The 133074-nt window shown below is 35.4% G+C and overlaps 15 protein-coding genes and 1 pseudogene across 21 annotated transcripts; 7 read left to right on the top strand and 9 right to left on the bottom strand.

Annotated features, from left to right (window-relative positions):
* Window positions 1–8982: 8982 nt before the first annotated feature.
* On the top strand, window positions 8983–10979 carry LOC141659491 (uncharacterized). Its single transcript, XM_074466383.1, has one exon. It carries the CDS (start codon window positions 9583–9585, stop codon window positions 10648–10650), a length of 1068 nt encoding a protein of 355 aa, XP_074322484.1. The 5' UTR covers window positions 8983–9582; the 3' UTR covers window positions 10651–10979.
* A 2551-nt stretch (window positions 10980–13530) lies between these two features.
* LOC141659490 (uncharacterized) lies at window positions 13531–16608 on the top strand. Its single transcript, XM_074466382.1, has 2 exons — window positions 13531–13702; window positions 15462–16608. The coding sequence occupies exon 2, from the start codon at window positions 15625–15627 to the stop codon at window positions 16420–16422; it is 798 nt and encodes a 265-aa protein (XP_074322483.1). The 5' UTR covers window positions 13531–13702; window positions 15462–15624; the 3' UTR covers window positions 16423–16608.
* A 773-nt stretch (window positions 16609–17381) lies between these two features.
* Window positions 17382–20014, bottom strand: LOC141659489 (heparanase-like protein 1). Its single transcript, XM_074466381.1, has 7 exons — window positions 19814–20014; window positions 19688–19724; window positions 18898–19081; window positions 18660–18814; window positions 18342–18575; window positions 17928–18243; window positions 17382–17833 (listed from the first exon to the last, which is right to left on the bottom strand). The coding sequence occupies exons 1-7, from the start codon at window positions 20012–20014 to the stop codon at window positions 17404–17406; spliced, it is 1557 nt and encodes a 518-aa protein (XP_074322482.1). The 3' UTR covers window positions 17382–17403.
* A 3423-nt stretch (window positions 20015–23437) lies between these two features.
* Window positions 23438–25166, bottom strand: LOC141723311 (uncharacterized). The gene has a single exon (XM_074525108.1). The coding sequence runs from the start codon at window positions 24992–24994 to the stop codon at window positions 23687–23689; it is 1308 nt and encodes a 435-aa protein (XP_074381209.1). The 5' UTR covers window positions 24995–25166; the 3' UTR covers window positions 23438–23686.
* An 11782-nt stretch (window positions 25167–36948) lies between these two features.
* Window positions 36949–41030, top strand: LOC141659484 (putative mitochondrial-processing peptidase subunit beta, mitochondrial). The gene is made up of 10 exons (XM_074466377.1): window positions 36949–37224; window positions 37793–38243; window positions 38841–39005; window positions 39100–39237; window positions 39347–39498; window positions 39861–39969; window positions 40086–40184; window positions 40324–40389; window positions 40534–40641; window positions 40749–41030. Exons 1-10 carry the CDS (start codon window positions 37007–37009, stop codon window positions 40839–40841), a joined length of 1599 nt encoding a protein of 532 aa, XP_074322478.1. The 5' UTR covers window positions 36949–37006; the 3' UTR covers window positions 40842–41030.
* Window positions 41031–41156: 126 nt separating this feature from the next.
* Window positions 41157–44339, bottom strand: LOC141659486 (beta-glucosidase 40-like). The gene is made up of 12 exons (XM_074466379.1): window positions 43645–44339; window positions 43488–43546; window positions 43312–43390; window positions 43119–43190; window positions 42943–43030; window positions 42580–42835; window positions 42316–42431; window positions 42020–42234; window positions 41863–41894; window positions 41655–41757; window positions 41445–41553; window positions 41157–41331 (listed from the first exon to the last, which is right to left on the bottom strand). Exons 3-12 carry the CDS (start codon window positions 43370–43372, stop codon window positions 41157–41159), a joined length of 1227 nt encoding a protein of 408 aa, XP_074322480.1. The 5' UTR covers window positions 43373–43390; window positions 43488–43546; window positions 43645–44339.
* Window positions 44340–46642: 2303 nt separating this feature from the next.
* On the bottom strand, window positions 46643–50466 carry LOC141659485 (beta-glucosidase 6-like). Its single transcript, XM_074466378.1, has 13 exons — window positions 49668–50466; window positions 49475–49541; window positions 49322–49380; window positions 49144–49219; window positions 48945–49016; window positions 48772–48859; window positions 48415–48670; window positions 48162–48277; window positions 47737–47945; window positions 47543–47574; window positions 47340–47442; window positions 47130–47238; window positions 46643–47032 (listed from the first exon to the last, which is right to left on the bottom strand). The coding sequence occupies exons 1-13, from the start codon at window positions 49833–49835 to the stop codon at window positions 46858–46860; spliced, it is 1530 nt and encodes a 509-aa protein (XP_074322479.1). The 5' UTR covers window positions 49836–50466; the 3' UTR covers window positions 46643–46857.
* Window positions 50467–50986: 520 nt separating this feature from the next.
* LOC141659487 (alpha/beta hydrolase domain-containing protein VTE7-like) lies at window positions 50987–56905 on the bottom strand. The gene is made up of 10 exons (XM_074466380.1): window positions 56614–56905; window positions 54604–54698; window positions 54399–54496; window positions 54248–54297; window positions 53925–54020; window positions 53760–53849; window positions 53580–53672; window positions 53360–53455; window positions 51734–51799; window positions 50987–51319 (listed from the first exon to the last, which is right to left on the bottom strand). Exons 1-10 carry the CDS (start codon window positions 56812–56814, stop codon window positions 51179–51181), a joined length of 1026 nt encoding a protein of 341 aa, XP_074322481.1. The 5' UTR covers window positions 56815–56905; the 3' UTR covers window positions 50987–51178.
* A 3372-nt stretch (window positions 56906–60277) lies between these two features.
* On the top strand, window positions 60278–64283 carry LOC141659481 (uncharacterized). The gene is made up of 9 exons (XM_074466374.1): window positions 60278–60472; window positions 61994–62105; window positions 62235–62302; window positions 62437–62496; window positions 62614–62772; window positions 63115–63261; window positions 63611–63825; window positions 63917–64025; window positions 64096–64283. The coding sequence occupies exons 1-9, from the start codon at window positions 60365–60367 to the stop codon at window positions 64156–64158; spliced, it is 1041 nt and encodes a 346-aa protein (XP_074322475.1). The 5' UTR covers window positions 60278–60364; the 3' UTR covers window positions 64159–64283.
* Window positions 64284–64808: 525 nt separating this feature from the next.
* Window positions 64809–99885, top strand: LOC141659479 (ureide permease 1-like). 6 transcript variants are annotated; one of them, XM_074466370.1, is made up of 8 exons: window positions 64903–65310; window positions 65944–66246; window positions 66863–67001; window positions 67101–67275; window positions 67497–67638; window positions 68477–68597; window positions 68726–68851; window positions 69000–69397. In XM_074466370.1, the coding sequence occupies exons 1-8, from the start codon at window positions 65308–65310 to the stop codon at window positions 69083–69085; spliced, it is 1095 nt and encodes a 364-aa protein (XP_074322471.1). In that variant the 5' UTR covers window positions 64903–65307; the 3' UTR covers window positions 69086–69397. The 6 variants fall into 6 exon arrangements, with proteins under 6 accessions (XP_074322472.1, XP_074322471.1, XP_074322474.1 ...); XM_074466369.1 differs by having other exon boundaries at window positions 64904–65310; window positions 68739–68851; XM_074466371.1 differs by lacking the exons at window positions 68477–68597; window positions 68726–68851; window positions 69000–69397 and adding exons at window positions 99217–99591; window positions 99740–99885 and having other exon boundaries at window positions 64809–65310.
* On the top strand, window positions 69949–72148 carry LOC141723310 (uncharacterized). The gene is made up of 3 exons (XM_074525107.1): window positions 69949–70856; window positions 71516–71572; window positions 71858–72148. Exons 1-3 carry the CDS (start codon window positions 70025–70027, stop codon window positions 71890–71892), a joined length of 924 nt encoding a protein of 307 aa, XP_074381208.1. The 5' UTR covers window positions 69949–70024; the 3' UTR covers window positions 71893–72148.
* LOC141723309 (KIN17-like protein) lies at window positions 95763–98133 on the top strand (annotated as a pseudogene).
* Window positions 99886–106165: 6280 nt separating the features above from the next.
* On the bottom strand, window positions 106166–108193 carry LOC141659482 (phosphatidylinositol/phosphatidylcholine transfer protein SFH10-like). Its single transcript, XM_074466375.1, has 6 exons — window positions 107885–108193; window positions 107693–107794; window positions 107562–107611; window positions 107140–107383; window positions 106590–106966; window positions 106166–106465 (listed from the first exon to the last, which is right to left on the bottom strand). Exons 5-6 carry the CDS (start codon window positions 106893–106895, stop codon window positions 106385–106387), a joined length of 387 nt encoding a protein of 128 aa, XP_074322476.1. The 5' UTR covers window positions 106896–106966; window positions 107140–107383; window positions 107562–107611; window positions 107693–107794; window positions 107885–108193; the 3' UTR covers window positions 106166–106384.
* On the bottom strand, window positions 107057–108515 carry LOC141661305 (phosphatidylinositol/phosphatidylcholine transfer protein SFH10-like). The gene is made up of 6 exons (XM_074468289.1): window positions 108279–108515; window positions 107885–107962; window positions 107693–107794; window positions 107562–107611; window positions 107295–107394; window positions 107057–107065 (listed from the first exon to the last, which is right to left on the bottom strand). Exons 1-6 carry the CDS (start codon window positions 108513–108515, stop codon window positions 107057–107059), a joined length of 576 nt encoding a protein of 191 aa, XP_074324390.1.
* Window positions 108508–114207, bottom strand: LOC141659478 (beta-glucosidase 40-like). Of its 2 annotated transcripts, none has more exons than XM_074466366.1 (14): window positions 114039–114207; window positions 111530–111584; window positions 111348–111414; window positions 111195–111253; window positions 111017–111092; window positions 110819–110890; window positions 110645–110732; window positions 110288–110543; window positions 110043–110158; window positions 109627–109835; window positions 109418–109449; window positions 109215–109317; window positions 109000–109108; window positions 108508–108902 (listed from the first exon to the last, which is right to left on the bottom strand). In XM_074466366.1, exons 1-14 carry the CDS (start codon window positions 114071–114073, stop codon window positions 108728–108730), a joined length of 1452 nt encoding a protein of 483 aa, XP_074322467.1. In that variant the 5' UTR covers window positions 114074–114207; the 3' UTR covers window positions 108508–108727. The 2 variants fall into 2 exon arrangements, with proteins under 2 accessions (XP_074322467.1, XP_074322468.1); XM_074466367.1 differs by having other exon boundaries at window positions 111530–111581.
* LOC141661304 (KIN17-like protein) lies at window positions 114115–115184 on the bottom strand. Its single transcript, XM_074468288.1, has 2 exons — window positions 114188–115184; window positions 114115–114119 (listed from the first exon to the last, which is right to left on the bottom strand). The coding sequence occupies exons 1-2, from the start codon at window positions 115182–115184 to the stop codon at window positions 114115–114117; spliced, it is 1002 nt and encodes a 333-aa protein (XP_074324389.1).
* Between the last annotated feature and the right edge of the window lie 17890 nt (window positions 115185–133074).

The following is a 133074-nucleotide window of genomic DNA, read 5'->3' as shown; positions in this document are numbered from 1 at the left end:
CAAATCTCATAGCCAAGAGGGAAGAAACCAAAAGGTTAAAGAAAGAAGCTGAAAAACTCAAGGCTGACAAAAGAGCACAAGCAAAGCTTGAACAAAAGCTAAAGTCAAGTCTAGTTGAAAATGAGAAAAGAATTGAAGTCAGGGGTGAAGACAAGATTGCAAACTTAGATGAGGTCATATCTTGAGGTTATGGAGGGATGTAAGGTGAGGTGAAAGTATGGAGGAAAAAGAGGAATAGCAGAAGGGAAACAGAAGAAAGGCCAAGGCACATAGAAGGAGTGAAGGCAACACTGAAGAAACTAAATCTCTACCTTCCATACCTGAACCCTTTGTTGCTGATCCCACTATAAACATCCATGGTGAACCAATCATCTCAAAAGAGGAACCTATTGATTGGGACACCATCAATTTGCCTACCTTTTTAACCACTCTTCCACTACCAAAGAAACAGAAAAGAAAATCCAAATCTACACTTCCCCTAAACTCTAAGAAATTCACTCAAAAACATAAACCTAACCCTAAGCCACCCATTTCTAAAGATGATTATGTTCACATCTGTGACATAAAAGAAATTTCAGACATTGAACTCTATCTGGATGAGCTGGAGGATGTAAGGGGAATTGCTGCTTACAGACAGCTACCAGAGAGATTGGTGTTCAGATACAAAGGAGCTGGGGAAAGAACATGGCCTCTCTACAGGATTCTGAATGAAGGATACTCTACCTTGATCAGAGTCTTTTCAGCCATACAAAAGGATTCTGGCTTTACCAGGACTGCCAAGACTGAAATTCTCAACAAGATTGCCAACATAAGGAAAACTTGGAGGGAGCCCAATGCCTTGCCCAGAACCTTACTCATTCAAGAAAGGGGAACTACAATTCACAAATCACCTCATTGGTTGATGGAATTCAGAGATGATAAAGGAGTCAGAAGATTTTTCAGACTTGAAGACCAACTCAAGATTGCCAGCAATGAAACTCTCAAAGAAATGCAATCTAAGTTGGATATCAGTGATGAAGATGAAGCTGAATTCTTCAGACAACTCCAACTCCAAATTGAGGAAAATGACAAAGGGCTAGGAAAGAAAACCAGGGATCAAAGAAGAAAAAGATGATTTGCTCAGGCTAGAGGAGCATCCTTGGAAATACTGTAAATCTTCAATTACCTTCTAGTACATACACTTTTGCAGCACTTTTGAATTTCTACTTAGTTTCAGTTCATATAATTGTTAAGTGTTTTGTTATCATTAAGTTAACCTTGAATTTATGTCTACAATTCTTATAGACATAAATAGGGGGAGATTGTTAGGAATATATGTGCATTAGTTTGATGATATGTTTAACAAAACACTTAAGTAGAAATCTAGTGTTTGTAGCCTCAACGGATAAGACCATTTTGGCTATCCGTTGATGGTGTAGCTTTACTTAGAAATAAGTCTAGTGTTGTAGCACATTTCAGTCTCTGAATTTGAGATATAAATTCTTAAATGTTGAGGGAAATTATAAGTCATGTTGACTACTAGAGGATATGCAGATAGGAAGGCCAATTGTAAGTATTTCATGCCTTGTAATTTTGTATAAATGAAATGGTGTCAACGGATAACTTAAAGACCTTCAACGGATGAGAAACAAAGCTTCAACGGATGTCTCTAAAGCTTCAATGGATAACATCCTTCAACGGATGAGTGCATCAACGGATAGAGCTTCAACTGCTAACACATCAACGGATAAAGCCATCAACGGATGAAGGCTTCAACGGATGTTTTGTTAAATAGCAGTTGACAAGTGGTAGTTGTACCTACAAACAGAGGCACATGGGTTGACAGAGACAACTGAGATGTGGTAGCCTATTTCAGGAACATCAGAAAAAGCAGCCGTTCTACTCTAGTATAAAGAGGCAATAGTCAACAATGCACTGGAGTAAAATGGAGAAGAAACAAGTGGAGAACTTATTTTATTATTGTACTTTTTATCTTTGTCTTCACTTGTAAACTTGGTGTTATATAAACCAAGTAGCAGCTAGTAATTAGAAGAGAATTTTTCCAGAGTTGTTTAGAAAAATCTTGAGAGAAAAATTATCTAGTTTGTACTAGGACGCAGCTGTGATCAACTTCTTGAATCACAGATTTTCTGAAATACCATCTCTGGTGGAACAACAATCCACCAGAAAAGTTTTTAAGGTCTGTTGTGTTCTTTACATTAGTGTTTGAATATATATCTGTCAGTATTAGCTTAAAGCAATTCATACACTTGTTTATCTTAAACACATAGCCTTTGAAACTGCTCAAAACTTGAAAAGGTTTTGAGATTTACATTCAACCCCCCTTCTGTAAATCTCATTGTTAGTTCATTAGGAATAACAAAAATCAACCAGCACGAAAGTGAGAGCAAGAAAGCAAATTGAACCACCGCCCTTTGATCTTCCAGTTAAACAAGGAAAATATCAATCCGTAAGATCATTAATCTACTGTCTTATTTAAATATTGAAATATTTTTTACTTTACTATACAAACAATCTTAATTCTAGAATGTATTGCACAGAAGAAGAAGGCAAAGTGAAGATAACTGGGAGAAGGACTTTTGTATTAATGCAATTGTGAAATATTATTTGTACCAAAATTGTAAGAACGTTGTAATATTTTTGCTTGATCGTACTGTGTTCACTTATTTCATTACCATGCTCAGAAACCCTCATTTCGTTTCTGCTTTGTCAGTAGCTAACTATGTATAAATAACTCGAAATTATGAACTTTAATTTGTACCAAGATATAATAAGCCAGATCACCGCAATAACCATTATCCCCAAAAAAAAAATTAGAACACATGACAAGATACACGAAAATTCAATCTACGAGTGACACATTTAATTTTCTCAGCAACCTAAAAAACTATTAAACCCCTGTTTACTGTCTAATCAATATTTTATTATTTTTTTAATCTCTTTTATGGTTCTAATATGTCCCCTTACCATAAATTCATACGCTTACATATCCACCTAACATACACTTCCATTACACCCAAACTCTAATGTCATCATCCTCCTCCAAAAATATAAGCATGTCCAAGAGCAAGTTTTTGGACCTAAGCTCCCTCAGGAAGGATAGATTTGACGGCTAAATCAAAGTAAGGGTATTGCGTTTTTGGAGAGTTGTCAAAAGAAGTGGAGAAATATTCAAAGGTTTCAACCTGCTGCTGCTAGATCAAAAGGTACGTAATACCATATGAATTTCTCTTACATTAGGCTCCAAATAATATTCTTGCCAAATCTTAATAGAGTAACAGGATTCACGCCTTTGTGCCGGCAGTAGCTACGGATACTTTGGAATCTAAATTCACTGTGGGAACTGTGTTAGTAATCAGAAATTTCACAGTTCAAAGTTATAAACCAGATGACAAGTTTAGATGCGTTAGAAAAGAAGTGCAACTAATATTTTCAAACGAAACACATATTGACCAAGTGGAAGATGACGGGAGAACTATTGCAGCAAATGCGTTCGATTTCGTGGACCACAGCGAGTTAATGGAAATGACAAAATAGACTATTTACTTGGCAGGTTCATACAAATTCTCCTGTCCTGCATATGTTGTTATATGCCTTTCATATTTTACTTACATCAGGTGCATCTTATATAGATGTAGTTGGGATTATAAAATTCAGGGAAACCATATCTGATTTGGTAAACAGACTTGGTAATGCTCAAAAACAGTCAAAGTTTACCATCACAGATGGCTACCTTTCAAATATTTATCCAGCTCATGTCCTTAAACTACACAACGCTATTTCTAATATTTAAAATGCTGTTGAAGGTCCAACATCAAGGTTACTTTTTGGGACAATTTTGCTCTGAAGTTTGAGAAACTCTTCCTCCAGGCTGCGGAGGAACCTGTCATAATCATTTTAGGAAGTTATCGTGTTGGATTGTGGAACGGTAATCCAACATAATTATGTAGATTGATATGATATTACATTATCTGTTGAAGTGCATGTTAATATATAATGAGTTTGTCTTATTTTTTTACCACAAATGAGGTTGATTTGACTAACGTTGTTGCCACAAAGTGTTTTGTCAACTATAACCACTTCAGTGTAACACATCTAAGGAAAATGTATACTGTTATTCAATATATTTACCACGCTTTTGTTTCCAAATTACAAAACTTATGTGAATTGTAATCTTGATGTCTAGGTTAACATCTCCTGAATTTGTTGCACAAATTTATGTTACCAGTAAACGTACAAAATCTAAACTGCTCAAGGTGTCTGATATAACAGCTCTCGGGAAAGACTATATTGAGGTTAACACCTGATTCATTAGATTTTTCTTCTTCTTTTTCCCCCCTTCATGACATTTTTATATGTTTAGAGGGAAGTTCTTGGTCATGTGAGAATACAGTATGTGGAGGAAAAAGAAAAGTGGTTCTCCTTGGATTGTACAAGCTGTGACAAAGAAGTACAACCGGATGATGAAGAATGATTTTGCAATAAATATATCTGCAACAAGCCGTACCCCGAAAAAAAGTAAATTTTTCAATCACTTTCCTGTTTAGTTTTTTAATCCCATCAAATTAAAACATATGGTGTTCTTCACAGGTTTGAAATATCAGTGATCGCCACAGACGAAACTGATGGAATTCAAGTTGTTTTAGGAGATCAACAAGTACGTGCAATAATGCAGAAAAGGGTAGCAGACGTCATCAAAGAGGTAAACCCAAAGCACACAGTTCAATAGAATGATATACACATTCTACTCATATGCTCTTAATTCCTAAATTTAATCTGCTTAGATTGCATGATTTCAGGCCGATGGTGATGAACGTTTTTCTTAGGACTTGAAATAATTGGAAAAGAAGAAGTACACCTTGAAATTAACTATCAAAGAAGTGAATGTCTTGAATAAGATACAAATCTACTGAGCCACTAACATATGCAATGGATTTTATGTTCCAGATGATGCAGAGCCATCCATTGTAGATGAAGGAGCTGCTCAGGTAAGAGGGTACAACATAGTTGTATTGTTTGTATAATATTCCAGAAAAACACACAACTTAACTTATTAATATGCCTCTCGCAGGGTTCAACAACATCATATCACTTGGATGGTCTGTCAGAGCTCAACTTCAAATCCCCTAACACATCCACATCGGGACAACTTTAAAAAATCAGGGACTGGATACCAATATATGTACCAACTTTTGATGATAGACTATGTGTTAGACCTAATTATCTTTTTCTTTTATATTGTATTGTGAGGTGTAACTTGACTTATCTTTTACTATGTTGTACTGTGATGTAACTCATATTTTCGGTTGTATATATCTATGTTACATTTTCACTTCATGAGCCTCAGCGTGGAGGCCAGTAATAGTCACAATTCTGATGAAAAAATGAAATATTAGAATATTGTTCTTCACAACAATGACAGAAAAAAATCTTTTACCTTTACTCACGAAACACCTTCTTCTCACGTAATGCCGCGCGGAGCGGGCACCAATACTAGTTTTACATATAATATTTACAGAAAATAGATTCAAAATTAAGTTTCATAAGACTTGATCGCACTTGAGTCTTTATGACTTATTGACTTAATACTCGACTAGTAAAGATTTAAAATTTAAATATATTTTTTATTTATCTTTATTTTTATTATTAATTTTAAATTACACGAAACAAGACACGAAACGTACACGAAATAAAGGTACAAGAAACAAAACGAAACGAATTTTTAACGGTTCGGGTTAGGCATTCATGACACGAAACACGAAAGTACATGACACAAAAGTACACAAAATGAACGAATTGTCAGCTCTAAATGTAACTGTACATGTCACGATGAATTTATTTACGTTAAGCCATACTATTTAGTCAGTTGTAAACAAATTTTTAATAAAATATAACAATCAGTTACCTGGATGAAAATATCTAAGAGTATAATAATGTGACTGATTTTATTTGAATTCAATAACCCAATTACAAGTCTAAGGGTCAGTTAAGTGACCAAAACGTCATGTAACCCTTTTTATTATTGCATTAAATGATAAGAAAAATTTATCTTAAAAGTTTCATGAAAAATATAAGTTTAATACGTATTTTCAAAATAATTTTATTTACCTTACATATTTAATGAATGAGTATCATGTTAAAAAATAAAAAAAATTGGACAAAAAAATAATTAAAAAACATAAACAGTACCTATGTAGAGTATAGTAATATCACTCGACATATGATGGCTGACAAGGCACTCGATATATCAGCTCACGTTAGCTTACGTTGCCCGTAAAGATTAAACATGTATTAGTTGTAAAAGTATTGTTTAACGAGCCTAGAGTCAATGTAACATCTTTACACACCTTATTTCAAAAAAATGACAAAAATAGCCCAGTTTTGAAAAAATTTAACAAAAATAGTCATTTTGAAAAAAGTGGACAATTTTAGCCAATTGAATACTCAACTGTCAGTTGGGTATCCCAATTTGTATAAGATACTCCACTGGTAGTTGGGTATTTCATATATGGGATATTCCACTGCCAGTTGAGTATCTCGTATAAAGTGAATACTCCACTAACTATTGGGTATCCCATCGACTAAAGTTTTGCAAACTTTTCAAAAATTACTCATTTTTGTTAATTTTGTGTAAAAATAAGTTATATTTATCCTTCGCCCCCTTATTTCTACGTGGAACGATGCCAAAGAAAGAACGTGTGCGAACAAGACAACTTTATCTTTTATTTTGATGTTTTGAACCAGTGAATAAAAGAATTGAGTTGGACCCAAGTTTGAGTGTTGCGCATATAATATAACTTCATCATGTACATATTGATTTCTTTCTAATTGATGAATAAAGAACAAAAAATGGTCTTGAAACATGTATAAAAGGTATGCACGATAAATTTTCATTGTATGTCTTTCGATTTATCAAAAAATATCGAAAACTTTATCAATTCATTTCAAATTTGCAAGTTCGTTTCACTTTTCATTTATTTCCACGGTGTCGACAAGATTGTCCTTTTTTTTGTCAGGATCAACAAGATTGTCTTAATAAAAAACAGATGAAGTAGCTAGAACTACTTGATTCACACTCGGGGGAACGCGGGTCGGGTTGGACGAGTTGAGAGTAATAATTCGAACCAACCCAATTAATTCGGTTTTTAAATAAATGAATTCGTTAACCAAAAAAAATATTTTCAACCCAACACTACCCTTTATAAACTGGGTCGGGTTGGTTCGAGTTAAAACTCGAATAAAAATACTTAAATATTTTTATGAGCCAAAATTACAAATAAATTTAATCAAAAGTTGAAGTGTACCTCATAATTTAACGGGAGATAAATATTATTGGATACTATACGTACCCGCATACTCTTCTAGTTTAAAATCAATAATTTATGGTGTCTTATCCGTAAAATAATAATTTTATTTCGAATATATTATTTTTTACAATAAATACGTAAATGAAAATTTCAGACAATAATAATAATTATAAAATCGGGTTAGGTTGGGTTAGTAAGGGTTTAAATTTTTTGAAACTTGACCCAACCCATTACTATATTCGGGTTGAAAAAAAATTAAACCAATTAAATTTCGGGTTTTGGATAGTTCAGCTCCATCGGCCGAAATAAGGGGCGGGTTGGATCGGTTTTGCGGTTTGGTTTGTTTTTTATTCACCCCTAATTCACACCCTCCATATCATTCATGATTGAAATTGAAAAGGACAAAGTGAAAATTGAATTATATAGAGCATTGTTGTTGCTTGTGTGTCAGTTGTCGACACGTATGTTTTGGCCTTATGTGCCAATAACTCAAAATCGGCGGCTTTTTCGCCCGACTAAATATATAAATTGTGAAAATTCGGGTCAAATATCGAGCCTATTTAAAAAACCGGGTCAAACCCCAATTTCGAGATAAACCGAAGCTTATTATCCCAAATGCAGTCAACTTGGGTAAACAACAAGTCCATTTCAGACCCCCAAAAGATCATGATTTGTTGGTGCACTTAGTAGTAGCCTCATAAACTAAACTGAAGTCTCATATCTACTCGATGTGGGACTAATGTGTTACAAACTCCCCCACTTAAACTCCTGATGTTCCCATCAAACCTGAACATATAGGCCATAGGACCAAGTCGTACCTCTGTAGCCATCGCGGGATAATATCGGCTGGCTTTGTGTCCTTAATTCTGGATATTTGTCCATTGTGATATTATACCACTAATTTTCGTGTCCCCAACTCTGAAAACTTGACGCATCAAGCTTTCGAGAGACGGCTCTAATAACATATGTGATAATTTGGGTCAAATCCAAACTTTTTTCGAAAACCGGATCAAATCCCGATTCCGAGAACTTCGGACACATGATGGTAATTTCTGCACGTTAATGTCCAACTGATGACGAATAATCTGATATTTCGAGAGACGGCTCTAATAACATATGTGATAATTTGGGTCAAATCCAAACTTTTTTCGAAAACCGGATCAAATCCCGATTCCGAGAACTTCGGACACATGATGGTAATTTATGCACGTTAATGTCCAACTGATGACGAATAATCTGATATCTCTATGTATGTTAGACAACAAGGGCTTCAATTTTAAAGACGAAGGTGGAGTTATTCATGTTTGCAAGGGTTCTAATGTGATTCTGAAAGGTCTTAAACATGGTACCTTGTATCTTCTTCAAGGTTCTACGTTAACAGATTCTGTTGTTGTTGCGTCCTCTGAGATTGAAAAGGAAAATATGACCAGGTTGTGATATACGAGGCTCGGTTACATGAGTGAAAGAGGGCTGCAAATTCTGTCGAAAACTGATGTTCTTTGTCGTTATATCGTATTCTGTCAAAAGTTGACCTAGCATGCAGTATCGTATTTTTGTAAATATTTTTAGAATAAAATAATATATTTCCCATTTTTTTAGGAACTGGTTAAAATCACAAATATTTTAAAAAAGTTTTATATATTTGTTAAGTTGGCGAAGAAAAATCCTAGTATTCGGAGAGCAAAGTAGGATAGTAGTAGATTATGCGTTAGAAATAAACAGCTGTAGATCCAAAATTGGGGAAAAGTGAAGCTCAGTACAGAATACCAAGCAACAATCACGACGTCTCTCTTAACTTACGAATCAATCAATCGTTTTCTCCCTCGCTAATCTCTCTCTCTCTCCCCCCCCCCTCTCTCTCGCTGATCATCTCCCTTTCTCGCTCTCGCTAATCATTATCTCTCTCAGTCTCTCTCGCTCCCTCCCTCCCTCCCTCCCTCGCTCTCCCTCTCTCTCTCTCTCTCTCTCTCTCTCTCTCTCTCTCCCTCGCTGATCATCCCTCTCTCCCTCGCTCTCTCTCTCCCTCGCTGATCATCCCCCTTCTCTCTCTCGCTAATCATTATCTCTCTGTCTCTCTCTCTCACAAGTCTCGCCTGCTCACGTGATCTCTCTCCCTCTCCCACTCTCTTCACGTTTCGGATCCACTTAGGTAATCTTCAATTCACATTATCTTATCCACATAAGTAATCTTCAATTTATATTTCATAAGATCTCATTTTCTTACATTTCTCTACTTAAATTTTATTTATTAATTGATTCATAGTTCATAATTGTAATGGAACTCTCTAGTGGACCTAGTCCTAGACTCAATTCGATAGCTATACACAACGACACTTACGATTCTTCAGTTGTTCAATTAGACAAAGATGATTTCGATCATCACCACACTTTCGCCTCGAAAAGTGCTCTCGAAATTCTCCGAGAAACTGTCAGAATTCTTCGATACAATTTATCCGGTTTTATGGCGATTACTGCTGTTTTAATTTGCCCTGTTTCCGCATTACTATTGTCGAATTTTTTAGTCGATCATCGTCTCGTTAAGCGCATTACTATTAGGCTTTTGTTAGTTGTGAAGGCTAGTGGACTTCCGTTAAAGCCTTTTGTTAGACAGTCCTGTCAGAAGTTCTCGGAAATGGCTATATCGTCTACTGTGTGTTTCCCGTTGTTTATTACTTTGTTGTTGATGTCGAAAGCTGCTGTTGTTTATTCGGTTGATTGTACATATGCGAGAAAAATGTTTGATGCGTCGAAGTGTTATGTTATTATGACGAAGATTTGGAAACGGATTGTTTTAACGTATTTGTGGGCTTGTAGTGTTATGGTCGGATGCCTCACTTTGTTTCTCGTGTTTCTTGTTACTGTCAGCAGCTTTCTTTCTCTGATCGGGTTTCCGCCTGATTTTAATGTGTATTTCGCAATTATGATCGGGCTTTTCTTTTCCATCTTTTTGGCTAATGCGATTATAATTTGTAATATTGCTACTGTGATATCGGTGTTGGAGGATGTAGCAGGGCCTCAGGCATTGATGAGGTCTAGTATACTTATTAGGGGTCAGACGCAAGTTGGACTGTTGATATTTCTGGGTTCCACCATTGGGTTGTCTTTTGTGGAGGGTTTGTTTGAGCATAGAGTGAAGACGCTAAGCTATGGAGACGGGTCTTCCAGGATATGGGAAGGACCACTTTTGGTTCTAATGTATTCGTTTGTAGTGCTCATCGATATAATGATGAGTACAGTTTTTTACTTCAGTTGCAAGTCCTACAGTTTGGAATCTTCACATGAAGAATGTCAGCCAGTTTTAGAAGCCCGGAATATTTCCCCAGCAGCACCTGAAGTACAATAATATCATTATTGATTTTGCTAAGATTATTTATACTACAAATAGAAAGTCGGGAGTTGCTTTGAATAGTCGAGCATTCACTTGCTTGTAGCTCACTTTTGAGAACTGAGAAGATAGAAGTGTGTTTTATTGAATATACCTTTTCATTGGTAGGGTATGATTAGTGAAGTCAAAGCTTATACAGAAGTGAACTTGTCATTTAGATTGAGATTCCGTGATTGCGCAACAAGTTAAAGATATGATGAAAACTTTGCTTAGTAACTGCAACCCTGATGGAAGATTATCTATTTTTCGGAACTGGTTAAGATATTATGGTTCAATACCTTGTATCATACTTACTGTTGATAGTAATGCAACAAATTAAAGTTTTTGTCCTTGTATTGTCTATCTTTATATGCTAGTATTACTTATAATAAAAGTTGGCCCTCGGTACTGACCATATATGATATATGATTCGGTAATCATCTGGAATATAGTTAATGATCCACAACGGATGTTTTAAGGATATATAAACTGTATGAATTGGTTAAATGCAGAAGGGATATAATTTTTAAAATGATTTTCATTTGGTTTGTTTGATTGTTTGAATTGAACTGCCTTTGTAACTAGCAGATGAATGTATAGTGTATATAGTATATGATACATTCCTTAAGTGGAAGCCAAGTATTTGTTGTTTCAAGGCCATGGTAGCTGATCTCCAGATCTGACTAGTTACTTGTAGAAAACTGAAATAACCTCTCTGAACCCTCCCTACTAGTTTGTTTATCGGTCAGTTATCAACTCCTATAGAAATCGAGAAAAAGAGCAGTATTTGATTCTTGATTAGAATTAGCGATCACGTTAACCAGCAAGTGTATACATAGTTGCATTATGTGTTTGTGTGTCAGCTAGGCTTTTTGCATGAGGCGATCTGCAGGAATTGTTTGCACCACATTTCAACTTCCAAGCCATGATCTCTTATAGGACTAGAGGGCGATTGCACGTTACGTGCAAGCCATGATCTTTCTTCCTGTGATCCATATACGACTGGCGGGCGATCATCCTTGCCGCCGGTGATAATGGAGGTGAGGGATATCTGTCCCGAATTAGAGTTCAAAGGGAGTTAGATGAAGGAGATCTTTGTACTTTGGTGTTCAAAAAATTATGAGCAGCAGGAAACCAAATATAGAGCTGGCTTGATAGCGTTTCAGCTTTCCTATCTACAGTTCCAAAAAAAAAAAAACTCTTACTACTTTAGTTGCATGAACTGAGATTTTTTTTTTTCATTTTTTGACAATAGTTTTATGCACGCAATTAAGTTGAAAATACGATATGTCTGAATGGGGTTTTCTGGAAAAGGTTATGGGGTTTAAAGCTGCCTGGGAAAGTTATAAACTTGATGTGGCGGGCCTGTAGAAATTGTTTGCCTACAGCCAGCGCATTAGCAGGAAAGAATGTAAACGTGCACACGACATGTTCTTGGTGTCAAACGGCCGTAGAGACCGATACTCATGTCTTGTTTCAGTGTGTTTTCGCTAAAGAAATATGGGAGAGTACTGGACTCATTAGCTTGGTTACGGTGGAACAAAATGACACGGTCCTGGAAGTAATGAAAAGAGTATTCCAGAGGGGGCGAGGAGATCAGTCGCTAATGGTGGTTTTGCTTTGCTGGAATATTTGGCAACGACGAAATGATTGGGTATGGAATCGTGTTAATATGTCTTCCTTTGGGGTCAAATCTAAAGCTTATAATATGCTGATGGATTGGCAACGTGCTAAGCAGGAGCAAGTTACAGGGAGAGTGAAGCAAAACTCTAGCGGTCGATGGTGTAAACCACCTGCAGGATGGATAAAGATTAACACAGATGCGGCCTGCCATGTGGGTTCAGATAGGATTGGAATAGGCTGTGTTATCCGAGATGAGAGGGGGAGATTTCTTCGAGCTATGAGTAATGTCGTGCATGGGAATGTACAGCCAAGGGAAGCGGAAGCCATTGGATTAAAAGAAGCATTAACCTGGACGAAGCACTGGAGACAGAAGAAATGCATATTTGAATGTGACGCAAAGCTACTTGTAGATGCAGTTAATGGGGAAGGAGGAAACACCTATTTCCATTCGATTGTCGACGATTGTATTGATCTTATTAAACACTTTGATGAGGTGTTAGTTGTGTTTGCACATAGATCTGCGAATAGTGTGCCCCATGAATTAGCAAGGGCGGCTTATTCTAAGTCAGGTCTTACGGAGTGGTTTTCTACTGCTCCGGATTTTATCATATGTAACCTTGAATCTGAAGTTTAATGCAAGTACGTTCCTTTCAAAAAAAAAAAAAAAAAAAAAAAAAAAAAAAAGTAAATATAAATTAGATTCAAAATTATATATTTTTTTGCACAAACTAAAAAGTATCTTCTCAAGCGCGATAAAAAAATAATAAAGTTTTTATATCTAGTCATTCCATGTTCGAATTTAGCTCAATCCTGAAATTTGTTGGAACTATTATTTTATGCGCAAAATTAAATTGAAATACGCTTGCAAAGATTAAAAAAGTAATTTTTCAGAATCCAGGCCGGGTTCGAACTACCGAACTCCACAACACTGAACCAACATTGCGTTGACTAAATTCTATAGTAATACATTCTAATATTATGTATACCTTAATTTTTTTAATGAAAATTTAGTTTTATTATAATTTCTCTTCTATGTATACAAAATCTAACTTTTTTTTTCTGATTGTATTAATTTATAATCATGATTTAGTGAAAATTAGATCAAAATTTTGGAAGATTGTATTTCGCATATTTTATTATTAATTTATTGAGTGGTCAAATCTATTTTTCGATGAACATCTTTTTTACTTTAACTTCTAACGTTTATTTTCTGAAATATGTAAATTATTATTTTATTATCGTCACGAGAAAAGATCTGGTATATCTGTTCTGAATCACGGAAAGAGAGAGATTGTCTGTTGAGATTGAGAGAGATTGTCGAGAGAGAGAGAGAGAGCGCGAGAGAGACTCTTCCTCCTCCTCTTGATCTATTCTGCTCCAATGCTTCCAGATTCTTCCACTCATTTCTGTAAGTCTCTTTCACCTTTATACTCTATTTTTCTCTTCATTTTTAAATTATTCTCATTTATCTAATTTTAAACTGTTCTTCGATTTCTCCGCATCCGCTTCATTTCTGTTACTTCTTCAATTTTATAAGCTATATCTAATTGGATTATTCAATATTCTATTCATGTTTCGAATAACTTGGTTATTGTGTTAGTCAGAATGAAATTCGATCAATTTTATAATCTAAAAATTTGTGTGATGAATCTAGATTATACATAGCAACTAGGAGGCTCCCTGGTTTGAGTTCTCCTTCCGAAACAGGCTTATTAGATATGTAATTATGTATGCATAAATATGTTATGTAGTCGATAAATATACTTGTGCAGTAAACTGATTCAGTGATTATTGAAACTTCTAGTATAATATCCGATTTTTCAAAATTGTAAGGTGTTCTGGTGTTCTTAAAGTGTTTAACTATCGGATGAGCTTATAGGATACGACTTTTAAGAAGAGGCTTAAGCTGAATGATCTAGGCAGCTAAAACGCCTAAGATGCAAATTGGACAATCGGTAGATGATATTACGGTGCTTGGAGATTTAACCGCTGATTATTATTATTTCTTTTGACTTATATGGCTTATAGCCTTACAATTGAGTATATGTTCTATGAAATTCTCGGGCCAGAGTTGAACCTAGGACCTAGAACGGCAGAGGATAAACTCTTAACGCTGATTATTAAAACAATGAGTACTTAATTTTTTTTATTGCGGGGCTGGCTCTGGGCCAGCGCAACCAGGGCACCCCATTCATGGCCTATGACTTGAGAGGGGTGGGATTATGCAAAAATCCATGTATTGAAGATAAATCATAGTATTACAAGTATCAAATCCTTTCCGGAAATGACCGCAAGCTGTTTTACTGACCAGATACACTAAAAATATATTTTTATACTTTTAAATGATGTACTGTAAATAATTTCTGCTGGCATGGTACCGTTACTATAAATTAATATTTAGGGGCTCATTTATTTTTCTTTTCCTGAGACGTCTGTAATGTCCAGACTAATGTTACACAAGCTAGATAGTAAAATATTATATCTATCGACAATGGGATATATAAAAATTGAGAACTATGGGTCTTTGTTTCCTAATTTTTCTTACATACTCATGGCCTGTTAAAAAATATTTATATATTTTATCAGTAATTTAAATTTAAATTACATAGTTAGGTTCTTAGATGATAAATAAAAAACATAAATTTTATCTAGAACTTACATTTTACATATCTTGCATGATCTCTTAAAATGTTGTTATAAAATAACTTGAAAGTTTCATAATATAAATATTTTTAAAAACAATGTACAACACATTTTTGTAATATTATTTATTGTAGTTTCTATTCTAATAACCCTAATTTATTTTAACTTTTTAAAATCATAAATCATATGTTTGTAAATGTGTTGGTAAACTAAATGATTAATTAATGTGCACACTAGTTAGTCCGGATACACTATTGAGTATTGACTGTACATTGTTGAGGTAGAAATATATGGATTTGTAGTTGAAACTGGGAGAACTATTGTTTAAACCTTATAAAATAATATGCGTGAGTGTCTAGTACTATTTAAATACACTATATTTTGTTTTGGCACTTCTAGTTTAGATGATCCATTCTAAACAGAAGCATATCTGTATTTTTTATGCTGTGTTCTTTTTTGGTTTGTGTCTTCTTTTGTAAGTGAGACATTTGAATTCACGTGCTAACCCAGCAACACTGCTTCAGTTTCAGTTTGAGAAAATTACCCAAGGGCCCATGGAAATCAGGACTTTAGCAGTAGAGATTGCGAGGACCAATTGTGTGTATAATATATTAATAAAAACGAGTCAGAAATATCCAAAGTACTTCAGTTGACCAGTTTCTATTGATCAACGTTTTTCCTGTCACCATGTGGGGTTTCATCTCAAAGGCAATTGGAAGCATTGGAGGGATGAACAAAATTTCTTTGGACCAAAGTCAAGCTTCTTTAGATGTCTCAGACGATGAAACCTGCTCAAATGAGAGTTCTGATGACGGACTAGAATGTCCAATATGCTGTGAATCTTTTAATATCGTCGAGAACGTGCCCTATGTCTTATGGTGTGGCCATACACTCTGCAAAAATTGCGTCCTAGGGCTTCAGTTAGCTGTTTATAAGTTCTCGAACCAAAAAATCCAGATTCCATTCTTTATCTCATGTCCTTGGTGCCACTTGTTAACTTTTCGACTGGTTTACAGGGGTAACCTCAAATTTCCTTGCAAGAATTACTTTCTCCTTTGGATGGTAGAGAGCTTGAATGGTGACAGACTGAAGTCCCATTCCTTAATTGCCGGGGACTGTCAACCACTTTGGTCTCCAAAAAGCACTTCATGTGCTGTAAATCATTCCACCAGTGTAAATTCAAGGAGGTCTCAACGTTCAGGACACTCAGGGTCCAATAGTGATAATACTAATGGTGTCAGTGGCTCTGTTAGTCTGGAGAGAACCTATTCGTTTCATAAATCTTTGGATTTCTTCATCAACTTGACAGCCAAGATCCCATTGGTACTCTTACTTCTTCTGATTGTTCTTTTCGTGATCCCTGCCAGCGTTGCCATTTTAGCCTTGTATTTACTTGTTACTGTTCTATTTGCGCTCCCATCTTTCTCGGTATTGTATTTTGCATATCCTGCATTGGAGTGGCTGGCAAGAGAACTTGCCACATGATTGTTTTTTTTTCTTTTTTCTAGTTTTTGGAAGATGTAGTCACAACACACGACTTCCTGTAACTATGTATTTAAATGCTTAATCGTCTTGTAATAAGTTGTGCGTTGTAGACTGTGGTTCTCTTTGTATAATAAATAATTTTGATTTGAAAAGATTTATTACATAATTTTTTAACTATTATCATTAGTTTTTGAGGGTGGAAATTGTAATCCTTATGAATTTCTTTAAGGTTTGATATTTTTGTTTGTTTTTTCAAGACTCTGATCGTCTCGAATCTTCAACTCTTACGAGTTGTAATTCCAGGGACTTGTCATTACTTAATTGTATAATGTACCTTGATCCTTAGAAATTCTGATGTAAACCAATTTTTTTCGTAGAAGATTGAAATCTTTAGTGCAGGATTACTTTTGGTTCTGTCCTCTTCCAGTGAGTTGGCTCTTATATATATCTAGACCATCGATAAAGGGTAGAGTTAAGTCTAATATAGCTAATTTGCTTATATTCTATACCGGTGATAAGAGGATACAATTGTCTGTTGTGTAATTCGTTATGTAACCTCTACTTATTGATACCGGACCCTTTTCAAGACGGGGTTGATAAGGGGCAACCGATTGTTGCAGTTTATCGTATTTTAGGGTTTTTGGTGTGCATATACGGGTCTAAATCTTGCCCCTAAGTTAGAGATGGTTAGGGGCCCTAACCATCTCTCTTTTAAGACCATGCCAATTGCCAGCAACTACAGGCGCAGGTGCGAAATGTGCTAAACAGAATTTTTGACAAAATACAATGGTAATCAGTAAACAGGCAAACAATCAAATAGCTTTTTAAGAAAAATGCAGTCTCTATTTGAATTCAAATGATTATAACCTATTACATATTTACCCTAATTAACTACTCCAAGTCTCACTATACTCCTTGATTAAATATATAAAGTAATGTATTTAAGTTCATTTCTGAATATCAACAGTTCCGTTCTACTACTTACGAAGAACAAGCAGGAGCACCAAAACCTCTCAAGACTGCAAAGACGAAAGAATCGGGTGCGACTTTGATAGGATCAAGCGGAGAGGCAAATGCAGGATTCAAATTCGGGATATCCAGCGACTTTGTCAGCTTCAATGGTGTATCGTTCAATAAAACTACTTCACTTTGAATGTCGCCGCCTTGTGGTGTAAGATGGTACTCTTCTCTTGGTGGGAGGCCGTCGAGTATACTTGGATATAGATTTAGATCGTTCTTGATATTCACTATAAAAGTGGTAGAGTTTGACATGTTTATCAGAAGCACCGTTATGTCGCCTCTTTTCTGCACGGATTGTTTGGTGCAATGTGCGTATGTACGTAAATAAGGAGATGCATCTTGACTGACTTGAAGAACTCTAGTCCCCATAAGGCGATGCCATAACAACGCGCTGTTAGAAGAAAAATAAGAGCTAATTAAGCAGGAAGATTATCGCGAGGATGATAGTAAAACGAGTATGTAGATGTCAAGTGCTGAGTGCTAACCCATAGTAATCGGGATTAGGGGCAAATGTGGTTGTATTAAGAAGACCATAGTTTCCTCCGATCAAAGCTTGTCTGCAGTAAACTTTATGATCAAAAGTGGATGCCATGCCCAGCTGATCCAAATACCAGAAACCATCAGCAAAGGTATGAGAGACGTGTTTGCCACCGCTGTTATAAGCACCCCCGGATTCCCCTACCCAGGCACCGGTCCATGGTCCATATAGCTTAACCGATTCTGAAACATCTTTGAATGTCTGTGCTACACGGTCTAGGAAGAACGGGTCTTGAACTTTATCTATGAGGTCCGTGTCAACACCTGCACACGTTACACGGTTAGAATGCACAAAATACACTACTCTTCTTAGTTCTATAGATGTAAAAGCATGTTTAGGATCTGTAGTGCAGATTTTGTACCTGCTCCAAGATTGTAGATATGGTGAGTTAAACCATGAACTGTTCCTGGTCCTGAAACCTGGAGGAACTCATTGAACCAGTCCTCGTCGTAGAAGCCACCAGGACCCAGAATCTTTGGCTGATCGGAAGAGTTTGCATACAGCTTTTTCACGAGATTGCTTAGAACAATCATGTCCTTTCCATATTGCGCTGCCCCAACCTTTGCAGATACCCCAGACCCTGTTAGCTCATTTCCTATTCACAATTTACATCAGTTAACATACTTGCTGTATTGAAAACTGATCAATATAGTTAAGATCGATTTCTGTTTTTACTGACCAAGTTCGTAGGAATCAATCCTGTAACCTTTCGAGATTGTGTACTCCATGAACTGCTGAGCATTTAGCTTGTTCCAGTTACCAATCCAGAGAGTGCTGTTCTTCTTCTCTAACTTCCTTCCCCGAAGAGCATTCAAACTGAATGTTACTTTCGCCCTGCAACGATTGTTAAGCCAATCACTCGTATAGACTAGATTCATCGTTATCGTATAAGAACACACACAAGTAAAAAAATCTACCCAGTTTCGTTGAATAATTGGTTGAGCTGATCCCATCTTTCCATGGTGATGCAGCCATTGGAGAATCCGAAACGTCGAACATTCATTCTGTTCTTGAAGTGTGGACATTTGGTGACTAATCCAACTTTGTAAACAGTCTGATCTTCTAATGATCCTCCAATTCTTAGCCTCATGGGGTTAAATGCTTCATATGATTCAGTTTTCAAGAGTTCAGAGAAGCCAACAAAAATATATAGTTCAAAACATTCTTCATAAACTCAAGCTTAAAACTTGATTACCCTGTATTACATAAATACTTGGTACCCTTCATTTTTATTTCAAGTTACATGTGCACGATATAAATGAACAAGAAATATATTATATATTATATACACAATAACATCTATACGAAAAAAACGGAAAAAAATAAGAATGATGCCATAAGATCTCGTTAAATATAGTATACTGAGAGTTAAACAAGAAGTATATTATATACTGTAGAGTTACATGTATACGACGAGAAATAAGAATTGCGCCACAAGATCTATTAGATATATTATACACAGAGTTAAACAAGAAATATAATATATACTGCAGAGTTACATGTATACGAGATAAACAAACAAGAGACAAGAATTACGACATAAGATCTTGTTAAATTTAGTATATAGAGAGTTAAACAAGATATATATATATATATACACCGCAGAGTTACACATTATATGAGATAAACGAACAACAAATAAAAGTTACGGCACATGATCTTATCATCTCGAAAAATATATTATAATTAGTAGAGAGATGGGCATACCTTTCATGGCATTAGCAAGAACCTTATTCTTCAAATCCTGAAAATAACACAAACTCTGTCATTACAAATCACCTATCCCCAACACAAAATTAGGAACATAAGAGAAACAAGAACACTCATAAGTACCAAATTAAGAAGACCAACATGAGGCCAAGGACACTGCTTATAGTCACACTTAGTTGAAGGCCACAAATCAATAGTTGCACAAATGAAATCTTCATCAGTCTTTGCTATTGATGTTACACTTCTTATTTCAACCTCCACTCTCTCACTCACACATAATGTTAGAAAAGCAAGTAATACTAATGCCTTCATGCATGAACTCATTTTCACTCTGTTTTTTGGTTGTAACTTACATCACTTGATATGTCTTATATACTACAATTATTGGATGTATTGTAGATAACTCAAAACTCATGTGACTATTGTTTGCTATTGTAAACACTTCCTCACAAAATTTATCTTGATGATGATTCTATTTTGTTTTATTTTAATATATACTTAATTATTAACATTGAGTTCCAAATCTAGGATAAAAAAGAAAAGAAAATAGAAAATAGTTTATTTTCGTTTCTCTCTTATTTTTTTCAAAAGTGGGAAAAAAAATTCGGAGACAAAAATAAAAAATTCTTCCCAAATATGCAGCTTTTTTTTTTCTTTCTTTCATAAAAAATGTTCGGGAATAAACAGAAGAAATCAATTCTTCACGTCTCCAATAAAAATCAGCAAAATTACAATAAAAAATCATGATTATTCCTAATATTTCTAAATATTTAGTGTGGGACCTAATCAAAATTATTATTTTTTCTGTCGAAAAGATTATGATACATTGTCCTATATGAAGTGTATTGCATGTTAGAAGAATTTAATTAGGACTAAAAGTGTAGCCAAGATTAATATCACATGTAATTATCAATTTTTTTTTCTACTTTTTGGGCAAGCAATTGTTTACCTAATCTAATTACACAATCTTCATTCATCAATTTATTTCTATCAAGAATTGCTGGATAAATTAACGGCGAAGATTAATTATTTTCCTTAAAAATCCATTTCAAATAAAACTATTTATTTTGATTTTACTTAAATGGCAGGGGAGGGCAGGCTCGTATATTTAAGGGGGGATTAAGAGAAAATAAATATAAAAGGCTTCTCATTATTTTTGTAATAAAATTAAGTTTTACCCGTATCACAATTTCTTAGAATAGATATTCATTTTCGTAAGATATATAAGTATGAATATTCAAAAAAAGATCATAGAGTAACATAAACATAAATACGCAACAAAAATTTATGTTCAATATTTTTTTGTTGAATTAAGGAGTGTAAGGCATGGTTTCTAAGATTTTCAAATTATATTTTTGCTAAATATAAGCTTTTCAAATATATTGGAGTAGAGTGTCTTGCTTATGTTTAATACTTTTATTTTGTACCGTAAGTGTGGCAATGAACTCTCGGCGGGTAATTGACCTTAATATCATAATTTTAAAATAAAAAACTCAAAATCTCGTAATCACTCTAAAATATGGCCTTTTGTATCATTAAAAAATGCATTTTTTTTTTTGCGTTTTCTATCCAAAATAAATAACGCAATTATTTCATGCGTTTAATGCTAAGAATTAAGTTTTTTGATTTATGAATTAATGTAGAAAACACATTTAAATTTCGCGTTAATTGTTAAACGCAAACGCAAAGAGAACGGAATATTAGATTGCGTTGCTATTGGATCAAAAAAAGCGCAAGCTCCAAAATCGACCGCCCGAGCTAGTACTATCATTCTCTACTAACTATAAACGCAAATATTAAGAGCATTTTTTCGTGATAAAAAAGGTCATATCGTAGAACTTATGAGATTTTGGGTCTTCTCCCCAAATTGTGAGAATAAGGACGATAATTCACTACCGGTTGACTCGAAAATTTAAGCATAATCTTTGTTTATAAATTAGTAGACTTTTTTTAAGAACAGAAAATCAAGATTAGCATTCAAAAATTAGCGATAATTCAATTTTGCCCTTTTGAAATCTCCGCCAATAATTATTCGTCTTTAAATAGTTGAATCAGGCCATAGTATGTGGCAATCAGCTCCGTTTTGCTGGTGTCTGCAGTGGCACTTTCGATTTTTGTGTGATTAATTTCCAGCAAGAGTATGCTTTTCTTGATGCTGATTTGAGAAAATAATCGTTCTAAAATCTCAACGTGTTAGAGGAAGACCTTTGCCAGAATCTTATATTGTAACACAAACGAAGGCAACTATGCAAGAGGAGTGACAACTTGCTCTAAAATCAACGTGTTAGAGGAAGAACCTTACCAGGATCTTATATTCCAAGACAAAAGAAGGCGACTGTGCAAGAGGAGTGGCAACTTGCTCTAAAATTTCAACGTATTAGAGGAAGACCCTTGACAGGATCTCATATTGTAACACAAACGAAGGCGACTATGCAAGAGGAGTGACAACTTGCTCTAAAATCTCAACGTGTTAGAGGAAGACCCTTACCAGGATCTTATATTCCAAGAAAAAAGAAGGCGACTGTGCAAGAGGAGTGGCAACTTGCTCTAAAATCTCAACATGTTAGAGGAAGACCCTTACAAGGATCTTATATTCTAACACAAACGAAGGCGACTATGCAAGAGGAGTAGCAACTTGCTCTAAAATCTCAACGTGTTCCCTTACAAGGATCTCATATTCTAACACAAACGAAGGCGACTATGCAAGAGGAGTGGCAACTTGCTCTAAAATCTCAACGTGTTAGAGGAAGACCCTTATCGTGATCTTATATTCTAAGACAAACGAAAGCGACTATGCAAGAGGAGTGACAACTTGCTCTAAAATCTCAACGTGTTAGAGGAAGACCCTTACAAGGATCTCATATTCTAACACAAACGAAGGCGACTATGCAAGAGGAGTGGCAACTTGTTCTAAAATCTCAACGTGTTAGAGGAAGACCCTTATCATGATCTTATATTCCAAGACAAACGAAGGCGACTATGCAAGAGGAGTGACAACTTGCTCTAAAATCTCAACGTGTTAGAAGAAGTCCCTTACAAGGATCTCATATTCTACACAAACGAAGGCGACTATGCAAGGGAGTGACAACTTTCTCTAAAATCTCAACGTGTTAGAGGAAGACCCTTATCAGGATCTTATCTTCTAACACAAACGAAGACGACTATGCAAGAGGAGGGGCAGCTTACCATGTAGGTGCTTAGTTTGCATTAAGTCAATACCAGACTTGTGCTGAAGTGACTGTATTGAACTACTGATCATACTACTTTAGTAATGCACACATAATTGATACTGAAAACTGTAATTACATGGAAGAATGAAGATGTGTACTGAAAATGTGAACAGAGGGCAACCTTATTTTAGCATACAGATCTTTGTAAAAATGGTCTGAAAACTGAGTGATTTCTAATCATTCTGAGGACTTTCACACTCATGCTGTCATTTGAACAGCCTCCAGATGTCTCGTAAATCCTGAGTAATAGGATTGAATCTGATGAGGAGATGTTACATTTAGCATCTTTTTGCAGATTGTAAGCTTGACATTCTAACGATTTCAAAGGGCGTTCTGAGAATCCTGTTTGCGGATGTTTATACTAATACCAATGCAATCATAGTGCAGGCCTCAAATGGTTGAATGATGAGAATCATCGAAAATGGTAGTACAAAGCAAATTGTATAATCTAGCAACCACATTTCTGAGTGTCTTACCAAAGATTTCAGTTCAAAAATGATAAAGAACTTGCAAAAAAGTGAACATATTGAAGGAAACAAATGATGAAGAACTTGCAAAGATGTAAACATATTCAAGGAACATTTGGAAACCAACTGAAAAGAGAGGCAAATAGTTCATATAAGCAACAGTTGCTTATTACCTTGCAATCTCCTTGTGTTGCAGCAGACCTAATGAGGTTATATCGAGAAAAATTATTAACTGCATGTTCTCAAAGAGCCACCAACTATGCTGACAAGCATCTCATGCAGCATGAGTCATGCCTGGTTCAGTCCTGGTAAATGAACTGGTTGTTGTCCTCGAACTCATCATCCTCTTCAGGTGCTGGAAGATTAAGATCAATTAGATTACGTGTATTTGGAGGTGAACTGCCAGAGTCTTCAGGATCATATACTAGATGAGTTCTCTTGTGACTCCCTAAAGCCTGGCCAGACTTAAACATTTTGGAACAAAATGGACATTGATGCGCCTTAGATTTCTTAGCCCTGTCTTTCTTTTTAGCATCAACAGAAATATCTCTAGAAACTGGTTTCCTGTTATAAAGACGCTGACCAAGCTTCCGGATGGGAGTGGAGATGGGAGTTATGTCATCCTCCAGGCTGTTGTCACTTGTGTCATACTCGTACTGAAAGGTAGGATCAGCCTTTTTGTGGCACGGTCTGTGTCCTCCAAGTGCTTGGAATGAATCGAAGCTCCTGTGACAGTTTACACAGTCGTATTTTTTCCTGCTGTGAACATTCTGATTCTGTTCAGTACTATCATCACAATCTCTAGACCTTTTCCTTGAATCAAACTTCTGTAACTTTGTACTCGTGCCAGCATAACCAAACTCGTGTTCCTTCAAACCTTTACTTTCATAAGCTGAATAACTTTGTACCCTGTCGTAGATCATTGCCAGTTCAGCATCTTTATATTGATTATTGAAAAGCTCATCAGTTGAAATTTCAGATTCCCCCTTCTTCAGATAACCAGAAGCATAATTTTTAGTATGAACACTCTTTGTAATCAAAGCACTAGACTCTGGCTTCCTGTAGATAGCATCATTTCTCGGGGTTTTCATTTCAACTGAAGACGATTTAGTCTCTAAATCTGTCGATTGATTATCAGAAGACTTGACAATGGAGCTGACTCCACTCCATTTCCGAGAATCCCTAGACAACATCATCAAACACACAGCAACATCTTCCGTTTCTTCCTCCTCAGAATCACAAACAGATGAAGAACCATTCGTATTCCCAAACTCAAAACTCTTCACAGCAGTTTTCTTGTACTGCTTTGCTCTGAATCTTGCTTTCCTCGACAGATTCTCATCTGTATCAAAATGACCGTCCACTAGCTCAGAATTTTCACTCTTCTTATACTCCTTCAAAACCCTCCCTTTCTCAGAATGACAAGCCATATGACCACACAATGCCTTAAGTGACTGAAACCCTTTACCACATTGCTTGCAAAATCTCTCTTCTGATAAACCAAAACTCGAATTCACATCTCTCGATATCTTCTTTGAATTTTTACTATCCAAAGATCGAAAATCTTTCATAATTCCTACTAGAACAAGATCAAACACCTTGTGCATGCAACAAGCAAACAAAATCAAGAAAGTGCACCCCTAATGAAGATCTATATTGCATCAAGAAACACCTAGAAACAAAAACAAAAAACAAAATCAGCACTTGAAAAAACAGTCTAAGCTCAAATCAAATCACACTACACATATCAGAACACAAACTTAAAAACCTATATAACAGTACCCATTCTCTACTAATTTTTTCGATAACAGATAAGTCCTTACCACTACGATCACACAGTTTAGGCAAGTACAAAAACATCACATTTGAATTACACAATTACAAATCAATGCAAATCTCAGTAGCAAGGCAAATATGTAAAAAACTTGAAGACTGGTGCACTTACCAAAACAAAAAAAGATTGATGACAGAGAAAGATCAGAGAGTTATGATAAAAAAACAACAGAGTCAAAATAATAAACAGAAAAATAGGAGTGAGTTTATATTGTTTAAATTGAAGATAAACAATAAAAACAGACGCTAGGACTGTTTCCTTTATCTGTATCTGTTTAGTAGGGAAGATTATTGGATTCCATGCATGGATATGAAACGATACATGGGCACGTAGTAATAAAGAGCTTAAATTTAAATTAATTTAAATTTTTTAAAAGTTGGAGTTAATTGTGTTAATAACATCATAACATGGGGTAAAACTGATTGACTACTGAAGTTGTTGAATGACTTTAATAGCATTGTACAGTTAATCCTCGATTAAGTAATAATCGATAAAATAATAATTTCGTTAAAATAATATTTTTCTCCTGCCCCAACATAATGAACACAGTGTATTTTTACTCCCGATAAAGTAATAAACTCATTAAAGTAATATTTTTGGTCATATATTAGTAATCAAATAATTGATGATTATGAAAATAGGAGCAAGAACAATAATGTCAAAATAAATACTACAATATTTTTTCTGAATATCAAATCGATATAATTCAAGTTGTTTTTTTGAATTTTTTAAATGATAGAACAATTCATTAATCATAAGTTATATAATATTTAAAGTAATAATTAAAAAAATTCGTATTATTACAAAGAATAAAGAAAGTCTATACAAGTGTACGAGTTAATCGAGTAATAACTGCACCGAAATATCTCGTTGAATAGCAAATTAAGATTTAACGAATATATTATAAAAATTAAATTAAGATTTACTTCACTATTATCAACGAGTAGATATTTAATGAGAGATACTGTAGTTCGCAAAATCGTTCCAAAACTGTTCTCAAATGACCAGGTGTCAACATTTCATTTGTTACTAGTATGTCATAGGTGATATAAACTCTCGTGCATACATATAAATTCCGCAAATAAAAATAAGTGAACATTTTTGATAGGGATAAATAAATCCTGATAATGGGCTGCTGGACCCGATAAGAAGATATATGATATTCAGACCAGAAAGGTTAAGCCTGATGGACCGAATCAGGTCTGGTGGAATAAAAAGGCCCAAAAGCCCTGATTATTAATTAATTTCGTAATTAATTAATAAGGGAAAAATCAGCTGTTGAGAAGAGTCCTGATAAGGATATAAATCCTTATAGATAAGCCTCAAGGGGACCTAAAAGGATAAGGAATCAGTTTCCTACTATCTAGGACTCCAAAGTCCATTCTAGTTATGAGACTTGCCCACCAAGTCTCCTATACCAAGTCCAATTCAAGGACTCCCAACATCTATATAAGGGGCCTCACCCCACAAATCAGAACTACGTTTTTTGGCTTGATTCTCTAATTCACAGAGATACGTAGGCATCTCGTAAAGGCAGATCGAGCCACGAAACACGAGAGCAGCCATTAAAGGCCTTGAGCTCCCGAATCTTAGTAGTAAATACAGCAATTATATATATTAGTTTTTTATCCATAACATTTGGCGCCGTCTGTGGGAAAGCACAACAACAACCATGGCAAGAACACGGAGAACAATTAGAGCTCTGGAGGAAGGAACACCATCCGGGACAACTCAGGTGATCTCGTCCACCGTGGAGATTCCTCCCCACTCAACTTATGCATCTGCTCAAAGGGAAGCCCAGACAGGGACAACTCCCCCGACCATTCAAGGTTGGAGGAAGCGGATATGCTAGGCGAAGCGAAGCACGAGGGCAGTCGCCCCCCTATATACGAGGATTGAGTCCTATCCCTGAGGATCGAGAATTTTCTGGTCCTTACACTGAGAGAGACTCCGAATCTTCGGATGATGAAGTGGCCCCGAGAAGGAGGCGTCCTGGCAAAGAGCCGATGGCTGATGGAAGGCAACGCCCTCAAAGCACCCCAGGGGTGAATCCCCAAGAAGTGCAGGAAAGGATTAGGGCTCATGAGGCCGAGATCCAAAGGCTAAGGCGTGATTTGGAGGCTCACCAGGCCGCCAGACCCCAGATACCTCCTAGGGGGAGAAATCCTCCTGTCATAGACCTGGATGGTCCAGTGCGAAGAAGGGCTGTTGTCCCAAGAACTAATCCAAGCAACCTACTTCCCCTTGGAGATCCTGATGATCCAACTCCGCCCTTCACCGAAGAGATAATGAATGCCCATATCTCAAGAAAATTCAAGATGCCCACTATCAAAGCCTATGATGGCACGGGCGACCCCGCAAATCATGTTAGGACATTCTCTAATGCACTGCTGCTGCAACCCGTGAATGATGCTATAAAGTGTCGGGCCTTCCCTCAAACCCTGTCGGGTATGGCTCAAAGATGGTACAGTCGCTTGCCCCCAAACTCTATTGGATCGTTCAGGGAGTTAAGTCAGGCTTTTATTAAGCAGTTCATCAGTGGGAGAGTCCATGAGAAAAGTTCAGCATCTCTCATGAGTATTGTGCAAGGAGCAAAGGAAACTTTGAGAGACTACCTAAATCGTTTTACAAAGGAGGCTTTAAAAGTCCCAGACCTTGATGATAAGGTAGCCATGATAGCACTGCAACAAGGAACTAGGGATGAGTTTTTTAAGATGTCCTTGGCCAAACGTCCCCCTGAAAATATGTTGCAGCTCCAGAAGAGGGCAGGGAAGTATATCAAAGTTGAAGAAAGCATGAAGAAGACCGCAGTAAGTAATGAGCCCACTGGAGGCAAGAAGCGAAAAACTGATCTGGAGTATATCGCTAAGGACAAGTATCCTAGAACCGAACAAAATCCTGATTCAACCCCCAAGAAGGGAGGACCTGGGCAAAAGTTCACTGAATACGCTAAGCTGAATGCTCCTAGAAGTCAGATTTTGATGGAGATTGAGAAAGACAGAGATATTCGCTGGCCTAAGCCCTTGAAGGCTGATCCTGCCAAGCTAGATAAGAGCAAGTATTGCAGATTCCACAAAGATGTTGGCCATGACACCGATGAGTGTAGGCAATTGAAAGACGAAATTGAGTTTCTGATTCGAAAAGGAAGATTGAATAAGTATACTGGAGAAGGAGGGGACAGGAATAATAATGGAAGGAGGAACTTTGAAGATCGTAGGAGGGACCAAGACGATCAGGGGCGAAATCCCCAGCCTAGAGGACCTGTTATAAATACCATTTATGGAGGACCGAGACCTCGAGGGCATGTGATAAACACGATCTTTGGAGGTCCAACTGTTGCTGGATTGTCCAAGAATTCCAGAAAGGCATATACTAGAGAGGTTATGCATATTGTAGGAGAAGCCCCGAAAAGGGCCAGGACAGAGGTAACATTGGCTTTTGATGATTCTGACCTAGAGGGAGTCAAGTTTCCTCATGACGACCCGCTAGTCATAACACCGATAATAGGAAACAGCCCGGTTAAGAGGGTCCTTGTTGATAATGGTGCTTCTGTGGATATCTTGCTCCATGACGCCTTTCTAAGGATGGGGTATAACGATTCCCAGTTAACACCAACCGACATGCCGATATATGGATTTGCTGGAGTAGAGTGTCCTGTAGAAGGGATAATCAAGCTGCCAACCACCATAGGTACGGAACCAAGGCAAGCAACTCAGATGCTGGATTTCGTGGTGGTAAAGGCTAGTTCAACCTATAATGCTATCATGGGGAGAACAGGGATACATGCCTTCAAGGCAGTCCCCTCTTCCTACCATTCAGTTATGAAGTTTCCCACCCGAAATGGGATTGGAGAAGAGAGAGGAGATCAAAAAATGGCTAGAAGCTGTTATGTGGCCTCTTTGAGGGCGGATGGAGTCGGGGGGCAGGTTCTTCCTATTGAAGATATGGATGTTCGAGAAAACGACGAGAAGAGAGGAAAGCCAGCTGAAGACCTGGTTTCGGTCCCTTTACACCCCAAGGATCCTGAGAGGAAGACTTTCATTGGAGCCACATTAGAGGAGCCCCTTAGAGGGAAGTTGATGAAATTTTTGCAAGAAAATAGTGATGTGTTTGCATGGTCAGCAGCCGATATGCCAGGCATAGACCCGGAATTAATTACTCACAAGCTAAACGTAGATCCAAGCCGGAAGACAGTGAAACAAAAGAAAAGAATTTTTGCCCCGGAAAGGCAAGAGGCTATAAAACAGGAAGTAGAGAAGCTCTTAGAGGCTGGTTTCATTAAGGAGATTCAATTTCCGGAGTGGTTAGCAAACCCTGTAATGGTGAAGAAGGCTAATGGAAAGTGGAGGATGTGTATAGACTTCACTGATCTGAATGATGCATGCCCCAAAGACTGTTTTCCACTACCAAGAATTGATACTTTGATTGATGCCACTGCTGGACATGAGATGCTGAGCTTCATGGATGGATTTAGCGGATACAACCAGATCAAAATGCATAAGGATGACATTCCAAATGTATCATTTATCACTGACTTTGGTGTTTATTGTTATCTTGTTATGGCGTTTGGTCTCAAGAATGCGGGAGCCACCTATCAAAGGTTGGTAAACAAAATTTTTAAGGATCTTATTGGTAAGACTATGGAAGTCTATGTTGATGACATGTTAGTCAAAAGTCTAGTAAAGACCGATCACATAGCCCATTTGAGGGAAGCTTTTGAGGTCCTGAGGTACCACAAGATGATGTTGAATCCTACGAAGTGTGCTTTCGGAGTAGGATCTGGAAAATTCTTGGGATTGATGGTCTCAAAGAGGGGAATTGAGGCTAACCCCGATAAGATAAAGGCAATCCTGGACATGGAACCCCCAAAAACTATTAAGGATGTTCAGAAGCTCACAGGAAGGGTTGCTGCGCTAGGACGATTCATCTCCAAGTCAGGAGACAAGTGCTTGTCATTCTTCAAGTCACTAAAGAACATCAAAGACTTTGTATGGAGTGAGGAAAATCAGAAGGCATTTGAAGAGTTAAAGAAGTATATGAGCCAGGCCCCGTTGTTGGCCAAGCCAGTTCTGAATGAAGTTTTATTTCTGTACTTGGCTGTTTCAGAGAGCGCCTTGAGCGCGGTGTTGGTTAAGGAGGAGCTGAAAGTCCAGAAACCCGTATACTATGTCAGCAAAATCTTGCATGGTGCTGAGTTGAATTATTCAACTATTGAGAAATTCGCTCTAGCCTTGGTAATGGCTTCGAGAAAGCTGCGTCCTTATTTTCAGGCTCACCAGATTGAGGTGCTAACGAATCAGCCCCTGAGAAACATCATTCATAGTCCCAAGGCAAGTGGGAGATTGATTAAGTGGGCAATAGAGCTGGGAGAGTTCGATCTCAAGTATAAGCCACGTACGGCGATAAAAGCCCAGACACTAGCTGACTTCGTGGTGGAATGTACCATACCCAACCAAGAAGTCGGGGGGCAGGAAGATACCATAACTCAAGACAAGGGAGTTGATAATGAAAGCAAGGAGAAGGATGATAAAGAGTATTGGGTTCTCTATTTTGATGGAGCATCAAAAACAAACTCCAGTGGAGCAGGGTTGGTTTTGCAAAGCCCTGATGGGTTCTTAATTGAGTATGCCATGAAGCTAGACTTCCCAACCACGAATAACGAGGCAGAATATGAAGCCCTGATAGCTGGCCTTGGTCTAGCTGGGACACTTAGAGTCAAAAATTTAAAGGTCCGTGGAGACTCAAAGCTGATCATATCCCAGGTAAAGGGAGAATTTGAGGCAAGGGATGATACGATGGCTAAGTATGTCCGCCTAGTAAGGGCTGTGATGACACAATTTGATGAATGTCATGTTGAACACATTCCAAGGGAAGAAAATGTTAAGGCAGATGCGCTATCAAAGTTTGCTTCATCTGAGATAGAAGAAAGTTCAGGAAGTGTATACTTCCGTGTTTTAAAGACGCGAAGCATAGATGTTAAGCTTGTGGCTCCCATAGGCCTGGGAACGTCATGGATCGATCCCATTAAGGCTCACATTCAAACTGGATGGTTGCCAAGCGATGCAGCTGAGGCACGAAAGTTAACTGTTCGAGCACTAAGGTACTCTTTGATAGATGGGATTCTATATAAAAGATCTTTCGTGGTTCCTTACTTAAGGCGTCTCAGGCCCGATGAGGCACGCTTGGCTCTTGAGGAAGTGCATGAAGGTATTTGTGGACAACACTTGGGGGGCAGAGCCTTAGCTCATAAGATAACCCGTTTAGGCTTTTATTGGCCAGAAATGATGGCTGATGCCAAAGAATATGTGAAGAAGTGTGATCGCTGTCAGAAGCATGCACCAGTTGTTAGACAACCCCCCGAGATGCTGACCTCTATCAACTCGCCTATTCCCTTTGCAATGTGGGGGATGGATATTCTAGGGCCTTTTCCTATGGCCACGGCACAAAGGAAGTTTCTGATTGTAGCCATTGATTATTTCACCAAGTGGATCGAAGCCAAACCTTTGGCCAAGATCACAACTAAGCAAGTTGCACAATTCCTGTGGGAAAACATTATGTGCCGATATGGAATTCCCCGTATCCTCGTCACTGACAATGGAACACAATTCAACAACGAGGAATTCAAGAAGTATTGCGAAGAAAATGAAATTGAGTTACGGTTCACCTCTGTGGCTCACCCGCAAGCCAATGGGCAAGCGGAGGTAGCAAATCGGATAATCCTGGATGGACTAAAGAAGAGGATCGAAAAGTCGAGAAATAATTGGGTGGATGAGATACTTCCCATATTATGGGCCTATAGGACTACTTGTAGAGTTACGACAGATGCAACTCCTTTCATGTTGGCATATGGGGCGGAAGCAGTAGTTCCCGTGGAGATATCACATTCCTCTCCAAGGATTCAGGCTTTCGATGAGAAAGAAAATGAGGAAGGGCAGAGATTAGCCCTGGATTTAATTGATGAAGTGCGAGATAAAGCACATGCAAAGATAGTAGAATATCAGAAAAAAGCTTCATTCTACTATAACTTAAGGGTTAAAGAAAGGTTTTTTAAACAAGGCGATCTAGTCTTGAGGAAGATAGAAGCATCTGGTGTAGGACAAAAAGGGAAGCTTGCCCCAAATTGGGAAGGGCCGTACAGAGTCAAGAGTGTTCAAGGTAGAGGAACCTACAAGCTCGAGACTATAGATGGTTTTGAAGTCCCGAGGACCTGGCACGCACAAAACCTGAAGGTTTACTACGTGTAAGATAGGCGAAGTACGATTCTCACTTGTCATTGTGACAAGTAGGTTTAAAAGCACCTGGAAGCTTTGCTTGCATAGGATTTTATATTCCAGTAAAATTTACATTGTCTAGTTATTATTGATTAGGGTCGAACCCATGCTATGTAAGGTTTTGAAAAACCAGACTTCAAACTGAAGAAATCGAAATTATTTCAACCTATGGATGTTTGAGTTGTGATAGCACTTGCGTGGCTAATTAGTTCAAGTTTGAATGCACATTAAAGTATCGGAAAGATAAAAAAGATGCGAATAAGGAGAATAGCATATAAATAGCCCCGAAGGGTAATAAATTCTGGTACAAACAAAAGTTCAGGCATAAATTAGGGATGAAATTACAAAGTGAAAAACTACTCCTCCATGCGGGAGCCTTCATTCTCTTTCTCCTTGTCAGCACCTTCGGCATCCTTCGCAGGAGAAGCAGGAGGAGAAGTAGTGTTAGGATCCAAGATGCGATCATCTGGCTGGGAGGAGTTGAAGAGGGCATCAAGGCTGTCCTCCGACTCAGCCTGCTCAGGACTTATAAAGTCCTTAGGGTTGACTAAGCCCGGGTACTTCTCAGAAACCGCCTTCACGGCCGCATCCCATCCCTGAGTGAACTGAAGGGAATAAAGACCCTCATCATGAATCTCCATGAGGTTCTTAAACTTGTCAGAACCCATGTAGTCATCAATGAGCGTTTCCTTATCACTCCTAAGTTTCACCAGCTCGGAATGAGCCTTATCCAGCTCCTCCTTCTTCGTGTCCAACTTCCTCTCCAGGACCTTGGCTCTTTCCTCCCACTTCTTCATCTCCTTCTCAAAATCATCAGAATTACCCTTCCAGGATCTAGCCTGATGGAGGGCCGCCTGGAAATAGGTGTTACTCTGCAAAGAGGTATGTACGAGTTAGCACAGATTCATTGGGGTACAAGAAAAGCTGAAATTCACAAAAGGAAGAGAAGGAAAAAGAAAATTACCGCAGCTTGGGCTTGAGAACCCAGAAGCTCAATAGTCTCGATATCACTCCCCGTAACAATGTCAGTGAAATCGTGGGGAGTGATGGAGTGGTACGACCAATCCTTGGCATGTTTGGTGGATCCAACCACCGTATCGCTCCTCCTAAAGCCCCAGTTAGGCCTGAAGGAGTGTGCCTTAAGCGGAGGATCCACATCGTCCCCCAGCTCGACCACCGGGACGTGGGGCTTAAGGAAAGAAGGACCATCAGATTTGCTCCTGGGGTCCCTGCTTAACTTGGCCCTCTTCTGGCGGCCAGATTCCCCCTCCTTGGGCCTATTAACGTTGTTAATAGCCTCACAAGCTGAAAGAAAAAGTAGAAAGGATATTAAATTGCAGAATATAAAAGGTTACAAGTAAAGAAAAATAGATTATCCAGTTATAAATTTACCCTTATCACTGGCCTGAGAGAGACCGGCTTTCTTCAAGGAAAACTCCTCTAAAAGGGTCCAGGTGTCTGTTTTCCCATCATCTGAAATTAAGGCCTGATAGGCCAGCTCCTCCTCATCAGATAATCTGATGGTACCTGGGCTCCCATCTGACACTTTACAAAAGGGCCTACGAAAGAGTGTGGCCCAATCACCCCCAGCCCAGGTCAGCCTCACAAACTCATCCCTCCATTTAGGGTTGTTCTCGACTATAGAATTACTATCAAAGATATGGGGAATTTTGGGCCGTTGGCGAATTAAAACCCATCCCGGCTGACTCATAGAACTATTATAGAATTGAAAAACTTTCCTAAAGACAGCTACGGAAAGAGGGAAGCTATTCCTAAGACAAAGGACCATAAAATAGATAATGTTCCTCCAGGCGTTGGGAGGGAGTTGACAAGGGTTGACTTGTACATCGGCTAATAAACGAGGAATAAATTCGTGGAATGGGAACCTAAGACCTGCGGTCAGGGCTCCTCGATAAATGAACAGGGTATCCCCCTCCCAATTACAAGTCCTATCCCCAGGGGCGGCTGGAGTAATCCTAAGGTGGGGTGAAAGTCTGTACAGGGTGTTCATGAACTCTATTCTACCATCTAACTCATGAAAAGTGTTACCATGATTATATGAATCTAACTCAGATAGAGAAGGATATTCATCACCTCTCGAGTTGATCATATCAATGAGGGAAGTATATGGAGATTGAATTTGAATGTTTGTACCTCTTTTAGAGACATTCATCTTCTGCAAACGAGCCAATTCGCGATCCGCCATTGATGTGCTTCGTTTAAAAGCTTGAAACCCAGAAATGCTTGAAAAACGGTGGAGCTACGGTGGCTGTGAGCTCGCCGGAAATCGCCTACTCAAAGGGAGAACTCTAGAGAAGTTTATGGGAGAAAATGAGAAATGAGAAATGAGAAGTGAAGTGAGGATTCTCACTTCACACTACACTTATATAGGCGAAAAGCTCGGAATACGAGGCGTTTCTAGGCCCATTTAGCCAGGCCCAACCTAAAAGCCCATCTACTAGAAATATCAGGAATAATCTAGAAGCTCCTATGGAAAGTGAATGGTCAAAAATCGACCAGAATTTTAAACTGGACCAATCAGAGTCCTGATCGACGCAAAAACAGGAATCCTGATCGATATCTCATTCGAACAGGAGGGTAGAAATCCCCTAAGATCGATCAGAGTCCTGATCGACGCAAAAAGGATCCTGATCGATAACTCATTCGAACAGAAGGGAAGAAATCCCATAAGTTCGATCAGAGTCCTGATCGATCCGGAAAAGATCCTGACCGATTCCTCATTCGAGCAAGAAGGAAGAAAAACGCTAAGATCGATCAGAGTCCTGATCGACATAGAAGAAAGTTCTGATCGATATGCTATTCGATCAGACTGGTCAAAAGTCACTTAATTCGATCAGAGTCCTGATCGAAATCGATCAGGAATTTCGTCGACCAGAGTATAAGATCCTGAGCTAATTCGATCAGGAATCCTGATCGAAATCGATCAGGAATTTCGTCGACCAGAGTGTAAGATCCTGAGCTAAATCGATCAGGAATCCTGATCGATTTGGTTGCATCCTGATCGATTTGGATGCATCCTGATCGATTTTGGCTGCATCCTGGTCGATTTTGCATGCATTCTGATCCATTTTAAGCCAGAAATTTAGGGATAAATCCCAGAAATTAGGGAAAAAATCCAGAAAAATAAGGAAATTCCTTAAATAATTTCTGAAAAATGTTAATATTATCAGAAATAAGGAATAAATCCAGAAAATTAAAGGATAGATCCCAGAAAGTAGGGAAAAAATCCAGAAAAATACGGAAATTCCTTAAATATTTTCTGAAAAGTGTCATATTTTCAGAAATAGGGGAAAAATCCAGAAATTAAGGGAAAAATCCCGGAAATAAGGGAAAAATTCCTGGAAATCAAAATAATTCCTAAATAAAAGGAAAATTCGTTGTAAACGTGTAGGTCGCTCCACACTTTACGCAAGAACGAAACCCTGTAAGGGAATGAATAGACTTAACTTCTGCGAAACCTAATCAATGTTTCCCAAAAGTTGGGGGGCAAATGATAGGGATAAATAAATCCTGATAATGGGCTGCTGGACCCGATAAGAAGATATATGATATTCAGACCAGAAAGGTTAAGCCTGATGGACCGAATCAGGTCTGGTGGAATAAAAAGGCCCAAAAGCCCTGATTATTAATTAATTTCGTAATTAATTAATAAGGGAAAAATCAGCTGTTGAGAAGAGTCCTGATAAGGATATAAATCCTTATAGATAAGCCTCAAGGGGACCTAAAAGGATAAGGAATCAGTTCCCTACTATCTAGGACTCCAAAGTCGTTATGATACTTGCCCACCAAGTCTCCTATACCAAGTCCAATTCAAGGACTCCCAACATCTATATAAGGGGCCTCACCCCACAAATCAGAACTACGTTTTTTGGCTTGATTCTCTAATTCACAGAGATACGTAGGCATCTCGTAAAGGCAGATCGAGCCACGAAACACGAGAGCAGCCATTAAAGGCCTTGAGCTCCCGAATCTTAGTAGTAAATACAGCAATTATATATATTAGTTTTTTATCCATAACAATTTTATATTTTTTTTCCAGGCATTTTATTAAAGCACATTACTTACCCGCACAGGTGCAATTACGGTCAAACCTCGATAACTGACTACGCTGGTGATCGGAAAATTTTATTCATTTAACGAGATTATTTATTTATCAAAATTAATAATACATCGTCTCTATGTTGACACTAGAAAAAATTATTTATTCAGCGAGTCTATTCATTTTTCGAATTCAGAGGTTATATTATAGATGTCATTTTGCACGAGAATTTTTATATTAATCTTTTGCATTATGTCGCATAGAAAAACATTTTAAAGTTGCATGCAGTAACACCAACACGTGTGGAAATGACAACCATTATCAACTAACCACCTCTCCGAGAAACCATCAACTTCCTGATTTCATTCTTGCTCTGTTCTTGTGTTCTTGTTCTTGTTCTTGTTCTCGTTCTCATTCTCACCACACTCCACTCTCTCCATCCCCCTGCATTACAATGGCATTACGCCATCTCCTCACTCTCTCGCACCGCTCTCTGTCGCACCGCTCTGTCAAATGCACTCGTCCCTTCTCCCACCACCTCTCCTTTTCCACCCTCCTCCCTCTTGACAACAAACCTCTCCCCTCCCCACCTCCCCCAGACTACATGGTCTACGACCGTCTCGCGGAACAAGTCAAGTCGAAACTCGCTCGTCTCGATAAACCCGACTCCAGGTTTGTTTAATCGTTAAAAGATAGGGCATGATTCATGTGATAACATTTTTTACGTGAGAACAGTGAGAACAACTGCTTAAAAGTGCAAAACTATTGTTCCGCATGTTTTTCACTTTCTGAATGGTGCATTGTTATGCTGCAGAACAATACTGTTCTCACTGTTCTCTCGCCTGAGTGTGACTCTTCAAAAGATTTTATTTTTGCTAATTGCTTCGAAAGATATTGATTTTATTTTTGCTAATTGCTTCAAAAGATATTTATATATTATATATTCATATATTTATATATCGGTTTTTTTATTGTGTGTTCACGAGTAGAGAATAAGTGCGGAAACAGATGAAGTTGATGTGAATGCAGAGTCCACCACTATTATAAAAAATGAACCAATAAAGATGCACTAAAATTTTAAGTTACCTCGCTTATCATGTGCCTGTAAAAACCGTTTATATATTGTATATTCTGGGATGTTGCGTTACTTGGTATATCTGAGCTTCAAGTCAATTTTGATGTATTTAAATATTGATTTGATGAATGAATAAATTATAATCTCGAGAGCAAATTTATCAAGGTTCCTGCAGCACAACTCTCCTATCCCTTCCCGAGCTGATCACACTTCTGCATTGTCTTTTCCTGACACCAAGATCACTACTCTGCCTAATGGTATTCGAGTGGCTACGGAGAGTAATCTTGCAATGGCTACTGCCACGGTTGGTGTTTGGATCGATGCAGGGAGTCGGTACGAGACGGATGAGTCTAATGGCGTGGCACATTTCTTGGAACACATGATTTTCAAAGGGACTATGAATAGGAGTGTTAGGAAATTAGAAGAAGAGATTGAGAACATGGGAGGACACTTGAATGCGTATACTACTCGAGAACAAACTACTTATTTTACTAGAGTTATGGGGAAGGATGTTGCTAGAGCTGTTCAGATTCTTGCTGATGTTCTGCAGAACTCTGTGTTTGATGAAGGCCACATTGATCATGAACGTAAAGTTATTCTACGCGAATTGGATGAGGTTTGTACTAGTGATCTTGTATCTGCTGCTCTATTTGTTAAGTAACCAGTCACTCTAAAACCTTAAGGTGTCCCTGACACGAGCTTATACTCTTCAACAATATATTTATAATTGAGTTTTTGTTCTTAAGGTGTCCCGAACAGGATCTTATACTTTTCAACAATATATTGCAATTGAGATTTTGTCCTTCGGTGTCCTGAACATGATCTTATACTCTTCAACAATATATTTGCAATTGTAATTTTTTTGTTGTTACTATGATATTTACTAGTGTTTATACCAAGAGTAACAAGAACAACATTTTGTTAATTGATTGAAAATTTTATCAAGTAGGCCTAGAGATGTTTGAATTCATATCACTGATCATATAATGTACATTGTTGCTTGGAATTTCATATATAATGTACTCATGTAGGAGGAGAAGAGCCCGGATCACTCTAAAACCTTAAGGTGTCCCCAACACGATCTTATACTCTTCAACAATATATTTACGGTTGAAAATTTTATCATGTAGGACTAGAGATGTTTGTATTCATTTCACTGATCATATAATGTACATTGTTGCTTGGAATTTCATACATAATGTACTTACTGCAGGTGGAGAAGAGCCCGGAAGAAGTGATTTTCGACCAATTGCATGCTACTGCTTTCCAGTATAGTCCATTAGGTAGACCTGTTCTTGGCCCTGTTGACAACATTAAGAAAATTACAAAGGCAGATCTTCAGAAGTACATTTCAGACCACTATGCTCCTCACAGAATGGTACTGACTACATTCGTTAGAAATCCCGAGAAGAATTATCCATTCTGCAAATAAAACTCATTTAGTTCTGTTGTATTTTTTGCTACATTGTCAGGTTATATCTGCATCAGGAGCTGTTAAGCATGAAGAAGTTGTTGAGCAAGTAAAACAACTGTTCACTAAGCTCTCAACTAATGCTGATACCACTTGTCAGTTGGTTGCTAAGGAGCCTTCAGGATTTACTGGTTCCGAGGTTTTAGCACTGTCTAAGTTTTCAGTTCTTGTTTCTGCACATCAGACAAGTAGCATATTGTCTAATTATTAATACTAATCTAATGAGAATTGTTTTGATACAATATCAGATTCGGATTCACAATCTTGATGATCCTCTCATTCGATTTGCGGTTGCTGTTGAGGGGGCATCATGGACAGATCCGGATTCTATTGCTCTTATGGTAATGCAGAGCATGCTGGGGTCATATAACAAAAATGCAGGAGGAGGAAAGCACGTCGGGTCTGTGTTTTTTCTCGCTTAAACGTTCTTCAGTTCTTCACATTATAACCGATAAATCCATGAATGTAGATATTTCAGATCATCAGGGGTGGCCCTGACTATAGGCGAACAAGACTTGTGCCTAGGGCCCCCTATACTTAAGGGCCCCTAAATTTCCAATTCCATTAAGTAAATATTTATGAAATTGCATGCTATACGTATGTTAGGGCCCCAGTAAACTGATTTGACTAAGGCCCCGTGAATCTCAGGGCCAGCCCTGCAGATCATCATAGTCTCTTGCTAGTATCAGGTTGATTTTAGACCATTAAATGTGCAAGTATATCTGATTGGTACTATACTGCAATTTCGGTGACTCTGAACAGTTCACACCTTGTAGAAAGGATAGCTATTGATGAAATAGCTGAAAGCATGATGGCTTTCAATAACAACTATAAAGATACTGGATTATTTGGCGTCTATGCTGCTGCAGAGGTGAGATGATTCGAGAAGCACGTAATGTTGTTCAATATCACTGATTTGCTGATTTTAGTAAAAGAATGTTACAGATTTTGAATGCATTTGCTCACATGTTACTCTCTTTTTTCCAGCCATCAAACTGTGAGGACTTGGCTTATTCAATCATGCACGCGATGGCAAAATTATGTTACAAAGTCTCAGATGATGATGTTGTTCGCGCAGCTAATCAGGTAAACTGCTTCAATGGCTTTCTTTTACAAAAGTACAAGCAAAATTTCATGAACAGTTGTCACTTGTCATTAGTAACTGAAAATTTGCGTATTTTGGTTGAGGAGTATGTGCATTGTTACTAATATCGCTGCTTTACAGCTGAAATCATCGTTGCTTCTCCACGTTGATGGTACCAGTGGAACTGCTGAAGACATTGGCCGTCAGGTTTGTTCTTGTTTCAGATTTTCAAGCATAGATAACGATGGACTAATCTGTTGGCTCGCGGTAAAAAAGAGTGCCAGATGAAGAATCAGACCTCGTTTTATCTTTGGAAGGCAGTTTCTTCATAAAGTGGCTTGTTATGTGCAGCTAATTACATATGGGAGAAGAATTCCATTTGCAGAATTATTTGCCAGGATCGATGCAGTGGATTCAAGCACTGTCAAACGCGTTGCAAAGCGTTTTATAGAGGACAAAGTAATCCCAAAACTATCATGGACTTTTAATAGATAATACTGCAAGATGTGCATTTGATCATAAGGTCCTTGACTCAGCTGATAAACTTCTGATTTCCGCTGTTGCAGGATATCGTACTAGCAGCCACAGGGGATCCCCAGAACATTTTCTTACCTGATTACAATTGGTTCCAACGCAGGACTTACTGGTTACGCCATTAGTCCTATTTTTGCCTTGCACGTTGTAGCTTTGGGTCATTCTATTCGATTAGAGGACCTGTTCATCTTTTAAGTACCTGTTAACTTTTAGCAGAGTGCACAGTTTTAAGAATCAGAGTACTCTCTCCGCAGAAAAATAAATCTTGTTTAAAGAGCAGGATTCATCTTATTTAAAGGGAATGTTTTAAAGCAGATGACATTTCATATCAGTTTTTAACGACGTAAAGCCAAAGATGCACTATAATATTGCAGAGTTCCTGAAAAGATGTTTTTAGAATCTGTAATGTTTGATTTACGATTGTTTTGAGCTTTGTTAAACTAATTTGGAGCCAAGAATCTCTTGAACCAATAAACTGAGTCCTTCGCGTATCTTCTGAGCTTGTCATGGTAATCAACGTAATACAGACCAAACCTTGAACTGAATCCAGCTGCCCATTCCCAGTTATCCAAGAGAGACCAAGCAAAGTATCCTTTCACGTTGCATCCGTCTTCACTGTAAATTTCAGGTCATAGTGAAATTCTTTAAGTATCTTCATTCACCAACAACATTAGCAGATTCAACATGTCTAGTAAGCAGTAACATGTGTAGGCATTGAAATGGCTTACTTGATGGCTGCAAGCACGTTTGTCAAGTAATCGTTATGGTATTTGATCCTTTTCTCATCCTTCAACGCGTCCTTAATGGAAGTAAATGGGCTATTTGCATCATCCATACCTAACAGGAACATGTAGAAAAAAGGAAGAATTTTGAAGATGAGATTGGTTTCTTCAGATCTAATCTTGTTCTGCAGAGTTCTATTGAGCATTCACTTTTACCATTTTCAGTTATCATGACCAAGGGATTTCCATATCTCGTCTTTACATAGTTTAAAACACTTCTCATTCCCTGAGGTACTATGTACAACCATATTGAATTGGCCTGCATTGCAAGATAATGAACACAAAAGCTAATTTCTCAATTCACAAATGTGGACTGTACCATAGTCTTTATGAGTTATTGCTGTTATGATGATAGATTAGTTACCCGATCACCAATAGGTCTTCCGTCTTTGAATGCTGGGAAACAATATAGCACAACATTGAGTTAAAGAAGAGATATACATGATAATGATGAAAATATGATAGAAGTGTTTGTGATTGAAAAAATGTCAATGTTGAAGTGTTACAAGTAAATAACATACGCAGAGTGAGGGCACCAATGTCTGCAATTGAATCATTGAGAAAGCTTTCCACAGAGCTGTTCATGGCATACCATGTTGTGTAGTGATTTATGCCCACAAAATCAAGACTGCCCTTAAGAAGAGTGGATTCAGCTTCAGAAAATTTTGGTAATCGACTTCCTACTCTACTTCTCATTGAGCTCGGATAATCACCAAACATCAATGGATCGAGAAACCTGCACTTGTGTAGGAATACTTCACTACCAGATGTCCCCTGGTTGCCTTGAAACTAGACAAGGACAAGTGAAAATTCTTACCACCCCAAGTTAAACTCCATTGCTCGTCCTGCAGCTTCTATGTCTGCTGTAGAGTTTGTTGTAGGTTCATACCAAAAAGTATCAAATGCTAGTCCCACTATTCCATTTTGTTTTTGCTGTTAGACAAGATAACTATAGAGGATAAGAGTATCCGCATACATGCAGAAGACTGTCACGAAAGAGAGCAAAAACATTGCACTATATATTATGTCAAGCAGAATGAACTTACCACTGCAGCAAAAAACTGTAATCAGTCATATTTACCTTGTACATTTTTCTATAAATATCTGTGGCAGTTCCATGAGCAAGTAGAACATTGTGACCTACAATGTAAGGCTCAGTTGCAGAATTTCCGTCCTTGCAGTACAAATGGCTAAGAATGGAGCATCTTCCCGGTGCCTCAAGCCCTAAATCATAGCCTTGAATGGCAAAAGTATGGGGCTCATTGAATGTCATCCAGTGCTTCACCCTGTCACCAAATTCCTGGAAGCAGGTCTCAGCATACGTGGCAAAGTCGTTACTGCAAAAGCCATTATCTTCTGATTTTAACACACCAGGCAAGTTGTAAATACGTCTGTTCATACTTAATGCACAAACAAAATATGCTGTAAAATATAATTTACTTACATTATTTGGGAGCTGAGCCATCCTTGATATTTGTCTTCCAGGGCTTGAGGAAGATCCCAATGGTAAAGGGTAACATATGGTTCAATTCCTAGAAAACAATAATACTGGAATTTGTCGGTGAATGTTAACTAGAAGAGCTTAATTGGACTATAATTGACATGTGACATTTGGAGTACCACTGGCTACTAAAGCATTGATGAAATGATTATAATGATCAACTCCAGCTTGACTGATTTTTCCAGTTCCATCTGATACAGAGAAGCACTGATTAACAAAACTTACCAGAGAACCCCCATGGGAAATGCTTTAGATTTTTGCAATTCAATAATTAAAAACATGTTTTTAAGCACTTGGCTAAAGATAGCTTACTGGGAAAAATCCTAGACCAAGAGATCGAAAACCTATAAGCATCCATTCCCATATCTTTCATAAGTTTAATATCTTCCTACTGCAAGCACATCGGTGTTAACGTATATGTAACATAGCGTTCCTGGTAGTTTAAATTGTTCCAATCTACTGAAAACAATTAGAGTACACAGGCTTACATTGTACAGATGATACTGGTTCACAGCTACATCACCAGTACTTCCATCACTTATCTTTCCTGCGACAGCATTGTTATCATCATTGTCAGTTCAAATTAGAGTCACTGAACATCACATTTGTGTTAACAAAATTTTGTAGATTTCATATAAAGTTTACCAAATGAATGTGCAAATGTGTCCCAGATGGTTAGTCCCCTTCCACCCTCCTTCACTGCCCCTTCATACTGAAAATACAAGCATCAAAAAAGTTGGAAAATAAGGTAGGCTCCTTAAAATCATCAATATCACAAGTTATAATTACTGTTCCGTGAATTAAAATCATAACCATTGCAATCAGACTTCAGACTTTGAAATTTGAACTAACCATCCATTTAAATTGCTTATAACTCTCTAGTAAAACTTAAGCCATGATTAATTTATAGCAGCACCAAGATTATAGTTTTCTCTCATTTTCGAGCATATATGCAGAACTTATTCAATTTTGTAAGATGCTGATAATAAGATCTCTTCCGAATCTTGTCTCCAATTTTTAATCTAGTAAATATATTAGTGGTGTAAACTACTTCTTTTTGTGACTTGAACTGAGAGAATAATGCAGAATGAGAGCAAGTTTGAAACTAAAGATCACAACTGGTTTGCTTTTAAATTTTTGGCACTAATATAAATTTATACCATAGTATTCAATCAAATTCAACTTCAAAAAATCCAGCCACATATGAATAATATGGTTACTAAAGAATAAATATTACATAGAATATCCAGAAAAAGCTATGCATGAAAATTCTAATTTTACTCTTTTACACTCCATAGAAACCGTCTCCAGAACATCAGCCTATCATATATTCTGCCCATACAATTAGTCCAGGCGAAAAGCAACATTGATGTTAAGTTGAAATAGTACGTTTTAGCAGAACTGATAACTTAACGTAGAATAGAAATCATAGAAAATGAAAAAGAATGAGCTAACCTGGTAAGCTGCAGAGGCAGTTCCAAATGTAAAACCCTTTGGAAAACTAGCTCTACTAATATTAGTATCAGCATCATTAGTTTTCAAGCTACTAGTCTTGACAAGTAATAGTATCACCATTAGTACAACCAAACCAATATCAACACAGTTTCTAAATTTCACCATATTTCAAGTAAGAGTAAGAGTAGTAAGAGTAACTGAGTAAGGCAGGATGTACGCAATCTAAAACGTAAAAACAAACAACAAAAAATCAGGTAATGTTCCGACAGAATTTATACTACTTTCATAGATCCTGTGAAGTATCTAACCTTGTTCCAAACAAGAACAAGAAAACAGAACAATATATCCTGGATAGTTCCTAGGCATTGTCTTATGGCATTGGCAGTATGTGGTTGGCAATTGTCACGGCCAACTTCACGTGCTGTACCAGTTATTGTTACAGGCATGTTGCGATATTATAAGTTATAAACATCGATTTTATTAGTGACATATTCAGATTCTTGCTTTCGATTTTGTCCTCTATTTATTTATTTAACTAGTTCATTATTGATGTATGTTCTGGCTTCTGAACCTCTCTTTTCAGTTTGTCATTGGAAAAACTTATTTATCTTTTTTTATAAATTTAGTTGTCATTTATCTATCTAAATTTAGTACCAGGTGATTATAATCGAGAATTCTGAAACAGAATCTAATATTCTTATTTTATAGAGCAAATTGCAAAATGATAGCTGAACTTCACCCTATGATGGTTTTTTTTAATCAGAAAAGTGGTCATTTGCCACCTTTTTCTCTAATTCTATGGCTAGCTTCCTCTGCTGGGCATACAGTACTAAGTGTAAGTTTCAATAGGCTTTAGATTTGATTACAGGAGACTGTACATTTAAAGCCAAAGAAAACCAGGCAAAAATAAATAGACATGTCCTTCTGCAGAAAGAATCACAAAGAATACCAGGTATAATAACATGTCGAAGAAGGCTGTACATTAAAACCAGGTCACATTTATTCAGAACATGGCTATACATTGACCTAAAGACCAAAAACAGTAAAAATCCGTTTGATTAATAACAGTACATGCAGAACAATAGTACTTATAAGGCCTTGGTATATTGTGTTATGAGCTGGCACATTCTTAATAAGAGTATTTCTTCAGCAAGCAGGTAAACTTTCTATGTTTCTAACATACAAGTAATATGATTCTGTTACGTAATGAGCTTCACCTACATCTTCGTAGAACTAGACAGCAGTAGTGCAGAGCGCTTCTTTCTTGTTTCCATTTACGTGTTATCTAACAACAATGAGTTTCCAGTATTAGTCCTTTCGTTATGGTTCACTCCCTAATATTCTTTGTTCGATGGGCTTTTAGTTTTGTTTGCTGTCAAGAAGTTCTGCACCAAACTGTTCTCATTTCCTCGTGTCATTCACTAATTTACAAACTTAATAATGATCTTAGGATCTTCTATATGTGCTTGTGCAGACCCTAAGGTCCTTCGCTCAGCTCCTAAACTTTTGCTTTCCGTTGTTGCAGGATATTGTACTAGCAGCCACAGGGGATCCCCAGAACATTTTCTTACCTGATTACAATTGGTTCCAACGCAGGACTTACTAGCTACGCTGTTAGTTTCCTATGCAACTTTGGGTCATTCTATCCGATTAGAGGATCTGTTCATCTTTTAAGTGCCTGTTAAGTTTCAGCAGAGTACATAGTCTTAGGAATCAGAGCACTATCTCTGCAGAAAAATAAATCTTTGGTCATGGTTTTCCTATAAGCCATATGGATATCTCACACTTGGTCGATAGATGGGAAACCAAAACCTGAGACGATAATCTAGCCTAAAAGGCCAACATTTCGCAGAGCAATAATGTAAATTGAATTTCTATTGCAGGAGATAGTTACTAGATGCTGGTTTTTCGATTCTTAGAAGTTGTTGCAAAATTTTTTGTTGAAATTTGCACCTTTCCCTATTTTAATTTAGCTGATGAATCATGAGAAAAACTTTTAGTTTCTTATTGTTATGTAATCGAAGATCTTCTGAAAAAGCAGGATTAATACTCATTTATCTTTTTTCCTGATAAGTTAAAGAAGGAACCAAATCATCGAAAAGTTTTGGTTTATTTCCATCTGGTTCATGCTGTTTATATCTCATTATCAATACATATAAACTACTAGGAAGGCATGTGAGTAATTTGCAACAATATATTTTTTTTACCAACATTTTTATCAATATAACCCTTTAGTTCATTTCGTCAAATAATAAATCAAGAATCATGTCAGACTTGTTTTGTTAAGTTCTAAAGGGAACTTAATGCAAAGCCACAGATGCACAGTAGTATTGCAAAGTTCTGGAAAAGATATTTTTAGAATCTTTAATGTTTGATTTTACGATTGCTTTAAGCTTAGTTAAACTAATTTGGAGCCAAGAATCTCTTAAACCAATAAGCTGAGTCCTTTGCATATCTTCTCAGCTTGTCATGGTAATCAACGTAATACAGACCGAACCTTGTACTGAATCCAGATGTCCATTCAAAGTTATCCAAGAGAGACCAAGCGAAGTATCCTTTCACATTACATCCATCTTCCCTGTAAATTTCAAGGCTTAGTCAGATTTTTTAAGTATCTTCATTTACTAATGACATTAGCAGATTTAACATGTCTACTAGGCAGTGAATTGGCTTACGTGATAGCTGCAAGCACGTTTGTCAAGTAATCGTTATGGTATTTGATCCTTTTCTCATCCTTCAGCGCATCCTTAATTGGAATAGATGAGTTATTTGCATCATCCATACCTAGCATGAACATTTAGAAAAGGGGAAGAAAATTAAAGATTGGTTTTTTTTTTCCAAATCCAATCTTGTTCTGCAGAGTTTTATTGAGTAACCAGTTTTACCATTTTCAGTTATTATGACTAAGGGATTCCCATATCTCGTCTTCACATAATTCAGAAGACTTCTCATTCCCCGAGGTACTATGTACAACCATATCGAATTGGCCTGCATTTCAAAACAACGAAGCTGAATATTTCATTACACAAATTGGAAACTGTATCGTAGTCTTTATAAGTTATTTCTGTAATGATGATAGATCAGTTACCCGATCACCAATAGGTTTTCCGTCTTTGAATGCTGGAAAAGAATATAGAATATCAATGAGTTAAGATAATGATGAAAAAAAATGATATGGCTTGTGTACTTGTTATGTACTACCAAGTATAACAATAAAAGATGATAGAAGAGTCTATGAATAATAGGATGTCAATGTAAAAGTGCTACACATAAATAACATACGCTGAGTAATGGCACCATTGTCTGCCATTGAGTCGTTGGTTTCTGCAGAACCATTCGCGGCATACATTGTTGTGTAGTGATTTATGCCCACAAAATCAAGGCTGCCCTTGAGAAGAGTGGATTCAGCTTCACCAAATTTTGGTAATCGACTTCCTACTCTACTTCTCATTGAGCTTGGATAGTCACCAAACATCAAGGGATCGACAAACCTGCACTCGTGCAGGTTAAGTTGTAATGAACAACGAAACTGAGGGGATAATGATTCAATGCATGTAAAATCATTGATTTGTGCTAATTTTAGCAAAGCACTTAAGCATGAGGATAAGTTTAGTATTTAAAAATTTACAACAACTTAGCCTATGCACTCTAAATCACCTGTTCCCTGGTTGCCTTGAAACTAGAAAATTACAGGTGAAAATTCTTACCAACCCAAGTTAAACTCCATTGCTCGTCCTGCAGCTTCTATGTCCTCTGTAGAGTTTGTTATTGGTTCATACCAAGAAGTATCAAATGCTATTCCCACTATTCCATTTTGTTCTTGCTGTTAGAAAAGATAACTAAAGAGGTCAAGAATATTCACATACATGCAGAAGACTGTCATGAATTTAAGTGCAAAAATATATGTCAAGCAGAATCAACTTATCACAGCAGTAAAAAACTGTAATCAGTCATATGTACCTTGTACATTTTCCTATAAATATTTGTGGCGGTTCCATGAGCAAGTAGAATGTGGTGACCAACAATGTAAGGCTCAGTTGCAGAATTTCCTTCCTTGCAGCGCGATTGGTTAAAAAGGGAGCATCTTCCTGGTGCCAGGAATCCTAAATCATAGCCTGTTATGGAAAAAATATGGGGCTCATTGAAAGTTATCCAGTGCTTCACCCTGTCACCAAATTCCTGGAAGCAGGTCTCAGCATATGTCGCGAAGTCATTACTGCAAAAAAACAATTATCTTCTGATTTTACCACACCTGGAAAATTGTAATATGATTTCATGCTTACTTCAAAACAACGCTTAAGAATATATTTTACTTACATTATTTGGGAGCTGAGCCAACCTTGGTATTTGTCTTCCAGGGCTTGAGGAAGATCCCAATGGTAAAGGGTAACATATGGTTCAATTCCTAGGAAAAAATACCAGAATTTGTCGGTGAATTTTAATCAGAGGAGCTTAATTTGACTATGATTGACATGTGATGTTCCGAGTACCATTGGCTAACAAAGCATCAATGAAATGATTATAATGATCAACTCCAGCTTGATTGATTTTCCCAGTTCCATCTGAAAGAGAGAAGCACTGAATAAGAAAATTTACCGAAGAACTCCCATGGGAAATGCTTTAGACTTTCGTATTTTAAAAATTCAAAACATGTTTTTTAGCACATGAGAAGAGGTTGAAGATGCTTACTGGGAAAAATCCTAGACCACGAGATGGAAAACCGATAAGCATCCATTCCCATATATTTCATAAGTTTAATATCTTCCTATTACAGGCACATCAGTGTTAAAGTAAATATAACATATTGTGCCTGGTAGTTAAAAATGTGTTCAGTTCTACTGAAAACAATTAGAGTACACGGGCTTACGTTGTACAGATGATACTGGTTCACAGCTACATCACCAGTACTTCCATCGGTTATCTTTCCTGCAGTGTTGTTACCATCATTGTCACTTCAAGTTCAAATCATTGAACATCGCATTTGTATGAGCAAAGTTTCATAGATCTCGGAAAAATTTACCAAATGTATGTGCAAATGTGTCCCAGATGGATAGTCCCCTTCCACCCTCCTTCACTGCTCCTTCATACTGAAAACACATTCATCAATCATTAATGCTGCAAGTTACAAACTTAACATATATCCGACCCTTGAAATTACGTTTTAGAAGAACCAATAACTTAACAGAGAACAGAATCATCGAAAATGAGCTAACCTGGTAAGCTGCAGAGGAAGTTCCAAATGTAAAACCCTCCGGAAAACATGCTCTACTAATATTAGTATTAGCATCATTAGTTTTCAAGCTACTAGTCTTGACAAGTAATAGTACCACCATTAGTGCAACAGCCAAAGCAACATCAACAAAACTTCGAAATTTCACCATGTTTCAAGTTTCTTAATGTGTCAGTGTTTATTGAATGGATGGATACCATCTTTATAGAGGAAGAGAGTGGAAATGTTTATAAAATCTACTTCTGTATATGTTGAACATTATTCCGTCTATTCTTTATTTGTCGTTTGACTTTTCCGCACATATTTCAGGCCATATACCAAACAAGAACAAGAAAACAGTGATAGTTCCTAGGCATTATATTGGTTGCCAATTGCCATGGCCAACTTAAAGATGCCGTACTGGTTACTAATATAAGCATGTTGCCGTATTATAAGATAACATTGATTTTATCATTGACATATTCAGATTCTTACTTTCTATTTGGTCCCCTATTTATTTATTTATTTATTTATTTATTTTATTTATTATTACTGATTCCAAAAGGTTATGTATCTTTTAATCTTTTTATCAATTTAGTAATTGTCATCTTTCTATTTATTTATCCTTACTTATTGATTCCAAAACGGTAATGGAGTTGACCTTTACCCGTTATAGCAGTTTGGTGGCCGGAGTTTTAAATTTATAATATTATGGACATATATCGATTTTATCACTTGAGAAGGTGTCTTAAGTTACCCGTTCTTCTAAAACCTCTGTATATTCTAACAAGATGGTTTAGAGCCGTATTTTTGAGAAAAAAACGAGTGATCTTTAGCCATCGTCTTCCTTGATTATTTGGCTCACTTCTTCGGCTGGGCATACACTACCAAGTGTAAGTTTCAACAGGCACTGGATATCATTACAGGAGACTGTACATTTCAAACAAAAGAAAACCAGGTAAAGATAGAAAAATGACAAAAATAGCTGATTTTTTAAAAAAATTAACAAAAATAGTCATTCTGAAAAAAATGGCCAATTTAAGCCGATTAAATACTCTACTGTCAATTGGGTATCCCAATTTGTAAGATACTCCATCGGTAGTTAGGTATTTCATATATGTAGTTAGGTATTTCATATATGAGATACCCCACCTGACAGTTGCGCATCTCATATAAAGTGAATACTTCACTGATTGATAATTGGATATCTCATCGGCCTAAAGTTGGCCAACTTTTTACAAATTGGTCATTTTTGTTAATTTTATCTAAAAATTGGCTAAATTTGTCTTTCACCCGTACCGTCCTGCAGAAAAAGCGCCAAGAAACAAAGTAGAAAAACATGTTGAAGAAGGCTGTACAACAAAACCAGGTCACATTTATTCAGAACATGGCTGGCTATACATTGACCTAAAGCCCAAAAACAGTAAAACTGAAAGACCAAAAACCTACTTAGCTTGGGATTCTATAAAAAGATTAACAGAGACTATCAGATGACCTGACATCAAAATTATCCTATTACCTAGTGAGTACATGACATTCAGCTTTAACAAACTCCATAATCAACTTGGCGGCTTCATAGGGCTTTTCCACATGTGGGATATGTCCGCAATCTGGTACTTGACGCAGTACTGCGTTTGCAAGATCACAGTGCAATCTCTGCATAACCAGAGTCAAGTAGCATGAGTAAATGTACCATTAAAAAGGTTTTTAGCTTGATGCATAACTTAGGGTGACGGACAAATTTAGCCTATTTTTACACAAAATTAACAAAAATGACCAATTTCTGAAAAGTTGGCCAACTTTAGCCGATGAGATACCCAACTGTCAGTGTAGTATTCACTTTATATGAGATACCGAACTATCAGTGGAGTATCCCATATATGAAATACCCAACTACCAGTGGAGTATCTTATACAAATTGGGATACTCAACTGACAGGGGAGTATTCAATCGGCTAAAATTGGCCACTTTTTTCGGAATGACTATTTTGATTAAAAAATTTCAAAGATTGGCTATTTATGTCATTTTTTCCTACTGCAACTAGGATACACAACTAGGGAAAGTACATACTACTGCAAGCTTGTTGTCTATAATTTGGTCATCTTCTCCCCAAATGATAAGCGTTTCATGCTTTACCTGCACGTGCACATACAGACGTAGCTATCACCAAAAGCATCAGAGATTCTTTGTACTATGAATGATTATGAAAATATGAAAGTAACAGGTACAAATGCAAAAACTCTCTACATCTTATGCACGGTTATCAGGACAAAATAATTTGCTTGATACATATTTTGGATAGTGACTGGTACGAAACACAAAAAACAGTTTCACGAGTAAAATCAGAACTTCGGAGGTTTGAGATAGTTTTACAATTGAAGTCTATTCAGAGAGGCAGCACAAGAAAAATTCGTTTGATTTATTATAGTACGTGCATAACAATAGTGCTTAGAAGACACAAGAATTAAATTGGTTCAGTCAAATAGGCGTCCCTCAAAAGGGCCCAGGAAAAAATATTTTTCACTATATTAAGAACAAAGGGGATTTTAAACACAAAACAGAATAGATTGACCACAACGTTTTCTGCACCACGAGATTCTCCCACTCTTAAAGTGCTAGATATAGAGAACAACCAGCCGTATCAGGAAACTAAATAGAAGTCTAGGTATTAAGTATGACACAACGTGTCCAGACAACCATTAAGCATTACATTAGAAACCAAAAGAAATTCCCGAATCAAGTCAAAGCTAGCAACAACTGCAAGCAGGGAAAGAATGATAGGTTAGCCTGGAACAAAAAAGAGAGGGGTGCAAAGTACTTCAGGAATCAAGCGAAAAGAGACTCCTGAATCAAGTCAATGCTAGCAACAAGTGCAAGCGGGGAAAGAGTGATAGATAAGCCCAGAACAAAGAAAAGAGTGGGTGCAGAAGTACTTGAGGAATCAAGCCAAAAGAACAGCACAAGCAGCAGAAGGATACATCATGGTTCAGGCAAAATAGAAATAACTTAACTGTTTGCGTATTAGATGGAAGGGGAGAATGTTCAAAATCAGATTTGAGTCATAAGTTACAAGGATCGCATGTTGTGCCAACTGGCGGGGTTTAGAATCGTGTATATAAACATGTGTCTGCGGTTGTGCTTGTGTTGTCAGAATTCTATACTTGTGTCTGATAATTATGCAATTTTTGATATACCAAAAAGCAAGCATCTACATAAACAATTTTAATTACAATTGAGATCTCTGTGAGAATAGACAAATGGCTATCTGAAATATTCAATAGATTGTGCATCACATGCTACTGCATTATAGCCTACAATTACTGTAAGAGACTTGATTTGGTCTGTAGTTGTAGACTCGATCCCATAACAAAAGAAACAAGTGTCCGATTCTAGGCAAATTAATCATATAACATTATATTAATATATTATTAAGAGAGAAGCTCAAGGTTCGACTACTCAAGCTAGTCGGCTACAAAACATAACATAAAATTCATTTGTTAAGTATAAATTTACACTATAAATTTATTATTGAATGAATACATATCATTCAATAAAACTATATAAATATAACAATAAAACAAACACTAATCAAAATAAAAATGCACTTGTTTAGATAAAATGAGAAGGGGGAAATGAAAAGAAAAGAGAGTAAATCCATAACTGAGGTGCATCCTATAGCCATGGAAAAATCCATACCTGTTTTATGAGTTTGCGAATATTATAACCCCCGCTGTTTATAAAATCTACTGTCGTATCCACCCACCAGGGTAACAGACAATGTAAACGTCCAATCTAGTAACACAATAAGAAAATGATTACGTGGCACTAAAAGCAAGGTGGAAACCTGATGAGAACAATAAAGAACAGAAACACAAGTAGTCTTTCAATTATATGTTCCAAGTAAGTAGGTACTTACGTGAGCCCAATCTAAGCAGGTATCAAAAGGTATACCGTTGAAAGTCAAATTAGTTGCATAGAACCGCAGCAGGACACTCTTCAAGAAATAAGCCTGCCAAGAGATATTAATGTATGAGTAATTCTATAATTTATGAAAGACTGCCAAGTATACCGATAAGTTACAATGAAATATACTCACCCCGGCATAGGCTACAGCCTTAGGCAACTTCGCGAGGTTTCCTGTACCTTCTGCATAAACACTTGCATCAATTAGAATCAGCTTTTCAACCTGAAAGAAAGATAGAAACACTTTAATAAAAAATTATGCTGCGGTAAATCTAACAACAGGGTCATAGTAACTTACAGCTTCAGGATGGTTGACTGCGAAGTCAATTGCAACAGCTGCTCCAAGGCTTGGTCCAACTAGTATCATAGGCCTTTTGATGTAGGATTTCCAAAACTACAAAACGGAAATACTGATGTGTTTCAAGATTCCAAAAACAATTGCAAAGTAGTGTGCATTCATATCAACCAAATCTTCCATGCAATGACTTGTAAATTTGGCCTGTGAAATGGATGCATATTCTATTATTCTGTACTATTCGACTAGCCATTCCACAAAAAGGCATTTTAAATAGTGTGATGTAGGTTTTAATGACTTACCTAATGAGGGGGAGAGTTATGTACCTGATAAAGATGATCACGCTTAGAATCCACAGTACATGCTGGACGACTTTCTAATACGTACAAGTACATATCAAACATGATAAGATTTAAAAGCATTTCTGATATTACTTATAATGATTCAATGTTAAATACAAAAACTTAAAAAGCATACCTAAATCAGAAAAACCCCAACCAAGAATGTCGACGGCCCATGTTTCCAAATTAGCATCCTCAAGCAACGGCAAGGTGTATCTCCACTCTAAACAGGAGCTGAGAAAAAAGAACCAATATACTACTGAGAATTATTTATCTCAGAAGATCAAAGTGCACTTAATTACCAAAAAAACAATATGAATGTGTGTAAATGTATTCCTGACCTGTCAAAACCATGTAAAAGAACCAGCGGATTTGTCTTAGCATGTACCAAGGGCCTCACACAACTACTCATTATAGGCCTGTTTAAGCCACTAAGCTACAACATTGAGATGGACTATTTGTTAGAGACGATTTAGATAAAAGCAACAACTATTACAATAAAATGTAGCAATGTTGAAGACAACTAAAGAATTGAGGTTAAAAAACAGAAATGCAACATCTACTGAAGTCAACTGATATGCGCTACAAGTCTTTTGACCTCTTCTAAACAATTCTGAAATACGCCTTAATTTAAAATTTAAAATGCATGTATGTGATATAGTTTTAAGCACATGTTTTGGTAAATGAATTATGACAAGTGACAACATGATTAGGATCAGAGTTACAAGATAGATGAAAAATTATATTATTAGACAACTTGAAAGTCTTATTTAACCTTACCTTTACATGTTAGGTGTTGTGCAGTCCTGCATTATTGAAACTACATGTTCCTAAAGACAGTATCTCATTCAGTCTTTGTGATAAATCTATATTCAAAACTGTTCCTAAAATGTGTTGTAACATAATATACCATTTATGAGTTTGAAAATCTTAACATTAAGAGCAAACATTTCCACAGGTCAGGGCCTCAGGGCATTCAAACAGTGTCAGAGTAATGCATATAGAATGTGGTATCATCGAAATAATGAGTTTAAATGACTTGTGCCAGGGAATTGTTAAATTCAGGGCTGTTTTTAACTTCCGGAGCAAAAAGCTGTGAAAAGACTAAATAACCCTCACATTGATTTTTCCTAGTAAAGTTGATGTGCATCGAGGGAGGGCAGTTTGATCTTTTCACAATTTATTTTGCTAAACATAAAAAACAGCTCTGGATTTATAATTTGACTTGAGAAAAGTAAAAAATTTAAACTTGCAACATTTAATTGCAAACTAAGAATAATGCACACTGTAAAAAGTTGTTGGAATTCACATACAACAAGTACATGGATACTATTCTATTCACAGATAAAGATAAAGGAATCCAATTAAAATAACTTACTACCAGATTTGCTCTTTAAATAATGTCCACATTAGTCCAACAAGTACAGCTTAGAGCCCCCCCCCACACTTTTAATTTAACTCTTATAATTAAAAGATCACAAAAAAACAAAAAATAATAGTAGTTTCGAGATTATGTATAAATCTTAACACAGCTCTAATAATTAAAAGATCACACAAAAGCAAAAAAATAATAACAGTTTCGAGATTATGTATAATCTTAACATTCATTTAGCATGACTTATTAATATACTCTTTATAAAACACTATTTAGGAGAAACACAATACCAAATTCATTTTCTTTTATCTTGGTTTATGTGTTTTGTTGGCTAATGTAGGCTATTGTGAGCTCGTGGGGTTTACCCGCACATCGGTCAGGTTCCTATGATAAAAAGAAATACCAAATTTTGATCATCGCCTTAATTAATTGTCACATTAAATATGGATTCGATTCCATACAAACACATAAATATATAAAATTTATTTCTTTAATTTAACTTTAATTTCGCCCAAAGTCAATTCTTTTTAACTACATAATTTAATAGTATTTATTTATAAAAAAACTCTGTCAATTCAATTCTCTGCAAGTACTAATTTAATATTTCATATTATTATTATAATTTCGATCAATGTTGAGCACGGATTATGAAATTGAACTTTCTTCAAATACTAATTTAATTATTTTTAATCTCGAACCCGTGAAAATATTAACTAGTTTAAATTAATAAATCCGTTAAAAATATCGAAGCATAGTATTATAAAATAGTTAGAAAATATATATTACTCTCTCGGTCCCAACAATTTTTCCGTCCCCAACAATACTTAACCCTTGTTAATAATATTTAAAATAACGTACTTTTATTCACTAATTTCACTGTATCATATTTACCTGCCTATTTTTTTCTTCGTATTTTCTTAATCTCCGTGTCCTAATCTTATCGAAATAAATGTATAGAGAGGGTCCAGAAGTTCACCTGAACGGGCAGTCTCTGCATTCTAGAGGCCATCTTCCGAGCATGTATATCTTTAACTTTCTCCACTTCTTTCGGAATAAACCACGGAAAGCTAATGCTGCTGTCTGCAACGGATACAACCTCAACGCGACGCCGTCCGGTCAACAAGTGTTTAGAAGCCGGTGGCGCAATGCCGCCTGTCGGTGGCACCATTACTAGCATTGCAGCAAAATGTGAATGTGAATATTTTAAGCAAAGAAAGAAAGGGTGGTGAAGAACAGAGTCACAAGCCAAAGTATGTGATGTTTGTAGGCTAAGGCTTGCACTTTGTAGACTGTGGTGCGATAAATAAAGTGTACAATGATGTGGACATATCACATGCCACGAATATTTGTACCACAACAACCCAACACATTTTTAGGAAAAGTTTTTTTTTTCGAAAGAAGGAAAAGTTTACCGTAGCGAAGAAGGTGTTTGTTGCTACGGTTGAATTCTTGTATCCTCGCGGGGAGTTCGACTGCGTATGTAATTAATTAGCACAAAATATATTTACTATAAATATTTTAGAGAAAACTGGGTATGAGGTCCAGGTTGATGTCAGGTATATTACCTAAAGTTATAACAATTTTTCATACAAATGCTAGATGCCATTTTTATAATAATTGAATCTCCCCATGTATTTATAAAAATATCTCCACATTGTATTTGTTTTAACCTCAGAGTTGTTACATCTTCAAAACATTCACTTGTATTATATTTGTTTTAATCTCAGAGTTGTTACCTCTTCAAAACAGCGGGGACGAGACGACATGACATACTACAATGATGAGGATGACCTCAGTGCCAACAATTTCAAATATTTTAATACGTTTGGTAATGTGAACATATATATCGATTATTTTTAAATTATTCTTATGAATCATAATTAGCAAAATTGAACATATGGAATATAAACTTCCCGGCTCGTATTTTTTTCTTAACATGGTATCAATTTTTTAGTAAGTTATTGCTAAAATTCAGTCAGAGTCATTTAGATTTTTTTAACTTCTTTTAGGAAATTATATAAAATTTAGATTATTTTTTGTGGAGATCATATTTTTATCGGAGACCACCTATATTCTGCAATCAAAACACAATAAAATATATTATTTTGTGAAGTTTGTTCTATGAATATCACTAATTCATTAAAATTGTTGAAAATCGTTTAAGTTTAATAAGTATAATGTGTATATTCTGCAATTTGAACAAATGTTCTGGAAATTAAACATGTTTCGTAGAATAAAACTTTTTGTGATGTTCTACATGCGGTATATGTAAGATTTTCAAGATTTTGAATAAAAAATTGATCTTTGTAGAACATTATTCGCAAAATAATACATTTGTAATGTTTTTATGCAAGATTTTAGTTGCAGAGTATAAATGGTCTCCGTGATCTGCAACAAAAAAGTGTTCTCCATAGAACTTGACTCTATTTTTTATTTATATATTTTTGAATAAAAATTTAACACGTGTTTTTTTCTTAGCTTTTAAATTTTAGTTACTGTTTCACAAAGAAGCGTAAATTGTTTTAAGTTTTTGCACCTTCCATTCTAAAATTTCTTATTAGCCAGATATGTTTTTAAAATTTCTTAAATAACTGTGGTTTTCAGAAGAAAAAAAGAAGTTAAATAACTGTTTATTAACTAGCACTATCTACTATCTAAAAATGAAATCCCAATAATCTCTTTTTTTTATCGAACTACACACATGTCAAATTTGTCATTTTGTGTGATCCAGCTCCCATTTAGCCATCTTGAAAGTTCATATAATTGCCTGCCTCCGGGCTTACTAGAAGTCCAATTTGCCTCCCCTAGGCTCAATCTATCATGAAGCTCATCTGAAATTGTCATTTGCCATCATAATTAACCCGGAATCTTATTTTATCGTTTGTATTAGAAAATGAGAAGTTTGAGACATATAAAAATATTTTATATATGTTCTTGAAGAAATTTTCGGAAATTAATGATTGTAAGGATTGTTCCCTGTAACGAGTACTCAAATTTTTATGTTTGGATTTAAGGTATTGTAATTTGTAAGACGAAGTCATGTTGACGGTCCTAAGATTAAATTGTATGATAATCAATATTTGTATTATGTAATTGTATTCATTTAGTCTGTAAAAATGTTTAGTAGATTAGAGTAAAGGGTTTTTCTGTGAACAGTTTAAGCTTAGGAATAAATTTTGGAAGAATATTAAGTCATTATCATGTCACAAAGAAAAGATTTAAAAGTTTGGAGTTGAATACTGTTGTTATATGAAATATGTTCTAAGTCAAGATATCGACAAGTTACGGATCAATGTAAATCGAGAAGTCATTCGAGGAGTCCAAAATGAAAAGTCACATATCAATGTATATCGAGAAGTCATTCGAAAAGTGCAAAATAACTTGTAGAGAAGTCCAAAATGTCTTATAGAGAAGTCTCAAATATATCGAAAAGTCAAATGGAGATGTAGAGAACTGAAGATATCGACAAGTCAAATGAAGATGTAAAGAACTGCAGATATCGACAAGTCATTTCTGCAGGTAGAGATCTCAGAGATATCGACAAGTCAAATGGAGATGTAGAGAACTCGAGATGTCGACAAGTCAAAAGCTTATATCGAGAACTGGAAGATGTCGACAAATCATTTTACATGTCGAGAACTCAAACACCTCGATATGTCATTTATTCATGTCGAGAACTCAGACACCTTGATAAGTCATTTACATATGTCGAAAACTATAGACCTCGATAAGTCATTTACATATATCGAAAACTAAAGACCTAGATAAGTCATTTACGTATGTCGAGAACTAGAGATCTCGATCAGTCATTTATATATATGTCGATAACCGAGACATATCGATAAGTCATTTTACTTATCGAGATGTCACTTCTCTGCAGAATCAAAAAGACTTCTCGACATACTATTCATTCATTGAATTGGAAAGTCTACAAAAGTAGGTTGAATAATACAAGATTAAGGGTCAATATTTACTGGACAAGGATGTTCACAAACCTGCAAGATTCTGCACAGATTTGCTATAACCAGAAAAGAAAATAGACAAGATTGCTTTAGAAATTGGTTTAGTACATTTTAGTGCAAGTTTTGTAAACCTGTGTTGAAGATTTTCTTATATTCTCTGATGATAGAAGCTGAGTTTTTATTATTCAATAACACAATAGTTAATCAACTTATAAGAATTATACCCCGACAAACAAAACTTATATGAGTTATACTTGCGATTATTATAATTTTATATAATAAACAGATAATCGAGAATATTTTACGTTGTTTGTATAAATAAATCTAGAAAATTATCCGTGTCTCGCACGAGTTTTTATACTAGTTATCATTAATAGGGCATTCGGGAATTTTTTTTTGTAATATACTACTAGTTGATACTCCCTCCATCTCAATTTAATTGTACTTTTACACGTAATTTAAGATACATTGACCGCATATTTTCATAAATTATTTTTCAAATTTTCTTTTTGTGAATAAAATTTTAAGATTTAAACTTTATCCAAAAAAAAAATATAATAATAATCAAAAGGAAGTGGACATGCACCTTAAAATTTCCTATTCTTCGTCCTAAGGTTAAAGTGAACAACTAATTTGGGATTAAGGGATTATTTAGTACTCCAAGTGCGCCAAAACGAAATATAAAATTCAAAAAAATCAGTAAGTTTACTCAGATCATACTTCGCACATCTTCTATCTCATTATTTCATTTTGAGAGAGAGAGCTATGGAGGCACAGCATTGCCGTACAGTCCCTGCTTCACAACGCGTCAGCGATTTCAGTTTCGATTTCAAATCGGTACTCATCGTCATCGCTATAGTTACAGCACCACTGGTGATCATCACTCATTTCTCGAATATTACTCTTTTCTTCGTGATCATGTACTTTTCTATTTGCTAAATGTGATCGAAATTTATTCGTTAATTCGTTACGTGTTTGCTTAGTTATGTAGTAACAGCTCGTCTCTTATAATCCATTAATTTCGACTAAAATTGTTATTGTGTTTACTTCGATTCATTGTTTCAGATTTATCAATTGATACTATTAACTTGTGTATTACTTGTAATTCGAAACTGTTATTGTTATTAATTTATCTTCATAACATTTGAGTGAGTTCGAATGTTTGTGTGTGTGCGTGTGCGTGTTTGATTCACTATCAGCTATTGTTTGCTTTTTATTCGATTAGTGTTGATTTGTAATTATGTGTTTGTTACAAGTTTGATCCGGTATTGTCACTCGTAATTGGAGTAATTCTGATGGAACTCAGTGTTACTTTCCGAATTTGAAGCATGATGCATATTTATTTAGGTTGACCTTAAGTTTGTATATGCTTAGTTCAGTTGAGGAGGCAGATAAATGCGTGCGTGTGTGTGTGTTTTTTCGATTCACCATAAGATGTTTCGTGTTGATCTGTAATTATTTGTTTGCTACAAACGAGAACTGAATTTCGGAGTAGTAATTGGTAGAGATCTGTAATTCTGATGGATCTCAATGTTACATGCTAAACCTGAAGCGTGATGCATAATTAATTATGTAGACCTTAAGTTCTTAAGTTTGTAATGCTTAAGATGTTTCTTCCAGTAGTGTTGATATGTTATTATTGTTTGCTACGAACGAGAACTGAATTTCACTCGAAATTTAGCATATTGTAATTTTGATTAATCTTAATGTTACTCTGCAATTCTTAAGACATTTACTGTATGTGACCTTAGGTTCTTTAATCCAATATAAATAGCATTTGTGTCCACTTGTTTCTATCAATTGCCTGTTTCACAAGTAATATCAGAAGTGGAATATCAAAATTCACGCCGTTTGTGTGTTTATGGTAAAGAATACAACTAAAGTCTGGTTACCAGTAGTTGTAGTAGTATGAGGCTTGGAAAGAGAACCTCTAGAGTTTAAGATTTGCTCATTATGCCTCTCTGAGTGCCCAATAATGCGATAACATCACCTATATAACTTTTTGGTACTATCCTCTTGCTTTAATACCTTTTAGTGTTGATAGTTGCAACTTGCAAATAAGCTTTGGCCTCGCATTATATGATTATTTTGAAAGGTGAACAGCAACATGAAAGCTAGTACCTTCTTCGGATTAGCATTAGTTCATTATATTCCATGATGTTCTGTCTCTCTCTTATGCAATAGGTACATAATTGAGATGAAAAGATACATAGATGAGCTTAACTTTTTGTTGCACTCTGCACCAGTCTCTGACATCTGAAAACTGCTTATTGCTTACCATATCATTGCTAGTTGCTATACAATCTAAAACTTTGCAAGAGCCTGACAAGCTGAAAGTAACTGTCCCTATAAACTTAATTACAGTGTTTTACTAAAATCCCTCGTCATTTGTAGGTTTTGGCGTCAACATCAGCAGGTAGCATATCAATTGTCCACCAGGTTCCAGAAGGTCATGTTGGAGCTTACTGGAGAGGAGGTGCCCTGCTACAGACTTTAACAGAGCCAGGTCTAATTTTTTAGCTCTTTACTAGTGAGGAAAACATTATTTTCGCTGTTACTTGGGAGGATCTGTATACAATTGCTTGTTTTTATGATTTTGCTAGTCATCTGAATCTTTTTAATATTGGAATTACAGGTTTTCACCTAAAGCTGCCTCTGATAACCCAGTTTCATCCCATCCAAGTGACCCTTCAAACTGATCTGGTATTCCTGCTTTTATCCAGGATAAATATTATTCATGAAACTTTGAATAGGAAGTCTACTGTATTTAATTTTATGGTTAATTACATACCAAGTTTTATGCTAAGTTGCCAAATATGGTCATATATCAACTTCAGGCGAGAAACATTCCATGTGGGACTAAAGGTGGCGTCATGATAAGCTTTGAGAAAATAGAGGTATTTACTATTCCTCTGTAATTTTTTCTCTGTTTGACACAAGTTAAGCCATTTTCTTATAACCTAAATTTTGGCAAATTTCTTACTTGACGTCTTCATTCTGGTTTCTGCCATCAGGTTGTTAACCGCCTTCACAAGGATTATGTGTTTGAAACACTGCAAAACTATGGTGCAGAGTATGACAAGATATGGATCTATGACGAAATTCATCACAAGATCAATCAGTTCTGCAGTTCTCATTCCCTTCAGCAAGTCTATATTGATGTATTTGATCAGGTAATTACTGACCAATCCTAAATCTGAAGCAATTGTTTCTTAGAATTTCAGAAGGATTAACTTATTTATTGCTTAATCCTTGAATGTGAAGGACTAGTGTACTTGTGTGAAGTCATTGCTTTGATCTCTCATTGGAAAGGACTTAATATTACAATACTATGCGCCTATGCCGACCCACATCTCCCGAAATCACTTTATTGCGGACTTTATGCTCTTAATATGTATTTTCCACATAATAACTCTAGTGATATCAGGTTTCTCAAATTTTTGGTTTGCTTTCTGAGTAATTTGCCTCTACAGTTGATCCCTTTCTAGCAACTCAAACATTGGTCAATTTTTCAGATTGAGGAGGTGCTGAAAGAGGCTCTTCAGGCTGACTGCAGACACCATGCTCCGGGTATTGAAATCCTAAGTGTGCACGTTACAAAGCCGGCTATCCCAAACAATATTAGGCGGAGTTTTGAACTGATGGAAGAAGAACGCATCAAGGTACTTGGGGTTCACTAGGGGTAATACTTTGCCTATTCATTATCACCTTAATAGGTCAAGAGTAAAGTAACCTGCTTCTTAACTTCTTTCAAAAAGCATCCTTTCTGTAACATTCATTAGTATTATCCACTTAATCTAGTAATCGTCAACTCAAGTAAGTTTATCTGTACAACCCATCTATCCTACTAGCAGGACACTATGTTTAAGGATGCTTTTCTATTCTTCAGCCATGAACAAGTATACCATTTACAGCTAATCCTTGTGTTTTAGGTGATTATCTTAAATTTTGGGATGGGGAAATCGAAGATTTGGGTAGCTTCTATCAGGTTCATTTATGTTTTCTATGCAGGTGTTGGTTGCCGAGGAGCAACAGAGAATGACTGAAAAGGTGTCAGAGACTGTGAAAAAGATGGCTATAAGTGAAGCTCAGAAAAATGCACAAGTTAGCATGATCCAGATGGAACAGAAGCTCGCGGAGCAGAACAGTATAAGCAAGCAAGAGGATATCAGAAATGCGATATATCTTTCCAAGGAAAGGAGCATTGCAAATGCTGATTTCTTCAGGTTAACATTCTTTACCCTGTTACATAAGTACATATAATATCAGAATCAATTTATCTAGTAAAGTCTACTTCTACATGTCTCGCATTTTCAGAATGATAAGAGAAGCAGAAGCCAACAAGCGGAAACTCACTCCTCAATTCCTGGAGCTCAAGTTCATCGAAGCAATTGCTAACAACTCCAAAATATTCTTTGGCAACAAGGTTAATTTCATCTCTCTCTATTTACAGGTACTCTCTCTGTTTATTTCTGATGAGCAACTGTATTTAGCAGGTACCCGGCATGATTTTCGACCAGAGACTTCTTGGAAACTTTTTCCAGGACGTTCCGAATTAAACCAACTCGGAAGCTTAGGGCATTCTATCAGTTCAATGTGGTGATACTAAGCAGTCAAGCACTATGTACATAAACATTGACTGTTAATTCTTATGTTTTCATCAACTTGATGCTATATACTAATACGAGATGAGAGCTCTGATTTTAAAGGTCATAAAAGTTAGAAGTATCCTGTATCAGCTATACTACTCTCTTAAGGGCTAATTAGAATAGGGAGGAAATCGGCCTATTTTTCAAAAATCGCTCAAAAATCAGTCAAAAACAATTGTCCAATTTAATTGATTTCCGTTAAATGGCCGATTTTTTTAAAAATCTTCCGATAAATCGCAAATCGGTATCTAACCGAATAAATTCGATTTACGAAATATGTAAGACTAATGGACGTGTTATTATTATTTGGTCATTTTTTTATGTTGATGACTGTGGGCTCCTTGAGACTCTGCCAAATACTCCCTCTATCCCTCCCAATTGTTATCGTTTCGGAAAAAGTGTCCGACCCGCATTTTAAGATAAATAAAAAACATAATTCTATAACTTTTTTTAAAAAATTTCTTTTTCTGAATAAAAGTAGAATGTTTAAATTTTTATTCAGAAAAATAATTTTTTTAAAAAAGTTAAAGAAGTATACTTTCTCTTTATCTTAAAATATTAAAATACATGTCAGACACTCTCCCAACAAACGATAACAATTGGTTGGGAGGGAGGGACGGAGGGAGTACAAAGTTTAGTCTCGAAAATGAAATAAAATATTTAAAATGTTAAAAAATGGGTGATTAAACAAAATTTATATGTAAGTTATATTTTAGTTAAGAGTCTTATTATGTAGGTATTATTTTGTCATATATTTTGGTTATCGCCCTTACCAAATTCTTCCATAATTTTTAAATATAAAACTATCAATTTTTTTAAAGAAAAAATTATCCTGTCCTGTCTGGGTGTATGACCCTTGACAACTCATCAATACTTGCACGTTAAAGAAAACTATTCGCAGATTCTGAAAGATTCTGCAGATTTAATTACTCCAATTTGGGTTATTTTAATTCAACAAAACAAAAATCCCAGTTGCTTCTCCTTCACTTGTGCAATGGTGGGTGTTGATTCTTAGCTGTAAATCTGTGAAGTGGCAGAATCAAAGTTCTGCTCTGAGCCATGGTGAGTAACATTTGGGTTTTGTTTCTTTATAATTCTGAAGTTATTTGTTTTGGTTATTTTATGCTTGTGTTCATTCTTGCTGCTTCTTGTTGGATACTTATGCTTTTATTAGTCAAACTTATGCATAATAAATCACTAAAAGCAGTCACTTAGCATATACTATTTTTGATTTTTGGGTCGAAATGTGGATCACGACTAGGGGCCCCGCTGCCAATATGGTATTATGTTAAGTAACCATCTTATCTAAAAGACTAAAACTTAAAGATGTCAGAGGAAGACTCCGGATCTTAAATTATATTCTAACTAAATTTATGCTTATAATTTATGGTTACTTGACATGATATTATTGTTGGATACATTACTTATTATGCTTTTATTAGTCAAACTGCTTTTGCATAATGAATTACTAAAAGCAATCACTTAGCATATACTATTTTTCAATTTTTGGGTCGAAATGTGGATTACAAACGCCTAGGGGCCTTGGTGTCTATAGAGTCGTCTACCAACCCGAGCTCTGATATGATATCATGTCAAGTAACCATCTTATCTAAAAGACAAAAACTTAAACATGTCAGAGGAAGACTCCGATCTTAAATTATATTCTAACTAAATTTATGCTTATAATTTATTTAGGATCTTTTTGGAATTCTATCTGTGTCTAATCTTCCAGTAGACTGGAGTTTCTCTACTGGTTTGAAAATGTATGTGGTGGAGAGCAGAGGCGGTGCCATTGCGTGCATGTTGCTTTCGCTATTCCTCTTGGGTACCTGGCCTGCTCTTTTGACCCTCCTGGAAAGACGAGGCCGTCTTCCTCAACATACTTACCTTGATTATACTATCACCAATTTTTTAGCTGCTGTAATCATTGCTTTCACGTTTGGGGAGATTGGCGAAAGCACAGCTGAAAACCCCAACTTCCTCATACAACTTTTTCAGGTTAGTTGAATATGTAATCGATAATTGCGTTATGAATTAGTGCCTGTTTAGCATATTTATTGGTCGTATAATTCCTGTTATGGTTATTTGATCGTTGTTCACTTGTGATTATTCATTTGAATGCGAATTTGAACTATTGACAGACTTGATAGATCCCTCTTACTGCTAATTTTTTTTAATGTTGTTCAAGTAAACTATGAAATAGCAGCTTATGCTAACAAATAATGCCCTGCTGTAACCAACCGTGAGTACAAAAAATCAAGGGAAGATCATTGATGGTAGTCTGGAGCATTAACGGTGTGCAGGATAGCTGTATCAATTAATCTCATATCTTCTTTTTAATAAGGGTAATAGTAATACTTGTTGTAGGCCTTTATGATGGCTTACTATCCTTGTTATAAGTTATACCTCCTGTTTTATTTTATAATGATATGATAATTTTCGGAATGGCAATTGTGAAATGCAAAAATCATGAAGTACATGAAAGTACTACATCGATGATAATAGGTCATAGTGGAAAGTTTGACATGACGTTTGCTTTGCGTTGTCATTTTTTTGTTATTTCCCCACATGGTTGTTTTGCCAGCTTCTTTCAGTTTTAGAGTTATTATTGCAGGTTAACTGGCCAAGTGTTTTGTTTGCAATAGCTGGTGGGGTGGTCCTTAGTCTAGGGAACCTCTCAACACAATATGCTTGGGCAATTGTTGGCTTATCAGTAACTAATGTGATAGCTGCAAGCATAACTGTGGTTGTAGGTACCATTATGCTGGACTGGTTATTCGAGGATCAAGCTCAATTTGTAAAAGTTGCTGAATGATTCAGAAACTTTACTTGCTGTTTATCAATTGATGCAGGAACAACTTTGAACTATTTCCTCGATGACAAAATCAATAATGCTGAGATTCTTTTCCCTGGAGTCGGATGCTTCCTGATTGCTGTTTGCCTTGCCTCAGGTGTTCATGCATCTAATGCAGCAGATAATGAAGCAAAACTTAAAACTTTAGCAAATCGTATGATAGAGGAAATTGGGTATAACTCTCCTCACATGCTAAATATTTAAAAAAAATTATATATTGAATTAACAGCAGGTAGTTAAGGTCATATTATGATTGACAAATAAAACAATTAAAAGGATAAAAAGAAAAAAAAATCGGTTTCACTGAAGATGCACTTATATTTGAAATAGACCGTATTTATATATATTGGCATATTATAGAGTTATGATGTCAACATTGAACAATTTTTTACAGGGACTTACAAGTTCCCCTTTTTGAAGAAACTTGTCTGATATCAGTTGGAAGAGATAAAGAGAATGTTTTTGGCATGACAGAGAAAGCAAAAGTTGGAACGGCAGACTTTCTTTTAGAAATTGAAAGCAGGAGAGCAATAAAGGTTTGTTTAAGCTTCATTTTTTATTAGTCATTTCCTGGATAACTTGTACCTTCTAATCTGAGGTCCCGGTGCATTTCTGCATCAAAATGTATATGATGTGTGCTAGATTTTAATCTCTCATTTTTCCCGCAAACTCACCACTTCGTTTTATGAAGACTTTTTCTTGATTTAAGGGATTTCTTGATCTGGTTTTTTAAACTGTTGTAGCATGATCGGATAATTTCAGCAATGTGCTGCTTGACCTGGTTGGTAATACTTTTAGGCTTGAATCCTTCTCCGTATAGAGCATTGTCGATTTGTTAAATTTTTTACATTTATTTTGAAAGTTGGTAGCATATCATACATTTCCATATGTATAAGATCATATGATCCTTTTCATATGAGTACTCTGCTAGCTGGTTTCTTGTGTTCTCACAAAGATGTCGATTTCTGGAGGGGGCTAGCGGGTGCCCGTTCCCCACCATTTCATTTTGGTCTACTGAGTAACTAATTATAATTTTTAGAAATAATGGAACGTTCATTTTGGAATTGTTCCCACTTCCCCCACAAAATATACATTCATGTGAAAAAGCCAAGAAATTATTTGGTGTCTTTTGGTCTAGTACTCCCACAAAACTACAGCTCTCATCTGTTTTATGTTCGGTTTTCTAATCTTATTCACTCTATTGTTCTATATATACAGAACGTATTATAATTCGTCTCTTAATTCAAATTAATTTTTTTCTATTGTAGATTGCACTACAAATCAACCACGATTTGCTATAAAATTAATTTTTTGGTATCCCCAGACAGAATTTTTTCTGGCTTTGTCACTGACTTGTGGTGACACTGTTTTTAGGTATTTGGGAGGAGCACCTATATTGGTTTAGGCATAACTTTCCTTTCAGGACTTTGCCTTTCTTTCTTTTCTCCAGCATTCAACCTAGCAACAAATGACCAATGGGACACTTTGAGAGAAGGTGTCCCTCACTTGAGTGTGTACACAGCATTTTTCTGGTTCTCAACCTCTTGTTTTGTGATAGCCATCATTCTGAATATCAACTTATTATACCGACCTGTTTTGAACTTGCCTCGATCATCATTCAAGGCTTATCTCTCAGATTGGGACGGAAGAGGTTGGGCGTCACTGGCTGGACTTCTTTGTGGCTTTGGAAACGGTCTCCAATTTATGGGAGGCCAAGCTGCTGGATATGCAGCAGCAGATGCCGTCCAGGTAAATTTGCTAACTTTGTATCTTCCAAGTAGTGCTACGGATGTAGATATATCCCTAAATTCTTGCGCGTAATTTTGAAGTTCAGACAGTGGAAGTATTATGAACAATCAGTCAATCTGTTTCAACTGATAAATGTAACTCATGACAGGCTTTTCCACTTGTATGCACATTTTGGGGGATTATACTTTTTGGAGAGTACCGAAGGTCATCAAGAAAAACCTATATATTGCTTAGTAGCATGTTGTTAATGTTCATAATCGCAGTTGGAGTTCTCATGGCATCGTCTGGGCAACGGCGATGACTGTGTACTTGTATAATTTGAGTAAATTAATGTATCAGGTTTAGTAAGTTATGATGTCATGTCTGTAGGATTCCTTCTGGCTTCTGTAAAAAACACAAAAAGTAACAGGCAGATTGCTGTAAACAAATTCTTATGTACTAAACAAATAGTTTAGAGCTAACTGAGCTATTTCAGCAAACTTCTAGGGTCTCAACAGAAGTGTAAAAATTAACTTTTTGTTTCTATAAGAGTAACATTCTTTTGTAGTGGAGGCTTGATCAAGAATATCAAACCTGAAATAGACATCTTGCATAACAGGCTGCATGATATGAATAGGATTTGAGATTTGATGAAAAATGTTACTTCAATCAACAATAGTAGTTATGGTAATGATGAATTATGATACTTTTTTTTGAATTATTAGGCTTATATGTCGTACGAATGAGTATCTGTTTTAACAAATTTCGGCGTAAACGAGAATCGATTTCTGAAATGACAAGAGATAAACCCTTAATTAACGACAATAGCATTAGTATTGGCTTTGAGTACAGTAGATTAACTAAGAATAGAGTGAACAGGGCACATTCTTACTTTACCATTTCACCATTTTCTTGATATCACACTTATCTCATTTGCTTAAATTAACTCAGTACAGGACCACATTTGTGCAGTAAACTGGTTAAGATTCTAGGTAAAACACCCAAAAGTGCTTATAGTTAGATCTCAATGATTCAAACAAGCTCTACTTTTGAGGAATGGTTGAAAATAAGCACCTCCACCGAAAGAAATTTCTAACTATTCACAAGTTTGAGTAAACCAAACAACTGGAAACTATTGTCTTACATTAACTTTTCATATGCCAGTCTCTCTTTCAGCTTCAAAGTCTTTGTACAATGTTGCCAGCTACAATTTCATGGCTGATCTTAAACATTTTGCTATTACTCTCTGATGTTAACCCTGTCGATGCCACTCCTCCTGGCCTCTCGCGCAACAGTACATGTCATGATGTTTGTGGTTCAATCCCTATAAGATTTCCCTTTGGATCAGGCTTTGGCTGTGGCCACCCCGATTTTGGAAGAACAATAAGATGTAGTAGCTCTGGAACACTGCAGTTCTTAACTAGCACTGGCATTTATACGATAACCTCAATTGACTACTCGACCAACAATCTGGTACTTCATGACCCTTTCATGTCAACTTGTGCTGCAATGCAGAACTCGGGAAGCTTCTGTTTGGACCCCATAACACCATTCAGATTTGTCGAGCAAGATACTTTTGTTTTGCTAGGATGCTCTACAACCTCTCCTTTGTTTGATGCTAATGAGGATCTATGTGATACAGGGTCCGGTTTGCATATGTGCAGAGGCTTGTACTCTTGTAAAGGAGTGACAGGCATTGGACTGGAACCAAATGCACCAATCTCTACTTGTTGTGTTTATGACCCCCCGTTTGCTGTTAGTACTAGTGTTGCTAGTATTGGTGTGGATCTTCCTAAGCTGCAATGCTCGTCGTATGCATCAATATATGGTTTCGGGGGAGATGAAGGAAATCCAATGAAATGGCAATACGGGATCTCTCTGCAGTACAATGACTCTTACTACTCTGATGAGACATGCAAGAATTGTGTAACAAGTGGGGGAATGTGTGGTTTCTCTGGCCTAAATCAGTCGTTTGCTTGCATTTGTCGTAATGGCATGAACACGACTTCAAATTGTTTTGGCCGAGGTTAGTTCCTGAATCCTGATTACAACTACATTTCTGATACATATGAATGATCAATATTAGAGCTGGCAATTTGGTACACGACACGTGAACACGACACGAAAAATATGGATATGAGTTTTAATTTTTGGTACACGAAACACGAATGTACACGAATACGAAATTACTCGATAGATTTGTGTCGGATTTGAGTTTCAATTTAGGTACACGAAAGTACACGAAATTACATGAGATACATATATTTATAAATTAATATATATAACACATGCATATATTTATGTATATAATATAAATATAATATAAATATTTACAAGTTTTTATAGAATACTATGTAAATATATATATAATTATATATACACTCTCCATATTTCATTAAATTATACATTAAAATAGATTTTTTTATATATTATATGTATATATATATATTATATTAATTTTTTATTTAATATACACGAAAAGTACACGGAAAGTACACGACACGATTTGAATCGGATATGGGTTTCACATATGGGTACACGAAATCATTTCGGGTCGGATATGAGTTTCATGTTTACATACACGAAACATGAAATTACACGACACGAAAGTACACGACACGACCCGATTGCCCGCTCTGATCAATATCCTATTTGAGTTCTGATGTATCGGTTAAATGTAATTAGGGTACGCTTGGAACGGGAGCTGGAGACTCAAAATGCAGACCATAACAAGTGTAGGAGGTACAGAAAACGCAACACAGTTCGTTTTTCTCTCAACTTAAACATTAACCATTAGCTGAAAAAATTCTTTAACAAAGAAACCTCATAAAAACCAGGGCCGGGGCAAAAAATCTGAAAATGCATATAAATATATATAAAGTATTAATATTTCCAGGCCTTGTGTGATGACTCACCCCACGCTCACTCATCGCCTTCTACTTTCAGCACCTTATGCGTAAAGCAGATATATTGCTTTTCACCTGATTAGCTTTCAGTAGCACTAATCTGTATGCTCTCACTTCTCAGGAATCTTGATTTCAGTAATGCTGTGTTTTCCGTGAAGCACAAAGACCCCGCAAAAGCAAAAACTACTACTAGCAGAAGGGTTCTAGATACTGCCAAGTTCCGAAAACATCTATTAATCTAGTATACTTTGTCCGATCAACGCTTGCTCATCGAAAGCAAGCGTTGATACGAGAGAAATGAAGTTATAGTTTCTCTGTTGAAATTACGAAAGCGTTGATACGATTAATGCGGAGCATAATGTCTGGTTCATAACGAAAGGATCAAAATAGCATTCTGGGAACGCCTGAACATATTCATCAAGTTGTTTCAGTTTCATAGTGTACCAATATCTTCAACCAACACTAGTTTTTTACATTTTGTTACACTGACAGGAAAATTTTGAAAAAATTCAAATCAAATTTGATCGAACCAAGACGGCAAGACCGACCTGATCCAAACCGAAATCGAATTAATAATACGAAAACGAAATTAAAACCAACTCGATTCGGATCCGATCAAAACTAATAACTTGGCAACGAACTTATAAGTTACTTATGTTTTATAAGTCCGTAACCGCTTATCAACGAATTTTTGTCGACCCAACTTATAAGTTGAATTTATAACTTATAAGCTGAATTTATAACTTATAAGCTGATCAGTTGAATGTTAGTAATGACGTACTTTTCCTCAACTTATTTTGATTTTTCGCTTATTTATTAACCTCAATTTTAAAATATGTATTTTTAAATGTTAACCAAACCTAAAATTCAAGAATTAAGATAATTATATTAAATAATTACTTATTTTAGTTCATTTAAGAAAAAAAATATCTGACTTATAAGTAAAATTATTCAAACACGTATTTAACTTGTAAGTATTTTTCTACTTTTCACTTATTCATTTTAAGTCGTAAGTTACTTATTTTAAGATTACCCAAACGGACACAAATATATCATACTACTTGGTAGTTAATCCGATATACTAAATTAAATTAAAAAATTTCGGTAAGTCCTTTTCTTACTTTTCAATTCATCATTAATAATTATAAAATATATTTTCTCCATCCCACTTATTTTTTTACAGTTTTTTCACGTGTTTGACACGTATTCTATATTCCGTAGTTTATTTTGGAAATTATCTTTCTTGTATAAAAATTTGAATATTATATTTTTATTTAAAAATTAAAAAATTGCACTATTACATCTTTCTAAGAGATTAAAAATAGGTGTCGAGTCTCCGTCCCGCAATATAAGAATTGGGTTTGACGAAAAAAGGAGTATTAATAACTTTTATTAATAAGCGAAACCTCTTTCTTGGTTTCAGGTACCACCACTTTTGTTTTCGCTTTTTATGATTCATGTTATAACTCTAACTTTAAGCGTATTATTTTTATCACTGTTGATTTCTATATGACTTACAATTCTATCTATATTATTTTTAACCGTTTTTTCTTTATTAATAAACTTTTTAAGTGATACTTTGTTTTCACTTATTTTTTGATTATATCACCTTTTGTTTTCGGTTTTCTTTTTTGATTCCTATATGACTTATAATTCTATATATAATATTTTACCCGTTTTTCTTCATTAATAAACGAAACCTTTTTTAAGTAGTACCTTGATTTCACTTATTTTTCAGTTCTACCACCTTTTGGTTTCAGCTTTTACGATTCATGTTATAGTGTATTATTTTTGTCCTTTTTTATTCCTATATGACTTATAATTCCATATGTATTATTTTTACTCTTTTTTTTTAAATTTTTCTAAGGATAATTTTATTATTATGTATTTTAATAAAAAGTTAAAATAAATTTTCTAATCATTATTTAATATTAATATTTTGATCTCGACCCGTGCTTGGCATACTAGTAGTATATATTAATATAAGGGAAGCTATTTCTCTGTAATGATGTGAAATGCGTATTTTATCCATAAAAATAGTGTCCCTACTAAATTCCTTAAAAGAAAAAAAAAAGACCCAAAATTTATCATTGTTTGTGGTCACTCAATCTGGAAAGGCAGGTGAAGAAATCAAAACTAGTCTACACCCACCCTGTAGCTGCTTACCTGTCCTCATCACCCCTGTATATATTTTATTATTATTTCCGTCTCATTTTATTCGAACCATTTACTTATTTTAAAAATGAATATTTGATAATACCATTTTATTAAAAAAATAATTTTATTTAAGCAAATAATTTTATTTTAAAATATAAAATATATAACAATAATTATCAATTTTTTGACAAATATAACCAATAACCTTACAAATGAATAACCGTTCTCATAAATTCTCGAGAGCTAGTATCTGTACCCAGGACATGAGAATAGAGAAGATAAACTCTTAATCACTTCAGTTATGCAATCGTATTCAACAAAAATCATGGCTAACAATAACTTTAATATTCCTGTCTCAAATTTAAGATCTTTGATCAGTTTATAAGATCAACAAATCACGATCTTTTATATAAAAATATACAACCAAAATTATTATTAACAATAACTTTAACATTTCCGTCCCACATTGAATAAATTTAAGATCTCTGCTCAGTTTATAAATAAGATCATGATTTATTTGGACATCAAATCACATCTTTTTTTCATATATGCGATGTACTTGAAAATCAACAAAGTTTGATGAATACGTCATTAGATTTCAACTGATTTTGAACTCGAAATACCTAATTTTTAAAAAAATTAAAATTTAAATCAAATTATTGCAATAATAATTTTAAAAAAAAAACATAAGTGGCTAATTCATTTTGAGACGGAATAATAACAACTCAATACACTACCCTCTACTTCTATTTCCGAAAATTTCCAAAAACGTGAGCTATATCTTATACTAATAATTATAACAAACATATAAACCTCGGGATCGATTCGTACCAAACACATAATATTACACAATTTCACAATCTTATTGATGGACTGAATGCTTGTTGTGCCTCTGTTATAAAAAAAAGAAACAAAATCTAAGTCAAGTACTCCTTTGCGATCTAGAATAATTTGTGTGAAAAAAAAGACCCAAGTGCATTGCTGGTATTAAGTAATATGCATTAGAAAAGCAAATCAAATTTTCTTGGTGACTTTTCATATTTTCTGATTACTGGAGAAATACTCTGACTACAGCATAAGTAAATTCTGATGAAAGATGTGACTCATTTACACTGAGAAGCCTCTTATCTAATGATGCTTAAAAAGATGCACAAAATTAGCACAAATTTTGAGGCTGACACTTGCACAGTTCACTCATAAGACTACCTCATCAGATGAGAGAGAGTTTAAGCATGTTTCTCAGATTACTGATTTATTACTGAGATATTAATGATGCTTATCCGACTTTAATCCTTACATGAGTATTTGTTTTCACACACTCATATTCCATGTAAATAATGAAAAATTATGTGGTGATAAATTTATCTTTAATGAACAGTTAAGTATTAAGTCTGAGGACATATTCTGATTCTACTCTACAGATTAAACTCTGAAGACACCAGTCAGAATTTGCATGGAGTATTACAAAAGAAAAATAAATCATTATCTTGTCTTAAGAGTCAAATTCTGATGACTGTTATATTTTTATGACAGTTAAATTCTGATAACCGTTAAATTCTAATACAATCAAATTCTGATGCTTACGTGTTATATGTTCATTGGTTGACTTATTCGTGATTTTTACTGTAACAGTCATATTTTCAGAAAATAATTAAGTGAGATAAAAACATTGCTAATCTTTTGGTTAATGGGAAACGTGTTTGTTTTGATAACCGCATGTGCACAATTATTACTGCACGTTTACCGTGCCCACTAATAATGTTTTGACTGATTACATGCTGCCAGGTGTCAAATGTCGGTTCTGCTTCAAAAATTAGCCGTTGTAATTAGTGTAGAGTATATATACGAGAGATAAAAGATTTTACAATCTTTTGCCTACTTTCTCACTATTTTCTCATCTAACTTATTCTCTTACTCTCTTACTATTCTCTGACGCTACTTTCTTACAAGCATTTTATCAAACACTTTCTACACACACATTATTTCACTTAATTTCTAACAGAAATGGCACCAAATGACGTTATCTTTAATGGAGCCAAGTTCGTCCCCAACAACTATATGACTATTCTCAGCAAGGACGATACTCCTTCAAATCTTCACTTCATTCAAGATTTTCTTGCTCGCAGTGAGATTGAGTATGCTTTGACCCAACCACAAGCACTCTCAGGAACACAAATACTGGAGTTTTGGAGGACTGGAGCCTATGATGATGGTGGCGAAGATGGGTCTCCAAGCATCATTTTCACAACTGGGGAAAAGGTGCATGAGACCTGGTTACCCAGTCTACTGTTCGACAAGCTCTGCATTTGCCAGAAAATTGCACTTTCAATGCTCAGATTGGGGATCCACTTCTACAGAGCATGATGGTCAATCTTGGCTGTGAGAAAAGTCTGTCCAAGCTGGGACAACTGAAGAGGCCCTACATTAGAAGGGAGTGGAGCTTCTTTTTCGATTGCATCACCAGAGTCTTTGCCAACAAATGCTCCAATTTTGATGCTATTCCAATTCTGAGTCGGCAAATAGGGTATGTACTTCTTAAACTCATTTTAATTATGCTACTGCTATTTTGGGTTTTATTAGGGATAGGATGTAAGAGGACACAAATACATTTTGCTAGGTTATGTCAGCTTATTTATAGCTTATTTATAGTTTTTGTTGTTCTGATAAACCCAAGTCTTTAGTGACTTGATTCAACCTTTTAAACTTCATAGTAGGAGAGTTTTCTTCAAGAACTTTTATCCTGCATCCTGTATGGCAACTTCATATAAATGGTCTCAGCCAAGTCCCCGTGCAAGAATACATTGGTTACATCCATTTGGATAGTGAACCAATCTTGAACAGCAGCTACAACTAAAAGAGTTCTCACAGTTGTCATTTTGGCCACAGGAGCAAATGTGTCATGGAAGTCTTCTCCATACTTCCGATTGTTTCCCAACACAACCAGCCTAGCTTTGTGTCTGTTAATGCTGCCATCAGGAAGGTATTTGGTTTTAAAGATCCATTTGCAACCAATGGGTGTTTTACCAGGTGGTAGAGTAGTGATTGTCCAGTTCGGTTCCAAGGCATCTAGCTCTATATTCATGGGTTTGACCCAGTGTGGGCTTTTGGCTGCATCTTTAAAGTACAAAGGGTCTTGAGATTTGGTGAAGAAGATAAAAAAACACTAAAAGGTAGGTTGAACAGTGTGATGATGATGAGATACACTATGGACAAAATGAGATTGATTATGAGTGTTGTTTGTTACAAAGACCGCTGAAGCATTGGTTTGCAGTCAGGATTGGTTAAGAAACTCTGAAAACATTGTTGATCTCAGAGAGGAACCTGAAAAATATGTTCAATTTGAAAAATTAGAAAACGGTAATTCATTTCTTATATTCACTGCAGATTATGTTTTATTGTTACTCCTATCAATATATTAATAAATCTATGTATTCACTGCAGATGAGCCTCTAAGTGTTCGGAAATTTATTTCAAAACATGGATATTGACTAAGCTAAATGTGGTGTTTTATAGTTTATAGGTGATTGACTAGTTAGGACCAGTTTTGCCTAGTTTGTTGCTGCTATGTTTTATATCTTGGTGACCTTGTTTAATGACAATATATATTAAAGTCACATTGGTTATAAATTATTAGCTTATTTGTCACACTTGTAGCTAACCAAGTATTTATAGAATTCACTAGAATTTTGATGTCCAATTATCATATTAACTTCGTTTAGAAATTTTTAGTTCAATTTGTTGAGTCTGCGTTTTTGTGAAATCATAAATTTCTTTTTTTTTGCATTTTTGTTACCAATTTGATATTGTGCATTTACTAATATATTGTAGCTTATAATCCAGAAACAAGGTTTGTGCTTGGTTTTTCCTCCTATGTAGTGGATACACTTGGAATTCAACTTTGTTTACCTCTACAACCTACTGATTCATGCCTCCTTCCAGATTACTGATGTTCAATTAGCCAAATATAATTTTTTGTGCTATAAAGTATAAACTATGTAATGACTTTAGCATTGGCTACTGACCAGAAAGTTTGAAACTGTGTTGGCTTATTCATAATCTAATTTTAAGTTTTACAAATGAGTGTAACTAAGTTTTTATTTACTTTAATAGGAATATTTGTTCTAACATTTTAATATTTTAGAAACCGGGGATATATGGTTGCGGTTGCGGTTCCAGTTTTAATTAAAAACCGAGCCGAACCAGCCCCTCCAGTAAATTCCCCATCTTTCCTCTCACACTCTCACAATAAAAGCTTTTTTTCCTGGCAAGAAAAGGAAATATTTACATTCATAAAATCAATTTACAATTCGCACGGACAGACTTCCTTCCATTCATAAAAATACTAAAGAGTAAGCAAGTTACTCCCGGAAGCTTAGATCATATCGCCTTTAATTTTGAAAAGATAACCCACAAAAAAAGGCTCGTTAAAACCCCGAAAGAGTAAAACCATATGGGAAAAAAATTAGAGGAAAAAGAGTTCCCTCAAATACATTCTACACAAGATAACTTAGAATAAAACTAGTGTCATCTCATAGTTACAGGAATCCCTTCTGTCATAATTGTCTTGTACTTCGAGATCCTTGCAGAGATAAAGTGTTTTAAAGTCTGATAAAAATTATTTATTAATTCTCTTCCAAGCATCTTGAAATTTAGAAACAAATGAAAGAAGAAGAATATAATAATAATAATCAAAATAATAATAAAAATAAAAATTATATCCTATAATAATTTATTATAACAAATGAATGTATATATTTCATAAAAAATAGAAATAAAATTAAAGTATAACCAAAGAAAATCTTTAGTTGGACACTAAAGGATATAAAATAATAAATAGATGATCTAACTAAAAGAAGCTAACGAAATGGTACACGACCGCCTATAAAAGGCTACAATTGCCTATGAAGGCCAAAAATATGCCATCAAATTGGCCACCTATCAAAGGTACAATAATAGCCTTCAATCAAAGCTTTTTTCTTTCCCATAAAATCAAATTTTAAATTTCTATTTTTAAAAAAAAATAATTAAGTTATAAACTATGCCTGATAATAGTCTTAAAAATGTATGTTAATCACCTATTTGAACTGTTAACAACTTATTAGGACGAAGTTGGTACCATATATGATGGGTACCGCACTAGCATTTTTCCCTTATAATTAAAATTTGCATTCACTAATACTTGTGTGTAAAAATATTACACGTAACAATATTGGGTGCAGTTTACAACCACCACTCCTAATGATCTAACATAGAATAACCAGTTCTTACTAATAAGTTATGTACATTATTCGTAGATCGAATAATTACGGGAAACATAGCTGCTATGAAGCAGACTTGTATGCTGGCATTGGAAGACACTCGAGCTCTAACCTATATGTTTTTGTATTGCATTATAGTCGTCGTGTCTCTGCTTTTAAATTGGGTGGCTGAGTAATATAATAATTATGTAAGAACTTATTCATGTATGTTTTGCCAATACATTATTAATATCAAAATTAATAAAATTTCTTACTGTAATATTATATAAGTCATAATATGTTTTAATACTTCTCTAGTTATTATACTGTTTCGAAATTTATTAATTAGTTCTTTTGTGGTCTCTGTAACATATACTAATGTATTCTTTGTATAACCTGAACAGCTTATATGCCACACTAATTTTGTTAAGAAATTAGTTGATTACAAATTTTGTTAAGGACTTTGATCCTTATTGCAATTGATTACTTGTACTAGTTAAGAAATTGTGAGAGATTAGAAATTTTGTTGTTATAGATTGTTCAAGTTCGTTGATTTTTTTATAGGAATTTAAAATTCTCGCTGTATTATACTTTTGGACAATAGATTAGAAAGGATCCTGCTGATGTAATAGATTTGTCAGGTACTAGGGTAGAGAAATTTTGTATTAATCTCTTTTCTAGTGTAATAGATTATTGGTGTACTATTTGTTTTTAGTAGGATAAAATTCTTGTTGTAATATATTAACTGAGAATAGGATAGGGAGGATTTTGTAATAATATAAAATACATTTTTGTAATAGATTATTATAAATAATTAGAACTATTCATGATTAATCATTTTTTTAACAGATCAGAAATTCTCTATTATTGTTATAAATCTTTGATTCATTTTATTTTGTTTATAAGTATTTAGGACGTGTTACACGGTATACAATTTATGGGATATTTGTAAAGTGGGCTAGGGAGCAAGGAGCCGGGGACTAGGGTGCGGTTGCCACTTGCAGGGTGGACCCATAAACTTTTTAGAATATATTCTCCTTTAATAATATAAAATAAATATTTAATTAAATAATTAGATTTAAAATATATTTTAAATACACATATAAATATTGAAGAACTATAGAGACTAGAAAGTATATAATTTATACATAAAAAATATTTTTTAAATTAATAATAATAGCAAGTGTTTCGTCAAACTATGATAGTATCCTAATAACTATGAAGTAGGGTTGTCAAAAAAATTCGGAAAATCCGAAATCCGTCCAAAAAATCCGCATTCGTATCCGGAAAAAAGCGGATATTATCCGTATTCGAAATAAAGCGGATATTATCTGTATCCGAATCCGGGATATTCGAATCAGAAATCAAATACATATATGATATTTAAATTATATAATTATATGTAATTTAAAATTAATTCTATTAGTTTACACTGTGTATATATGCATTAAATAATATATTTATACAAAATTTGCATGATTGTACACAAACTTTATACGTATAAAAATATAAGGTTTGAATTTTATGGTAAAAAAATGTCCCATAATCATCGTCAATACGGTAAAGTTTTTAAAAAATTCAAAAAATCCATATCCGTCCGAAATATTCGCATTCGTATCCGAAAAAAACGGATATTATCCGTATTCGAATCCGACGATTGCGGATACGGATACGGATATAGACATATTTGTATCCGAATTATCCGTTTGACAACCTTGCTATGAAGACGTGAAAGTGTTGATTTATAGCGGTAAAAATATTCCAAACTCTATGTCCAATTTTTTTTTTAAGAAAGGTTATTTTATCCCGATTTGTTCCAAATATCACATGTCCATTAGTTATAATTGGTTGTGTGAGGTTATGATCAATTGTAAAGTTGATTAATAAGACGGAGATATTCAAATTTATCCCACAAATTAAAGAAATCTCATTTTACTACATAAGGACTGTTTTATCATTTTAAAGAATTTTCTTTTAAAATATATCATGATTTCCTAGCATTATTCTTTTAATTCCACCAGCTTTTTTCCGTTAGCAATTATGAGTAATAATGTTTTATTTTAGATTTGTTACAATAAACTTCTTTTTATAATTTTTATTTTTTATTCCTGAAGCTTTTTTCCAAATTTGTTCATAATATTTTTAAATTATTAAAATAAATTTTGAGTTTCTAGAATATATTTTAATTAGTTCCATATTAAATTCTAAGTTGACTTTTAAACAAATTTACTTTTAATTATACTTGGATAAAACTATAGGATGGATCTGCCCTTGCCTGATCCAATATCACATATGACCTATATTTAATTAATATGATTTTGAATTCGGCCCATAAGTAAATATGGGGCATAAATCATAAAGAGTTTTTTCATGCACACGTACTAAGCACCAAACTATAAAATATTAGCTATTTTAATAATATCGGTAAAGCAAAGGTGTTTAACTTGTGCTCATAGGCACACACTAGAAACAGGATTATAAAATAATAAAATTTTCAAATGTTGAAAAAACAAGCAGCATTATTTAAGCCTAACTAAAAAAAACATAAATTTCACTTAGTAAAAAAACATCATAATCTATGAATCATACATGTCGATATACAACAGTCCCATTTATTGCATTCATACTGTATTTTTAAATAGTTAATGCTTGAAATTTCTGGTATATTTTAAGTAATTTTATCGCATATTTAGAATTATTATTTTTAAAATACTCTTTTTTGAATCAAAATATAAATGTAATATTTTAATTCAATTTTTTTAAAAAAAAATAAAATAATTTTATTTATGTGGTCAATTCTCTTAAAAATGTGTATTAAAAAATTGAACATTAATTATTTCAAAAGAGGTAATAATACTCTCCGTCTCCTTTTAGAAATCAATTTTCAAAATAACACACATATAACATATTAAGAAAAGTAATAGTTAATATTAGTTAAATAATTTTTTTAACCCCTAATTAATACTTTAAAATTTAAGAATTCAATTTAAATTGGTTGAAAGCACTAAATATAAAGATAGATTTGAAACACTAAATACAAATGTGATTAAGGAGTTTTCAAAGCGGAGTAATGGACCCACGGCCTCGCGAGTCGCTGAGTATTTAATACAAGAAGAGGGACTCGCAAGTATATTTACATTACAAGAGGGTAACGTAAATATTGGTGGAATTTGGATACAACACTCTTCAAGTTCAGCTTAATTTAACACTAAATTTTAGGAAATTGAATTTGAGTATTTTAATTGTAAAAAAAAACTTCAAATTCACAATTTCATTATCTTCATCATTGAAAATATTTCTAAAACTAACGAAAAGGTAAAATGGTCCAAATCAGTCTATTTATGTATTTTTTTGTTTGGAGTATATGATGTCAACGATGTCAACTGGTGATGCTCCAGCACTAAAGAGTAAAAGTAGTTGGAAATAGATCATCATAATTTTCATACACAGACATATACATATCTTATACAATGCAATGTAACCTGTAGCTGTGTGTATCACATGGTAGGCCTCACGGAGAACTATGAAGTCTGTGTAGACAAGGATCACGGGACAATGCCTGATAAAATATATGCAATAGGTTCAGGTTTTTGCTTATAGAAAGAGATGGTAAAGTAGTTTTTTTTCCATTATATCAAATGCTAATATAACTAAATTTGTAGCAAGTAGTGATTAAGTGCACACTTTTGGTTTCTCAACTAAAAGCGGTACTTTTGTATTTTCCATTATATCAATTTATTATACATGTAAAACATATATAATATAAATATATATGTAGAAATAGTTAATATGAATATAAAGTTAAAACTATTGTATTAGCATATAACTAAATAAAATAAAAGAAATAATATGTCATAATTATTATACTATTATATACCGTTGTAAATATATATTTTATTTTTCTCGCTAGTGATAGGCGAACAAAAAAAGGAAGAATTATTTTATACTATTTTCACTTATCTAATTTTGAAAACATGAAAGAAATATTTCTAATCTTATTTTCCCTATTTTATTGAAAAAAAATTCAGAAACATGCTATAAAAGCTAAGGAACGCCATAGAAATTCCGGAAATGCAAATTCCACTTGTCTTTAAAACATACCTTAATTGACATCTTTTAGTAAATTTAAACATCAAACTATTAAAAAAGAGTTGCAAACTTATTTCATTAAATTTTACTTTCATATCAGTTTCTTAAGTTTTATTTTTTAAAATTTATATAAATAACTTACCTATGAATATCATGGTGTCATATGTTCCTGTAAGGGAAGCAGCACCCTAGCAACTCATGCCCCCCTCCATAGGTGGGGATCCGTATAGTATGAGCAAACCCAGTCGACTGAAAATAAATAAATTACATGATACATAAAACATCTCATGATACTAATTATAGTGTATGTACGAAATGTATAACATATATAAGATAGATACGCACCATTTGATATGTACTCATAATCAAAGTCCCTGATGCAAGTGTAGCACAAATAGACCGACCATGAATCGCAATATGGGTTACAGCATCGTGATCTGCATCTGCGATCTGTATATTATGCTATGTTAGTAATTATCAAATATAGTTTCTGCTTTTTCTGAAAAAAATTAAATACCATAGATGAACATGAATAGGAAAATCAGTATCCTCTCCTAGAAGGCCCCAAAAATCCCATGTCACAATCTTTTTAGCCAGTCCATCAACATGAATTCCAGCTAGGTCATTAATTCCAGCGATTTTGCCTTCATTTGCATCGTAGCATTCAGATACAAATACCTACAAAATTTAAGAAAAAATTAGGAAAAATCAAGGTAAAATGAGCATAAAGAATTTTCAAGATTTGAGAAGTACCCTTGAATTAGGATCATAATCAATACATGTCCTCCAAACATTGACTTCGTTAGGTATATTAAAAAGATCAATGAGCTGCCCGTCAGAAGTGACAAGCCAGAATATGAGATCGGCGGTGTAGCTTATGCACAATGTATTATGCTCAGGACTATCAGAACTTAAGTTGTGTCAGTCTTGAGCATAATACATTCTGCACAAGCTACACCGTCGGTCTCATATTCTGGCTTGTCACTTATGACGGGCAGCTCATTGATCTTTTTAATATACCTAACGATGTCAATGTTTGGAGGACATGTATTGATTATGATCCTAATTCAAGGGTAATTTTCTCAAATCTTGTCATTTCTCTTGAAAATTCTTTATGCTCATTTTACCTTGATTTTTCCTAAATTTTGTAGGTATTTGTATTTGGATGCTACGATGCAAATGAAGACAAAATCACTCGAATTCATGACCTAACTGGAATTCATGTTGATGGACTGGCTAAGATTGAGACATGGGACTTTTGGGGCCTTCTAGGAGAGGACACTGATTTTCCTATTCATGTTCATGTATGGTATTTAATTTTTTTCTGAAAAGGCAGAAAAAATAGAAAACTATATTTGATAATTACTAACATAGCATAATATACAGATCGCAGATGCAGATCACGATGCTGTAACCCATATTGCGATTCATGGACGGTTTATTTGTGCTGCACTTATATCAGGGACTTTGATTATGAGTTCATATCAAATGGTGCGTATCTATCTTATATATGTTATTCATTCCGTACATACACTATAATTAGTATCATGAGATGTTTTATGTATCATGTAATTTATTTATTTTCAGTCGACTGGGTTTGCTCATACTATACGGATCCCACCTATGGAGGGAGGCATGAGTTGCTAGGCTGTTGTTTCCCTTGCAGGAACATATGGCACCATGATATTCACAGCTAAGTTATTTATATAAATTTTAAAAAATAAAACTAAAAAAACTAATATGAAAGTAAAATTTAATGAAATAAGTTTGCATTTCTTTTTTAATAGTTTGATGTTTAAATTTACTAAAAGAGGTCAATTAAGGTATGTTTTAAAGCCGAGACAAGTGGAATTTGCATTTCCGGAATTTCTATGGCGTTCTTTAGCTTTTATAACATGTTCCTGAATTTTTTTTCAATAAAATAGGGAAAAGAAAATAAGATTAGAAATATTTCTTTCATGTTTTTAAAATTAGATAAGTGAAAATAGTATAAAATAATTCCTTTTTTTGTTCGTCCATCACTAGCGAGAGAAATGAAATATATATTTACAACGGTATATAGTATAATAATTATGACATATTATTTCTTTTATTTTATTTAGTTATATGCTAATCAATAGTTTTAACTTTTTATTCATATTAACTATTTCTAAATATATATTTATATTATATATATACTAATAAATATGCTTTACATGTATAATAAAAATTGATATAATGAAAAATACAAAAGTACTGCTTGGTGCTGCTTTTAGTTGAGAAACCAAAAGTGTGCACCCAATCACCACTTGCTACAAATTTAGTTATATTAGCATTTGATATAATGGAAAAAATCTACTTTACCATCTCTTTCTATAAGCAAAAACCTAAACCTATTGCATATATTTTATCAGGCATTGTCCCGTGATCCTTGTCTATACAGAGTATGAAAATTATGATGAAGATCTATTTCCAACTACTTTTATTCTTTAGTGCCGGAGCATCACCAGTTGACATCATATCCCCAGACAGATTTGGACCTCATCTCTATCTAGGTAAATAATTTTATATTGTCAAACATTATATATATACATACCATGGTAATAATATATAATAATATCTGTACAGGTACTGCTGCAGGACATATCATCACATCCACTTATGGACAGACTACGTTCCAGTGGCGCAGTTTAACACAAGTGAAATTTAATAGGATTGAAAGCATGACTGCTTAGTTTCTAGTTTTTATGCTTCACTATTGTTCGACACTGATGATTGTAATGATTATATTACTTGATTTTTATACTTTCTTCATTTTACTACTTGGAGAAACTACGTATTGTGTGAATAATATTAATAAGATGTTTGTTAAATATGTGTATGTAACAATGTTTAACATACCAAGATGTTTGTTACCACCATAAAGAAAAGGCCTACAACATGCAAAGAAGAAAGGAAACAAACCGCGCGAGTAGAGCTTTCTGTTATGCTTAAAAAGAAGTCCTAAAAACACCATTTCTTTATATCAAGACTGAGAGTAACATTAAAATCCATTCATCCTCAAACAGCCAAGAAAATTGTCTAAGAAAGTGAGATATCAAAGAAAGTGAGATATTAAAGATGAAGATGAAGATCATTACCCTTGCAATCTAGTAACGACATTTGCAGCTCTTTTGCCACCACCTGCTTGCAAAAGTAAATCATTCACATCAAGAGCACATATATATGCATAATATTCCTTTAAAAGAATCACAATTTTTTTACTAAAAAGTGAAGTCTAAAACAAATTGTAACACATGAAAGTTATCCCTGTCATGAGACAAATGTTCAAATGAAGGTACAAAGTAACATTTATGAAGATCCCCAATAACCTGTCTGAGGGCTATGTTATGTAACAAAGAAAAGTAGAAGTTGGAGATAATTTTGGGGAGTCTAACCATTAATGTTTCCTTCCTTATCTCTCCATGGATAAAGAAAATAAATCATGAGGAAGGTATGTTACTTTGAGGAACCAGGGGTTAATACATTCATTAAGAGAGATAAAAAGAAGACGGAAACAAGTAAACAATTTACATCTTTATCCATAGGTTGGATTCATGAGAATACCTCTAAGTCTATACTGAGACTTGTCATGCCGCTCCACCAGTCGGCAACTAGTCTAGTAGGCAGTCAAGGAAGGCCGACTAGAGTATTTGACTAGGTGCATGTCAATATTTCAGTCACCTTGTAGACTGTACGGTCTACCAGTCGACTAGTCGGGTTGCTTGGTTCGAGTCACCGACTGGTTGAATAAAATGAACAACAGAACTTACATTTTAAATCCTAATCAGGATGGATTTTATACTTTTACTTCAGTTATGAATTGTCCCAACCATGATCAGGCTAGATTTACTGCAAGTGGCTAATGACAAGCATCAAAACATTTCAAAAATCACTTAGCATCAATTATAGAAAAGTTAAAGCCATAGTAGCCACCTATCCTCTGTCAAATCATTATCAGCTACAATGACAAAGATTCCCTTCCAATAGAATATCCAAAATAGCTGCAACAGCTTCAACTGTGTGAGGTGTCCTTGAGAACCAATAGTAACAAACTCAAACATTTTAAAGGTGTTTTGTCCCTTTATTTCGTGTGCGCATAATTCATTCTGGTAGTAAGAAAATAATGAGAATATCAATATAAATAAGAAAGAGACAAACCTCAGAGCAACTATCTGACATAATATACTGATAACTGATACAAATACTATGTGGAGAATTTCCATAGTAAAATCAAGTTCAAATTACCTTGTGCTGAAACAATTTTTGACATGTTTCAGAATTGAACAAGTCCATATTAAAAGATGTTATTGTAAAGGTTGAACTAAAAACACTCTAAACAATTAAATCAATCAATCAATAGCAAGTCCATTAATCTAATTTTAATATTAATCTATTCAGTTCATCAATAATATTTACAATTGCATATACATATATCTAAAACAGACATCACATCACATACCAACCAACAGAATCGGATCCAGCGATTTACAGAGAATATCACATACCCATGTTTGAATCAAATTACAATCACATACCCAAGTTTTAAACGAATCACAAAACAAGAAACAGACTAATTTAATTTTGTGAGTACTTTGTGAGGCGGAAGCGGAGGCGGAAGGCAGATGAGTAACGAGGGAGGGGGTGACTGTGTAATGTATTTCTTCGCAACTGCTACTTACCAATTTCTAATACATAAATTAGTTGTATTTTGAGTTTTTTCGATAAATATATATTAATTAGCGTAGAAGCCCGTGCCTTAAAATTCCGTGCAAGGCACGGACCTTTATGTTAACTCATACAAAGTACGGGCGTAACTCATAACATCAAATATCTTTAAATACTTAAATATTTATAAGCACTCTGCAAAAGCAAAGGTGAAAAAGATAGCTGAAATTTGGATTGAGAAAAAGAAATTTAAAAAAAATGAAATCATACCAAGTTTGAATGTTCATATACAAATTATGATGGATCATGCACAAACCTTATTAGCTAAAGTGGTGTGGTAACTTTTTTTAAAACCACAGGGAAATACATGTGACGCAGGTGGTCTGTATATCTAAAATGTATATAATTTATTAATAAAAATTAAACAAATGTACAAAATATAATTTCAAACTAATATGATGTTTTAAACAACTTAAACTCATAGAGAAATTATTATAGTCAAATTTCATGACGAGCATAAGTTCAAAGTCTAAAATTGGATGTCGGGGGCATAGATACAAACCTGACTATTATCTATCATCGCAGAAGCTGTTTTGAGGAAAGATTATAGTTCTCAGGTATCCAATCAATTAATCCCATAAGGTATCCAATCAATTAATCCAATAAACTGGGGAAGCTTTAGCAGAAATGAAAGAGTAGGGTGGGGGAAAAGGGGGGAAGCAAATAAATGGAAGGCTTCGACTCGCTACGCTGACAAATGCCTCAACCTTTCAAATGATTTATAATTCTCGAATTCAATTAAAAAGAATAATAAAAACGAGCTTTCCAGAGGATCCTATAGTTGCGACATCTTTGTATATATGCCTTGACCAATATGATACTCCTTTTTTGTTAATCATTTTGACTAAATTCTAAGAGTGTTGTATCTCCCAAACAAAGTTAGTATGTACTCCTTATAATACATCCATCTCCCAGAAACTTGTTTAAAACAAAAGCTTTCAGTCATATATTATGAGAGCAACATTTATATTGGGAATAATGTTAAAGTCACACCTAGGTAAGAGACAAGAGAACTTATTAAATGAATAAATTATGTCATTACAAGGATTTATCCAGGCTAACTGCGTACACTTTTCATATACTAATCTAATCAGATGATGAAAGAAATATTTGGAAAAACTCTTAATTTGTGGGTCAAAAGCTTTCCAAAATTTCCGTCCCCCCATAATTGCTTAAAAGAAAGATTATTATCTTGACCAAACCAAGAAAGGAGGTAACTGAATTTATACATAATGCAAATGAACACTAGGAAAAATATCTTCAGAAGAGAGCCTGGGAAACACAATTCTAAAATATTGGAAAGAAAATGGAAATTATTGACAAAGTACATTTCTGGGATATTGCACTAATTAGGATATATTAGTTCTAGTCTTTCTAACTTTGACACCATTGTTTATCTGCAATTTTTTGGTTATGCAATCCACATCTTTAATGATTTTACACAAACATGATGTAACAGATTTTGGTTTAAAATAGCAGAAAAATATGCAGAAGTAGCAGTAAATTAACCAAATTTTGATTAAATGTAGTTGTTTCTTATTTTAAATAACGGATTTTAAAAAGAAATATGCAGATTCTGGGAAGAAACAATTATAAGTATGGCAACAGAAAAAAATAGTCAGATTCTGGGCAAATGCAACAGTATTAGAAGTGCAGATTCTAAATCAAGCTAGAATATGTGCAAATTCTGTTTCAAAACAGCAGCATACACACACACACACATATATATCTCTGTGTGTGTGTGTGTGTATAATTTGTGCAAAAGAAGCAGCAAAAAAGTATATTGCTCTAAAGTACCTTATGCTACGAGAAATAATAATTATCGAGCTACTCGAGATCCACAATTTTAGAAGTACCCCGGTTGTCTACAAAATACTTTTCTTTCGTAGTATTTTGCAACATTTGTTGTCTTGTAATATATGAAAGTATAAGTAGATTACCTCAGTTCAGCTCAACTCAACGTATCCACGTACTCATCCATGAGAGCCTGGATGTACATCTTTTTCCTTTCACGTTTGTTTGTTCTTTGGTCACTGTAAAGTTAAGTGTAAGATTTTTCTAGTCCTAAAAACAATGAATTCAAAATTAAAAATAGCAGAAAATTAATTACAAGAACATAACAAGTTATGTACTACAACAAAATACTACACAATGAATTTGGTCTTTGGAAAAAAAATCATGGAACAAGATTAAAACATATGCTTAGATCTTTTATTGCGAACAATAAATGTAATGAAATAGTATTTTATATAGAATGTGTAGATAAATTTCTTTAACCAAAAAAAGTGAATGCCTTCATTGCAACCATATTTCCAAGTAATTATAAGAGAAACTCTAGTAACATCTTGACAGAAATATAAACATAAGAGAAAGTCAACAAACTGGTGTTTTCTACAAAAGAATAGAAGGAACGGGAAGGGGGATTGGTTCCCTCACTTTCTCAACAATCAATCGCACTAAACATAATTAGGGCCACACATTAGAATAAGAATATGATTTAAGTAAGATCTTTAAGAAAGCAGTGGAGGACCTAATTATGTGATGTACGTACAGCTTCTACATACAGATACATGTATTTGGTTGTGGCATCTGTTATTATTAGTGAAGTAGGGATACATCAGTCATTTCACGTACAATTATTTATCCCTTTTTAACCTTGGTTGCCTTCTAATATATAAAGGTAGATGAACCATTTTTTTCGGGATATTACTAAAGAAAATGAATCTACTAACTATGAAGCAACTTGCGTAAAAAAAGAGCACAAGCAATTAAGATGTCACCATGCCTTGAAAGAAGTCACCGGTTACCGACTCCTTCCGTAGAGAGAATTTTGTTTCCAGGAATTCACAAACAAAATATTACTAAAGCAAACATATTTCAAAGAAGGATAGTACTAAATAGGAACTGAATTAAAAATTTATTATTGTACAAATTGTGTTTTACCATATATTTATTAACAAGCTCAACAATGATCTACTTTATCCAATGTTTTTTAATAACCAAACTTTTGTCTGCCTACAAAATTAAATACGCTACAACAATCTGATATTGAATCATTAGTAAAAGTGGAAAGCTGGGGCACTAACCGTGTTCACCAGTCCAGTATAAGCTGCTATGTATATTGTGCCAAATATCTAAAGTTATGTGGAGGTTCAATACTTCCCACATTTAACAGGTAATTTGAACCAAGGGTAATATTAAAACCGGAAGCAAGTAAAAAATTAAGGTCTATTACAGTACACATTTCTGTTAATATCATAAGCTTTTGAATCTAGTGCAATCAGTTGACCAAAAATTGCAAGCTTTTCCCGCGTGTTTTTTATCGATAATAGCTACCAAATTAGATCAAAATCATCCGCAACTTCTGCCTAATGTACAGTTAAATGAAGCCGATCTATTGCATACCTGCCGGTGTGCAACTTCCAGCTCCAGGTAACCAACCAGGTCAGTCAACATCGAAGAAGTGCTAAATCCTTTTAAATCACATTCAAATATAAATTGAATATAGACCGTCGTGAGATACAAATACACTATACAGCTACATAGTGCACGCCAATTATTTTTTTTTAAAGTTCAGGTTTTGGGGCTAATTCTTGTAAATTAATGCAGTGCTGATGTCAAGAGTAAAATTTATTAGTTAAACGATCGATATATTATACAAAAAATATATATTAATTAAAGTACAACAGCTGAAGAAGATTTGTTTCCCAGGTGGGAACGTTGTTATACCTTGTGTGATGAAGGATCATTACCACTTGTATTAGTTACATCAACTCATGCTTTCTTAAAATTTTATATTAGCTCCTGGCCTGTGAGTTGCACATGACTTTTGTCAGCAAAACTGATCTAGGCCTGCATATTATCTTCTTCTCACCCTTTGCATTGTTAGTCATAGAAAGCATATAGAAGAAAAATTATGGCCCCCAAAAGAAACAATTTCGTAATGTATTGATAATAATATGAAATGCTCAATCATCACAAATTTAGTCATCTTTTGATTTATTGTTAGTTGAAATAAGAAAGATATCAAGAAGATTCTTTCTTTTCAGTAAGCAACACGTCAATGAAATCAAATGGTGACCCTAAACCTTTTTCTCCCCTTTTTTATAGACCCAAATTTCTCTCTTCCACAATCTTTCTTACCACCATAAACAATTTTCGTTTGGCTAGTTTACATGAAAAAACTAAAAAACCCCTAAACAGTAATGTACTGTACAAAACAATTACATCCGCACAGGCAGTTACCATATGTTGCAATTACTTTTTAATCCTTGGTCCATGGAATTAAATAGGTATCAAAATTCAGTACAAGCCCAATCATACGCTCTAACATTAAAGTGCAGCAGAACAAACCAATTGGAAGCTAGAAAAACAAACAAACATCATTTGTCACAATAACAATTAATATAAGCAGATATATACCTAATTCCCACCTTCAATAGCTGTAGATCTTACTCCACACCCTCCTTGTAATCAAGTAACCACAATGAACGACCACGTCATATCTGATTTAAAATAGGATGGGTAATCTCCTCAAATCCTAAAATATTTAAAGGCACAATATTTAAATAAAAAAAAGAAACTCAAAAAAGTATGAAAGACTAAATCCCATATTAAAAAGAATTTTTTAATCTTACCAAAAGTAAAAGTAAAAATGTAGTTCCTAGTAGAAATCAAACAAAGTTAAAAAGCTAGAAAAAACAATCAAGTAGTGTATGGGCGCACAACATTTTATCTGGACTGGTAGGTCACAACAACCTAAATGACCTCATTCCTGCAATTACAAGACAAATTTTTATGAAGTTAGCCAACCAACAAATTAAATAAGACTATCATAAATATTCCACTTACTTTCTTAGTGACAAATCCATCATTATGTTAATAATAATATGCAGTCACAAGTTTATCAGATCCCTTTGTAAGCAAGAATATAAAAAACACATTAGATAACTAACTACTCCTCTTTTAATACAATAGATTAATCTTTTATAAACAACTCATTCATAAAAAACACAAAAAAATAATAATAATTGGAGCACAAGACATGCTATGAGCCTATAACATGGCAAATGATAACATTGTTATAAGCAGCCTGCTTTCAGTTCACATGCTGAAATAAGGAATGACACAAGCAATCGGTGAAACGTACAGTTTGTGTTATTCAAACCATATTCCTAGATCTATGAATACAAATTGTAAGTTTGTGACAACGGAATGTTGTGGTAAAAAGGTGAGACTCGATCATGATTATTCTAATCCAGTTTATATCCTGAATCACTTTATATTCAAGGGTTGAATGATTGAAGTCTTTTTAGAGGTACAGAGTAATTTTTGGACTTAGTATTGTTTCGGGTAATGGCGCTTAGTATCACAATTTGGGGAGAAAAGGCCCTGAATCTCACGCGCGCTGAAATATGGCCTTTTCTATCACTTAAAAACGCAATGTTTTTTTGCGTTTCCAATTCAAACGAAAAACGCATCTATTACTTGCGTTTAAGAGTTATAATTGATTTTATTTGCTTGTGAAATAATTCAGAAAACGCTGTTTAATTTTGCGTTAATGGTTCAACGCAAGATTTTGATGCGTTTATTTGAAGGCCACGCATCAGTTATTTGCGTTTGTGCTGATTCAAAAAAATAATATGGTGCACTTGGGAATCGAACACTGGTGACCAAGCGCACATAGCACTGATGTGTACCACACAACCACTACGCTAGCACTGTCATATGTAAATAAATATAAACGCAAAATTTATTAACGTTTTTGAGTGATAGAAAAGGCCATATAATCCAACTTGTGAGATTTTGGGCCTTCTCTCCCCAAATTGTGAGAATAAGGGCCATAATTCTATTGTTTCATAGCGTAGAACTATTTCGGCTTACTTTTCATGTGGCACAAAATATACAGATCCCCAATTCTATTTTTAGAAAAATACTTTTCTTTCCGATAGCGTTCTGCAAGCCAACACTTAAAGGAGTTTCACTAAACACTTGAAGATAATTTAAAGTTTAATAACTGCTCAGTTTAATAAACTATATTACACTGTAGATGGACATGTGTAAGCAATTACATAAATATAAAACATGAATCATGTACCTATATTTGAACAAACTATAAGAAAATAAAAATGCAAATGATCGGAACTTTTAAGATTATGAAATTGAAAAAAACTTACAAAAACAAATGAACGAAGCTGTTTTAGTTTCTAATTGGAATGGATCGGTAACAGAAGTAATGGCAGATTGTAAACAACCTATTTACATACACTTGTTGGAGAAACGAGTATAAAACCATGGAGACACCATCGGCCGGAGGAGGAGCGACGGTGATTTCGGAAAAGGTGCGATTGTGTGTGTGTCTAATTTAGGGTTAGGTTTTTTTGATAATTTTGGGTTAGGCTTCAATCTGGGCTGGCCTTCAAATAGTTAATGTGGGTCAAAAAAGTTCGATTCATTTAATTTATGGCCTCGGTGAGCAACGGGTCAGAACCGGACCGAACCGAAAGAACCGAGAACCGAAATAACAATATTTCAAGAATTGAACCGGACCCGTTTATATGTAAGATCCGAACCGGAACCGTCGAACCGAACCGAAAGAACCGAATTTATATTTTATTTTATATTTATTTATTTTTCATATTATTTTATATTATAACTTTTTAAATTTTGACTAGTTTTGATTATTTATGGAGGGTAATTTAGTAAAAAAAAGATTTTATTAGTGGCGGATCATTTTAAATTCGATTATTTTCTAATATATAAGAACAAAAATATTTATAAAAATATTCGAAACTCCAAATATATTTAAAGAAACGAGTAATACAATAAAATTCATATTTTTCTTAAAATTTATCAAAATATTATAAATAAGAAAACATAATACGTAATATATATACATATATTTATATATATATTTGTATTTATTCATTTATATACGGTTCGGTTCTTACGGTTCTAGTATTATAAGAACCGAACCGAACCGAGAACCGAAATTTCTAGAAAAACAAGAACCGAACCGGACCCGAATTGGTGAACAACCGAACTAGAACCGTAATTTTTGATCGGTTCGATTCGCTTCTCGGTTCTGAACCGGGAAATGCTCACTCATAGGCTTGAGTTCGACTCCGCTCGGCTCGTATTTGAAACTCGTGTCCGGCTCATTAGTTAACGAGCTCGAGCTCGAACACGTTTTTTTGTTCGATAAGAAAGCTCGGCTCGGCTCGGCTCGGCTCGGCTCGTCAGAAAAAAAAAAAAAAACTCGGCTCGTTTATGTCAAAACTCGACTCGGCTCGATTCGTGAACAGCTCTAGTAAAATGATAACTAAGGTTGAGGGTGGCATATTAGTTATTCTCTATATAAAAAAATTTATAACCGTCGATTCACTCCAACGGGTGAGAACTAAATGGTTGGCTATTATAATATAAAATACTGATCGACTATTATTGGCTAAACCTGTAATGGTATACGGAATTGCTATATATAAAAATAAAGTAATTTTCTAATTTTTTTTAAAAAAAAATAATAATTTCTTTTTTTCGCAAAAAAATTATATTTATTATTTATATGAGTCAAAATAATCATAGTTTGACTATAAATAACTAATTAGTAACATGAATAGAAATTATAAAAAATAATCATTTATTAAAAGATAAAACTTATTTATAGAGTGTTTTAAAAATTATTTAATTTTTCGAAAATAATCATTTATTAATAGGTAAAAATTATTTGACCGATTTAATTATTAATATTTTATTAAGTTTGTATATTTTTATTATAAACAAGGTTAGTATAATATATTGGACTTGATCCGATTTTCAATCGGAGTCTGATTTGTACATTATCCGATAATATAAATACCTATATTGGCACAGAGGCTTGAAGCTGAATTGACATCGACACTTTTGTAAGTCTCGAACTGATTATTGTATTGTTTATATTCTATGGTTTAATTGATAAACATACTCGTTATTATTTGAATTGAATTGTGCGCTGTTATTGTCTGAATCGGCGGGATGGGAAAGAATGATTTTTTAAGCCCAAAGGCAATAGCAAATCGAATGAAAGCAAGAGGGCTTGAAAAACTACAATGGTGTTGTCAGATGTGTGAGAAACAATGTCGAGATGGGAATGGATTTAAATGTCACTGTATGAGTAAAGGTCATTAACGTCAGATGCATGTGTTTGGTCAGAACCCTAATTTTGTTGTTGAATGTTATTCGCAGGAGTTTGAATTTACGTTTTTGGAGCATATCAAGAGGAGTCATGGGTTTAGTCGTGTTGCGGCTACGTCTGTTTATAATGAGTATATTGCTGATAGGCATCATCTTCATATGAATTCTACGCAGTGGGTGACGTTGACTGAGTTTGTTAAGTATTTGGGCAAGACGGGGAAGTGTAAGGTGGAGGAGACGTTCAAGGGGTGGTTTATTAGGTATGTTAATAGCGATTCAGAGAGGTTGTTTAGGGACAAGAGGAAGAGGGTTAGGGCTGATTTGGTGGATGATGAGAAGCAGGATAGGGAGATTATGAGGCAGATTGAGCGTGCGCAACAGAATATGACAACAACAACGTTGACGAATGAGGCTAAGTTGTTTAAGAGATGTGAAAGTGATGGTGGCAAGATTAAGATTAAGCCTGGGGCGGTGACCAAGAGTATTGGTAACAAGGAAAAAGGGGAGCGTTTGAGACTGATTTTTTGTTGGGTATAATCCTAACTACACAACAACAATGGGCAGTTATATATATAATAACAAGAACATGGCAAATAACCAACTAACGAAATAAAACACGAAGGCAATAACAAATTATAAAGACTGTAATTGACAAAGAAAGTAAAGAAAACTTATCTCTTATCGCTTTCCAGATTCTGATAAGAAGAAGAACACAACAGCTGAGTCGCCAAACCCTTCAAGAGGACTTGACTGTTCTTGAAGAGATTATTGCCCCCCACTTAAGCTGTGATGGAATGCAGCAATATCGCTTCCAGGATAAAACAAAAACAGATCAATCTGGCCACAGAACCAACAATGATCAACAGCGACTCGCACCTCAGTTTGCCCAAAAAACCTATGCAACTCATATATGTTTGCGAGGTAGGCACCGAGACTTGTGTCATTTTTATCTCAAGTGTACCTCTCAATATATAGGCATCTCAAGTTACTCTTCTTCTATTTTACTCGATGTGGTACACCGAGTAACAAAACAGAAAAAGTAAAAAAAATGGGTTTTCCTTATTATTTATATTATATCCAGATTACTTAATATTAATATTATAAAATATATATATTCAGAGTATGATTAAAATAATCCTTACTCAATATATTTTATATTAATAATTAAATAATCAATATAAATAATTAAACTTGTAATAGAAAAGAAAAATATAAGAGTTCTCATTAGCACTAGGCCACACAAGCATTCCACTTATGCTAGTAGTTGTAAACAACACTAACACAAAATGCTATATAAACTCAATATCTTTCTTTTACAATACCAATATGGGACAAAATCCCCATAACTCATTTCAAACAAGCAACTTTGTCTCAATATATTCATGGATTCCACTAAGAAAAGATCTTAGATCTAAATATGAAAGTTTAAGTCCTCATGTCAAGGAACAACCTCCAAGTGTTAGTTTCCGGAAATCATATCAAGAACATATATAAAATATGCCTCAAACTTTCCATTTTCTAATATTTTTGATGAGGGGAAACTGGGGGGAGTAAGAAGAAGAAACGTAAGAAAGATGCTACTAAGAAAACATCGGCTTTGGATGAGTTGATGAGGGAGCAAGAGATGGCCAAAGAGCATAGAAACAGGAAGGATTACTGGTTATGGGAGGGGATTGTTGTTAAGGTAATGAGTAAAACTCTAGGTTATTATAAGCAAAAAGGCGTTGTTCGTAAAGTGATTCATAAGTATGTGGGAGAAATTGAAATGATTGACACTAAGCATGTCCTTAGAGTGGATCAAGAGGAGCTTCAGACAGTTATTCCCCAAATTGGCGGCCTCTTAAAGATTGTTAATGGTGCTTATCGTGGATCAAATGCCAAGTTATTAGCTGTTGATACAGATAAATTTTGTGCTAAGCTACAGATTGAGAAAGGAATATGCGATTAAAGGGTTCTGCCGGCTGTTGAATATGAAGATATGTTCAAAGCTCTCTAGTGACCGTAAGTATGTAATGTATTTTGATCTTGTATTGCTGTTTTTTTTTGTTCGTTATTTTCTAGTTCGTATCAAAATATTGAACATTTTTTACAGGGACTTACAAGTTCCCCTTTTTGAAGAAACTTGTCCAATAACAGTTGGAAGAGATATAGAGAATGTTTTTGGCATGACAGAGAAAGCAAAAATTGGAACTGTCGACTTTCTTTTAGAAATTGAAAATAGGAGAGCAATTAAGGTTTGTTTAAGCTTCATTTTTTATTAGTCATTTCCTAGATAACTTGTATCTTCTAATCCGAGGTCCAGGCGCATTTCTGCATCAAAATGTATTTGATTTGTGCCAGATTTTAGTCTCCTATTTTTCCCGCAAACTCACAACTTCGTTTTATGAAAACTTTTTCTTGATTTAAGGCATTTCTTGATGCGGTCCTTTAAACTGCTGTAGCATGATCCAATTATTTCAGCAATGTGCCGCTTGACCTGGTTGGTAAAACTTTTGTGCTTAAAACCTTCCCCGTATAGAAAATTGTCGATTTGTTGAATTTTTCACATTTATCTTGAAAGTTGGTAGCACGTCATACATCTCCATATGTATAAGATCATATGATCTTTTTCATTTGAGTAATCTTGTAGCTGGTTACTCGCATTGTCACGAAGATGTCGATGTCTGGAGGGGGGCAGCGGGTGCCCGTTCCCCCATCATTTCATTCTGGTCTACTGAGTAACTAATTATAATTTTTGGAAATAATGGAACCAATTTGGTTCAATTTGCTATTGGTTCCCACTTCCCCCACATAATATACATTCATTTGAAAAAAACAAGAAATTATTTGGTTTATTTTGGTCTAGTACTCCCACAAAACTACAGCTCTTATCTGTTGTATGTTCGGTTATCTAATATTATGCACTATGTTGTTCTATATTTACAGAACTTATTATAATTCGTCTCTTAATTCAAATTATGTTTTTTCCATTGTAGATTGCACTACATATCAACCACAGTTTGCTATAAAATTATTTTTTTGGTATCCCCATACAGAAATGTTTTTGCCTGTCACTGACTTGTGGTGACACTGTTTTTAGGTATTTGGGAGGAGCACCTATATTGGTTTGGGCATAACTTTCCTTTCAGGACTTTGCCTTTCTCTCTTTTCTCCAGCATTCAACCTAGCAACAAATGACCAATGGGACACTCTGAGAGAAGGTGTTCCTCACTTGAGTGCGTACACAGCATTTTTCTGGTTCTCAACCTTTTGTTTTGTGATAGCCATCATTCTGAATATCAACTTCATGTACCGACCTGTTTTGAACTTGCCTCAATCATCATTCAAGGCTTATCTCTCAGATTGGGACGAAAGAGGTTGGGCGTCACTGGCTGGACTTCTATGTGGCTTTGGAAACGGTCTCTAATTTATGGGAGGCCAAGCTGCTGGATATGCAACAGCAGATGCCGTCCAGGTAAATTTGCTAACTTTGCATCTTCCAAGTACTGTCACGGATGTAGATATTTCCCTGAATTTTTGCGCGTAATTTTGAAGTTCGGACATTGGAAGTATTATGAATAATTAGTCAATATGTTTCAACTAATAAATGTAACTCATGACAGGCTTTTCCACTTGTATGCACATTTTGGGGGATTATACTTTTTGGAGAGTACCGAAGGTCATCAAGAAGAACTTATATATTGCTTAGTTGCATGTTGTTAATGTTCATTTTCACAGTTGAAGTTCTCATGGCATTGTTTTGGCAACGGAGATGACTGTGATTGTATAATTTGAGTAAATGCATCAGGTTTTGTAATTTATGATGTCATGTCTCTGGGATACCTTCTGGCTTCTGTAAAAACACAAAAAGTAACAGGAAGATTGATGTGTAAATTCAAACAAATTCTTATGTAATAAACAAATAGTTTAGAAATCCAAATTCTTATGTAAAACGTATTGTTAAAAGAATAAAATTTACATTGTAATTTGAGTTTCTTGATTTTGAAGTATCTTGGCCATTGAATTTTCCATTGTAGTCATCCTTTCAGACAAGGCCTCAACTTTTCTAGAGAGGTCAGCCTCCTTCCTAAGTTTCAACAAAATTTCTCTCATAGTGGATGCAGGAATTTGATCTTCCACTATCTTCTTGACATTGTCCTTAACTCCAATAATTTGTCCTTTAATGTCATCCATATATTGAGTTTGCTTCAAATGTTGATCCCTGTAGAGTTGCAGTGACTCAAATTTGAAGGGAGTAAGGACTTTATTTCTGCATCTGTACCTGTGTCAATGGATGATTTTGTCTGATTGATAAGCTTTATCAGAGTTGAAATGAGATGATGAATGTTGCTTTTCCTGTTGAACATCTATGCAAGTAGGTGTGAGCTTGAACTAGGGCCTTCACCTCCCCCTATGTTCCTTACCTCCTCATTAAATTTTATTCAGTTAAAATTTTAAACCTCGCCCCGGGGACCATTACACAATCCACGTGTACTTAGAAAAAATTTACCCAGTTAAAATTTTATTAAAAGTTCTCAGCCCAACCCGGGGACGACACACAACCAAGTGTACTTAGAAAAATTTCAGCGAATGATAGCAAAAAACAGATACAGAAAGGGAAATATATTTACATGCTTGCCCAGGGCAAACCAAGCCCCGGACCAAATCCAAACCAGAGTCACACGAAATTCAAATAACAAGTTTAAAAGCCACAAGGGCTAAGTCTGCAACGATAACAAACTAAGAAAACAAATTACAAAGCACGAAGCCTGGATCTTCATTCTTCAGTTCTCGGGAAGAGGATAAGTCTTCCCAGGGACCTCTTCGGGAGGCGGAGGCGGCTGCGTCCCGGAGGTGCCCTCTCCGGCAGTTTTGGCCTCCTCACGACGGAGCTCTTCTATGAGGTACAACTCTATGAACCCGTCCATATCACCGTCCGGATTCTCATGCAAATAAGCAGAAGCAATGTCCCAACAAATATTGACCTTCTCAAAGATCTTGTTGTTGAGCTCCTCGTAATAGGTTGGAGTACCCCGAAAGGACTGAAGGACCTCCTCTGTCCGGGGCCTAGAAGCAAGCTCCTTCTTTAAGTTCTCCACCTCCGCCCGGAGGGATCCAACCATCTGCTCAGTAGCCTCCCGAGCTTTCACCGCTTCAGCAACAGCCTGCTTGTGCTCCCGAGATTCCTTCTCCTTCACCTCCCGGTACTTGGCAAATATTTCCTTCTCACTAGCCAACTCCTTCACCGCTGTCTTATTCTTATCCTCCCTTATGCGGTAATTATGAAGGATGGTAGAGCAGCCGCTGATCCGAGCGTTAGCCTGAAAGAAAATGACTCAGTACTGATCAAAGGGAAGAAGAAAAAAGATGATAAGGGAACACTCTTACCTCCGAAACATCCCGAACAAGATAATCAAAGAAGGTATCCAGATCCTCCTTGGCATAGCACTCGAAGTCAGCAGGGATGGCATAGTTGTCGAACATCTCGTTCCGACGATCATCCAGAGTCATTCGGGCCAACAGGCTCTTCAAAGCATCCTCCTCCACCAGCTTCTGGCTCTCCTCCTCAGTAGGGCCCGCGGCAGAAACCCTCCTACGCTGGGGAGTCCCGGAGCCACCAGCAGCATCTTCCGCAGCCCTCCTCCTGCGAGGGTTCAAAGCTCCAACCTCCTCTTCATCCAGCTCCAACACCTCAATCTCCTCGGGCTCCGGGATAATAGGCATGGTAACCACTGGAACACTCTGCCTCACGCTGTTCCCCGAAGAACCAACATCCCGAGCCTCTGAACCACTACCCGCACCAACCTTCTTCTTACCCGAGTCCAGCTGCACAACACCACCGATCTTCCTGATCCTCCCAGCCAAATCCTTGAACTGTTGCGATATAGCGTGATGGAAAGGGTTAAGGAGCGAAAGACCTGCACAAGGAACAACAGTTTAGAAAGAATACGTCAGGGCAAAGACATACATCAAGAAAAAGAACAAGGAAAAAACTTCTAAAGTAAAACACTTACATCCAACATTATATAATGTTTGGTTATCTAAAAAAGTATCCCGGGTCCACTGGGCACCCAGAGCCACCACAAAATCGTACATCTTCGCCAGGGCATCTCCACCGAGCCACTCGGTTGGGAACCTGTTATTTTTCAAAGCACTTTTATACACAGGCATAAACTCCAGGTCCCCACCCCAGACGAAGATGAACTCCTGGTGCCAGCCCCGGAGCGAGTTCAACATAAAGACATGTGCACTTTTGGCATCGGCAGAAAACCCACAACCATCTATGTTGAATATGAACTCAAAAAGGGGAGGTAGGGTGGATTTCTTAATCTTAAAAAGGTAGTGAAAAAGCTTGAAGGTAGGGAGGTACTTCTTCACATGACAACAGACAAGGAACCAAGAAACCCACTTAACAGAATTCGGGGCCAACTGAATAAAGGGTATCCCGTAGACATCACGGCATAAAGACCTGATGAATTGGTGAAGGTTGGGCCTCATGCTACGAAGATGCTCTAGAGGAATAGCTACCCAACCACCCACAGGACGGTGATAAACCCTCTCATGAGGCTCGGGCCACCTCCACCCCATATCATCCCCGAAGTGAAAAACGGCTTTCACTAAGTCATCTATTTGCTGGAAGGTATATTCCGAAAGGTCGGGGTGATGGGGAGCTGGAACATAGCCCATCCCGGGAGCGTTATAGAAAAGCTGATCCATACGGACCCCATCATAAGGCTCTATTCCCCCGGGCCTATAAACAGCAGAAAGGTCCCTAAAATAGTAATCATGTGGGGGACTATTCTCTCGGGTCTGAACAAAATAGTGGTCTATATCTTCCCAAGACCCGTCTCTTCTACCCAAAGTCTGTCCGCGGTTTAAAAGGAAAGTGGGCAACTCCTCAACTACAGGTTGGCGACGGGGAGGCATGTTCTCTGGTTCCGGGGAAGAGTCACTTGGAGATTGGTCGGGAAATCCAAAGTAGGGGCGGTCGGGTCTACATTTAAGGTTGGCCAATTGTTTCCTTCTCCCTCTCCTAACCATATAACCCTGGAGTGTATGCCATTTCGTAAAAGAAAAGAAAGAGAAAAAGAAAAACAGAAAGCCACTCAGAAATAATTAACCTTCGAATCAAAACACCAAGGTATATCCTACAATCTATACATACATATATACGCCTACAATACAAGTCATGAACAACCACAAAAGCCAGAGAACAAACCCATTTTATTGAAGAAATTAAACCTCTTATTCAGACACCAAAACACAAACCCAGATTCAGTACAAACATCAATTGCGTTTATGCAAACAAAACCTAAAAATCTAAACAATAAACAACAGCATGTTCGATTCACCAAAACTCGACACAACAAAAGTAAACTAATTCGGATGACCGAAACGCATGCATTCGAAGGGCTCAGACTACAAGTATTCATTAAACAATCACGAGAAAGAAAAGAATGAAGAAAAGTTCGAAAACTTACAAGAAAGCAGGAGAAATAAGGCGGCTTCAAAGAGAAAAGCTCCCAAAATTGCCTCGAAGAAAAGTTGCAGAGAGTGTTTGGTGTTTATAATGGCGTAAAGGAAAAAGAAATGGCACGACAGGAGTATTTATAGGCACACATGAGATAGTAACCCACTCAACTGCCACACGATCGTGTTCGTCGGATGAAGACACGTGGCACAATCTTGAGCGTCAAGAAAATAACCACCGCAGTTAATGATTACATCACTGTAATTATTTAACAGGCGCGACTTTTGAGGAGAAAAAGGGGGGGAAACTGCAACGTTTCGTATATATACATATATGTATACATATATTCCTACAGGAAGCTCAACCGTCACTTGACATTTCGGGGAAAACGCAAAAATACTGTGCACCTATCACATATGTACCTGCCAGCTCAATCATGGGGCCTACCCAAACACAATCCCGGGGACTTGTATCCAACAACACCCCGGGGTTAGGGGCTACAAATCAAAGGAAAAATACAAAAATTTTCCAAGTGACAAAAACTAAAAGGCCTACCCAAACACAACCCCGGGGACTTGTATCCAACAACACCCCGGGGTTAGGGGTCACAAATCAAAGGAAAAATGCAAAAAATTTCCAAGTGACAAAAACCAAAAGGCCTACTTAAACACAACCCCGGGGACTTGTATCCAACAACACCCCGAGGTTAGGGGCCACAAATCAAAGGAAAAATACAAAATTTTTCCAAATGACAAAAACCAAAAGGCCTACCCAAACACAACCCCGAGGACTTGTATCCAACAACACCCCGGGGTTAGGGGCCACAAATCAAAAGAAAAATGCAAAAATTTTCCAAGTGACAAAAACCAAAAGGCCTACCCAAACACAACCCCGGGGACTTGCATCCAACAGCACCCCGAGGCTAGGGGCCGCAAATCAAAGGGAAAATGTAAAAAAAAATTCTGAATCACGCAGCTCATAACACACGCTCCGAAAAAGAAGACTACTCCCCCATCCAGGAAACCCGCATAAGGGAATGAGAGGCAAATGATATGCCATAAATAATCAAGCCCAAATAAAGAAGCAAAAGCCCAGATAGAGACACCCCAGACCCAAATTGGGGTGGTCCCCGGGGCCACACGGCACATGACAAAAATGTCAACTGTCTTATGTTACCCAAAATGGAACAATTGCATCCGAGCCGTCCATATGTAAAGATCCGAAGACAATACTGGTGGAAGAAGGACACCCAGCCCCACAGTCGATCCAAGCCGTCCAATCACTCACCAACCAAGAATGATCAAAGGTTAGGATGAAGAGGTACAAACCCCAAAAACCCTAAATCTCGGGACCTATAAAAGGCCCCAAAAAGAGGATTTTAGGGGTTGAAAAACATTTAACTGCTACACACCTATACACACACCACTATACATATTTTGAAAAGCTCCTTCTTCTCTCTTCTTCTTCTTCAAGAAACCACGTGGACAGGGTTCTAGCATATGTGAGAGAGGAGAAGACCCGGGAAGAAACAGAGTTATCATCATCTAATTCAAATATTTATTATGTATTATTGAGGATCTTCATTATTTAAATTAAATAAAGTTCCATTCCATGCATACTTTAGAATTCTATTATACAAGTACTGTTTCACATATCAATCTTGAGATATTCGTAATTTCATAGAATCATAGTAGAGTATAAAATAATAGATTTTTTGTATACGATGAAGCAAGAAAAGATACTCTATATACACGATGTTGAATTCTATGCCATAGTCCAAGCCCTTCGTCATTGACATCCCTACCTCATTTAAAGAAAATTTATACTAATTTATGATCATGAAACTCTAAAACATATCAACAATCAAGGAACTTTAGGTGAAAGACATGCAAAATGGATTACACTTTACAAGAATATGCTTTCATATTAAGACATAAGAGTGAAAAAAATAATCAAGTGGTCGACGCACTTACTAGGATAGTTTCTCTTCTCAACTCAACAAGCATGGAGCTTGATGTGTTCAATTCCATTCCAGATATGTACCGCAAAAATTTAGATTTTGGGCATATTTGAGAAAAGTGTAAATTTGGACAAAAAGATGATTATATACATCAAGATGATTTTTTGAGTAACCGCTCGCGTATTTCAAAATGCTCTTTTAGAGAATATATTACTCTCTTCGTCCCTAAAAACGTTTTCTATTTGTGTTGGACACGTTTATCACCGCACACTTTTGATTGTTAATATCTTTAATTTCGTATTACTATTAAATATAAAAATTTCATTATATTAAAGTACTCATAAATACGGATTGTTATCACTCATGATTATATTTAATTTTTATAGATTAAACATAAATTAATAGTCAATCGCTTTACATGAATAGTGTCAAAAGTCAAAATAGGAAACGTATAATGGGACGGAAGGAATATTAAAAAGCTACGAGAACTTGGTGAACACTTTGGACGAGGTAAACTTTTTATTGATCAAAGATAAGTATTTTTGGGAAAATATTTATCGAGATGTGAACCATTTTTTTTTTGAAAAGATGTTGAATATGCCAGACACGCAAATGAGGTGTCCAAAACACATGTTATTAGCAGCCAAGAACCATGCCAGAGAGTTTATACTTTATACAAATGAAATGAGAGGAAATTGGATATAGTCCTTTCTAAAAATACAAAATGCTTTACACTGGGTACTTAACAAGGTAATTCTGAAATGAAAATAATGACATATTTACCAACTTCTAGCTTAGCACAGTATATACCTCCACTAATACATTCAACTTTGCACTCTAGAAAATAAACTTCTTTTTCTTCTTCTTCTCCATGAAGGCTATGAGGTGTGCTTGTTGCACAAGGGCATCATCAAGATCCTGAACAGATACCATGATTAGACATAGGTGCAGCAACATATATGAACACCATTCAAGATTTTGTTGTTTCTTTGATCTAATCATCAATTAATAATTTTTTTGAAAAAAACAACTAAACCTATACCTTTTTGGTAGCTGAAATCTCTTGTTCTAGATCATGGACACGAGAGAAAGCTGCATTCGGCATTGTTGCCGGTTTCTGGCTGAGAATGATGACTGTTTCCTCAAGATTGCTTATACGCTTCATCTTCATTAAGTAGTCATTGTGAGATACAGTTACTGAAGGCATATTGTAGGGATGTGCCTGACCTCTAACAGAATCATCAGCACCAGGCATAGAGCTGGAGTAGAGAGTGGCAGCAGTAAGCCTTCGGTAAACATTTCTAGTCAGTTGGACTATAGCCGCAATGCCCATCAAAAGGGTCATCATCCCATTGAAAATCTGGCTGCTTAGTCCATCACTTGGCTTGCATGGATTATGGATCGGGTAAAAGTGTTGAGCTATCAGATGTAACAAAAAAAATATTGAATGTCATAATTCAAGTTGATACCAGAATGCCCTGACACTCAAATTAATGATTATGAATAACATTAAAAGAGCTAAAGCAAAACAAAAACAAAAAAATCATTAGGAATACTTATCTGAATATAGCAAGGTAAGATAATGTATATACCTTGGGAAAGGGCAAACTTGTCAGCTTGCACGGAGTTTGTCCAAGTTGCAAGTAATATTTGTAAGAAACAAAGTACAGAGTATTAAATAATAAAATAATGAATCCCCATTTCCCAGATATTAAAATTTGAAAACTGAAAGAAGACAGAATACAACCTTCATGATCTCAGGATCATTCCATGGCCCCTTATCCGATTGCATACAGCCACCTTTCTTTGCGCAATCACAAGTACCTCCTAAAAACTCTGGGAGCTCACTACAGAAAGAAGAGATTAGCTTTAGGTGCCTAAGAGATGCTCAAGTGGAGAATGCATGCCCATTTTGAAAGGATTTACATAAAATTATTTCATAAAACCTAACAGCTCTTTTCCTGAACGACATTCAGAAAGGAATGTTACACGTATTTTATATTTTGAAGTTTACCTAGCATCAATTATCTCCAGCAACTTGCTTTGGTACTTATTTCCAAGGACCTGGTATACAAAGCCATTACCTTGTTTAGCAGGTTGACTTCACTACTATCAGAATCATTGTTATTATGGATACAAACATACATTGATCTTGGCAGTAGTTTTTGGGTCAAGGAATGATTTGACTGTGTTCCACAGTAGCCTGAATCCAGAGCCAGCATTAATGATGTACATGCGGCACAAGGTCTACAGTAAATCAAGTAATAAGGAGTTAAAAACTTCAGGCACAAATTAGGAAAGACTAAGAAATTAGTGTAACTACAGAGAAGTTATTACCTCGGGGTGATTATTACCATCAATACTCTGAATACGTTGGAAAAGGTCCCTGGCCGCTTTATTAAAACTTTTCAGTCCCTGCCATTCAACCACGTAGGTAACTCATTTCAATTTTACAGCACAGTACCTCTCAATATTAAGCCATGTCTTCTTTTCAGATGGAATAAGAAAAGAAGCAACGTGAAACGCGATAAAATGCTAAATATTACAAAGGTAAGACGACTCAACAAAATCCATTGGTGTGCTATAAAACAAGCAACAGAAATTTGGAGACTGAAATGCATTTAAAGTAAAAGATAACAATTATCCCAACTATGCGCCATCAAAATTTCAGCAACCCTACGTATTATGAGAATATCCACATACCACCCCTTGTACATCAAGAATGGTTTACCACCCCTTGTACATCAAGAATGGTTGTGCTTTGATCAATATGTTTCTTTGCAGCAATTGAGCAGGCTGGAAATTTATCATTAAAGTTCCTCTCAAATTCTTGAACATGATACTTAACATAGCGGTCTAGTGTAGTGGCTTGCATGATCTTGTTAGCATCAACTTTACCCAAACTTTCAATATAAACTGGTTGTCCATCTTTATCAACTCCATGATGACCTTGAGGATAGTATAACATTATCATCCATATGGATTTATATATATAAATTAGAAACATTGAAATCTTACACTTGGTCGATAGATGGGAAACCAAAACCTGAGACGAGGATCTAGCCTAAAAAGTCAACATTTCGCAGAGCAATAATGTAAGTTCATTTTATCAGTAAATAATGTAAGATATTTTTAGAATCTTTAATGTTTGATTTTACAAATGCTTTAAGCTTAGTTAAACTAATTTGGAGCCAAGAATCTCTTAAACCAGTAAGCTGAGTCCTTCGCATATCTTCTGAGCTTGTCATGGTAATCAACATAATACAGACCAAACCTTGAACTGAATCCAGATGCCCATTCAAAGTTATCCAAGAGAGACCAAGCAAAGTATCCTTTCACGTTACATCCATCTTCCCTGTAAATTACAAGGCTTGGTCAGATTTTTTAAGTATCTTCATTAACTAATGACATTAGCAGATTTAACATGTCTACTAAGCAGTGAATTGGCTTACGTGATAGCTGCAAGCACGTTTGTCAAGTAATCGTTATGGTATTTGATCCTTTTCTCATCCTTCAGCGCATCCTTAATGGAAATAGATGAGTTATTTGCATCATCCATACCTAGCATGAACATTTAGAAAAGAGGAATAAAAATAAAGTCAGATTGGCTTTTTTTTTTCCAAAAAAAATCTTGTTCTGCAGAGTGTTATTGAGTAACCAGTTTTACCATTTTCAGTTATTATGACTAAGGGATTCCCATATCTTGTCTTCACATAATTCAGAAGACTTCTCATTCCCCAAGGTACTATGTACAACCATATCGAATTGGCCTGCATTTCAAAACGACAAAGCTGAATATGTCATTACACAAATTGGAAACTGTATCATAGTCTTTATGAGTTATTTCTGTAATGATGATAGATCAGTTACCCGATCACCAATAGGTTTCCCGTCTTTGAATGCTGGAAAACAATATAGAACATCATTGAGTTAAGGAAGAGAAATGTATGATAATGATGAAAAAAAATGATATGGCTTGTGTACTTGTTATGTACTACCAAGTATAACAATAAAAGATGATAGAAGAGTCTATGATTAGTAGGATGTCAATGTAAAAGTGCTACACATAAATAACATACGCTGAGTAATGGCACCACTGTCTGCCATTGAGTCGTTGCTTTCTGCAGAACCATTCGCGGCATACATTGTTGTGTAGTGATTTATGCCCACAAAATCAAGGCTGCCCTTAAGAAGAGTGGATTCAGCTTCACCAAATTTTGGTAATCGACTTCCTACCCTACTTCTCATTGAGCTCGGATAATCACCAAACATCAATGGATCAACAAACCTGCACTAGTGAGGGGATAATAATTCAATGCATGAAAAATCACTGATTTGTGCTACTTTATGTAAAGCACTTAAGCATGAGGATATGTTTAGTATTTAAAAATTTACAACAACTTAGCCTAATGCACTCTAAATCACCAGTTCCTTGGTTGCCTTGAAACTATCCTGGTTGCCTTGAAACTAAAAAAGTACAAGTGAAAATTCTTACCAACCCAAGTTAAACTCCATTGCTCGGCCTGCAGCTTCTATGTCCTCTGTAGAGTTTGTTATTGGTTCATACCAAAAACTATCAAATGCTATTCCCACTATTCCATTTTGTACTTGCTGTTAGAAAAGATAACTAAAGAAGTTAAGAATATCCGCATACATGCAGAAACATTGCACTTTATTTTATGTCAAGCAGAATCAACTTATCACAGCAGTAAAAAAAAAACTGTAATCAGTCATATGTACCTTGTACATTTTCCTATAAATATTTGTGGCTGTTCCATGAGCAAGTAGAACGTTGTGACCGACAATGTAAGGCTCAGTTGCAGAATTTCCTTCCTTGCAGCGCGATTGTCCAAGAAGGGAGCATCTTCCTGGTGCCAGGAATCCTAAATCATAGCCAGCTATGGCAAAACCATGGGGCTCATTGAAAGTTATCCAGTGCTTCACCCTGTCCCCAAATTCCTGGAAGCACGTCTCAGCATATGTGGCAAAGTCGTTACTGCAAAAAAACAATTCTCTTCTGATTTTACCACACCTGGAAAATTTTAATATGATTTCATAGTTAGTGCAAAACAAAGCTTAAGAATATAATTTACTTACATTATTTGGGAGCTGAGCCAACCTTGGTATTTGTCTTCCAGGGCTTGAGGAAGATCAAAATGGTAAAGGGTAACATATGGTTTAATCCCTAGGAAAAAAATACAAGAATTTGTCAGTGAGTGTTATTCAGAAGAGCTTAATTTGACTATGGTTGACATATGACATTCGGAGTACCATTGGCTAACAAAGCATCAATGAAATGATTATAATGATCAACTCCAGCCTGATTGATTTTCCCGGTTCCATCTGAGAGAGAAGCACTGAATAAGAAAATTTACCAGAAAACTCCCATGGGAAATACTTTAGAGTTTCGTAATTCAAAAACTGAAAACATGTTTTTTAGCACATGAAAAGAGTTTGAAGATAGCTTACTGGGAAAAATCCTAGACCAAGAGATGGAAAACCGATAAGCATCCATTCCCATATATTTCATAAGTTTAATATCTTCCTGTTGCAAGCACATCAGTGTTAACGTAAATATAACATATTGTGCCTGGTAGTTAAAAATGTGTTCAGCTCTAATGAAAACAATTAGAGTACACGTGCTTACGTTGTACAGATGATACTGGTTCACAGCTACATCACCAGTACTTCCATCGGTTATCTTTCCTGCAGTGTTGTTATCAACATTGTCACTTCAAGTTCAAATCATTGAAGATCGCATTTGTATTAGCAAAGTTTCATAGATCTCGGATAAATTTACCAAATGTATGTGCAAATGTGTCCCAGATGGAAACTCCCCTTCCACCCTCCTTCACTGCTCCTTCATACTGAAAAGACATTAATGTTGCAAGTTATAAACTTAACATACAATTGATCCTTAAAATTACGTTTTAGAAGAACCGATAACTTAACAGAGAATAGAATCATCGAAAAGGAGCTAACCTGGTAAGCTGCAGAGGAAGTTCCAAATGTAAAACCCTTTGGAAAACATGCTCTACTAATATTAGTATTAGCATCATTAGTTTTCAAGCTACTAATCTTGACAAGTAATAGTACCACCATTAGTGCAACAACCAAACCAATATCAACAGAACTTTGAAATTTCACCATGTTTCAAAATTTCTTAATGTGCAGTGGTTATCGAATGAATGGATACTATCTTTATAGAGGAAGAGAGTGGAAATGTTCAGAAAATCTACGTCTGTATATGTTGAACAGCATTCCATCCATTTTTTATTTGTCGTTTGACTTTTCTGCACATATTTCAGACCATATACCAACCAAGAACAAGAAAATACTGACAGTTCTCAGGCATTATAATAAGCATGTTGCCGTATTATAATTTAATATTGAATTGATTTTATCATTGACATATTCAGATTCTTACTTTCTCTTTGGTCAATTATTTATTTATTTATCATTGTTGATTCCAAACGGTCATGTATCTTTTTAATATTTTGTCCATTTAGTTATTGTCATCTATCTATTTATTTATCCTCATCGTTTTCCTTGATTATTTGGCTTGCTTCTTCTTCTGAGCCAAGTGCAAGTTTCAAAAGAGGCATTGGATTTGATTAAAGGAGACTGTAAATTTAAAACCAAAGAAAACCAGGTAAAACTATTTAGACATGTCCTTCTGCAGAAAGGATGGCGCAGAATACCAGGTTAAAAAAATGTCAAAGAAGGCTGTACATTTAAACTGTTAATTATATGATCCTATTGGGGCCTTCCTCTAACATCTTAAGATTTTAGATGAGCTGGTTATCAGAGTTTAGGCTGGCGGGAGGAATAAGGTTCGAGTGAGGGGGTGTTAATTATATGATCCTATTGGGCCTTTCTCTAACACCGTTTAACAATATTACTTATAAGACCTTGATATATTGCAAGCAGGCAATTTTCTATGTTTCTAACATACAAGTAATATGATTCTGTTTGTAATGAGTTTCACCTGCATATTTGTAGAACTAGACAGGGTTAGTGCCAGACTGCTTGTTTCTTGTTTCCACTTATGTGTAATCTAAGAACAATGAATTTTCAGTATTAGTGCTTTCGTTATGGTTCAGTCCCTAATATTCTCTGTTCGATGGGCTTTTAGTTTTGTTTTCTGTCAAGTTCTGCACCAAACTGTTCTCTCATTTCCTCGTGTCATTCACTAATTTACAAACTTAATGATGATCTTAGGATCTTCTATATGTGCTCGTGCAGACCCTAAGGTCCTTCACTCAGCTGCTAAACTTTTACTTTCCCATGTTGCAGGATATCGTACTAGCAGCCACAGGAGATCCCAGAACATTTTCTGACCTGATTACAATTGGTTCCAACGCAGGACTTACTGGTTACGCTATTATTTTCCTATGCAACTTTGGGTCATTCTATCCGATTAGAGGATCTGTTCATCTTTTAAGTGCCTGTTAAGTTTTAGCAAAGTGCATAGTTTTAAGAATCAGAGCACTATCTCTGCAGAAAAATAAATCTTTGGTCATGGTGTTCCTATAATCCATATGGACTTATATATATAAATTAGAAACATTGATATCTCACACTTGGTCGATAGATGGGAAACCATAACCTGAGACGATGATCTAGCCTAAAAAGCTAACATTTCGCAGAGCAATACTGTAAGTTCATTTTATCAGTAGATATAATTTCTATTGCAGGAGATAGCTACTAGATGCTGGTCTTTCGATCCTTAGAAACTGTTGCAAAATTTCCCTTGAAATTTGCATCTTTCACTATTTAAATTAGCTGAAGAATCAAGAGAAAAACTTTTGGTTTCTTTTTGTTATATTATCGAAGGTCTTCTGAAAAAGCAGGATTAATACTCATTTATCTTTTTTCCTGATAAGTTAAAGAAGGAACCAAATCATCGAGAAGTTTTGGTTTATTTCCATCTGGTTCATGCTGTTTTTCTCTCATTATCAATACATATAATCTACTACGAAGGCATGTGAGTAATCTGCAACAATATATTTTTTCTACCAACATTTTTCTCAGTATAACCCTTTAGTTCATTTCGTCAAATAATGAATCAAAAAATCATGTAAGACTTGTTTTGTTAAGTTCTAAAGAGAACTTAATGCAAAGCCAAAGATGCACAGTAGTATTGCAAAGTTCCCGAAAAGATATTTTTAAAATCTCTAATGTTTGATTTTACGATTGCTTTAAGCCTAATTAAACTAATTTGGAGCCAAGAATTTCTTAAACCAATAAACTGACTCCTTCTCATGTCTTCTCAGCTTGTCATGGTAATCAACGTAAAACAGACCAAACCTTGAACTGAATCCAGATGCCCATTCAAAAGGGAGCTGTTTGGCTCTTTGGATTTAGGATTAGTGTGACATTTACTCAAAATATTAAATTTTTTTTAACAAATACTGGTGCATGTTTCGATACGAACTAGAAAATAACAAACAAAAAAAACAGCAATACAAGAGCAAAATACATTACATACTTGCGGTCACAAGAGAGCTTTGCATATATCTTCATATTCAACAGCGGGCAGAACCCTTCCCTCGTATATTCCTTTCTCAATCTGCAGCTTAGCACAAAATTTATCTGTATCAACAGCTAATAACTTGGCATTTGATCCACGATAAGCACCATTAACAATCTTCACGAGGCCGCCAATTTGGGGAATAACTGTCTGAAGCTCCTCTTGATCCACTCTAAGGACATGCTTAGTGTCAATCATTTCAATTTCTCCCACATACTTATCAATCACTTTACGAACAACGCCTTTTTGCTTATAATAACCTAGAGTTTTACTCATTACCTTAACAACAATCCCCTCCCATAACCAGTAATCCTTCCTGTTTCTATGCTCTTTGGCCATCTCTTGCTCCCTCATCACCTCATCCAAAGCCGATGCTTTCGATGCTTTCTCAGTAGCATCTTTCTTAGGTTTCTTCTTCTTATTCCCCCCAGTTTCCCCCTCATCAAAAACCACTCTCAAACGCTCCCCTTTCTCCTTGTTACCCGCCCCAAGCTTAATCTTAATCTTGCCACCATCACTTTCACCTCTCTTAAATAACTTGCCCTCATTCGTCATCATATTATTCTGTTGCGCACGCTCAATCTGCTTCATAATCTCCCAATCCTGCTTCTCCTCATCCACCAAATCAGCCCTAACCCTCATCCTCTTCCTCTTCCTCTCTGAATCATCGCCTCTATCAACATACCTAATAAACCACCCCTTGGACGTCTCCTCCACCTTGCACTTCCCCGTCTTGCCCAAATACTTAACAAACTCAGTCAACGTCACCCACTGTGTAGAATTCATATGAACATGATGCCTATCAGCAATATACTCATTATAAACACACGTAGCCGCAACACGACTAATCCCATGACTCCTCTTGATATGCTCCAGAAAAGTGAATTCAAACTCGTGCGAAAAACACTCAACGACAAAATTAGGGTTCTGACCAAACACATGCATCTGACGTTGATGACCTTCACTCATACAATGACATTTAAATCCGTTCCCATCTCGACATTGTTTCTCACACATCTGACAATACCATTGTAGTTTTTCAAGCCCTCTTGCTTTCATTCGATTTGCTATTGCCTTTGGGCTTAAGAAATCATTCTTTCCCATCCCTAGATTCAGATAATAACAGCGAGCGAGTATGTTTATCAATTAAACCCTAGAAGATTAACAATACAGTAATCGATACAGCGAGTATGTGTATAGGTTGAGAACGAAGAAGATGATTATATAGGAAGCTAGGGTTTTTAATATAAAAAAGGCTTACGCGTTACGCCCTGGATTTTAATTGTGTTGTGATAGAGTGTTTTATAGGGGTCGTGTTTGTACTCCTTCCCCCTAAAAATGTTTGGTCTTTAGACAGGTTTCTCAATAATTATTAATATCTTTAATTTCGTATAAGTATTAAATATAAAATTTCATTGTATTAAAATATTCATAAATACGGATCCATCAAAATTATTCATGACTATGTTTGATCTTATAAATATTAATTATTAGTCAATCGCTTACCGTAAATATTGTTAAAAGTCAAAATTGGAATTGTTTTATGGGACGGAGGGAGTATTTTATTCGAATTTTGCTACCTAATTTATCTTGATTATTTATTAATTGTATATTTGTATTATTATTTAGTTGTTTTGTATGGTTGATTAATTATAAGTCATAACTCATTGTATTACATCTACTACATCACATGTCACATGATAATATTATTTTTTACCAAAATATATGAAATTCATTTGAGCTAAAATTAACGAGAAAATTTATTTAAAGTATATCTCTCAGGGATAGCTCAACCCGCTGAAACATGTACTTTTGAGTTTACCATTCCAAAATTCGAGTTTTGATTATTTTCGAAAATTAAATAATTTTTAAAACACTCTAACGAAGATCTTTAAATAAATAAATAAATTATCCATATAATATTATTTTTGATTTTTCATAATTATCAAATATAACTATGTTTTCTAAACTGAATAGAATACTGAGTGCAAAACCAAAAATAACTGGATATTCTACATTAAATAGAAAAACTTGATGTAAAATTTGTAATATGTCTTTTTTCTTCAATTTCTCGATATTTTTAACAAGAAAATACTAGCTTACAGCTCGTGCGATGCACAAATGACTTTGTTTTTTTCTTTAATAATAATTTTAGATTGTTTATTTAATTAATTATAATCGTACATTTTTTTAAATTTATTTACGTGGTCTTGTGTATACAATTATGAGAGAATGATGACACTTTCATGCTATAATTCTATTTGTGTCAAAGTTCTTTATAAACGAATATGCGTTATAGTCAATAATTATAGATTGAATCTACTTTTGTTAATAGAAATAAATCTGGAATGAATAAAAATTATGTGCATGAGTAAGACATACAAAAATTATGTGTTAGAAGTTACGATTTATTTGTTGCGGAATTAATAAACAACATAAGAAGAACACAGTTGATTAATCAAAAAATGTTTGATTAAACTTTATCTCTAACAATATATTCGAGAGCTGCTAGGTTACAATATGAATATTACAATTCGTTAACTTATAAAGTACACCTAAGTTGTGGTTATATATTGTTACACAGTTGCCTATCAATTAAACATACATAAAAATTAATCTCTAATTGAATACATGAAAATATATCTTGTAATTGATAGTTACATCCCTGTAATGTGGGATATATATATTCTACTATAATTACAAACATATTCATATTAACTAACTTCTAATTCTGAACATCTAACTCTGATGAAGCATCTTCTGATGATCAGACTATGATGAGACTTGAAACCATCTTCTGGCGAACTTCTGATGGACTCCCTCTGTGGATATATCTATGAATTGTTTCTGATATCATGAAATATAACATGTTGCTCTGTCAAAGAAGGAGAATGAAGAGAAACATAAGGTTTACAGTATCAAGGCACAGGAATGGAAGTTATATGTTCAGATGAAGTCCGGTGAGAAGTGGGACACAACCAATAAGTTCTTCCACTCTAAACAGACTCTCACAAATAATGATGCAACCTTCATGATATTCTTACATGGTCTGAAGCAAGTAAACTCACATCATGGATGGCTACATGAGTGCTTTTCTCAACAGCGTCACAAAGATCACTGTTGGTGTGGATATGGTTCGATATGAAATAATCATCTATCGATCCACATTGGTATTTATGTGTATTTAGAGAGGAGCTGGGGATGATTTTAATTTTGATGAAGGTTCAACTAGTGATGATGAAGAGTCTTCTCATGAGGAGGTAAGGAACATAGGGGGAGGTGAAGGCCCTAGTTCAAGCTCACACCTACCTGCATAGATGTTCAACAGGGAAAGCAACATTCATCATCTCATTTAAACTCTAATAAAGCTTATCAATCAGACAAAATCATCCAGTGACACGGCTACAGATGCAGGAATGAAGTCCTTACTCCAGTCACATCTTGAGTCACTGCAACTCTACAAGAATCAGCATTTGAAACAAACTCAATATATGGATGACATTAAAGGACAAATTGTTGGAGTTAAGGACAATGTCAAGAAGGTAGTGGAAAATCAAATTCCTGCATCCACTATGAGAGAAATTAAGTTAAAACTTAGGAAGGAGGCTGACCTCTCTAGAAAAGTTGAGGCCCTGTCTGAAAGGATGACTACAATGGAAAATTCAATGGCCAAGATACTTCAAAATCAAGAAACTCAAACAACCTTCCTTTAGCAATTGGTGGAAGCTCAAACTTCAACCCCTCAGCCACTAAATGTTAACAAAAAGGGGGAGAAGGGGCTAAATATACAAGTAACAAATGTGTTGATTCCTACCATCACCATGCCCAAGCCATCAGTTAGCTGCAACAAAGTTGAGCTTAGAAGACAAGCAGGACATTGATCATGGACTTGAAAAATAAGTGATTGGCTCAACAAAAAAATTCAATACTTATTGAGACCAATCATCAGTGATGAAATGTAGTTGGGAGGGAAGAAGTATAAAGGTGAACCTTCCAATATGCTAAAGATGTGGGATTTAACTCCCAGAGTATCTAGGCTCTCTACCAAGAAGCCATTTAAGGAAGATTATGCACCTCCCAGGCCTAATGAAAATAAATTGATGGGAGCTACCATTGCCAACTTCAAAAATGTTATAATGTCAATCTAAAGGAAATAATGGCAACTATCTACAGGCATGGAAAGCTAATTATCATTATGAGTGGTTACCCTCAGTTTGTGGAAGCAAAGAAGGAAGAAGACAGGAGAAAAGACAAATCTTTCTTAGTAAAAAAGACTATCAAAAAGATTGTTAAAAAGGCTAAGAAGATTGTGCCTACTGTATCTCCTCCACCTAAAGAATAAAAGCCATAGTGGAAAATTGGTGAAAGGGAGAAATTCAAAGCTAAGAAGAAAATGGTAATTGAAGACATAAACAAGACAGAAGATAGCATTCCAACCCAACCTACCACAACAGCTCAAATATTTGTGCCTCCCAAGAAGCCAGTTTAATATGCTAAGGTGTATGAGGGGATAAATTTATTTGAAGAGCCTATCATCCCTAAAGAAGAGCCAATAGATTGGGAAAGTTTGCCTATCCCTGACTTTAAAATATTCATTCTTCCAAATCCCAAGAAAACCAAACATGCAGGTAAAAAGCAAAAACCAACCATGCCAACTCCCAAAGCACTTATAAAACCAAAACCCAAGGAAAATAAAGAAAACCTATCCTACATCTGTGACATCAAGGAATTCTAAACCATTAACCTTTACTTGGATGAAATAGATGAAGTAAGGGGAATCAGAAGCACATTTAAAATGCCTGAAAGATTGGTGTTCTGATACAAAGGTGGAAAAGAAATAACTTGGACTCTTCAAAGGATACTAAGAGGTCTGGAGGAAAAATTGAGGCGGTCCACTTTTCAAATATTTTTTCATAATTTGTCCCCATAAATTTATGAAATTGCATTCACGTTCATTTGGGGTCGTCCGGAAGTGAATCGGAGCTGAAACGATTGTTACTCGGGTGTCGAAGAATTCTCGTAGGGCGTAGCACATGAGGTCTGGAGGAAAAATTGAGGCAGCCCATCTTTCAAATATTTTTTCATAATTTGTCCCTATGGATTTATAAATTGCATTCGCGTTCATTGGGGGTCGTCCGGAAGTGAATCGCAGCTGAAACGATAGGTACTCGGGTGTCGAAGAATTCTCGCAGGGGGTAGGACATGAGGTCTGGAGAAAAAATCGATGCGGCCGTATTTCAAATATTTTTTCATAATTTATCCCTATAGATTTATGAAATTGCATTCGCGTTTATTTGGGGTCGTCCGGAAGTGAATCGGAGTTGAACGATAGGTACTCGGGTGTCGAGGAATTCTCGTAGGTGTTAGTACACGAGGTCTGGAGGAAAAATTGAGGAGACCCGTATTTCAAATATTTTTTCATAATTTGTCCCTATGGATTTATGAAATTGCATTCACGTTCATTTAGGGTCGTTCGGAAGTGAATCGGAGCTGAAACGATAGGTACTCGGGTGTCGAAGAATTCTCGTAGGGGGTTGTACACGAGGTCTGGAGGAAAAATTGAGGCAGCCCGTTTATTGAATATTTTTTCATAATTTCTCTCTATGGATTTATGAAATTTCATTCGCGTTCATTGGGGGTCGTCCGGAAGTGAATCGCAGCTTAAACGATAGGTACTCGGGTGTCGAAGAATTCTCGTAGGGGGTAGCGCACGAGGTCTGGAGGAAAAATTGTGGTGGCCCGTATTTTAAATATTTTTTCATAATTTGTCCCTATGAATTTATGAAATTGCATTCGCGTTCATTTGGGGTAATTCAGAAGTGAATCGGAGCTGAAACGATAGGTACTCGGGTGTCGAAGAATTCTCGTAGGGGTAGTACACGAGGTCTGGAGGAAAAATTGAGGCGGCTCGTTTATTGAATATTTTTTCATAATTTCTCCCTATGGATTTATAAATTGCATTCGCGTTCATTGGGGGCTGTCCGGAAGTGAATCGCAGCTGTAACGATAAGTACTCGGGTGTCGAAGAATTCTCATAGGGGGTAGCACGCGAGGTCTGGAGGAAAAATTGATGCGGCCGTATTTCAAATATTTTTCATAATTTGTCCCTATAGATTTATGAAATTGCATTCGCGTTCATTTGGCGTCGTCCGAAAGTGAATCGGAGCTGAACGATAGGTACTCAGGTGTCGAGGAATTCTCGTAGGTGGTAGTAGACGATGTCTGGAGGAAAAATTGAGGAGGCCCGTATTTCAAATATTTTTTCATAATTTGTCCCTATGGATTTATGAAATTGCATTCGCGTTCATTTGGGGTTGTCCGGAAGTAAATCGGAGCTGAAACGATAGGTACTCGGGTGTCAAAGAATTCTCGTAAGGGGTAGTACTCGAGGTCTGGAGAAAAAATTGAGGCGGCCCGTTTATTGAATATTATTTCATAATTTGTCCCTATGGATTAATGAAATTGTATTCGCGTTCATTTGGGGTCGACCGGAAATGAATCGGAGCTAAAACGATAGGTACTCGAGTGTCGAAGAATTCTCGTAGGGGGTAGTACACGAGGTCTGGAGGAAAAATTGAGGCGGCCCGTATTTCAAATATTTTTTCATAATTCGTCCCTATGGATTTATGAAATTGCATTCACGTTCATTTGGGGTCATCCGGAAGTGAATCGGAGTTGAAATGACAGGTACTCGGGTGTCGAAGAATTCTCGTAGGGGGTAGTACACGAGATTTGGACGAAAAATTGACGCGGTCCGTTTATTGAATATTTTTTCATAATTTCTCCCTATGAATTTATGAAATTTCATTCGCGTTCGTTGGGGGTCGTTCAGAAGTGAATTGGAGCTGAAACGACTGGTACTCGGGTGTCGACGAATTCTCGTATGGGGTAGTACACGAGGTCTGGAGGAAAAATTGAGGAGTCCTATTTTTTAATTATTTTTTCATAATTTGTCCCTATGCATTTATGAAATTGCATTCGGGTTAATTTGGGGTTTTTCGGAAGTGAATCGGAGCTGAAACGACTGGTACTCGGGTGTCGAAGAATTCTCGTAGGGGGTAGTACACGAGGTCTGGAGAAAAAGGGGGGAATTTTTGGTGTATTAACGGGGGAAACAAAGAAGAGGACATTTTTTATTTTATTTTTTAAAAAATGGTTATAGACTTCGGTTGATTAACATACTGATATCTTACAATACCTTTAACATCGGTTTTAAGGCAACGGATGTTAGAACTGCTTTTAACATCGTTGACATTTCTAACTGATGTCTAAGGGGTGATGTCGTATGCACTATTTCTAGTAGTGGATGTACTGGTATGGAATCTCCATATTGATAAAATGAAAATAATCTGAACTTTATGTAGGTCATTCCTCCAGATTGATAAAATGAAAATAATCTAAACTTTATGTAGGTCATTCCTCCGTATTGATTTCTAGTGCTTCAATCTTCCAACTAATCTTCTAGACTGGAATGGCGATCAAGGCTTAAATCATGTCTATAATATTTTACACATATCAAGCGTTGACAAGTTTCCTCTGCATTAAAAAGCAAAGAATAACTGTTGGTCAGAAAATGTAATACTACACATATCTCTCCCTGACAAAAAGTTTCCCAATGACTTGCTTTCATTTCAAGATTCTACTGATTAGTAAAGTTCAATATTAACAATCTAACATAGATTCTAATGTCTCCATGAATAAAATTTAATAGTTCAGACTTAATATGATCAAGAAATCTTACGTGAGTGATTTTCTGTCAAAAAATATCGGAGGAGCAATTATAGTCAAACAACAAAATCCTATATGGAACTACGCGGTGAAACGAAATAAGCAAGACTTCTTAAACAAAAGGGGCACTAACACTAAAAGAAGAAAAGTGCTTACTAAGTAAGCGAGGAAGAAAATCCCAAAATTTAGAGCACTCTTAGTCCTGCCAAAATAATGACAAAAAAGAGTTAGTAGTCAATCTTACTCGATATTTTTTTTTGCATGTTAAGTAATCTTACATTATATCCATTAAAGAAGAAACTGGATATTTTCACAATCACTTTTTTTCTGTCTGGAAGATATTTTCACAATATATCTCTATGTATTTGAGTGCACTTTAAACAATCTTAAGTTACAAAATGTTTTCATTTTTGAAAACGTATGAATTTGTCATTCATTGGCTTAAAAATGAGAAGAACATACTTCACTAACAGATATATCTTAAGATGAGGCATATCAATTTATGCAGGTATAATATATTCTTCAAACTTGCCAGACCAAAAATGAGGGGCAAATTACAAAGTTTGTAACATTTAGGATAAGAGGGATCCCATCAAGCTTATGACTCTCAGTCGTATATAAAGCAAATCGAGGAAAAGTGCCAACTTACTGAATCCATAGGCCGGTGTTATAATACAGCATCCATTGTTCTTGCGGCTTCCCGTTTCATCTCTGCAGCTTTCCCACTACCTCGGAAATACATGTAGATTTGCTGCACCAAGAATTAAGATAAAGGCATACATGTGAGGATAATATACAAAACTTCAAAAATAATCAGAATGGAGGCATGGAAAAAAAACGACTGAAGCATCAAAGGATGTTGACCTGAATAACCGAGATGTTTATCAGTGATTCAATGGCAAAAAATGCACATCCAATTAAATAAAGCACCTGCAGTTACTAAAAGGATTATCAACCTCATTTATATTTTAAATCTATAACATTACTAACGAAAAAAGAGTGAAATGGCATTCAAGTAAAATAGAATTAAGCCAATAAAACGTTATTTGAAAGGTTTATATTCTCCAATATTTTACATTGTACAAACAATATCCATACGAATCTGACAGAAACTATAATGTTTAATTCGCAAGTAAAAAAACCCTGTCTAGGAAAATGCTGGATTAAAACTAAACTTAAAATTTAATGCATACATATTATATCATTAGGTACACAAAATGTCCCTTTTTCTTGTAGTGCAACGTATTTACGTAACTCGTATGCCTCAACTTGAGCAAATAAAATGTAATTATCCGAAATCTTAATTATAAAGACATAGATAAAGAAATGTTCCATTCCAGTGTGTTAATTACTATAACAATCCAACCTAACTAATAGAGCTTATAAAGGCAAGCATTGAGCAAAGTTTAGTCCCTGGAAATGCTTAGTGAGCAATATTCCAATGCAATTTTATGACATAGTTGGTGAAAGATGTGACTTTGAGTTACATTCAATATTTTTATGCTTCTGAAATGGAAACAGCAAATCAGAATGTGATTTTTCTTATTAAGATAGCATTTTCTTTTAATCATTTGGGTCTTATCTTCAGTTTAGGTCTACCTCTCCTCGAATTGGGGCTATCTGTAACCTGGAGTTTATTCATATTTTATTGATTTTTATTTTGTTCTTCTTTATCTTTTGGATCGCTTAATTTCTATCTTCAGTTTAAAATAATTCATATTCAAATCTCTAGAGAAAGAAGCGGACAACAAAAAAGAAACATCCACAAAGAAAGTGCAATATGCTAAAGATAACTTACCTGGTTTTCCACCAGAAAGAATAGGACTCTCGACGGGTTCAACGCCATACACCTGTTACAGAAGAAAGAAAGATTTTAGATGAATACAGGAAGTTCCATCAAGTAATAAACTATAGAGTACATATTAGAAACCAACTAAACACTAAAGTCAAGCATACGAAATTGTGCATATTTATATCCGTTGAAAAGTCTGCTCCTTAAGGAACTTTCCATCACATGCAATTGGCAAGATAACTATAAATCACATCACTACCTTATGATAAACAATCTAAATCTAACTACTCAAATGAATAGATATAAATGCGAAAGCATATCAATGCGCAAATAAACAACCTAAAGCATATAAATGCACAATCAAACAATCCAAGCAGAAAAACTAAACATTATCAAACATCATTTCTACTAAACACACACATACATAAATCAACAACTAATCAAACATCCTAAACAATGAATTTAAATAAATACTCAACATACGAAAGCATATAACACATAATTAAACAACCTAAACTGGGAAAAAAACTTAACATAATTACACATCATTTTAACTAAATACACGCATACATCAGTCAACAAATAATTATACAGCATCAAAACTCAAATTAAATAAATATAAATACTTGAATAAACACGCAATTAAACGACCTGAACAGAAGAACTTAACATAGTCACAATGCACGCATTATTTCAGTCTAACAAACGCAAACATAAATCAACTAAACAGATATAAACGCGCAATTAAACAACCTAAAGCATATAAACGCGCAATCAAACAACCTAAACAGAAAAACTAAACATAATCACAAATCATTTCAACTAAATACACATATACATTAATCAACACTTAATCAAACAGCTTAAACACTCAAATTAAACAAATAAAAAAACTCGAAACACAAAAGAGTACTCGAAAAAAGGTTGGAGAGACTGCGATGGAGATCATAAAAGCATGTGATGGAGCTGAGAGAGAGTGTGGGAGTCTTTTCTAGGGTTTTTAAGGCGGTAAAGAACCTTCCCCGCAGCTATTAGAATCAACAGGATCACTGGTCAATCCCTCGTCCAACGCACTATCAGCAAAAAATGCAATATATACCTTCTCTTGGGCCACCAACACAACAACAAAAGGCAACCAACAAAATAAACAAAACAAAATAAACCAAATATATATAATATAAAGGACTATGGTCAGAAGACAGAACAACAATTCCAAAAAAACACAAAAACATTGCAGAATGAATACTAACAATATAAAAAAACAACTCACTTGTAGTAGACATTCTAGACGATCCAATACAAAAGCCATCAAATCAATCAAACCAATCAAGAAAACATACATACAAAACTAAAAAATGAATCTTTTCGCAAATAAAAACCTCCAACTCAAATCAAACCAAACCCATCAAGAAAACACACATACAAACCTAAAAAACTAATCTTCTTCTGCAAACAAAAAAACCCAAGTCAAATCAAACCAAACCAATCAAGAAAATACCATACAAAATCAAGAAAATGAAAGATGGGATTTTTACCTCAACTTGAATTGACATATATTCAAAGGGGTGGCTCATTTATTGACCATGGATCTCAATCTCTGTGGACATGATGAGGAGAAGAGAGGAGGAATGAACACAATCTACACAAACTAATAAAGGAAATTGAAAAAACCCTCATAAAAATATATGAAGTTTTGCAGCTATTGAGCTATCTCTATGCTACAAAAAGTGTTCTCCAAGTTCACTAAGAATAAAGTTAGTAGACATTAAGTTGTAAGGGCATTAAGCCCTACACAACCAAAATTGTTAGGAAGATGTGCAACTTGATGATAATTAGTCAAAATGCCTTAGTATATTTTAACTTAGTATAATTGTAGCTTTCAACGGATGATCTTTTTATGAAGATCCGTTGAAAGTGTAGCTTATGTAATATAAGTATTGTAGCACTTTCCTGCATAATTTAATGCTAGGATAGTCTCAATTTTGATGTATGTCTTAGTCAAGAAATATACCAATTAGATATGTAGAATAGGTTGGTCAATTGTATATAAATGATTCCTTGTAATTCTGTATAAGTGAAATGGAGAAAAATGATATAAGTACAATTCAACGGATGAGCTTTCAACAAATCAACGGATGACTCAAGTTATATTTCAACGGATGAAGTCTGGAACATTTCAGCGGATGAACCTTGGAGTATTTCAACGGATCATCTAATGGAGTTTTAAAAATGAGACGTTGACAGTGACTTGACATTCACATGGGTTGATTAGATGTAAATGGAAAGTGGCAGCCTGCAATCAGGTTTTGGAGAACAAAGTAACATTTCCATTTCTATGTTTACTCGAAGGTTCAGTCAAGCTCCAGAATAGAGAAATGAAGAAGACAAGTGATTAGACATTATAGGATTTTGTCTTATTAGTTTGTTTTATTCACTTGTAAGTTGGTAGTATATAAACCAAGAGAAACATTGTTAAATGTATGCATTCTAGATAGAGAAATAGTTCAGGCAATATTCAGAGTAATTTCTCTACAGTTTGTATTCAACTTTGTAAGCAACTGTGTTCATTTTAGAAACACAGAGTTCTCCATCTATAATATATCTTCGGTGGATCAAGTTTAATCCACCAGAAAGTTTTTAAACTTCTTAGTTTGATTACTTTCTTTTAGATTATATCTTGTATTTGATTTTGCATTCTTCTATAACTTAGAGATATTTTGTGTAGAACTGTAAATCAAGAAAAAATAGCCAGAATTACATTCAACCCCCCTTCTGTAATTCTTGTTGGATTGTATGGGAATAACAATTGGTATCAGAGCAAGCTCTTGAAGTACAAAGAGTTTAAAGATCACAACAGCCCAACAAGATGAGCAGAAAAGATGTTGGTGTGAAGATTCCATTTATGGACAAAGACAACTATCACCACTGGAAGGTGAAGATGCACCTGCATCTCCTATCTCAGGATGAAGCCTATGTTGATTGCATAGAGAGAGGTCCTCATGTACCAATGAGGGATGCTACTGGAAATGAACCCTCAGTTCCCAAACCAAGAAATGAATGGTCTGAGCCTGATGTTGAGCAAGTCCACAAGGACAAGAAAGCCATGAACATCCTGTTTAATGGTGTTGATGCTGACATGTTTGATAACATCATTAACTGCAAGACAGCAAAAGATATTTGGGATACCATCCAGGTTATCTATGATGGTACAGAACAAGTGAGGGAGAACAAGATGCAACTCTTGATCCAGCAATGTGAGCATTTTTACAGTGAAGAAAGTGAGTCTCTTACTGATATTTTTAGAAAATTTCAAAAACTGTTGAATGCTCTCAAGTTGCATGGAAGAGTCTACCAAACTAAAGATTCCAACCATAAATTTCTGAGATCTCTTCCAAAGGATTGGAAACCTATGACAGCCTCTCTAAGAAAATCCCAAGATTACAAGGAATACACTCTTGATAGACTATATGGGATTCTGAAAACCCATGAGCTTGAAATAGAGCAAGATGAACAGATGGAAAGAGGAAAGAAGAAGGGAGGAGCAATTGCTTTGGTAGCAAGTCAAGAGAAAGAGAAGGAGATAAAGGATGAAGTTGTTGAATCTGCACCAAACCCTAGAGTTTGTGAAGGCAAGGGAAAGGGACTAGTAGCTGAGCTAGATGATCAAGTGTGTCGAGATGATATGGATGAGATAGATTAGCATCTGACTTTCCTATCAAGAAGATTTGCAAAGCTCAAATTCAAGAAGAATTTTGGAGCATCCAAGCCAGGAAGAAACATGGTTGACAAGTCTAAATTCAAGTGTTTCAAATATGGCTTGGCTGGTCATTTTACAAGTGAGTGCAGAAAGTCTGACTCTGGAAAGAAGAGATTTGAGCCTATTGATTACAAACAGAAATATTTTGAGTTGCTCAAACAAAAGGAAACAGCTTTCATTACTCAGGAAAATGACTGGGCTGCAGATGGGATTGAAGAAGATGTAGACACAAGTTATGTGAATCTAGCATTGATGGCCACTTCAGATAAAACAAAGGCAAGTTCAGCTAGCAATCAGGTAATCACCACTAACCTAGCACATTTATCTAAGGTTGAATGCAATGATGCTATTAATGATATGTCTACTGAATTATATCATTTGCGAGTAACCCTTAAATCTCTCACTAAAGAAAACAATATGCTAAAGGAAAATAATGTATTTTTAAGTAAAAGAAATATTGTGCTAGAGGCTCAATTCATTGAGTTTGAGAAAATGAAAATTGAGTGTAAGATTGCTAAGGAAGAGCTAACTGAATCCTTGAAGAAAGAAGAGATTTTGAAAAAGCAGCTTGAGCGTGAGCAAGAGGTGATCAAGGCCTGGAAGACTTCCAGAGATGTTCACTCTCAAATTGCTAAAGTTCAAGGAATTGAATCATTCTGTGAAGAATCCTGGAAGAAAGAAAAATGGAAATTGAATCAAAGCTGTACTGATGGTAATTTTACAGACATTGAATCAACGGATGATGAGGTTCATCCGTTGAAAGTCAAAAAGGAGCAAGATCCGTTGAGTTGTAAAAAGCCCATCAGTAAAGCTAAGTTGACTAAGTTTAATAAGAAATATGGATCAGTATCCAAGAACTTTGTTCCAGGAGAATCAAGTCAAGTGAAGGAAAAGAAAGTGAATGTAGGGCACCTGTCAGTGAAGAAATTGAAAGAGAAGATGAAGATGATGAGTTTAAATGCAGAGACAAAGAGAAAGAGTAATAGGAATGGTAAAGTGGGAATTAACAAATATAACAACTACACACTTGAAAAATATGCTCCTAGAAAATTTTGTGTCAAATGTGGTAGTGTTAATCATTTATCTGTTAATTGTAAAGTTGTCAGACCCACTTCCATGTCTGCACACACTCCACTTCTTAGAATGCCCACATCACAATTGTCTGCCATGTCTGCATACAATTTACATGCACACTATGCTAATATGCCATTTGCACCTAATCCTTCTTATGCTGCATTCAGTATGCCACAAATGCCATTTAGCATGCCTTTTTGGAATAACATGTTTACACCTAGTATGCCATGCAATGTTAATCCAACTGTGCATGATAATTCTGCAAACTTGAATGGGATCAAAGGCTCTACTCATTTAACGAAGGAAGAATATGAAATTCCTAAGTTAAAAGAGGACAAGCCTAAGAAACCAAAGAAGACGGCTAACAAGGCAGGACCCAAGGAAACTTGGGTACCAAAATCAACTTGATTTGGTTTTGATGTGTGCTGGGAAACAGACAGAATCTTTGGTACTTGGATAGTGGGTGCTCAAGGCACATGACTGGAGATTTTACCCTGCTCACGGGTTAACTTTTGGAGATGACAACATAACTTTTGGAGATGACATCAAGGGTTATACTGTGAGATATGGCTTGATTTCAAAAGATAATGCCATCATTGAGGAAGTTGCCCTAGTGGATGGTCTAAAGCACAACTTGCTAAGTATCAGCCATCTTTGTGATAAGGGCAACTCAGTCAGTTTCACCTCAGAAGCCTGTGTTGTGAAGAACAAGAAAAGCAACAAAGTGGTTCTTACAGGAGTAAGAAAAGGAAATGTATACTTAGCTGACTTCAACTCTAGTGAAGATTCTGTGACTTGCCTTTTCACCAAAGCAAGTAAAGATGAGAGTTGGCTATGGCACAAGAAGTTATCCCACCTTAACTTCAAGACAATGAATGAATTGGTCAAGAAAGATTTGGTCAGAGGCATTCCTCAAGTGGAATTCTCTAAGGATGGATTGTGTGATACCTGGCAAAAGGGAAAGCAGATTAAAGCATCATTCAGAAAGAAGCTTGACTCAACAATTGAAGAACCTCTTCAACTACTGCACATGAATCTCTTTGGGCTAGTCAATGTATTGTCAATTTCTAAGAAGAGATATTGTCTAATAATTATGGATGATTTCTCAAAGTTCTCTTGGACATATTTTCTCAAATCTAAAGTTGAAGCTAGTGAAATCATCACCAATCACATAAGACAAGTCAACAATCATCATGATCTCAAAGTAAGAAGAATCAGGAGTGACAATGGAACTGAATTCAAGAATTCTGTGATGAGGCAGTTTTGTGAAGAGAATGGGATTTTGCATGAGTTTTCTGCAGCAAGGACTCCACAGCAAAATGGAGTTGTGGAAAGAAAGAACATATCACTTATTGAAACTGCTAGGATAATGCTTGAAGAATCAAAGCTACCTACATATTTCTGGGCTGAAGCTGTAAATACTGCCTTCTACACTCATAATATCTCTTTGGTTAATCAGGCAAAGTGTACGACTCTCTATCAATTGTTCAAGAATAGGAAGCCAATATTAAACTTTCGACATGTCTTTCGTTGCAAATGTTTTATGTTGAAGAATCAAACTGATCACTATGGGAAGTTTGATGCCAAAGCGGATGAAACATTATTATGGAATTTGTACATATAGTGTTTGATGATAAGGAGATTAATGGACTGCAAGATGAAGGTTTCCATGAAAGCCTCAAATTTGATGATGTTGAGATGACTTATGATGACAGTGATGATGAAAGTGATCAAGAAACATGGCCTTTGGAAAATGCAAAAAAGTCTACAATTAATGAAGCAAATAATCCACCATCCGTTGATTTGCAAAATGCTTCATCCGTTGAAATACATTCTGCAGCATCCGTGGAAAGACAAAGATCAAGATTCGTTGAAAATTCAACTGGATTTGACAATGAAGGTAGATCACATTCAGAAAGAACTTCTCCTTCAATTCAAAGATCCATAAACTCAGGGGGAGTTTCTGTTAATCAAAGCCCAATCAATCATCAAGACAATCATAGGGCCACTTCATCTAGAGTTAATCTACCTCAGGCAAGGAAATGGACTAAAGATCACCCTCGTGAGCTTATTATTGGTGATGCATCTTGAAGAGTGCAGACAAGAAGAGCTACTCAAGAAGAATGTCTACACAGTAGCTTCCTATCATAGAAAGAGCCAAAAAAGGTAGAAGAAACTCTATTGGATCTTGATTGGGTTTTATCCATGCAAGAAGAGCTAAACCAATTTGAAAGGAACGAAGTATGGAAGCTGGTACCCAAGCCTAAAGGCAAGCATCTAATTGACACCAAATGGGTATTCAGAAACAAGATGGATGAGAATGGCATAGTTATAAGGAACAAAACTAGATTGGTTGCTAAAGGCTACTGTCAACAAGAAGGGATAGATTTTGATGAGACCTTTGATCCTGTTGCAAGACTTGAATCCATAAGAATCTTCCTGGCCTATGCAACCCATGCCAACTTCAAAGTCTATCAGATGGATGTCAAAAGTGCCTTTCTAAATGGAAAATTGGAAGAAGAGGTCTATGTTAGCCAGCCTCCTGGTTTTGAAGACCCCAATTTTCCAGATTATGTCTACTATTTATTGAAAGCACTCTATGGATTGAAGCAAGCATCTAGAGCCTGGTATAACACCTTATCCAAATTTCTTTTGGAAAATCATTTCACAAGAGGTACTGTTGATAAAACTTTATTCTTTAGAAATGTTAATGGCTCTAGTATACTTGTTCAAATATATATAGATGACATTATTTTTGGCTCTACAGATGAAAAACTTTGCAAAAAGTTTGTCAAACTAATGCAACGTAAATATGAAATGAGCATGATGGGAGAACTAACTCACTTTCTTGGTTTATAAGTTAAGCAAGTTAGTGATGGAATAATCATTAGTCAAACAAAATATATTTTTGATCTTTTAAAGAAGTTTGACTTAATGGATTGTACATCTGCAAAAACTCTCATGGCCACTGCCACTAAACTTGAACTAAACACTACTGAAAAGTCTGTGGATATTTTAAATTATAGAGGCATGGCTAGCTCACTTTTATATTTAACAACTGGTAGGCCAGATATAATATTTGCTACTTGTCAGTGTGCTAGATTTCAGGCTGATCCTGGAGAGTCTCATTTAATTGCTATTAAGAGAATTTTCAGATATCTCAAAGGAACACCAAAACTTGGCATTTGGTATCCTAGAGATTCTGGTTTTGATCTAATTAGCTACTCAGATGCAGATTATGCATGTTGTAAAATTGATAAAAAAAGTACAACAGGAACCTGTCAATTTCTAGGAAACAAGCTAGTATCTTGGTTCAGTAAAAAGCAAAATTCAGTTTCTACTTCCACAACTGAGGCTGAATATATTGCTGCAGGTAGCTGTTGTGCACAGATTTTATGGATGAAAAACCAATTGTTGGACTATGGTCTACAAGTGGATAAGATTCCCATTTTCTGTGATAACACAAGTGCTATTGCAATTACTGAAAATCCAGTACATCATTTAAGGACAAAGCACATAGACATCAAGTACCACTTCATTAGAGAACATGTGATGAATGATATTGTGGAACTTCATTTTGTTCCAAGTGAGAAGCAGCTTGCAGATATCTTTACCAAACCACTGGATGAATCCACCTTTTCTAGGTTGGTAAGTGAGTTAGGTATGCTTAATTATTCATAAATCTGATTCTGATATCTTTGCAATCTGAAAAGAAGCCAGAAAATTACTTGATTTTTAACCGGTTATGAAAATTTTGCTAAGTCAAAACACTTCATTTCAACGGATGCTTGAGAAATTGATCATCCGTTGAAATACAAATTTTTAATAAAAATCAATTATTTTTCTGTATTCCTTTTATTTCAACGGATCTCCATTATATTGTCATCCGTTAATTTGCTCCCATCTTAACCGTTAAATCTTCATCCGTTGAAATTACTTACAGCCTGTAAGTATATTTCCACGGATAATGATTAGTATTCTTATAGTTATTTTAAAACGGCTATTTTGGGCAATTTTGATTGGTTCTTTACTTTTCACTTTAATTTTTGATAGTTTATTTTTATGAAAGTATAAAAGCAAATTCACCACTTGGTAAATTCTTTTATCACTTTCAAAGTAAAAATCATTTTCTACTCTCTCTTCTTCTCCAAAACTTACAAGCCTTTCAGTAACTACCCACTCAACTGCAATGGCACCAATGATGAAGGTCATGTCTTCCACTGGCTATGTGTATGAAAGGAACAATTTCATTGCTCTTTTAGACAAGACCCGTGACAACAATGAAGCATATCATAAGGTCATGGACTTCTTCAGCAACTGCAAGCTAACATATGCCATGAATGCCCTCCAATTATCTACTGCGAGGTGATTGAAGAAATTTGAGACACTGCAGTTTATGATGCCACATACAAGACAATTATTTTTTAACTGAAAGGTAAAACTCATTATATTAATGGTGATGTCATACAAACTGCTTTACAATTGCCTGAAAATAATGTCCAAACTGCACACACTGATGATGATATCCGCACAATGTTTCTTTCTACGGGCTATGCTGGTGATCTCACCAAGTTAGGTGAGGTCAGAAGAGCTAACCTAAGAAAGGAATGGAGTTTCTTATGTGATTCTTCTGGCAAAGTAAA

The sequence above is a fragment of the Apium graveolens genome, chromosome 5 (assembly GCF_009905375.1).
Source record: "Apium graveolens cultivar Ventura chromosome 5, ASM990537v1, whole genome shotgun sequence".
NCBI classification, from domain to species: Eukaryota; Viridiplantae; Streptophyta; class Magnoliopsida; order Apiales; family Apiaceae; genus Apium; species Apium graveolens.
The sequence above is the reverse complement of the archived record's forward strand: the minus strand, read 5'-3'. Positions and strand labels throughout refer to the sequence as shown.

Excerpts from the sequence above, each read along its gene's own strand:
- LOC141659491 (XM_074466383.1), top strand. The coding sequence starts at position 9,583 with ATGGAACTCTCTAGTGGACCTAGTCCTAGACTCAATTCGATAGCTATA.
- LOC141659490 (XM_074466382.1), top strand. The coding sequence starts at position 15,625 with ATGTGGGGTTTCATCTCAAAGGCAATTGGAAGCATTGGAGGGATGAAC.
- LOC141659489 (XM_074466381.1), bottom strand. The coding sequence starts at position 20,014 with ATGAGTTCATGCATGAAGGCATTAGTATTACTTGCTTTTCTAACATTA. Across the intron at positions 19,725-19,813 it reads ATGTTGGTCTTCTTAATTTG|GATTTGAAGAATAAGGTTCT; the intron begins GTACTTATGAGT and ends TGTTATTTTCAG. Across the intron at positions 18,244-18,341 it reads TATCTACAATCTTGGAGCAG|GTGTTGACACGGACCTCATA; the intron begins GTACAAAATCTG and ends TAACGTGTGCAG.
- LOC141723311 (XM_074525108.1), bottom strand. The coding sequence starts at position 24,994 with ATGCACAAGGTGTTTGATCTTGTTCTAGTAGGAATTATGAAAGATTTT.
- LOC141659484 (XM_074466377.1), top strand. The coding sequence starts at position 37,007 with ATGGCATTACGCCATCTCCTCACTCTCTCGCACCGCTCTCTGTCGCAC. Across the intron at positions 37,225-37,792 it reads CTCGATAAACCCGACTCCAG|GTTCCTGCAGCACAACTCTC; the intron begins GTTTGTTTAATC and ends AAATTTATCAAG. Across the intron at positions 39,970-40,085 it reads GCGTCTATGCTGCTGCAGAG|CCATCAAACTGTGAGGACTT; the intron begins GTGAGATGATTC and ends TCTTTTTTCCAG.
- LOC141659486 (XM_074466379.1), bottom strand. The coding sequence starts at position 43,372 with ATGAAAGATATGGGAATGGATGCTTATAGGTTTTCGATCTCTTGGTCT. Across the intron at positions 43,031-43,118 it reads CAATGCTTTAGTAGCCAGTG|GAATTGAACCATATGTTACC; the intron begins GTACTCCAAATG and ends ATTGTTTTCTAG. Across the intron at positions 42,235-42,315 it reads ATGGAGTTTAACTTGGGGTG|GTTTCTCGATCCATTGATGT; the intron begins GTAAGAATTTTC and ends ACACAAGTGCAG.
- LOC141659485 (XM_074466378.1), bottom strand. The coding sequence starts at position 49,835 with ATGGTGAAATTTCGAAGTTTTGTTGATGTTGCTTTGGCTGTTGCACTA. Across the intron at positions 48,860-48,944 it reads TGATGCTTTGTTAGCCAATG|GAATTGAACCATATGTTACC; the intron begins GTACTCGGAACA and ends ATTTTTTCCTAG. Across the intron at positions 47,575-47,736 it reads CAATGGTGCCATTACTCAGC|CATTCAAAGACGGAAAACCT; the intron begins GTATGTTATTTA and ends ATTCTTTTCCAG.
- LOC141659487 (XM_074466380.1), bottom strand. The coding sequence starts at position 56,814 with ATGCTAGTAATGGTGCCACCGACAGGCGGCATTGCGCCACCGGCTTCT. Across the intron at positions 54,699-56,613 it reads TGCAGAGACTGCCCGTTCAG|CTTAGTGGCTTAAACAGGCC; the intron begins GTGAACTTCTGG and ends TCAATGTTGTAG. Across the intron at positions 53,850-53,924 it reads CAGTCAACCATCCTGAAGCT|GTTGAAAAGCTGATTCTAAT; the intron begins GTAAGTTACTAT and ends TCTTTCTTTCAG.
- LOC141659481 (XM_074466374.1), top strand. The coding sequence starts at position 60,365 with ATGGAGGCACAGCATTGCCGTACAGTCCCTGCTTCACAACGCGTCAGC. Across the intron at positions 63,262-63,610 it reads TGGAAGAAGAACGCATCAAG|GTGTTGGTTGCCGAGGAGCA; the intron begins GTACTTGGGGTT and ends TTTTCTATGCAG. Across the intron at positions 64,026-64,095 it reads AAATATTCTTTGGCAACAAG|GTACCCGGCATGATTTTCGA; the intron begins GTTAATTTCATC and ends TGTATTTAGCAG.
- LOC141659479 (XM_074466368.1), top strand. Across the intron at positions 66,247-66,862 it reads TCCTCATACAACTTTTTCAG|GTTAACTGGCCAAGTGTTTT; the intron begins GTTAGTTGAATA and ends TTATTATTGCAG. Across the intron at positions 68,852-68,999 it reads CAGCAGCAGATGCCGTCCAG|GCTTTTCCACTTGTATGCAC; the intron begins GTAAATTTGCTA and ends AACTCATGACAG.
- LOC141723310 (XM_074525107.1), top strand. The coding sequence starts at position 70,025 with ATGTTGCCAGCTACAATTTCATGGCTGATCTTAAACATTTTGCTATTA. Across the intron at positions 70,857-71,515 it reads TTCAAATTGTTTTGGCCGAG|GGTACGCTTGGAACGGGAGC; the intron begins GTTAGTTCCTGA and ends AAATGTAATTAG. Across the intron at positions 71,573-71,857 it reads GACCATAACAAGTGTAGGAG|GAATCTTGATTTCAGTAATG; the intron begins GTACAGAAAACG and ends CTCACTTCTCAG.
- LOC141659482 (XM_074466375.1), bottom strand. The coding sequence starts at position 106,895 with ATGATGACCCTTTTGATGGGCATTGCGGCTATAGTCCAACTGACTAGA. Across the intron at positions 106,466-106,589 it reads AGATTTCAGCTACCAAAAAG|GATCTTGATGATGCCCTTGT; the intron begins GTATAGGTTTAG and ends GTATCTGTTCAG.
- LOC141661305 (XM_074468289.1), bottom strand. The coding sequence starts at position 108,515 with ATGTTATACTATCCTCAAGGTCATCATGGAGTTGATAAAGATGGACAA. Across the intron at positions 107,795-107,884 it reads ATGGTAATAATCACCCCGAG|ACCTTGTGCCGCATGTACAT; the intron begins GTAATAACTTCT and ends GATTTACTGTAG. Across the intron at positions 107,612-107,692 it reads AAACTACTGCCAAGATCAAT|GTCCTTGGAAATAAGTACCA; the intron begins GTATGTTTGTAT and ends TTTGTATACCAG.
- LOC141659478 (XM_074466366.1), bottom strand. The coding sequence starts at position 114,073 with ATGAAGATATATGCAAAGCTCTCTTGTGACCGCAA. Across the intron at positions 111,585-114,038 it reads AAGCTCTCTTGTGACCGCAA|TAGAGCATGTTTTCCAAAGG; the intron begins GTATGTAATGTA and ends TACTAATATTAG. Across the intron at positions 111,093-111,194 it reads ACCAGTATCATCTGTACAAC|GAAGATATTAAACTTATGAA; the intron begins GTAAGCACGTGT and ends TGCTTGCAACAG.
- LOC141661304 (XM_074468288.1), bottom strand. The coding sequence starts at position 115,184 with ATGGGAAAGAATGATTTCTTAAGCCCAAAGGCAATAGCAAATCGAATG.